General features: G+C 39.0%; 8 protein-coding genes across 11 annotated transcripts; 5 read left to right on the forward strand and 3 right to left on the reverse strand.

Annotated features, from left to right (window-relative positions):
• Positions 1-3553: 3553 nt before the first annotated feature.
• On the forward strand, positions 3554-28563 carry armh3 (armadillo like helical domain containing 3). Of its 2 annotated transcripts, XM_005925046.3 has the most exons (26): positions 3554-3699; positions 4907-5016; positions 5112-5168; positions 5534-5680; positions 6572-6679; positions 6844-6936; positions 7027-7101; positions 7213-7299; positions 8075-8131; positions 8257-8300; positions 8812-8919; positions 10620-10695; positions 11704-11797; positions 13511-13612; positions 13800-13858; positions 13951-14016; positions 16403-16472; positions 16626-16686; positions 16778-16866; positions 18911-18993; positions 19290-19416; positions 19552-19627; positions 21484-21562; positions 25837-25953; positions 27215-27338; positions 27418-28563. In XM_005925046.3, the coding sequence occupies exons 2-25, from the start codon at positions 4915-4917 to the stop codon at positions 27305-27307; spliced, it is 2070 nt and encodes a 689-aa protein (XP_005925108.1). In that variant the 5' UTR covers positions 3554-3699; positions 4907-4914; the 3' UTR covers positions 27308-27338; positions 27418-28563. The 2 variants fall into 2 exon arrangements, with proteins under 2 accessions (XP_005925108.1, XP_005925107.1); XM_005925045.3 differs by having other exon boundaries at positions 27215-28563.
• A 5632-nt stretch (positions 28564-34195) lies between these two features.
• On the forward strand, positions 34196-50182 carry LOC102310533 (Kv channel-interacting protein 2). Of its 2 annotated transcripts, XM_014334410.2 has the most exons (9): positions 34206-34940; positions 43710-43808; positions 43980-44104; positions 44270-44339; positions 46924-46994; positions 47366-47473; positions 47570-47674; positions 49180-49242; positions 49327-50182. In XM_014334410.2, the coding sequence occupies exons 1-9, from the start codon at positions 34868-34870 to the stop codon at positions 49372-49374; spliced, it is 762 nt and encodes a 253-aa protein (XP_014189896.1). In that variant the 5' UTR covers positions 34206-34867; the 3' UTR covers positions 49375-50182. The 2 variants fall into 2 exon arrangements, with proteins under 2 accessions (XP_042077528.1, XP_014189896.1); XM_042221594.1 differs by having other exon boundaries at positions 34196-34940; positions 49180-50182.
• A 734-nt stretch (positions 50183-50916) lies between these two features.
• On the reverse strand, positions 50917-70763 carry jupa (junction plakoglobin a). The gene is made up of 16 exons (XM_042221593.1): positions 70603-70763; positions 59798-59832; positions 59199-59366; positions 58858-59111; positions 58048-58286; positions 57274-57475; positions 56841-56985; positions 56558-56661; positions 56107-56445; positions 55537-55689; positions 55317-55436; positions 55016-55166; positions 53777-53898; positions 53546-53585; positions 52708-52845; positions 50917-51934 (listed from the first exon to the last, which is right to left on the reverse strand). Exons 2-15 carry the CDS (start codon positions 59808-59810, stop codon positions 52709-52711), a joined length of 2187 nt encoding a protein of 728 aa, XP_042077527.1. The 5' UTR covers positions 59811-59832; positions 70603-70763; the 3' UTR covers positions 50917-51934; position 52708.
• Positions 70764-86986: 16223 nt separating this feature from the next.
• hap1 (huntingtin associated protein 1) lies at positions 86987-109424 on the forward strand. Its single transcript, XM_014334389.1, has 16 exons — positions 86987-87047; positions 87330-87641; positions 89803-89991; positions 100413-100489; positions 100731-100847; positions 100955-101049; positions 102095-102203; positions 102379-102457; positions 102543-102673; positions 102766-102840; positions 103181-103392; positions 105051-105269; positions 105395-105732; positions 105975-106163; positions 106397-106499; positions 107789-109424. Exons 1-16 carry the CDS (start codon positions 86987-86989, stop codon positions 108183-108185), a joined length of 2703 nt encoding a protein of 900 aa, XP_014189875.1. The 3' UTR covers positions 108186-109424.
• LOC102308384 (cholecystokinin) lies at positions 109409-110418 on the reverse strand. 2 transcript variants are annotated; one of them, XM_005925131.2, is made up of 3 exons: positions 110183-110418; positions 109834-110097; positions 109409-109669 (listed from the first exon to the last, which is right to left on the reverse strand). In XM_005925131.2, exons 1-3 carry the CDS (start codon positions 110364-110366, stop codon positions 109593-109595), a joined length of 525 nt encoding a protein of 174 aa, XP_005925193.2. In that variant the 5' UTR covers positions 110367-110418; the 3' UTR covers positions 109409-109592. The 2 variants fall into 2 exon arrangements, with proteins under 2 accessions (XP_005925193.2, XP_042077530.1); XM_042221596.1 differs by having other exon boundaries at positions 109571-109686.
• A 3603-nt stretch (positions 110419-114021) lies between these two features.
• LOC102308062 (keratin, type I cytoskeletal 19) lies at positions 114022-118298 on the forward strand. Its single transcript, XM_042221595.1, has 9 exons — positions 114022-114379; positions 114980-115108; positions 115472-115554; positions 115753-115909; positions 116097-116258; positions 116361-116486; positions 117542-117771; positions 117860-117894; positions 117998-118298. Exons 1-9 carry the CDS (start codon positions 114104-114106, stop codon positions 118102-118104), a joined length of 1305 nt encoding a protein of 434 aa, XP_042077529.1. The 5' UTR covers positions 114022-114103; the 3' UTR covers positions 118105-118298.
• Positions 118299-124830: 6532 nt separating this feature from the next.
• On the forward strand, positions 124831-127042 carry LOC102308480 (keratin, type I cytoskeletal 13). Its single transcript, XM_014334408.2, has 7 exons — positions 124831-125401; positions 125578-125660; positions 125749-125905; positions 126016-126177; positions 126275-126400; positions 126495-126712; positions 126809-127042. Exons 1-7 carry the CDS (start codon positions 124907-124909, stop codon positions 126918-126920), a joined length of 1353 nt encoding a protein of 450 aa, XP_014189894.1. The 5' UTR covers positions 124831-124906; the 3' UTR covers positions 126921-127042.
• A 4698-nt stretch (positions 127043-131740) lies between these two features.
• Positions 131741-134468, reverse strand: krt98 (keratin 98). Its single transcript, XM_014334407.2, has 8 exons — positions 134049-134468; positions 133674-133756; positions 133392-133548; positions 132826-132987; positions 132608-132733; positions 132250-132470; positions 132040-132062; positions 131741-131903 (listed from the first exon to the last, which is right to left on the reverse strand). Exons 1-8 carry the CDS (start codon positions 134451-134453, stop codon positions 131803-131805), a joined length of 1278 nt encoding a protein of 425 aa, XP_014189893.2. The 5' UTR covers positions 134454-134468; the 3' UTR covers positions 131741-131802.
• Between the last annotated feature and the right edge of the window lie 8566 nt (positions 134469-143034).

Genomic DNA, 143034 nt, shown 5'->3' on the forward strand with positions numbered 1-143034 from the left:
CCTTTCTACCCTATTCTTTTAATGCATATCAAATGTGCATTAATTTACTTAATTTAAAAACTAAAATATTATTTTGCAAACTGCACTTATTTTTTTGGGACATCTCAGACTTGTCTATATAATAATAGAAAACAATTAAAAAAGAAATAATGCCCTCTGCTGCCTGAAAAGTTTTAAGACAATGGGGTGTGAGGTGTTTTTATCCCATAATTATGGAATGGTTTTACTAGCGTAGCCCACATGAAATCAAATTGGCATGTGGATGAAGTGAAACAAGTCTGACAGACACTCATGATAGAAAGAATAACATATGTTAAAGAAATTAGTAATAACGAGTAGTTAGTCTTTTGCGAGGCTCATTGTTTGCAACAGGCTTAATTATAAATGACTCATGAATAAAATGAATCATTGTGCTCTATGGCAGGATAATTATGAACTAATCATTAACTAAAGATTCACTAATGTAGTGTCTCTCACTTTGATCTCTAGTAATTAGTTATTTTGTATTACATACTCACTGTCTATGACGTATAGGTCGATAATGAAAATATAATATTGATTATTGATTCTTTATCAAGTTCCCTCTTGATTGTTGATAGAGCTCATTGTGATTATTCAGCAGTTTGAACCCAGTGTATAAATAGTGACTCAGGTGTGTAAATGCTCCACTTACATGATTCTGACTATGACTTAAAGCTGGCAAACAACCATGCAAGCATTTATATTTGGATCTTATACCATTCTGATGTACAGAACATTTTAGACCCCTCTTTAACAGTTATTAGGGAAGTACTTTTGAATGATGCATCAAACTGTTCCAGATGAATTCTGTACTTGTTCTTTATTTTCATTTCATTTCATTTCATTTTTATTTATTTCACACTTGGTACTACAAACAAAACAACCACATCTTCTATCATTAACTACATTGTTACAATATTATTGTGTTATTGGATTATCTTGAAATATATCATAGTATTTTTGCATTATTAGCTGTCTGACGCTGCCCACAGCTTCATTTAAAACGTGAAATCTAGTGAAACACTCTTTCAAAGGTCTTTATGTCTGCTGATGTGTTACAACAGAACTATTGAGCTGTGCTGGCATCAAGTAGCTGGCAGACAGAAATGACTGCGGTAGTGTTTAACTTTCCTTTCTGTTTCATCATCAATTTTAACCTTAACAAAGAGTTTCAAGCAATGAGCACCTGCAAAGTTAAAACCTTCTTAATGTTCTCTCACACTCTATAAACCCAGTTTCTCTCCTCTGCTCCTTTCTCATTAGGTTCTGATTTTCTTCCACTCTCTTCCTTCGTCTCCTTCTCTGTCTAATGACGCAGTAAAAGCAGAGCTTGTCTAATTTATTTTGGAAATTGAGGTGGTCCATGTACTCCTTACCAGAAATATTACCCCTTGATTGTAAAAGTTAATTTACCAAAAACGCATGAGGTCAAAATATGGACGCATTAACTGCTGTTTTGAACTACAGCCAAAACCATTGGGAAATATATTATCTCGGTCCTGAGAAACAGGTCTACCATAAAGACGGCAAAGCACTTGCTCTAATTCACAGATACAGACAAAATGAACGTGCAGTATGAAGTAGTTAAAAGGGAGTTCATTCATCTCAACTCACTGCATAATTTCCACACAACTCCATAGGAAGCAGTCACATAAATATGACAGAAAACTGCTGCTGAAAAGCCATTAAAAGACTGTAACTTTTACAGAAATAAAACTAAGATGTGAAATTAAGCTCCAGGATTTTAATGTACTGAAAATAAATTACAGTCAGAGGTGGGTAAATGTTTATTTCTGCTACCGTAAGCAATCTTTGTGGTATAAAGAAGAGCTTAATAGTTGGACTGTAATGAAGGCCACAAGCTGAAATGAATCAGAATCAGAATCAGAATACTTTATTGATCCCTGGGGGAAATTATTTTTTGTTACAGTGCTCCATTATAAACCAACATTAAGACAAGACAGACAATACACTAACTAAGAATAGTACAATATATACATATATATACATACATACATACATACATAAGTCACTCATAAATAAATAGCTGAAAAAGAAAGAAAAAGAAACATGTGTAGTTGTAGCAGCAAACAGTGTGTAAATGAGCTGGGCAAACAATAAAGTTACATACTTTAAGACAAGCCTTAACCCTTCAGACTGTATGCTCTTCTCTCTGAACCTTTGAGATATGTGAAAATATGCCAGAAAACTCTTAAACATTTATTTGCTGTGTCAATTATTTTTTACATTTACTCATCAGGGGCTCGGACACATTGATACTCTTAAATGTTTAGTGAAACTTTCAATTTTCTATGGACCTAAAATTTCCTATCACTAATTTGATATTAACTGGAACAGACTTATAAAATGATCTTTTCATCGTCTGAAAAAAGGGTGTTTGATTATGTAGTTTTGCTGCTTTTCCTGCCTTGTTTAAAAGCAACATGACTGCCAGAGAAGAGGTCAGGTGACCATTTCACGTATGAGCTTTGCTGTTTTCTGGAAGTGTATTATTACCTCACTCAACGTCTTTATAAACACAGTTTTAACAGAATTTAATAAATCGTCACAAACATCTAAGTGTTAATAGAATACACAAATCTGTCGCATCATAAAAAGTACTGTAATCATTTTAACACTTTATTTGTTTTGTAATTTAGAATCTTTGGCTAAAATTGTGTGATATATTAAAGCAAATAGTTGTTTTCCCAGGTTGATGTGGGATCAACATCACCTAGAAGGGGCTGTGTAGTAAAGGTGCACTGGCTATAACTACAGAAAATATAAAAATAACGTTTAGACTCTTTGTTTAATTAACATTGTCACCACTTCAAAAATGAAACAAAACAAAACACAAGCAAAAAGTAGACTTTTAGCTGTCTACCATGTCGACAGGAATAAACCAGTCATATCTAAGTAGGCCTGTAACTGGGAGCCACCATCCGAACGTGGCAATGTCCTCACAAATAAAGACGGTATTATCTGAATGAATCTCCAGTGAAATAGGTCTGTACTGCTATTTGACTTGATTGTGCTTCACTTATATGTGCAACAAAACCTTTTCTGTGAACCACAACATGCTCCAGTTTTTTTCGTAATTGCTAAACATCTGTCCTTTCTGCTGCATATTTTTGAATCGGAGTGGGTTGATAATCTTGCAGAGATGTGACCCTCTCAGTTATTCCCATTTTATAATGAGTTATTCTCCAGAGTCCCAGTCTTATATTAAATTATAATGAGTTAACGGGTAGGACAGTTTGTACACAGATAGTAAATATTTAATTTTAATCATTCTCTTTGTCACTCAGGGGTAAAAGTTTCAAAAGTAAAATAGAAAAGGACAAATATATGAGCTCATGCATTTGCGTGAATATCAGCATCCATATGTCTGGTGTCTATTTTTTCCTCATTCATTCATACAGACACGTTCTGTAGTATCAGTGTTTGACAGTGTCAGCACTGTTAAATTGTCAAAATGTTCACTGTGTGTCCTTTGCCCGGAAAAGCTGCCCTATGGCGTAAACATGTTGCAATCAGTGTAGCGCTAGGACCCTGCAGATAAGCAGGAGAGTGTCGAAAGCCGTATGCTAGCAGATACTGACTGTATGCTAGCAGATACTGTTGTTACAAGAATTCATGAACTGCAATAACAGCATAGGTTTTAAAACTTTAATAGAGGTAAGAACAGACGACAGCCACCAATCTAAACAACACAGTAACGTTGCTAATAATCCCTTTCAGATATCAGCTGACAGCCAAATCGTTGTTAATATCTTTGTGTGACAAATATTAAGCTACGTAGCGTTAGCTTTAGCTGGGAGGAATCTGGGCATTTTATTAGATTAACATTTAATGACCTAACCGCTAAAGTGCTTTTCGGATGTCTGCTGGACAACAGTGCATGCTACATGATGTGTTGCCGTTTGTTGTTTACTGCTTGATCCCACCAAGTTAGGTGGCAGTGGTTAGCAAGCTAATGTTAGCTGACAAGCTAGTACTTCAACGTCCAGTTGGCTTAATACTGATCAGTGTGAGCAAATGTCAATATGATATATGATACTCAGATAATCAATTGATGCAAGCCCATAAGATGTTGGCAATGCAAACTGATAATGCACGTTCATTTTAAACGTATTACTCGGTCTGATTATGGGAAAATAACCTCTTAAATAAAAACTGTATACTTACATTCATAACCTGTTCATTATAAAAAGGGTGTGGGACAAAGGCACGAAATCTTGAAAAACAGGTCAGACTATTATCTGTTTCTTATCTTTTCTTTTGTTCAAACAATACAGAATATTAATAGCCTTGTTTTTATAATAATGAATTGACGATTGTGGTTCCACAAGCCAGTGCACTCCTAGGGCCAGTCCTAAGTTTGGTCACAGAGGACATCTGGCATAAAATCCTTTACCAAATCAAACATACAGATTTTGAAGGATGAGATTTCCATATTGGATTGGTCGGGGAGTCTGGGTTAACAAGAACTACCTCTGGTGCTGTTGACCAGCAGGGTACAGGTAAAAACTGTGTGCTGGAGAGGGGGGAAGGCATATTCAGTACAGCGAGAAAGAAGGAATGACAGGAGTGTGGAGGTGAGGAATTTAAATGTTGGAACTATGACTGGTAAAGGGAGAGTGCTGGCTGGATACATTGTACAAAGGATGCTGATTATGGACCTACCAGGTGGGGAAAAAGGAAGAACACAGGGACAATTCGTGGATGTAGTGAAGGAGGACATGCAAAGAGTTGGTTTGATGAAGGAAAAAGCTAGGAATACAGAGAGATGGAAGCAGATAATCTGCTCTAAAGGGAGCAGCTGAAAAAAGAAGACAAATACTCATTAAATATATATGTCTTTTAACTGTGGTTATCTTCTCAGACTTAATCATGTCTCAGGTGGAGAAGAAGGCAGGGCTGCTGAGGAGGACGTCATCCTCTAAAAAGCCCTTGAAAGAGAAGGTGGTCCTCATGTATGATGAGATTTTTGCAGTGAGTATCATAGAAAGTCAAACAATGTCGATGTTGAGAGTTTTGAGAAATGCATTATGTTCAAGTGCTAACAATGTCATTTCTGCTTGATTTAGAAAGAAGACCCAGCAAAAAATAACCCTCGTTTCTGGGATGAGCTGTTTCTTATGAAGGTAAGGAGAAAGAAGTGTGCTGCATAACAGGAAATCTCTCACAGTGCACTCTGTGGTTATGTGAAGTTGCAGCAGTGATGTGATGCACATAGTTTAAAGAATGCATACTTTAGAAAAGAGGAAGTACTGATGCTCAAATCAAATACACTGCAACCAAATACTGCAGAGATTAGGACTTTGAAGATTGCCAGGCAGTATAATTTGCATTTATTGTGATACTTCTCTACTATGAATGGTTAGGCTATTGCTTTTTTAACAGGAGAGTAGTCTGAGATTTTGAAGTGAATCTTTTATATGACTTATGCACCCTTAACATTTAATTCTCCTTGCCTTTCACTCAACACTTTTATCTTTTTTACCCGCAGGTGAACCTAGAGTACCTGGAGTCAAAGTTGGAGAGTGTGGATGGGGAGGACGTCCAGCGCATTCAAGACAACATCAACTCTCTGTTTCACCACTGCGTTCAGGCTCTGGGAGAGGAGCACCAGATCAAAGTGGTCAATGCCCTGCAGGTAACTATCACCTGGATTTTCAACTGCGTGCACATTGTGTATATAATCATCACATTAGGAGCAATCTAAGTATGTTGATCAGACTGTTAGCTTCTTTTGACTGATAAATTATGTTAGCTTGACTCCATATTTTTATTTTATAATATCATTTCACAAAAATGTGGAAATGTGTGTTGTGGTTTTTAAAAAATAAAAAATATTTAGGTTAATGGCATTCTATAATGAGTGTGTTGATATGCATAGAGGTGTTATGATTGCAGTTTATAATAACTACAGTATTAAAGCTTAACCCTGTTAAATAATGAAACATACTAAAACGATTTTTCTCCTTGATGCAGTAACAGCGACAATATCATCCCATGACTGTTGTTGTCTCATGCAGGATTTATGGACCTGCATCAGTATTGCTTTTTAGGTCTTTTTCTATTCAGAGTGAAGTATGCAACCAATGCAGAAGTACCCACCTGCAGTGCCCTTAAAAAAACAACACCGTGTAGCCTGGTGGCACTGACATTATGTAGCAGTTGAATGCTGATTGGTTGAAAAGCTGGGTTAAACAGAAAAGGGAGCAATAGCAGAGTTCACCATAAACACCATCAAGCATGAAAAAAAAATCCAAAATCAAAACAGCACACTCAAAAAGCCCATAGATCTGTCACAACACAGCAGAGTCATTACCGTGTAGTATGACTTTTGTCTATCGAAACTCAAATATATAGTACATATTTACCTGATGTTCCACACCTTTGAGGCAGCTCCCCTTGCTGTAAATCTTCGAAAATCTGCATAACATTTAAAAATTACCAATGCAAAATGATGTGGGGTGCTTTACAGACGTGCCGATTCATGAAACATGTGTTAAGCAGCCCGTGTGTCCTCCTTTACTTCCAGACTCTCTGTGCACTTTTCCGAGGGGTCCACCAGAAAAACAAGTCGGCGTCCGGGTTTGATATTATCAACATGCTCATGGGGTTTGATAAGGCTGAGCAAAGGATGAAGGTATGTTAGACTCTAAACCAAAATAGAAAGAAATAGAAAATAGAAATAGAAAGAAAAATTGAGTGAAATCGATTAGTAAATAAAGATGTAAAGGGAAAGATGGGTTGAGTTGTTGCTGTTTTTTTACTCATTCATACACTTCCTTTTGTTTGTGTCTCCTGCAGGACCTGATGGAGAGACTGGACAGCCTTCTCTGTGGAGACAGCTCAGAGAGTCTCAAGAGCCTTTGCCTCAAACTGTTGCTGTGTTTGGTGACGGTGAGATGGAGCATGTATGATAATTATCATTTGATATGCTTGTTCTGCTGTTACACAAAATGTTACAGCTGTTGAAATATTGTGTTACAGGTAACAGACAATATTAGCCAGAACACTATACTAGAATATGTGATGATCAATAGCATCTTTGAAGCCATTCTTCAGGTAAATCATTTGAATAGAAAATATAATTCTGTGATTTTCAGTTATATTTTGAAATTGTCTCTCCTCTGCTCTGGTCTATTCATCTTTGCTCTCCGTTTGTTTCCTGCTCAGATTCTGTCAGATGCATCCAGCAGAGGGCAGCATGGTTATGATGCTGTGGTGCTTCTGGCTCTCCTGGTGAACTATAGAAAATATGAGGTCTGTTTGATGTGCATATGCTGACTTTTGACTGTGCTAGCGTTTCTTCATATAAAGCTTTTTCTACAATGTCATGAACTCCAGTATAAAGCCCATGTGAGACTGAACCGGGTTGTGTATCCAAAAGCAAAGATCAACCTCCTGTTCTCCGACGAATCTCCTTCTGGAAACTGATATGTATCTTCTGCTGTAAAGTCTAAAAATGAGAAGATATGTTAAAGGCAATTATTAGTCTCTAAACACCGCAACAGTAGAGAATAATAGGTAAAAATAACTAAGAGGAAGAAAATAACTCGGGCGTTTTAAATCATGTTTCCAGAATATTAATGGTGCCACACTCTGATTAGTTAAGCCAGTGTGGATGAGGGGTAAAACAGTGTCTTCATGCATCATCAGGGTGACTTTACCGGCTGACTGTTTCTATTTGTAGTCTTACTGGGATGCCATCTTGGGTGCATCGGGGACAAAAAGAATAATATTCCAGCATCCATTTTCTGCACTTGGTATAGATTTTAAAAACATTATTTTTTTGTACCAAAGCCCTTCTTGACGCCATATTTTCACCCTCTAGAAAGAAAAATAACCTTCAAAAAGGATGATGTATTTTTATTTGCATTTCTGAACATTGCATTGCTTAGCCTGACCAGTTAAATGTTGCAGGTTGTTAGTGTATATACTGGGTAGGAGGCTCTTGAGTTAGTAAGTTATAATAAATAAAGAATGGTCTTTCATGGTCTTTAATAATAAAGTATTTCCTTTTCCTTTTCTGTTATAGTCTGTGAATCCATACATTGTAAAGCTCTCCATTGTGGATGATGAACCAACACTAGATGTAAGTATGCTGTCACTAGCTGTTGTAATTGCAGAATAATAAATAGCCAGCCTGATGTAGGTGGTCTTTACATCAGACAGATAATCAAAGCTTTCACTGACACGTTGAATGTTTTTCTTTTCCAGGGAATGGGTATGGTTGTCCACCAAGCTCTGACAGAATATAACAGGTGAGATTTAAAACTTCCATCTGTCAAAAAGGTGTTTTTAATGATGCAGTACATAGTGTGCTGAGAGTGTTGGTACCATCAGTTTAGTTTGATGTATCCTGCAAATGTTCTATTTCTATTCTCCTTAAAAGAAAACAGGCCTTCATAGCTTTAGTTATTTATATCTGACAGCTTTCTTTGGGAGTCTGTAATGTTTTTTGGATGAGGAAAGGTTCAGATATTAAAATGCTGTGTGTGAAGGAGGTCTTGTCTGTCTGCGTGCATAGACAGACACATCAAAATGATGGATGGTGGCTCAATGCACTTCATTGTTTTTGTGTATAAACTGATTGCCCGTAGATAATAAACTGCAGAGAGCAAAAGGAGGTGTTAGGTAAATGTGTGTTAGGTTAGGCATGGCTGTTTTTATTGCTCTCTTTTGTGGCTTACCTGCCTTTCATTAATTTGTCATTCACTCCTCTTTTTTTTGTTCTTTCTACTTTCTGTCCATCTGGTCTTTTTCTCTTTTTAGGCAGTACAAAGACAAAGAGGAGGAGAACCAGGGTGGCTTCTTCTCTACCCTCACTAGTATGGTGGGCAGCATGTTTATAGCAGATGCTGACGAGAAGCTCTCCGTACAGTAAGTGCAAAGCTGTTTCACTTCCTACATCAGACAGATTCATTGTTCTTTATACTCAAGTTAAAAGTAACAGGACAGAATTGGAGTACGAATGAACAGGTTGGCTGAAATACTATAAACAGAAGGAAGACACTCAGATATTAATAAGTTTAACCCAGTATTTACTGTTATATTTACAATGTGTTACATATAGTTTTTAATATCTTTAAGTCCATTTGTCAGAACCTCAGTTTCATTAATAAAAACAAGATTTATCTGGTAGAATTTTAGATATCTCGCCATGTTATTTCATCATTTAGATGCATGGACTTGCATGGAATTAAATCACTATTTTTGCCCATCAGTCCACATCCAGTAAGCCATAATAACACAGAAGCATTTGAGTGTGGCCTTTGTCTAAACCACTTAGACAAAGGTATTATAATTTTGCTTTTGCTCCATTAGCATCCATTTTTCAGGTGATGAGTAGACCGAGTGCTCCTCTGAAATAGTGCTTGTGTCATCAGATTAGACGATTTGTTTGCTCTTGCTTTGTTGCTCATTTTCAGTTCCATATTAGTCTTGCAGGACTTAAAGTCTTTGTATTATACTGGACTTTAGTTTAGCATTTCAGTTAATGCTGTCTCTGAAATAAGTTCCATTCCAAGCCATCTTCGTTCTCATTGGATGCCCCTTGCAAACAGAACATTTTTACAACAGGTGGGTGGGGCTTCTGGGCTCGCAGACATAGATGTGTGCTTGAGATGTCCATAGTAGGTATACACGCTCTCTGTGACATCATACCGATCTAAAAGTAGAAAAACATTGTGAAACTGAGTGTTGAGATCAGTCTGATATATATAGTCAGCTGCTGTATAATTCTCTCAGTCACTTCAGTCTTGCTAGTTTACCACCAAGGCCTGATGCTTTGTCCTCCTTCAGGAGGTTCTCTGATCTCTCCGTTAGGGTTAGGGGTCGGGGTTTTTCTTACACCTTTTTTACTTTACTATTTAGTTTGAGTTTTGAGTTAATGCTGAACTGAAGGAAAAGTTTTGTTTCAGATTTCTTGCATCTCACAGGTTTTGGGCTGCTGTGCTTGTGGGTTTATAAATCATTTGTACGCTTCTTCTGGTCTATTCCTCACTACAGCTTTACAGCAGATGTTGTAGGAAGTTTATTGAACTTCTTGGCTTGGTATATAATCACTTTTTCACTGTGAGTTATTTAGTCTAGACTGACGGGGAAAAATATATAGCAGTAGACAATATAACTTATGTGGTATGATGTTTTTGAAGAAAGTAGAAGATAAAAACTGTTGCATTGTTTAGTACAGACAGTTTGGCTCAGGCCAACTAACTTAATATGTTTAAAACTGCAGTCAAATACTTGTGTTCATAATCAGTATACTCACTGTTGTTTTACATGACTAATGTCCCAATTTCTATCAACATAAAAATGGACAATGCATTACGAGGGAATTTGGGAAATGATTTATTATTCTGTTCAAACATTGTGCAGTAGTTAATGACACAGAAAATTAAAAAAGTGACCTGCTGATGCGTGAAGCCGTTGTTAAGAAACTTTGAGCAGCAGAGTGCTTTTCCAGTTGTTCCTTGAGCTTGACTGGATCAAAGGCTGGAACGCTCAGTCCACTATTTTGTAAAATTTGGATATTTATCCAATAAAAAAAGTGTTCTCTCTAACTTAACTTTCATTTCAAGGACAAATGAGGCGATTCTGCTGGCACTCTATGAGGCTGTGCATCTCAACCGCAACTTCATCACTGTCTTGGCACAGGTAACATACAACACTTTTTTGTGTTCTTCTATGCTCACAGCTTTTGGATGTTAGAGGTCAAGTAAAAGTTATTCCACCCCTTACTTTTTCTGTAATTTTGTGTGTTGATGCCTTTTTGCCTGCGCTGTAACTCACAGAAAGTTGGTAAGAAACTACCTTGTCTTCATTTATGATTTAATTTAAAGAGATATTACAGGTGGTCCTCACGCTAAGCAAAGGTCCTCAGGTCCAAAAGTTCCTGAGGTTCTCAGACTGCAATGAGAATTCAGAAAACTTTGAGTTTTATGATTTCATCTTTAGCAAACCTTATCATTTACCTCCTCTCAAGGTTGAAATCCTTTTAATCTTAAATCTTCTGCTACACATGGTATCTGTGAGATGATTTGCCAATAACGACCGATGCGCAGACCAGTGGTTAAGAGTAGAAGTGGAAACACGCATCACTTTTTATGTATAAGTGGGCACAGGAAAAACTGTTTTATCATGAGGAGACCTTTGAAAGAACCAGGCCCGGGGAAGGACAGCCATGTGTTGTGAGTGGCTGGGCTGTGAGTGAAACAGAAGAGAGAAAAAAAGAGACTATAGAGAGAAAATACTAACTATGGGAGTTAATTACATGCATTTGTCGTATATAAAGGCTTCGGAAGTGAAAAGATTGGAGTTGCTTGCAATTTAATGTGTTTTGCTCTTTTAGTATAAATGACTTGATAAGAGTAAAGCGTTTGAGCTAACGACCTAAATAAGGATAAGATGGCAGCCTCAGGACCAGCTCACAAATGTGTTGCTTTTTTGCAGTGTTGTGCTTATTTGCATATTTCAGGGTAAATGAAGAGATTAGGTGAATGATTAGTGCATCGTTCTGTAGATGTTTCACTCTCCTAAACGTAATCTGTCTCTACTACTCTTCTTGTTTTCTCACTGACTCAGCTTTTCTTTACATTATGAGACTCTAGGCAAGGTTAATCACTGTTAATGAGGTGTTTTTATGTGTGTCATGTCTTTCCACAGAGCCATCCCGAGATCGACATTGCCGCCACACCTACCACCACTACTCCAACCACCCCTACGACGCCACTTGGCACAACGCCGCCCTCCCTTGACAGTAAGTCGTACACTTAATATTTTGATTCAGACACGCGTAGACTCAGAAAAGCTTACATGATGTCAGGGGCATTAATCATTGGTTTCGGAGGGCAACTCTCACTGGCTTTATATCACTGTTTGGGAGCACATTTTAAAGTTTCTAGAAAGAATATTTGTTGACTGCAGTAGTCAGTCAACAGACCGTTTTAAAGGCGTTGTCTGGAGGTTGAAAATTGATTGAATAGATTCAGTTACAGGATTTGGTTTTTTAACCTAAAAAACTGTAACCTTGTCTCCTTTGATATAAAAAAAATGACCCTTCAAAGCACCTGAATAGGCCGAGAGCACTGCAAAGGTCTCTAAAGCTGTGGGGCGTTAATGGTCTCTGCTTCTTTGCGTCCATTTAATCGTAACTTTTAATATGCATTTTTAAACACTCCCTTTGAATCTGGCAGCTTTTGTTCACGTTTGCTTTTAAACACTCAAAAGCAAAGAGGCAGAAATAAAAAATACAGTTTGTGCTCTTTACCTGATAGAATTGAGTTCCTAATACACACTCGATTTATTACACCTTAATAAGTGAATTATTAATACTACTTCAGCTGCTTACTAATCTCACTTTGAAAAGGAGTTCATAGCTCCCACTTCAGCTTTTGTGGATGGTGTATGTTGATGCTGGCACATTGAAAAGCAGCTCATTTGGCATGCACATGTGCTGTAACTGTTACAAGGTACATGTTTCTATCTCTGGCTAACTTCAAACCCAAGAGCCATTTTCTATATAAAATATTAACCTCCAGCTTCAAATACAAATGAGAGTTTCACATGCAGTGTGCATCATGAAAAGTTGAGAGAGCGTCAGCCCTGAGGTCTTTTGTGTGGAACATACATGTGCCATGTACATGCATGTCAGGAATATGCATTTCCTTCTACAGTCGAGCCTCACACGATAGATGGTGTGAAATCTTTTTGTTTTTTTTGGTGGTATGCCTGCTGTGTGCTGAGGAAGAAGGAAACACAGGAGGGTTTTGTGGGGTGGAGGGACATGACCAGCTCATCATTTAACCATGAGTCAAGCTGTATGTTTCAGAGAGCAGAGATTTTTAAATGGATGAAAATGCTTGTCTAGACTGCACAGTTAAATACAGTAGCTACAGTAATGGCAAAAACACATTACTTTTTGTGCTTGAATGAACACTCCGTTTACCCAAACAAGTTAGCTGCTGTTTTATCCCAAAAGGCTGAGTCTGTTCATCTGGACGTAGCAATTTCAGTGGGAGAAACGTTTTGTCACTCATCCAAGTGATTTCTTCAGTCTCAGCTGACTGCAGGATTCCCCAACCATATAAACAGTACATTTGCACAATGACTGAAACCAACCCACTGAATGAACAGTTGGGCTGTGAGGTCAAACAGCTACGTCCAGATGAACAGAATCAACCTTTTGGGATTTATTTACCTGGATGATTGAGCATGCATCAAGACAGCTGTTGTTTCAGTGTCATGCTGTTGTTAATGGTGGCTTTAAGAAGGGCTCAGGTTTCATGGAGAGTCATAATTTAAAGACTGGGACTAACTTCAAAATTTCTTTTTTGCAACTCTGTTGTTTTCTGGATTCAGAGTAAATCTGAAAACAAGGAAATTAGTTTGACTGTGTGTGTGTGTGTGTTTTTTTTTTTTTACCCTAGTGATGATGTTTATCTGTACTGTCATTTCTACATTTGCATTATAGTGATGAGCAACCCAGAACTGCCTCTGGATCCCAACCTGCAGACCAGCAACCTTCTCATCACCTTCCTCAAGTATGCTTCCATTGTAATGCAGGATACAAAAGGTAACAAAAAGATTTAAATCCTCTTTCTCTTGGTCTCTGCTACTCTACCTTCTTATAATCATTCATTCTGGTAATTTTAATTTCATCTTTGTCCTAAAGTGCCCCCCCAAATTATTAAACTGTTATAGCTGTCTTTATGTTGTGGGTTGTTTATGTTTAGTCCTTTTATCTGTTATTGTTTTCAAAGATGAGCACCGACTCAACAGCGCCAGACTGTGCCTGATTATTCTCACCTGCATAGCCGAGGTATGAGAACCTACCGTCCTGCAACAAATGCCACCGACCACATTCTCCATCAACCTGACCATCTTTGTTTTTAATCCTTCCCTGTACGATAGGACCAGTATGCTGATGCCTTTCTTCATGATGACAATATGAACTTCAGAGTCAGTCTCCATCGAATGGTGAGTTCATGGCCGTGTGAGTGACACTCAGTGAGGATAGAAGTAATTACAAGGTGCGATCCGAAAGTCCAGCCTGTTTCTGTTATGCGTGATTAGCGTACATCATGGTCATTTCCATGAACAGGTGTGAGAAGTAACTTTCCTGAGTCAGGATTTTGTGTGACAGTGCACGGTCAACACTGGGATCTGCGTTAGACAGGTGTGGACATTTGTCATTTGTATGGTCTCTGTGAATAGCCCAGTGTTAATGTAATTAACCTGCACTGTCAGTGGAAGATGTTTCACTCTAAGGGGACACATCAGGTCAGGATGGTGACCCAGGCCGTGATCATCACTCTTTTGATTGTTCCCGGGGGTTGAAAACTGAATTCATTCCCTAGGATCAGACTTTTTACTGCATGTTCTATTATAACATCTTGCAGCACAGATGAATCTAAATGTTACACAGTGGCACAGTGAATTGTACGCTTTTAAAATGTGCGCTGGTTCGTTTCCCCCTACTAAGATATTTTTAACTCCCTACTTGTCTTCCCTCGCCTGATATTACTCCATCTGATTGCTTCCTCTTGTGCATCAAAGATAGTTAGATAGAAAGATAGGAGCATTTCAAGTGTGGACACTGGGTGTGGTATATGGTGTCTGCAGTTGGTTGGAGGTATCAACTGTTTTAGTTTTGTCAACTGAAACATATAATCAGCTCTTGAGTGAATCTCGTTCTGTAGCTAAACTCAGACTCCATCATTTTGGACTTCAGCTGGCGGCTGTAGACCTTGTTCTTCTCTGCAGCCTCTGTGAGCTCAGAATAGCAGTGCATGGAAAAATTGCCCACTGCTACAGATTCTGGTTAGTGTGGCCCTCTTGCTCACTGATCTCCAGACCAGAAGGAGGACTGCTGACAGTTCAAAACAGTAGAATTGGAGTACCTCCCACAAATCCTCTTTGTGAAAACAGCTAAATGAAATTGACATATAGCACAAAAGCAACCTGGCCAGTGAGATATCTGGCAAAACATGAGATAGGCAGTGACTGAACTCCGACACTAAGATGGAAGGAATAGAGTTGCAAATAAAGTTACTCTCTTAAAAGTTGTACTTTGAAGTAGAGCTGGGCGATATATCGAGTTTTTAAAACATATCGATATATTTTTATACGAGATATAAGATGTGACAATATCCTTTATATCGATATAGTCTATGTTACGTTATAATTATAGTTGTGGAGCCGCAAGTTTGCCTCTCTTTCGTCCACTTTTGTCTCTACGCAACGTTACTCCGCCTCGCCTTCACTGAAGACAACTCCCCCTCCTCCCCCATCGCTTCACGTGCAGGCAGCGACAAGACGGACACGGCAAATCTCCGTTAACGAGTTACTGCGCATCGCCCCATGCGTGGGGCTGGACGGCGTCAACGTGCTAACGAGCTAAACATGCTAACGAGCTAACCGCGCTAACGAGCTAACAGCGCTAACCCTAAAATCCTTTCATTCTCTCAAAAGTTGATAGCGCGCCTTATGTATGAATTCTGGTTGTGCTTGATGGCCGCGAACCGATTTTATGTGGTACACGGCGCTCAGCAATCTGTCAAAAATGTTTGAGTACGACTTTGGTAGCTACGGAGCTGCACCGCTTGATAGATTGTCGGCGCATTACGGCTACCGAGGAGCTTCGCGGAGTGATACGTACTGTGCATCAACGTAATATTACCGTATTGTGTGTGTATAAGGACCATAAATGGCACCTGTAAGAGACGTGGTTATGAAGCGGATTTCAAACTCCAGGCTATCAGTCACACAGTAAAACTTGGGAACAGAGCAGCTGTGAAATCTGTCTGTCTTTGTTATTACGCTCAGCGTCTTTTAGTTTACATTTTGACTGCACAATTGTGAGCTCTTTGTTTAGCACAAAAACAACCTTGTTTTCTTTTATTTATGGAGCATTATTATTTAATGAATGCTCATAATTTAATTTTGAGTAATTTTTCATGTACATCTGTGCTGTATGTTAATAAAAGTGCCTGTGTGACATCTGGGACACAGCTTTGACTAAGAACTCTCTTTTTGTTCTTACTTTATGGCTTAAAAAAATATATCGAGATATATATCTTATATCGCCATCCAGCTAAAAAATATCGAGATATGAATTTTGGGTCATATCGCCCAGCCCTACTTTGAAGGATTACATACCCGTGCAGATGCTGTCAGTTTCTGACTGTGACTGTTATTTAGTGTCTGCTGATTATCTGTTCTGTGTCACTTAACAATAAATAACATACAGCTGTAAAAACTGTTTCCAAAACTGCAAAGTAGGCTTGTCTTGTACAGTTGTAATTATTAAAATTACAGAGTATCTGTGCATATTAACATATTTTTCTATTTCTATATTTTTCAGCCTATGAGGCACAGGAAAAAAGCAGTGGACAAGAACATCCCGTCACGGCCGCTGGTGTGCGCTGTTCTAGGTAAGAAGAGTGTTTTAACACTTGTTTACTATGGATTCAAATCAGCAATGATATCTGTTAGCTGTAAGGCCTAACTTCTGAGTTTTTGCATCAATTAAACCTCATTATTATGCAATCAAAGGTCATGCATTTTAACAGTTATCTTTTGTGCAGATCTGATGGTGGAGTTTATTGTTACTCACATGATGAAGGATTTCCCCATGGATTTATACCTGTGAGAACACATTAAATTACACATATATCATTATGACTCATCCATCATCAAATCGATTTAATCAGAGTTTCTTGTCTTATTTCCTGTGCAGGCGCTGTGTGCAGATCATCCACAAACTCCTTTGTTACCAAAAGAAATGTAGAATCAGATTACACTACACCTGGAGAGAGCTTTGGTCAGGTAATGATACCTCATCTTCTCGCTTATGTACTGTTTGTCAGAAAAAAAGCCCCATTCAGATAGGATTTATTTCTCAGGGTGAAATAAGGTGAATTTAATGAAATGCCTGCTGTTTTTTTATATATCACAGGTTATCTCATAATTTAAATCCCAGTGTCCTTGTATTTTAGAGTCAATCTCAGCTTTTCCATTTTCATCCCAGTTTTTGTGAATTAGTGAGCTGATAATACCATTTAGCTCAAAGCACAGTCCCTCAGAGCTCTGAAGAACAATTTCCAATTTATGACCTTTTCACAGAAATAAGTAGATACGTTTTAGATAGTAGATAAGTACACCCTTACTGCTTTTAGAGTTTAGAAGGTAAGTAGCACCCAGGTGCTGCTAATCAAATGCACTTGATTGTTGATCATTTGCAAGCATGACCACCTCTATAACAGCAGAAGTTTGAGTTATTTGCTTGTATGGCGCATTCAGGTGTGTTAACACAATACCGCAGTCTTTCCACGAATGAACGTTCAAGTAGATTTAACCCAAGATCATCTGAGACTCTACACGCCTCAGGTAGCATGTTAATGTTCATGACAGTGCAGCTGGAAAAAACTGTGCAAATATGGATTATTCAGAGGGATTGCCAGGAGAAATGGTGACGTGGCGTCTGTTGGATCTGAACAAAGATTTTAAGACTTCTGGAACAATGTTCTTTGGAGAGAACAGATTAAAGTGGGGATGTTTGGTCGTAATTCGCAACACCACAGCATGTCAGCACAAACACCTCATACCAACTGTCAGCATGGTGGTGGAGGGATGATGATATTGGTTTGTTTTGCAGGGACAGGACCTGGGCACCTTGCGGTTGTTGAGTAACCATAAACTCCTTTGTATAAAACAGTATTCATACTCTAGAGTCAAATGTAGGGACTTCTGCCCAACAGTTAAACATTTTGGTTCATGAAACGGGACAATGATCTCAAGCAAGGAGCAAATCTACAACAGAATGGCTTAAAAAAGAAAAGAGTCAAGGCAGTGCAGTTGCATCAAAGTCCAGACTTCAACACAACTGAAATACTGTGGTGGGAGCTTAAGAGAACTGTGCATAAACAAATGCCCACAAACCTCACTGAACCAAACCAAGTTTGCAAAGAAGAGTGGGCCAAAATTGCTCCACAGTGATTTGAGAGATGGATAAAGTCAAACTGAAAATGAATTTGAAGTTAAATTTGAAGTTATTGCAGCTTAAGGTGGGTTTACAAGCTATTGAATTATTGGGTGTATTTACTTAGAGTCCTGTGAAAAGTTCTTTTTCACATGACTGTTGATGTATATACCAGAAAATAAGTAAATGCTCAACAGGTTACTTTTAACCTAGGTTTAAATGACCTGAGAGACAACATATGACTAATTTAAAATGTTTGATTTGCTAAATATATATCACCTCACGAGCTGAGCAAATAGTTCCTGCTTTTGCAAAACAAACACAATTTTCTTCTAAAGTGTTGTTTTGTAAATGTACTGCATCACTGAAACCAGATAATGAGTCTCTAAAGAAAGCACAATCCATCCTCGTGGCCTTGTTTTCAGCCTGGTCAACAAACAATAGGATAACATTTCAGCTTGTAATGGCCTCATCGCACTGTGTCTCATTAGAATACAGATTCCTCTAATCAGACCAATAATCAGCTTAATTCCCTGAATAACCCCGACTCTCTTTTCCTGGTGGAGATAATAGCGTACCATGAAATGACACTGGAGAGAAAAATGAATTCGATTGTTTGTCTTCTTTTAGCATGTTGCTGTGCCAACTCGTGTTGGAGCTTTTTTTGTGCGTGCACATTTTGGTTCTTCTCGTGGGATTGTTTGCCTCAATAAAAGCTCGTGAAGAGGCTAGATTTGGTGTTGAAAGACCCCCCCTCCTGTGATTCCATTATCTAGCTTAATAAAGCTGCACACTAAGGAAAGCAGTCTGCTGCCATATGCCTCTGCTGCTAGACGATTAGCAACACTCCTCTGTATTTCATTAATGCAAGCATGTCTCCCTCTGCATTAGCTCTCATCAACCTGCTGAAGTTCCTGCTGTCAAATGAGACCACACTGCTGGCCAAGCACAACATCTTTCATCTGGCCTTGCTGGTGAGAATCATACACTGTTAAAAAAAAACACATGGAGGCACAGGACCAGACCACAAACCACAGTGAGGATTGGTTTAATAGAGATGCTGTATGTGTAAGACAGATTCTAGTAGTGGCGCTTCAACCACGAATCTAAACAAATTTTATGTTTGTCCAAGGAGATTAAAAGCACCAAACGGATGTGGTGTAAATGTAATTTCCCTTTATAAATCCTCTTTTTGGTTTATTTTTCTCTTGTTGGGTACTTTCTATAAATGTAATGCTCAGCTAATCCTAGTGTGTGTCTCTTTATCCAGGTAGTAAACCTGTTCAACATGTTCATAACTTACGGCGACACATTCCTGCCCACCTCCAACAGCTACGACGAGCTGTACTACGAAATCGTACGAATGCATCAGGTCTTCGACAACCTCTACTGCATGGGTACGTAACCTCATGCTTGAGTTTTTAATTTACTTCTTTTAAAGCATTCCTGAACTATTTAATACGCACAGCCACCTTTATACAGCCTTAATCCTACAAAGGATTTTTGTGTATTTCTGTCATTCTGCTTTCCAGTTTTGAGAGTTTCAACTAACACAGGCCAGTGGAAGGAGGCAGCCAGTAAAGTCACACATGCCCTTGTCAATGTTCGGTAATCACACAGCCACACACCCGCACTCACACTCTTTACTCTGATTTCTGTATCCTAAGAAGGAGAAATGAGTCATACTGGATTGAAGGGAGCTGAAAGTGAGCGAAGTCTTCAGAGCCGTAATTTGGGTTCTCTACCATCTGACTTTTTTTATTCCCCTAGGCCCCTCTATTTTATAAATTTTTAAGCTTTTATCTCCTTCACCCCAACCTCACACAGATATTGTACTTGGTCTCTTCCTCAAATCTTTTCCCTGTAATCTCCCTTTCCTCCTCCATCTTCTCTGGGGAGATGATCCTCTGAGGTCACCCTGGCTCGAAGGCCCCAGAGGGCAGCCGTATGAACAGGATAGTCCTAGAGGATTTAGCAAATGCAGTGGGCTCCTGATAGAACAGCATCCCTGTGTAAAAAGGCAGTCAGAAGAGCTGAAGTGAAGGCTGGGAGTATAACAGGAGTAAATGTTGAAAGAATGGATGAATAAATACACGAAGACAGAATTCTAAAGAATTCACAGAAGATGGTCTTATAATGAACTTAAATGAAAGGACCAAACCCATTTTACTCAGTTTGTTTTTTCCACTATAGGCTGGCTTCCCATACATAAATGACAGCAGAATTACCACTGCCGAGAATCCTCTGCATGTTTGTCACTATAATCTGTTTGATATATGACGCAGCCAAAGCCAGTACAAAATAAGCCATTTAATCTCTCAGCTGTGCTTAGTGCATCAACTCATACTTGAGCTTTAAAGCAGTTTATTTCTCGGAAATAAATGCTAATGATGGAGAAGATTGCCTCTGAATTTAGATTTTATTCCCTGGTGTATCCAAACAATATAAAGGAGACAGTGACATGTATCAGAAGTGACTTTTCTGTTAACAGACACGTTTTGTCAAAAAATACAAATTTCAGATATTTAAACCTTTAATATAATTTAATTATCAATTATTATTTGAACCTAAATAAGATGCTGTTCCACATATCATAGCCAAATGTATTTGGACATCCTTGCTTTCAGCAGATTTCAGACAACTTGTCAAGGATATCAGGTTTGATCCTTGTAGCCTATATGCCGATTATATCTATTGAACTGGGGCCAAGAGGCACAGCTGTTCTTCCTCTGCTATGTATTTCCATTCTGAGCTGCCCTTGATAAAATCTGGAGGATGCATCACACAAACATGCTTTTCTTGACATAACTCAGATCGACTGTGGCAGGAGTTACCTCTTAAATCATGCAAAACATTTTGTTTTCTCCCATCTTTGAACCTCTTTTGCATTGGTCGTTTTTAATCTGGGACAACATCGGACGGTGTGCAGTGTGGCCAGTGTCATAGTACATTTAGACTGGCACTGTTTCTTTGTTTTGGGTCATGACTCTGTTTCAACTCTTTGTACTATTAGTTTAGAAAGATTCTTCCACATTAAACCATCTAATTTATTTTTCCCCATGTCCCAGACAGTGGAACAAGTGTGGAATATTTGTTTGATTGTAGCTCATAATTGCTGCCTGCTGTGCTAGTCCTGCCTCTTTAGTCCTTCAGCTCTGGATCTCCACCTGGCACTCAAGCTCACAGCTGCTGCAGCAGGTGGAGAACTGGTTTATGTGGCGCTACACAGAACTCGCCAAGGCTTCAGACAAGGGCTAAGATCAGCAGCTGCAGTGCATGATGATGAAGTTGGAGTTAATCTGCAGGATAAGAAACTTGCTATAGAGCAGCTCAGTTATGTACTGTAACAAAGTATTAGGTGGATAAAACAGTTAGAGACAGAAGCTGAATTATTAAGTCATTCAACAAACATACACATACATGCGCATTTCTTATTTAAAAAGTTTTTTGCTTTTTTCTTCCAGGGCCATAATCAACCACTTCAACCCCAAGATTGAGTCATACGCTGCAGTGAACCACATCTCTCAGCTGTCAGAAGATCAGGTAAACACTTTGCCTGACTAAAAGTTGCATGTGAATAAAAATGAACTTCCATATCGTCTCGGGGCCATTTGGGCTGAACTCCAGTGACATGTCACTCTTGTTCTTTCAGAAGAAAATCTTCTGAATTTCTCAGTAAACAATGAACAAGGCTGAAGTGTTTGAGGAAAAGCTCACTGAGTTTTGTTTTGGGGGGAAAAAGCCTATTCATCAAGACGTAGTTACAGCAGTGTGGCAGAAATGAATGACTCAAACATTGGTTATGGTGATGAGACGCACAGAAAAGCAGTTGTTATCACACACATCGCTGAGCTTCAGACTCATCATGGCAGATTCAGGGAAACATTACACTGAAAGGCAGGCTTGAGTTATTCTCATTTGAGATTTTATTGTACATAAAATACAGCAAATGTTGCCATTTCTCTGGTGTCTGCAGCTGCTCTTGTAGAAATAATGACAATTTTTCCACATAGTTTGCAAACACAAACAGAGTGTGGATCGAGTCATTAAGCAGAAGCGCTGGGCGACTTTTGAAACAGTAATTTTTGGAAATACGTGAGCCGGGACTGGAAGGAGGCTGAACTGATATGAGCTCTATAAGCTCCATTTAAGACTCGTGTGAAGTCTTTCGCGATGGAAAACAGCAGGAAAAAAACTTTGTTTTTTTTGTACTTGATAAGAAGTGATGGATTTGGTCATTATTCTCTCCAATTACCTCTCTGCTTTTATCTACTAGATTTATTCACAACAAAGAGGAAAGCCAGAAGGTAACTCAGGTGTCAATGAGCTGCGGCTGGTTTTATGTTATTTTTCACCTTTGGTATTAACAGCCTTTTCGTTAGATGCAAGGGTTGAACAGCAAAGATTGGGTTGAAGCTGCGGTTGCCTAGGGCTGTTCGATATAACGAGATAACGATATAAAAACTATCGTTTCATTTTACGCTATCGTTTGCTTCGTGGTGTCGCAAAATAAACTGTTTACGGTAATATTTTTTCATCGTTTTGATGGTCACTGTAGTGGCTATATTAATTTCTTAAAGTTCTCTATTTCTCTTATATTTAATATAACCACACTACAGACGGACAAGCACCTGTTTTTATGCTTTGTCGTTAGCAACAACAACGGTAACACCATCGCGTGTCTGCTTGTTTATGTTCCACATAAACCTTTCACAATAAAGCTCAAGATCCTGTTGAGACTTTTCAAAATAAACTGAATCACGTGAAAGAGCAGATTATTTACGGATTAGAAGTAAAAAGGAGCCGCCAGGTGCTAAAAAATAAACCTTAGACTCAAACGTTAGAACAGGCTTTTCCCCGCAGCACGCCGTGTATTAAATACTCACAAAGAAAACGGCGGCCGTTACAACTTATGTCTAAAAATGTATCGTTTCATGCATCAGTTAAAACACTCGACTCCAGCTACATGACGCGCAGCTGGAAACACTTCCCGCAAGTTGAGCTGCCCGAGATTCACAGAATTTACAGAAAATGTTACGTTTTTGTGATTTATATCGTTATCGGACGATAGAATTCTTATATCGGGATATGAGATTTTGGTCATATCGCACAGCCCTACGGTTGCCTTTCTTAAAGTCCATAAAATAGGCATTGGGAATCGCATCTGTAACCGGAAGGTCGCCGGTTCGATCCCTGGGCTCTCTGTCCTGGTCGTTGTGTCCTTGGGCAAGACACTTTACCCTACTTGCCTACTGGTGTTGTAGGCGCAATATGGCAGCCTCGCTTCTGTCAGTCTGCCCCAGGGCAGCTGTGGCTACAACTGTAGCTGCCTCCACCAGTGTGTGAATGTGAGAGTGAATGAATAGTGGTATTGTAAAGCGCTTTGGGTGCCTTGAAAAGCGCTATATAAATCCAATCCATTATTATTATTATTATTTCAGATCAGTGATTCTCAGCTGACCGTAGGTGTGGATGTGATCGTATTTGGTTGTCTGTCTGTATTTGTTAGCTCTGTAGTGGACTGTCGACCTGAAAAGTCAGTTGATTGTTTTTAAGAGCTGACAGTTTCCAGCTGTCCACTACGGTTAAATTGATACAGATAGAGGAAAGCTGGAAATGTTTAAAAATGATTTTCTTTAGAGTAACGCTGGAAAAAACCTCTTTTACTTGTCTTCTCCTAATTTTAGGCTTTAACTGCTTTTGTACACATGTGGCTGGCTTGGCTTAAGCACAACACATCACGTCTCAGCTGTCCAAAACACGTTTCTGCGTTGTAAATGAATGAACTGCAGAGCAGTGTGAACACATGAACACGCGCTGACAGTGAGAGGCTGAAGATGCCAAGACCTGTCCAAACCTTCTGACTCAGCTTTGTCATAACGACATTGTGCAGACCTCTGCAGGATACTGTTTAAAACATTTTAAAAGGCCATTAATATAATTTTATGTGTTTTTATGTTTTAAGATTAATGCCCATTGTGCTTTCTCTGCACAAAGTAATTACAAGTTGTAACTCAAATCTGGAGGAAAGAACATGGTCACTATTGGGATTAATATTTCGGTTAGTGTGTTTATGCCGGCTGAATAATTACTCTGGTTGTAAATTACAAGATCAGCCACAGCCAGGGCAGCATTTCAGTAGCTGTATGCAGCCGGTGACTCACATATATGCAGCCGAACAGAGATAAAGAAAGCAGGAACACATGACATCTATAGAGTCAGCTCTTTTCTTTTCTCTTGTCTGCTTCTGTCCCTTGCTCTTTGTTTTTCAGTGAACTGAAAGAAACTTTGAATTTTGATCCCTCAGTCTTTTGGCATACTGTCCTAAACACACATACACACACACCAACACACACAAATCCCCTGCTCTCCAGCCCTCTGGAGCGACTTCACTCTCTACAGTGACACCAGAAGACGGATGGCCTCCAGAGACACGCAGCATTGAAACAAGCTGCTGTACGCTCTGTTCCTCACACAAAGTACGAAACTGGACTACAATACTAGAGTTAAAACACATTAAAAACCTGCTTTTTAGTCCATGCATCAAGATAAAGACAGTGACAACTGCGTGCACACAATCGTATCTGCTTAGATACTGAAACAGTTGCACAAGCAACAACCCCTTCTAACAACCTCATACACTTTCCTTTAATTCCCCCTTTTTTCCTTTACTTTATATCAACATTTTTGCTTCTGAACAGTTTGTTATATCGTTCGGTCTTTTTCTTCTTTACTTTTTCTTTTTGCATTAGTTTGGTTGACTATTCAAACCTACCACTGCTTTTTCATACAGAGAGGAGGGAGATGGAGAGGGAGGGAGCGAGAGAGAGATATGGGTATGAATTTTTCATCAGTGTACCACCAGAGGTTGAAGTAAAAACAACAGCACTTTTTATTCACAAGCAGAGTCGTAGATTTATTAGAGAACGCTCTTCAGGTCTCAGCCTTTAATAAGTCTAAAAATGTTGATTCAGCTGGATAGTAAATAAGCTGCCATGGCTAAAAGAGAATTATGTTATGCATAAATGAAATAAGACCTAAATGTAAGTTAACATATGGGTGTTTAATGTATGAGTGTTCATGTTTGTGGAGCCTTTCTGAGAAGCATGACAAAGTGCAGCTCATGTCTTTGCTGTGAATTTTTCATGCCGTGTGGAGTCTTTCTGGAGCATTAATAAAAAAAAAAGAAAAAGGTCTGCTTAGTGGCTATTTCACTGCTGAAAGGTGTGGAGAATCTCTGTATAATTACCTCTGATTTTAGCCAGTCTTCTTATCTCAGCTGGACATTAGCTGAGGCAACTCTTTCCTCTGCATACGTAACCACAGTTTATACACACTAGTGACGATTCTGCATTATTCGTAGCCTGAAACTTTCATTGTGAAAATGCTTTTAATCCGTGAGTCTTAACAGTCCGCTCAACAACAAAGTAATTAAGCAGCTGCAGTTGAATAAGCCTGTTAGAGTCCCAACTGAAGGCGCGGACAGCACTGAGAAAGTGGGACAGAAGAAATAAAACTTAAATTAAGTGAAATCCGTCAATAAAACCTCGTTTTTCTAAATGACACGTGAAACGGTTCATTACAGTTCATTACACATTATCGCTGGAAAAAGTCGGAGAGGAACCAAATGTTACGTTGCAACTCTGAAACACTACTTGATCCCTCATAAATAAAAGTGTGGGAATAAAGTATTTAACACTAATTAATTTTTGACTGCTCTGTAACCATTCCCAGTGTTCGCTGTACAATGCAAAAACCAGTTGAGAGAATCACATGAGACTTAATTTCATTTTGTGTTTGTCTGATCTTTTTGTAAGGTGTTGGAGGTGGTACGGTCCAACTATGACACACTGACCCTCAAACTGCAGGATGGCCTGGACCAGTTTGAGAGATACTCTGAGCAGCCCAAAGAGGCTGCTTTCTTCAAGGAGCTGGTAAGAGAGAGGGAGGGTGGTTTGTTTTGAGTGTTCAGGGTTTTATACACTCCATTTGAACTCTTTCTCAAGTGCATCCAGTCTAATGTTTGACTCAAGCAGCGTTTCACTCAGAATGATCAAAAATCTGTCTCTCAGGAGTGTTAGAAACATTTTCTCAGATTTTACTGTTTTTTTTTTAAGGAAGACCATTACTTGCCAGCTTGTTTCATTATAAAATTAATGGAGAAAGTACAAGACACGAGGCAGAAGTATCAGAAAAGGTGCACATTGACACAACAGCTAGAAGGTAGAGGGTGATTGCTCAGCGCGCTATTAGTGAGGTTTTAATTTCTGTTTTTTAGACAAGAGGCAATTATAAAGTTTTAGGACTCCCATCAAAAAATTAAGCATCTTGCCTGATGTAAACAGGGCCAATCTCCTCTTCAAGGTATCTTCTTGCGTACCTTTTGACCACTTTCAGTACAGTTATTATATTGCTCTGTGAATGCCTCATTCTGTGCTCTTGCGAGCCTCTGCGACACACACTGGATCTAATTTCATTTTGGGGAAATACCAAAAGGAGGCTAAGCGATCTGCGTGCACTGAATGTTGTCCCTCAGATTCCTCAGGATGTTGCAGTATAATTTAACATTGTTAGTGCTACCTTGCTGATCAGATTCACGGTGCACAGCTTGTGCATGCTAAAGGGAAAACAAACATACTACAGCTCCTGCTTCACCTCGCCCAGTGCACCGCTTCTGGGATTGGAAACTGTGAAGCCTTCAGAGGACTGCAGTTCTGATAATCCTCCATGTTAGACTTGGGTGGAAAGAAAAGTTTATGCCTGTTTTGTGCAGCAGTTGAGGTCTGTGTGAAAATATCTGGCAAATGCAGGTGGTCAGAACACACCTTCCATGGAGTCATATCAAAATCCTCCCACCTAACCCCACTAACTATTGTTAGGTTAATTGGTGAATCTAAATTGCACATGTGTGTTAAAGTGAGTACATAAGTGTGTTAGACTGGTGTAGCCTGCCTCTCACCCTATCGTAGCTGGGATAGGCTCCAACCTCACGCAGCCCTGAATTGGATAAGTGGAAGAAAATGAATGGATGATGTATTTATTGTCAGTGCCATAAATTAATTTGTCGCTGTCGTTAATGTGTTGAAACCTCAGCAGGAAATCACAGAGGCATAGCTGATGAAGAGAGGTTGTTGTGAGTGGAGTGAGATGTTTTACACAAACATAAAGCCTTGTAATAAATGTGCGTGTCTCCAGGTGCGCTCCATCAGCCTGAATGTGAGGAAGAACGTCTCCCTGAACACGCTGAGTCAGGACGTCCTGCTCAAAGAGTTCTCCACCATCTCCTGAGAAACACCCACACTCCCTTCAACACGGATGTGTAAATATAGTTTAACACATGCAACAGAAACGATAACAATCCTGGATGGTTCTTTCCATAAATCATTTCTCATCTTCAGTGTCCTGTGAACTGGATCGGGGATCCTGCAGAGACACTTAAAGGCTGGATGCACCTTAAGGACAGGCCTGAAAACTCTCCAGACTTTGCTCCTTGTGCTTGTTCATGTTCGTGCTGATTTGAAGAAGTGCCCATATTGCACTGGTCCCTCATGTGCAATCAACAGTATTGGCTGGACTGTTAACTGAGACTTAAAAGTTTTGATTATGGTAGTAAAACAAAGTATTTCAGTCCTCTGGTGTCTAATCACATTTTCTGAATCATCTGTTTAGCAGTTTGTCCTTCACGACATTAGTGATGGTGATGCTGAGCCGTCTTGAGTTTGGTGAATCTTACTGTACTCTTGAATTAGAGCATTAGCCTTTTCTTTTCCGATCAGTGCTCGTTGCGCGAGTATTAAATTCATTCTCTACATGTTCAAGATTCAATTTGAGTATTTTTATGTACTTACTTGCTGAGGGGATAGAGCAAGCTGAGGATGCTTTGAAGTGACGGAAAGCTTTTTGTTTTTGATGAGAGCCAATACTAACACTCACTACTGTTACTCACGTCTCCATTATTTTAACAAATGACCTGAATGTGTTTGACGTGAGCTGTTATCATTTAGAAGAAAAACTGTTTATTAATGAAACAAAATGAGCTGTAATGTCATCATGGCTGTTGTGTCTCTGGCACACACAAGGTCTTTAGTGAGAATAGCCTCATGCGTATGCGCTCTTGAACTCACTTTTCTTCTTTCAGAACAGTTGAACTTATATTTTTGAAAGTTGATCTGAATTATGCAATTTCTTTACCTGAAGGGTCTTCTTTCTTTCCTTCACCTCTAACCTCTGTTGGTATATTTATGTTTCTTTTTTAAATAAAGATTGGTTTCCTACTATATCAGTGATTCCTCTTGACTGTTTTCACACATCGTTGAGGATCTGTGACGTTGGTCGCATTGCCGAAGTGCCACAATCTACGAATATGATCTGTTTTTATAAATGTTTTTGTCTTGGCTCGTGTCTTTACTCAATGTTCACTGTCGAGCACGTATGAACTTTGAGTTCTTAATTAAAGGGACATGTTCTCACTTCATGTCACTGCTGACTTACAGTGAATTAAGTTATTTTGACTTTTATCTGATTAAAGCTCTTCTAAGACCTGACTATACAGACACTGTGCTTGATAAACATCTCTGTTAGCTTTGTGCATCTATCAGAAAGGAAATGTGACCATTTTTGATTGTTTTTAGTTAGTTTAATAACTGATGAAAGAAACATTGAATTGTAGGGGACAGAATTCATGTCACCTGCAAGAAATATGAAATGTGAATGATTAAAAAAAAAGAAACCAGGAAAAATTAATGGTTCTTTCAGAGTATTTGATATATTTACTGCACTCTGCTGGGACAAACTAGCAGTGTATGAATTTATGTAGAAGGTATGACATCATCTTTATACACACATTTTTCAAAATAAAAAATAATAATAAAAATCCCCGTAAATCCAGCTTAGAGGATTGTGAGATACTTTATGAAATGAGAACAGCAGCTGCAATAAATATATCAGACTGAATGCAACGATCCTGATGTATGATTGTAGTTGCAACATGATAATCAGTCAGAGAGATGCAATGTGATTCTGGGTCTCACATGTACCAGGCCTGTTATTCTAAACTGTGGGAACAAGTCTGTGAAAATGAGACACACACCTGATTATATAATGAGAATGTAAAATGTGTTTTGTTGCAACAGCAGAGATGTGGAAGTAGTTCATTAAAAACAAAAAATCAATAGTCTGCTGCTGAATAAACGTATTATCAGGTCATAGTTGGTGAGAAAGTGGAAACTTTCCTGCTCCAGTCTCGCTGTTCCGCCTTTTACCCTTCTCGCCCCTTCATGTTGTGAAACTAATTAGCCAGTATCTCTGATAAACTTTGTCCTCCAGCTACTTCCTAATGATGTCTGCACCCTGAGGCTCGCACAAACAACACCAGCTAAGTCTTTTGTTTCTCAAAGTAACCTAAATCTTTGGATGGAGAAAAAAAAAATGCAAGCAGAGGTCAGAGAGGAGGATGGTAGAAATTGTGATAAAGGGAATAAACTGACGCTGAGAAGGTGCAGGAAATAATCTGGATGTACAGTGAGGGCAGAAGTCTGACTTTATTGAAGGGATATTTGGCAGCTGGCTTGCAGAAGTCCAGACGAATCAATAAAGGTAGTGCTTGACTTGCTTTCTTAAAACTTCTCTCCCCTGCTGCTGGAAGTTAGTTTCACACCAGGCAGCAAGAAACAGACATGATCCTTCTGTCAGGAGATTCCTGATTGTTTTCCTTTTTCCTTCATCATCCAACTCATAGCATAAGAAGTCTGTGAATACATCTTGAGGGCTTGTATTACTTATTATTGTGTTTGACTGCTTCTGGTAGCTCAGATGACGCCATTGTGGGAAAGGGGTTCCTATCAACTGTGTTAATTAATCACAAATTTATTTAGGCACACGGACTGTGTGCCTTTTTTCTGCAGGACTCCTTTAAAACAAAAGATGTAATCAATCTGATACCAAGCTAACTCCGAGTTAATACGCAGCCTCTGGCTCTGCTGTTTGGTTTGACTTGTATGGCATTAAAGCTGCTTGCTGGTTGTCTTTGCTCCTAAATCAGATGTGCCTTGTTTACTGAATTCACACACAGTGCACACAAAAGTTCAGTGTACACAGCATACATAAGACATAGGCAAATTATAGCTACTCTGGACCATCTTAATGCAGCCCACAAAGTCCCTAGTGGAATTACTTACAGTGACTCTGCACTTCTGTTCGATCTTAATTACAATGCAATGTGTTTCATCAGTGACTTGTGCAGTGGTGCACATCAGAGAACTAGTAAGCTGTAGTGATATTGTCCTCATAACCTGCAATCAGGTTTTAGGTAAACTCTGTGGCATTAGCATGCTGTATCCGAATAATGATGGCACTGTGGAAACAGGAAATGTTGCTCGCCCCTGTTAATCATGTTGAGCATTTTCAGGTTTGTTTGTGTTTAGGGCCGGTTAGAATAGAAAGGAAAGTGACTGTGGCCTCAAAACGCATAAATATTGCATCACATTTGGGCCTAAAATTGAAAACTATTGAGTTGATTTGTATGAGTGGAAGTTAAAATAGAAAGAAGCACTTACCATTAATAATTAACACCAAGCAGTTAAAGAGTCACAGCTACCTTTGAGGAGACGATGGTGACCCCAGCACCCCACTGTTGTTGTGCAACTAGCAGAGATTTGGCAGGTGATTTTATTTTGTATGATCACCTGATTGATGATTGCTGTGATATTTAAAAAGATCAGTGAAGGTATGATGAAAGTAATAATCACCATTTATACACACTTTGTTGCAGTTATAGTTGCAATCTCTCACAAACTTGTTATAGATCAATTTGACTGATGTCATTAATGCTGTAATTTAAAAAATGAATCCAGTTGATAGCACTGTTGCCTCACAGCAAGAAAGAAGGGTACGCTCTTGGACTGAGACCTCCTGGCTGGAGATCATCTGACTACAGTCATTGTTACTGAACTCAAATGTTTGCCATGTTATTTTATCCTGCAAGATGCATCAAGCAGGAGGTGGGTACACTGGTTTTTAAACAATGCTCAGTTGGTACTTAAGGGTTCCAGAGTCACCCAAGAGAATTTTCTCCACACCATTATACCAGCAGCAGCCTGATCCACTTTTACAAGGCAGGATGGATCCATGGATTCACTCTGACCCTACCTTCCAAATGTTATAGCACAAGTCGAGACTCGAAGCTCGGGGCAGTCCATTCTCCCAGAGAACAACCACACGCTAGATTTTTTCCTCTTTTGCAGCCCTTTCACTATAAACCTAGAGATGACTGTGTGGGAAAATCACAGGAGATCTGCAGTTTCTGAAATACTCAAACCAATTTGAAGTGGTGTGTCTAATGTAGTGGCCTGTGAGTGTATATTATATGGTCAGTTTCATCTTCACATTCAGTAAAAATCACATCAAACACAATCTTATCCTTTACCTTGAAATTCAGAAAAAATATGCTATATATTAATGTAATAAAAGTTAGAAAACTCAAAATATTAACTTTCTATTTTGTTTTTCTGTTTTGTTTAATGAGTAAAGGAACCATTACAGTGGCATTTGCTTGGTCTACAGTCCAATGTTAAGTTAACTGTGAGGTTTATACCTAACATTATCACCATTTCCAGTTTGGGACAAGTTGTTGCATGACACAAGGAAGGCTGTGACACGTTCTAGTATAAAGAAGCACAAAAGCACTGCTACCAAACCAAACACGTTTCTTTTTTTGTAATATTTTGAAGAAAGACAGATGATTAGAAATTCCAAAAGAAGACAGTGGTGGTACACCACCTCCTGCTTCTCTGTCCTTTCTTAAACAACTGCTTAAAACCTTTAGGTGTCTGAGATGCAACAGCTGGGCCTTTGATACTTGCACTTACAAGTCATAGTAATCCTTAGGGAACTGTAAGGAGTAGGAATGCAGTAGTCAGATGTTTATTGTCAGCTAAAATAACACAAGTTAAAATACAATTAATTTCTTTTTAGAAACATAAATTATAAAAAAAAAACCCAATGACCATTCCTTTTCTTTCTTCATTACTAGATATCAGTCATTTTTTAACAGTAAAAGCAAAAAAAAGTCTTTTTTTTGTAGCTGCAGGTGGCTACCTGTCACTCCCATCAACACAACAGCTATTGAAACAACTTTGTTCTTTTCACATTCGCTTTTTCGTTTTTCTGCCTTTCTCATAAGTAAGTAAAATTTATTTATATAGCACATTCCATAATTTCACAGATAAAAATCACAAAGTGCTTTACAATAAGATCAGACATACAAGTTAAAATTAATTAAAAGCCCGTTTGTATAAAAATGTCTTCAGCTGCTGCTCATACAACTAATTAAAGCTGTGAGCAAGAAAAAGCACAATGACAAGCCTCTTATGGACACGTATTATGTTAGTTTAACCTGTTCCTGAGATAATGATGTGGTTTTGTATATACTGGGGATACTCACAGTATTTGCCCCTGTGAGTGCTATGGAAAGAGTGACATAATATTTAACCAGCTATACTACAGTCCCCTGATATTAATCTACATGAAACCCCCTGATACATTTGTCAGCATTATATACTGGGCACTATATTAACTCCCTGATATAATCTCTACAGTGTATGTTCGTGTCTGCACTGACGATGGCTTAGACGGTCGGATTGATCCAAGCCCGGGTATTTTACTGTGACAACCCATTAACGCTGCAGCGTATTTATAATGTTTCATTTAGGCATATCGCCCTTCTCATCAAATATTCATCTGAGGGGAGATTGCCTACTTTGTCTTGGCTGAACTCCCCCCTCCCTCTGTCAACCCTATTTCTTTATTTGTGTGTTCTTGTATCTGCAGAAAACACAAGATCAACTCAGACTGAGTTGTGGAGATACATGTGAGCAGGCGCACAACTCCTTACGTCATGCGGCACCACTTTTTTGTCCTTTTCTCTGGAAGCTTGTACTTGTTGCCGGATTGTCCTGCATACTTTTACTGTATCTGCATGCATGTGTGTGTGTGTGTGTTGCTTGCCACCTGCAACATTGCTCTGCACTGTGCATAACTCCAGGCATCAATCAGAGCTCATTATTGGTTATCTGTCGGCTCCACTTTCCAGCCTGCAGAGGTGCTAAATGTCTCTGTAAACCCCTGTGGGAGATAAACACCATCAATACTGCGAGATTTAACAGTCCCCAGGCGCATAATATATTCAAATACCTCTCCACTGTGTTACCTCCGTCTTCTCCTATTTCTCTTTCATGTCTGTGTTCCTTCTGTTGCTTCAGCCTCCTCTTCAGATGCGCCACCATCCCTCTGTTTGATATTTTTTGCTTCACCAGACCTCTCTTTGTGTCCTACCTTTGCCTTGCGCTTTCCTCTTTTTGCAGCAGCTGATAGATATTTTCTCCCCTCCCCATCAGTCTTCTGATTGGGGACACAATAATCCCTCTCTCGCTGGCTGGTCTTTAAAGAAGCTCTACTACACCATTTATCCCCAACAAGGATTATTTCAGCTTTTCCTGGAAAAGGTATTCTCACTTACATCACTCTCTGTATGAGAGAATTCAAAGGCAAAAGTCCATTTGCTAATCATGAAAAGTGCTGCTTTTCATGTGGAAACGACTATAAAGCTGTAAAGCTCCCAATCTAGTTTTATTATGAGCCCAAAAACTTCGAGTTATGTGGCACCGGGTCTTGAATATTTCTTATTTTTAGGCTGAAGAAGAGAAAAATCTGAAAACAAGAAATTTGCAAAAAAAAAAAAAAAAAAGTCCTTGGATGTTACTATTATCAGGTAAAGAGTTTCCGTTTGTCCAATATTCTGGTTTACTTTGGTTCTGTTTAGTGCAAGTTCTTCTACGCTGGTGAGATGGGAACCATAAAAATATTATACCCGCTGAAAATCAGTACATTTGTCTACATGTTTTGAGTCAAATATTTTTTGATAAACCTCAAAATTCAAATTTGCCATGTGGGGAACTGAGAAAAGTTTGGTTTGAGAAACACTAGTTGCTGCATGTAATTCCAGTTGTATGTGCATATTGCTCAAATAGGCTTCAGTACTGTTTATATAGGTGGCCAGAGGTTCATCCACCTCTTTGTTCCACCTCTGATATTCAGCTCAAAGCACAGCTGTAAAAGCTATACCCTCACAGAGATGCAACTTTATGAAAGAGTGCCTCTACAGTCTACAAAAAGCAGCTATAGCATGGTGTCTCCATGGTGCGCATTCATGGAGATAATATTCAAATATTTTTTCTACCTTGAAAAAATACGAGTGAGTCATTCTTTTACTCTGCTGAGCCAACCCAAGGACGTGAAGCTGACAGGATATTGATCCGCAAGTATTAGGATGCCGAGCGGCTCAAGTCCAAGGTGAGACCATCCATCAGAGAGCCAGGCATAGATTAGTAGGTACACACTCCCACATCCCTCTGCTGTGCCACTCCCTCTTTTGCTTCATCACTCCTCCCAGCTTTGATGGTTTACCTCTCTCTCTCTCTGTTCGCGTCTTTGCAAGGACACCTGTACACGCTCCAGCTGGCAGGCGGACTTTGGATGTTTGGCAGAAAATTAAAGTCAGCAGTACATTTGAACCTCAGACCCACTGAAGTGCTTCAAACTGTGGACGCTGCGCTGTTGATAAGCGCGAAGAAGAGAGAGTTGTAGTTGGGAGTGCAGGGAGCAGACAGACGAGCTTTGCGCGGACTTTTGCGTCTCCGTCTTTCATTTATTTGCAGCCCACACTGACTGATGCTCATAGAAAAGTGACATGCAATCGGGAGTGAATGCGCTGAAGTCGTAGATAAACTGCGGCTCGCACAGATCCTGCAGGTTCAGCTTGGTGATCCGAAAAGAACTGAGAGGGAGGGAAGCATGAAATCCACGAGTCAGGATCAGAGTTTGTCAGACTCCAGAGAGCTGGACAGATCTTACGACCCACTCACAGGTAGGCGTGTCGTCATGTCACTCTTGCCTTTCTTTGTTTTTAATAGTATTTTTTAATGATTTGGCGCTGGCCTGGCTCAAATCTCCACTAAGAAGTGCGCCTTCACTGCGGCGATGAAAGTTTTGGTTTGACGGAAGACTTTGGCTCATTGATATTCGACTGTGGGACTTTTGACAAACCACAATCAAACAATTAGTGAGTGTCTGTGCACGTGAACTCCCTGCTCTACAGCTCCCCCAAACAGCAGCATGATCTGATTAATTATTCAGAGTCTGATCTCACAGGTATTTTCCTTTGAAATGAACTTTACACCATCTCCCCACTTTTTGATAATAAGAATGTGAACTAATAGATCTAAAAATGTCAGGTCGCCATCATATGTTGATTATTTTTTTAGTTGGAACTATAATACTACTACTACTACTACTAATAATAATAATAAAGATAAATAATGTTCCATATTAATGGCTCAGCAAGAAGAAAATGTGTTACAATGTAAATAATAAATGGAGTTAAGGTAAAGAAGTTAGTGTTTGATTTACAACTAATTGACTGTATGTGAAATAAAAGATGGGTAAATAATAGCAATAGTGGTATTATTTGAGCCATTAGCTATAAATTTAACTGAAAGCAGTCCCCTCTGTGGCCCCGTGCTACTGATCAATTAATAATTTAACTAATGGACAGAAAATTAATCAGAAATTATTATTAATCACTGTAGAAATTTGGCAACAGCCACACGCCTATCTTTAGGTTTTCAGCTGTGTTTCTTTTCTTCTTGTTTTCAGTTTTCTAAACAAGCAGTCAGAAGACATCACCATCATGCCGGTCTGCTTTTATCTGGGCACTTTCCCCACCTTACTATTAAATAATTGACATAATGGTTCAATGACTTTGTTCCTTAAACATCAGTGCCATTAATTGGTTACAGCATAGCAACACGATTCTTCTCAGACTAGCTGAAGGAGTGAAAAATGAACAAACACATTAATTTGAAAAGAAAAAAGAAAACAAAGATTTGTTTATATGAACAAAGTAATGCTAATGAGTAGTTAGGATGATAAAAATCTCAATGTGGATTTACTGTAGTTTAGATAATCACACTGGTCGTAGGCCTTGAAGGTGAAAAGCAAGAGAACAGAAAAATATTGCAAAACAGGCTCTCGTCACCTAAAATTACATCTAGCAGTGTGAGTGTTCGTAGCCTAATTAGATCAGTGAGGCTCTTCTCTCTTTCAGACATTTCACTGGTTTATTTTTCTCACAAGTGCTTGCAAACACAATCCTCTTTAGAGATCACACGCGCAGGTCTCTCTTTGCTTTGGCAGGCTGGCCTGTCATTTTTCTGACAGCTTCCCTAAATAGTCCTTTCCTTTAAAAATAACCACATAAATGTGTAAAAATAACCCCTTTAATATGGTGCACATAGCAGCACCATTTAGTTTTTTATATGATGTTTCTAAAGTACTGTATGAGATAGATGTTATACAGATGACAGTTTATTTCATAGCTGATAGTAGCTGTCTCAATAGCAGGTGTGATATGCACTCAGCAGCAGGTTAAACAAACAGAGAACAGGTGCATGAGGTTTTAAGAGGTGTTTAGAAGACACAAACAAAGTGTTTTATTAAACAGTGAAGCAGAGCCCGAAGCCTCTTCCTTTCATCTCCATGGTTTTTGTCTAACAGCAACATATGCTTATGGAAAATTATATTAAAGTGTATTTGAAATATTCATCAGATAAAATTCACACTGAACACTACATGGTCTTTATGTCCAACCGTTCTTCTGTAAAGCTGCTGAAATCCTCATGTTGTTTACTTCTTGGTTCATGCATTATAGATACACATTCCTTTGTGCACTACACTTATTACAATAGTACAGGCTGCCTGCTTCTGTGGGACAGTTAAACCATGATGTCACAGAAAAACACCGTTAAAAAGGCATTGGTTGATGGTTTGGGAAATCTGCTTAGATTGCATATGAAATTCTTGGAAGCAGCTTGCTATGATGGGCTTGCGACTTGTCCTCTGTGCACCCGATCTCTCATCCAAAGTCAGCTGAAATAGGCTCCAGTGCCCCCATGACCCTGGATTGAATAAGCTGTTAAGAAAATGGATGGATTTATCAGAATTCAGTTCAAAAAGTGGACCCAAATGCAGACCAGTAATGAAACAAAAGATGAGCTTTATTCAAAGGCTCAAACACAGACACCACAAACCTGGAAAAACCATGAGAAGGCAAAAAGGTGGCACGAATCACAATTCCACAAAAGCTGCTAGAAAGACTGGGATATTCATACAAACTCATCCCATACAGAAGGAAACCAAAGGTTCAAAATATGACCAAGAATCAGGATCACTGTGGAATTTAAAGAAATTAAGGCAGAAATCATGCACTACATAAATACCAAACATTAACTGGAACTAAAATACAAAGCTAATCCTAAAGATTGTAATAAATATAGAATAGAAGGAACACAAGGAACTAAACTCACCTAGAAGATCATGAAATAAAGAGAACTCGAGACTTTACTAGATTAGAAACAAATCCACTCTGTGACTGATTGATGGATGGATGGACTTGGTACCTCAACATAAAAACTGTGAACATTTAGCCCTTTGTCCAAAGTTAAGATAATCAGTGTTAAAGCTCACTGATGAACACATAATGTGCTTGATTAATACATTCAAACCCAAAAGGCCAGGAGCAGTTTTCACAACTTTCTACATGTTTATTAATTAAATTCGTAGGTTTTGGTAGGAAGATGTCATGTTTCAAGCTTAACCTTAGTCATAATTTGGGACTAATATTTTCGTGAGTGTTGTAATTACAGACTGGCTATAAAGATGTACCGAAATATGAAACATTCATAGTATGTCCACCATGTAATCATATCCAATTTTATAGCCTCAAAGAACTAATTTTAATAAACTCCTCAGCCTACACTATCATGATAAAAATATCTGAAATGACAGAAATAATCCTTGGGAAACATTTGTCTGAGCTGCACTTTAAGGTTTTAGTTTTACCCACATCCCATCCACTAACATGGAGCTGATGGGGTTTCTGACCTACACTTTAGTCAGCCACCAAGGAGTGATTGAAAGGTTTATCTTCACTAAAAGATGAAAACAGCTTCTTGGTCTGAAAAGTATAGGCATTATAAAAGGGCCCTAAACCTGCATTATTTGGCCAGAAGTGGCTGAGTCCTTTGGTTGAACACTGATGTTTTCTTATATAAAGGTTTATGGGAAAATTACCTTTTGGCTCCCTTATACTGTGATCTCCGTGACTGTTTTACTGATGGGTTTATGGATTCAGTCACCAGCTCAGTCTTATTGAATACAGCATAATATTTATTTTTAAAATTATGATCCTCACTAAAAACACAAAAGAGGAAAAAGGCTGTTTATGTCTTTTATATACAGCTTATGGTCGTGTGACAGAATAATTTCCTCAAGTGAACAAACATGCTTGTGATATGTATGTTTGTGTGCTTGAATGAGAAAAGTGGCATCATTTTCAGACATTTTTTATACAATACTCAAGGATCAAAATATCACCTGAAGCCATCTATAATATACAACACTTACACATTTCAAAATAAAAGCCTGTCATGAGATAAAGCTATTGATATGATCACTGCAGAGCTCATGCTGTCAGCCCCGAGTGAGCAAACTATGTAAGTATGTTTGCGTGTGTCAGTGCTTTTTCATGAAATGGACATCTATAATCTGAACTGCGTCCTTCTGGGGGATTATTGTAAGTATAGGAGCTGTTGCTCCTGGCAACATTAGCTTACAAATGTTCATTTAGTGCATAGACTGTCATGGCCTCCTAAAGTCAGCATGAAATGCTTACAGTTAAATGACACACAGTTGTTGGTTTAACTCACCTTTTGCCAATTATTATTATTTTTACTTTAGAGATTAATTAAGCTTTTATAATGAACTGTAAAAGATTTTTAAGAATCGGTGAAAGATATACTGATGCTTAGGTCACAGGTTGTGTATTGTCTCTCAGGGTTTGTCCCCCCCATGAAATAATAATAGAAAATACATTTTTTTATAAGTAAAATCATCAGAATCTCCTTTTGAAGATTTAAGTCTTTCACTTCATGATTAAATTGAACTCCAAAGTCAATATTTTCAACCACTTCAATGTTTTTTGTCATCTCCCTGATCCAGCTCATCAAAAGCCTAATCGTCAGGCCCATCAAAAGCTTTAAAATCTGCTCAAGGTTTCTGAGAAAGTTATTGACCTTTTATGAGTAAAACTTGCCGAGAAATATCTTCAGCTTGGCCTTCAGAAACTTTTAATTTCGTTCTTTCAGTGAATCTTACTTTCCCCCCTGTGTGCTTTTTGAAACAGTGGATGAAAGAGGCTTTAAATAGTTACAATGATGGCTCAAAGAGGCTGTAAATGTAGTTATACCAAAGGGTGAAAGAGGCTGTAAAGATAGTTATAACGATGGGAAAGCGAACATTGATCTACCCCAGAGGACTGCATTTATTCAAATTGATTTACGTGATCAAAGTCACCCATGAGGGTCTCTTGAACTGACAAATAGCTGCTGGGTACTGTGAAATGTCAACATCGGCTGAAATAGCTGTTCAGTTTTGTTCATCCATAACTCCAGCTACCCCCTGCAGATATACGGTGCTCATTTGCAACACGTATGGGACAGGTAAACAGTTGCTTAATAATTAATCAGGTATGCTTTGTTGCTTTTGCTCATCTTCCAACTGTGTGAACGAATCAAATCATGACACGTCCCGCTAATGTTTATGAACCTGTGAACTCACAAAAGCAGCATAAAGCGTGTTTCAGCTCATTTAGTAGCTGTTTTTTATGCAAGAACAACCTCCAGTGTTGTTTGTGTGTAAAACAGTCACATCAAACAGATTCCCTCAGATGGGTTTTTAATAACTTAGGAAGTATTCGTGGCCTGAAATGCCCTGAAAAAAGGAGCCTTTCTGTTCATTTTACAGTTTATTTTTTTATGCTTTTTTAAAAGTCATTTATAATTTTGCCACATTCAATCACAAATCTGAGGTGTTTTTCATGCAGCGCGAGTGTGTGTGTGTGTGCATTTGTGTGAAAGGCTGTATAAAGCTTTGTTTGTTTTTCCATGGTCATGCAGCTGCTGTATTTGATAGTTTGATTGATATATCCTCAGCATCCACTGTCACTGATGTTCATGATAAGTGCACTGAACAGTTACTGCCACCCTGGGAGCTACAGTAATTGCTTAAAGAAGACAAAAGCTTGCTTCTACAGGCAAAAAAGGAAAAGAGTTTCACTGTGCATTTTAATACTTTGGATGTATTACTGCAATTTACACCTTGCTTGTTTTGCACGTGCAAAGGGTCTTATATTTCACATTTGCAGCATCCGCTAACAGCGACTGATGTTTGTGGGTTCATAGGTTTCTCTTTATTGTGAATAAAAAGTTTACAGGTTAAACAGTTTTATTTGTTGTTCCATCATCATGATCATCATCATCATTATTTAAACACCTTATTTTTTAATTTCCTCTGCAGTTTCCAGTGTATGGATCAATAGGACTGTGTGTATGTCTGCAGTTCTTTTTGTGTCTGATCTCAAGCCATTCACTGCTGCTGCTGCTGACTGCACACGTTTGTTCACCCTTTATCTGACTTGGAGGCCCTTCACAATCTTAAACGCACCACTGCCCTCTGGTGGCAGAAAAAACCTTTATCTCTGGCGACTACAGAACTACTTTAATTTTTAGACCTTTAATCATCCCGTTTTTAGCACAACCTATAATAAATCTAAGCGCTTCCAAGAATGTTTTAAAAATTTCTTTAATGTTATATTTAACCAGTAATATGAATGTCTGTTTTCATGGTACCACAGCCTTACCACTATGTTAGTAAACTAGTTAACAAGTAGAGGACGCTTTCCTTCATTAGCGTCACTTTCTTCTGCTTCAGTTATTTCTAAGATTGTTTTCTTTCTTTATGTTTCTGTCTACTTCTTTCTTATTTCACCGTCTTTGCAGGGTTTCATAGCTTTTTTAATATTTTTTTTTTATCATAGTATATTTGCATATTTTAAATGTTTTAATGGTTTTATTTGACTTTGTTTTATTTTGTCTTGATGTTTATAAGTCTGTAAAACTTTACATGTGATATTGTATTACACAAAATAGACTTGGTTTGTCTGAGAAAACTCTAAGACAAAAGTTAAAGTTCAGAAAGTCGTTGCTGGAAAAAAAGATAAGAGAAGAAAGCAGAAAAAAGCAGCAAGCAGAGCAAAGGAAGTAAATGTCAGAATAGATTCTGCTTGTCCTTGGCTTATTTTGGGTTAATATAATATTTCTGTGTCTGGCTTTGGAAAAGAGGCTAAAATCTACTAAACAAGCTTAACACAATCAAGATTCTTTAACAATTCAATTCAGTTGTATTCATATAACACCAAATTACAGCATTAGTAATTAACCAATTAACTTTATATTGCAAAGTCATATCGCTACAAAATTATAGAGTTTATAGAAATTGCTAACAGTGGATTTGTTTAGCAAGAAGATGTCTTCAGCAGATCCGGTCTCGAGGGCGTGTGGTGCAAGAGCAGCTAGGGAAGAGGAGCATGGCACAGTGAAAAACAGACATGAAAACAATAAATGCAGGTTCAATAAGAGAGAGAAGGGGCAAAGCGAACAACAAATAAACTAGAGGAGAGAGAAGAAACAAAGTTAATGACGTGCAAAAGTGCCATCTAAATGCATTAGAAGTAAGAAGAGGGGAACTGAGCGGTGCATTATGGCCGGTCCCTAAACTGCCTGGGCCTTTAGCAAGATGACTAAGGGATGGTTCAGAGTCAGTTAGTCATACAAGTTTGAATTCTGTCAGATGAATAATTGAACGCAAACATGCGACTTAATTAATAATTGAGAAGTCCTGATATGTTTTCTTCTTCTTCTTCTGGCTGCTCCCTTTAGGGGTTGCCACAGCAGATCATCTACCTTCATGTGACCTTCCCTAGTTTCCTCTTTCATCACTACATCCATGAATCTTCTCTGTAGTCCTCCTCATTTCCTCCGCCCTGGAAGCTCTGCCTTCATTGTTCTTTGTCCAGTTTTTCCACTATATCTCTTCTACAGATGTCCAAATTATCTCAGCCTCGTCTCCCTAACTTTGTCTCCATATCGCTCGACCTGATCTTTCCTTCTGATACATTAATTTCTAATCACGTCCATTTCAGTCACACCCAAAGAAAACCTTAGCATCTTAAGTTCTGCCAGCTGTGTTATTGTTAGTGTTACTGTCTCAGCAAACATCATAGCAGATCTTGTAAAGTTTCCCTTCACTCTTGCCGTTCTGTTAAAAAAAACCCCGACACCCATCTCTACCCACTCCACCCTGCCTACACTCTCTTCTTCACCTCAATTTTGTGCTGTCTGTTGATTTTCAATGGTTTATTTAAGGTCATCCACATTCCTCTGCTCTCCAGCGCATACTTCCACATCTCAAGTCTCTTTTCAACCTGCTCTCTACTCTCACTACAGATCCCAATGCCATCTTCGAACAGAGACTCCTGCTGTTTGCCTGTCCATCACCATTACAAACAAGAGGGTGGCTCATAGCTGAACCCTGATATAATCCCAATCCTGTCATTCCTACTGTGACCCCACCACTGTCTCGCTGTGCTCTTACATGGAGTACCTCGTGCAGTAGCACAGTTCCTCTCTTAGCACCCTGTTGTGTGATTTCTGTAGTTCTGATATCTTTGACTTCACCCGGCATTATTTTAGGTCCACCGGTACAGGAACATCACACTTTGGGTAAATGCGTCTAAATTAATGCTACAGCTTTTTAATGAGTTAGTCAAAAATATGGAGGTTTTAAAAGATAATGAAGAAGATAGCTTTTTGAAACCATAAAGAATTTGGTTGTTCTCTGAGTTTTCACCTAGCAGCACCATCACAATTTGAATTTGCCCAAGATTTCTATTGGCTATTTTGTTTTAGTAACAATTAACAAAAGTTAGCATTTTAACATGTTAAACTGAAACAGTAAACATGCCAAACATTATGGCAGCATTGCCGTTCAGTTTTTAGGGTTGCGGTGGCAGGATGGGTTATCTACAGTTTGAAGGTTGGTGGTTTGATCCCCGGTTGCTCCAGTCTGTACGCCAAAGTACCCTTGAGCAAGATACTGAACCCTGAGTTGTTCCTGATGCATCCATCAGTGTGTGAACAACATTAGATAGAAAGCACTTACACAAAGGAAAAAGGTGCTTGTATGAATCTGTGTGTGAATGTTATGTTGTATAAAGCATTTTGAGTGCTCAGGTAGAAAAGTGCTATATTATTTAAATGCTTACCACACTGTCAGCAATGCTTGCAGCGCTGTGTTAGTATTACAGATAATCCGTTGCTGTGTTTGCTGACTCCAAAAACCAGTTAATTTATATTTAAAGAGACCTTATAGTTAAATAAATAATGACACAAACTTCTTTTCATATCTAAAGAGAAATTCGATTGAATAATGTTAAAAATTTAGGAATCTGTCAGCTGATTTCTGTATCTTAGAGGAGCTCGGACTCTGCTGGGTCCTGTCCCAACAGATGTAATGGGTCACACAGATTCAAAGCCAGGTCAGCAAACTTATTTCTATGCAAGACAAGTGATTCCAAGTATTTGAGTCTAGTTTGCCCAGTGTTTTATCCATTTAGCATGGCGCTGACTTTGTGGGCCACTGAGTCTGCTTCTAATCTCTGGTCTGATCTGGTTCTTTCCAGGTAATCCTCCATCCAAACCCAATAAAAAGACCTTAAAGCAGCGCTTCCTCAAACTGCTGCCCTGCTGTCGTTCTGGCTCCAGCTCTTCAGTTGATCAAAGCAAGTGTTAGGACACGCACTTTGTCACACCACATCAATTAAATTAAACACAAACAAAGCATTGATTTTTACTCTTTTAGTCTCTTTGCCTTTTCCTCTCTAAAGTTTCCGTCATTTCAGGGACGCTCAAAGAGAAACTGTTTCCTTTCTGTCTTCATTCCTCCGATGCAGGGAGCATAGTTGAAGATGGTGAACTATCGACAGTGTGTTACAGACCTGAGGGCCTTGACCGTCTTGTACAGCAGACCAAATTCAGCAAAAAAGAGCTGCAGGTCCTCTACCGGGGATTCAAAAATGTCAGTCAACGTTTCCTGGAAATCATTGATCATTCCTCTTGCAATGAATGCGCAATACTTGAAAACCATCAATTATGATGTGGCTCTACTGTGCTATTTATGTGCATTGGAAAGTATGTGTGAAGGGTTTTTTTGGTCCACATAATAATTTTATGATTTCCACAGGAGTGTCCGAGTGGTGTGGTGAATGAGGAGACTTTTAAAAGCATCTACTCCCAGTTCTTCCCTCAGGGAGGTCAGTCACACTCACTTCCTTTTATCCCATGTTTTACATTTTATTCAATTTTTTTCTAAGGAGCTAGGTAGGAGGAAATGTTCTGTCTCATGTGTCTTCAATGTGTTCACTGAGGATTGAACTGGTTAGGTGCGTTCAATTCAAATATGTATTTAAATTATAATACTTTCAGCTTTGCTTTACTATGATAGTGACAAATAACATACACATTTGTGGTTATAAACACTTCTTTCATCTTTAAAAGCAGGGTCAAATTATACACAATACTGTGCAAAAGTCTTGAACCACCTCTCATATTTTGCTTCCAAGGCACCAGATTATTAATGTTTTTTTTAAGCGGTCTTTTGTCACGGTCTGCAATGGGAGACCATGGGGATGAGGGGGAGGGAGGACCCAAACGCAGGACTCTTGTGCGATGAATGTAGTGCGTTTATTTACAGTGATGTAAATATTACATAATAAATCCCCGTGCGCTCCCCTGACTCCCGTGCCATGTCTTCTTCCCAAAAACCGTGCTCGGTGTTCTCCGCTCCCATGTGTCCGCACAACCCGTCCTCACTGCCCTCTTGTTTTCCACGCTCCTCCTGGGGGGAAATAACAGAGGCAGCCGTCAGGACACTTAACTACAGCACTACAACTTTAATACACTCACTAAACTTGGGTCACTAGGAAAATTGACATGGAGTTTCACGCAACAGAGCGCAATCACACTCTTAAATAGCTCCCCCGACGAGGCTGATCAGCTGCAGGTGCGTGGCATGATCTTCAAGTGTGGCCAGCCACCTGGCAGGGCCACACCCACCAGACCTGAAAGTGCCTGTCACCTGGCCTATCGGACCAGCCGCACCCACACACACCGGCCTCTATACATACAAGCATGGAAGCACAGGAACAGCAGCACAGTGCAGCAAAAACACATATAATGAGTCCACACTGCTCATGGACCCTGGGCCCCTCAGATCCAGGTCCCTGACAGTCTTCAGCAATAGTTCTCCAGGTTTTTTGAAGGTCTTTCAAAGCTTTTCTTTGGGCATTAGCTGCTTTTTTATTCCTTTTCAGTCCTGAGCATTTACAGAGGAAAGCTACTTAACATTGACCTATGAACAATTTTTTGTTAAAACCATGAAGGATGGCTGACTGGAAATGACTGGTTTAAAAAAATCTACAGCACATGAACACTTTCTGAAAATCATGCAAAGACCTGAAACAGGACCTGAGAGATGCATCTGGCCCTTCTGCTGATCGTTATACTGTTCAAAGCTTCATCAGAAAGGGTGCATGTGAAGAAGCCATTCTTGAGGAAGTGATACAGGGAAAAAAGGCTGAGGTAGTCCAAATTACACAAGAACTGGACTAAAATGTGAAAATTTGGGTTCAGAATGTAGTAAGTATGTACAGAAGAGGACAGGAGAGAGGTACAACAGTGACTGTCTAAAGCTCTCTGTAAAACACTGGAGGCTCTGTCATAGTTTGGGGCTGCATTTCAGTCAGTGTCATTGAGGATCTTGTCAAAATTTATGGAATTATGAATTATTTTGATCCATCATCTGGAAAGCATCTGCTTGGCAACGGCTTCATTCTTCACAATGACAATGATCCCAAACACACCGCCAGTGCTGTGAAAGCTTACCTGAATAGAAAAACAGACAATGGAACACAATCAGTCATTGATTGACCTCCCCAGAGCACGGACCACGGCATTGCTGAAGAAGTGTGGGATCGTCATGACAGAGAACAGAACAAAAGGCAGCCAACGTCCACAGAAGAGCTTTGAAAGTCCTTCACAAAGCCTGGGGAACTATTTCTGAAGACTAATGCAATTACAGGAAAGCTTGCCTGGGAGAGTTCAGACTGTGTTGAAGGTCATACAAAATACTGACTTTCCGTTAGAATTGCACAAACTCTGTTTTTGTCTCATACACTGTACTTCCAGGTATGTTTCAAATCAAATCAAATCAAATCATTTTTATTGTCACATCACATGTGCAGGTACATTGGTACAGCGCATGTGAGTGAAATTCTTGTGTGCGAGCTTCACAAGCAACAGAGTTGTGCAAAATACAATAATGTAAACAATCAAAATACAAGAATGGCTACATCTGAAACTAATAAATATATGTACAATATATATAATAGTATATGTTTGCACATGTTTTTAAAAAACTTGCTACATCTATTTCCCATTTTCCCAGCCAAATATATACGATGGGTGGCTCAAGACTTTTGCATAGTGCTTGTATACTTGTTAAATGTGTTTATCTGGCTTTAACTGAATCTGCAGTCATATATTAAATCATTTTAAAATCAGACTTTTTGTGTATCTGTGCTTGATATAATTTGTGCATAGATAAAATGCATTTGCATGTTTTTGCATGTTTACAAAGTGCGATAAACATCCCACAACTGAGCAGCACAGTTCAAAACACTATTACCTCTTAACTGATGCACATTTAATTACCTGTCCACATCTTTAATGTCTCTAATATTTTTCTGTTTCTGTCAGTTTAGGCTGTCATTACACAAAATCATTGACGTGACTGCTGCACAGTTACAGTAACTTGCTTTCTTATATTCTCTTTTGCAGATTCAAGTATGTATGCGCATTTCTTGTTTGAAGCCTTTGACACACAGAACAATGGCTCGGTCAACTTTGAGGTGAGATACACACCTCAAAGCCTCCTTTCATTCCCTGCAGCTCACAGAGATGTTTTCCCTTTTCCTTTTTCATCTTCTTTACTGTCCTTTTCTTTATCTATGCTGTGTAGTTTGATTATACTTTTTCTTAGTGTTTGGAAGAAAGCAGCATAAAGCTTTGTTCTTGGTGCACATCTTGTATAAATCTCATTACTTTTTAAAATGATTTCACTCTGTTGGTGAAACTCTGTGGGTGTCAGTAACACAGGGTTGGAACTGAAAAAACATAAAACATAGTATCAATGCAGCAAATACTGCAAAGTTTTGTCTGTGCCTTTTTCGTCTTTATTGTGGTCTTCACTTTTAGTGCCTGTTTTCTTTCCCTGCTGTAGGACTTTGTTATAAGTCTGTCCATCATCCTGAGAGGCTCCATCACTGATAAACTCAACTGGGCCTTTAATCTGTATGATATCAACAAGGACGGCTGCATCACCAGAGAGGTAAACCAACCAATCACTGCCAGTTTTTTTTTCTTTTTATTACATTGGCAGCTCGTGTCTTTTTCATATTTATTTTCCTTCTGTCTGTTCTTCCAGGAGATGACAGAAATAATGCACTCCATCTATGACATGATGGGGAAGTATACATACCCCCACATGAAAGATAATGCCCCGAAAGAGCATGTTGACAGCTTCTTTCAGGTAAAAACTCACAAATAATCAGATCACACATCACACATCTCCAACACTGAACTCAAAGTGAGTCAGAATGTACTGAAAGTGATGGGTAAAGCATTTACTTTATCTACTGCGTCACTGTTGTGCCCATTAGTGTAAATGTGGAGCTGTGGGTTCAACAGCCAACTTCGTCAGAGAGTGGATATCTACGAATTTGAATATTTTGCTTTTGCTCTGCTTCATACACACAAAAATAACCCAACTTAAAGACATGTTTTATTTCTAAATTGGGCTTTTAAATGATGAATAATCGTCCAAAAGGCAAAAAATTTGACGCTAAACAGTGTAGCTCAGAAAACAGATCCCTGTGGAACAACACATCTCGAGGCAGCCGTTTCTGGGTTTAAACCGATGATAGTAACAAAAAAACTTTTGTCTATGAAGCAGCATTTACCCAGTCTAATGCTGATCCAGACACACCCACTGCCTGATGAGACTTATTTAATAAGACTGTGTGATCCACATTTTCAAAAGCTTAACTCAGATCTAATAAAACCAGAACTATTTTCAATAGATTGCTGTAAATCTTACCAAGTTACAGCCCACTCTCGATTACTGGGAAGCATGGTGTCACCTGCCTGCATGTGAGTAATGGCAGGTGAATGCGTATCTTCATGCCTGTGCACAACATAAATAAGCAGGAATCCACCTTTCCAGCAATTTGGTAGTGGTGATTAAACTAGAACATGTTCCATGGACTTCCACTGAAAATGGGCGGTTGGCAGTGCCAGAAAGCTGCAAAAAAAACCAACAAAAAACCCTGACGTCAATGATTATGGGAGGACCTGCTGAAAGGAATTCATTGATGATCCATAGTGGCAGCCCCAGCTTCCATTACTGTTTCTGAGTCCCTTTGAAATGTGGACTGGTTTTTCAAAGGCAACGAGGTAGAATGGACTTCACACCAACTGAGAAAGCCTGAGCTATGATGTTTGGGCTACTTAAGCTACCCCCTAGAGTTACTATAGAACATAGATTTTTTTAGGCCAATCCCTGTTTTTTGTGTCATCTGGTAAAATAATTTTTGTCCTGCAAGACTGGAGCATTTCCAGAAATGTCTAGTTGGCTCACAAACACAAATGTAAACAATGCAGGTTTTAAAGGATTTTGCAAATATGGGAAAGAACTTTTAGCACCTGGTAAAACTAAACTTGGAGAATGAGGTCAATACATTTTAAACTTTCCTATTTGTGTTTGCCATATTGCTATATTTATTCGGTTAAATATAGGGTCATGATAGACCGCAACAAGGTTGGCTGTTATTAATTATTTCACAGAACTTTCCATTATTTTTTTCAGCACAAATGGGTCAGAGCCTGTAAAAACTGTGAAAAGTTGTAAGAGAGGTAGATTTTATAATTACAAATGTCACATCTGCACATCCCCTCATTTATGACTGGGGTCATGAATGAAGTCATTTAGTTACTTAAAAGTTAAATCATCATTTGTAACTTGTTGCATTTTTCCAGAAAATGGACAAGAACAACGATGGAGTGGTCACGATGGATGAGTTCCTTGAGACGTGTCAGAAGGTTAATAACAATATCTGTTTCAAACAGCAGTGCAGCTACACATCCACAGCTGCTGAAAATACAGAATTCTTTTTTCTTTTTCAGGATGGGAACATCATGCAGTCCATGCACATGTTTGATAATGTGATCTAAGCATTGGTGGACATAGACAGAAAACAGATTTCCCACCTGTTTGGAGCTCTCGGCTCAAATGCAGCTCATCGCCAGCGTGGATGAATTTTCTGAGCTTCAACAGCGGTCCAAGGTTCAAGTAGCAGTGACCTAAAGATACCGACCCCAAACACACATTTTCTAAAATACTTTTAATGAATAGACTGAGCAGAATGAGTCAAGTGTTGATGCAAAATTACTTGACTTGTGGGAAATGTGAGATTTTATTTTTTATACTACACATACGAATGAAAGCGTTAAAGGTACGCCATGTTGCAGTCAGACGAAAACAAGAAGTGCTAATGAACAGTTTCCTCAAGAAAGCAGCAGATATGCACAAGCAGCTGCGATTTTAAAATTTGATGACGTTCTTTCTAAATTATGACTATTACAATATTTCTCTATTGCATGTGTTTACACACTAAAGTGAGACAGAGGCACCGGATATACAGACGTGGAACAAATGGAATAACTCTTAAATGTTGTAAAGTATCACACACTCTCTCTAATCACTCTTGTCCTATAACAGAGGATAGCTTTAAGTTTGAAATCAAAGCAATAATCTTACATATTATCAGTTCTTATCTGTTCTCTGTGTTCTTATGGAGCTCACCACTCACATTTATTATAATTGTGCATATTGTGTGCATGATGTATCTGTTTTCATTGAATAGTTTAATGAAAGTGTTAATATATTTTCTATATGGGCATAGTAACGATGGTGAGGAGGAAACTAAAAATCACACAGTTGCTATGCAAAAGCAAAAATCATTAAACTACTGAAATATGATTGATGGGTCTGGCTCGGATTACTTGTTTGTTTTTTTTAAAAAGTGCTGAAACAGTGCTTAAGAGGGTGTCACCTGTCCAGATTATGATGTGCATTACATTCATGCAGCAGAATGTAATGAGAGCCGAGCTTTTAAGAAGTTCCTGGCACGACTTCATCTGCAAACGAGGTGCATGGAGCAAGTTCAGCAACACTTCATTTATATTTTATTTGTAATGTGTTTCAACTTGTTGATTTTTTTCAGGGTGATCATAAAAACATATGACAAACAATACGTCCTCTCCACCGATGTTGCAGTCGTTTCTTACTTGAACACCTTCAGCACTAATTTGGCTCCGAGAGGATCTTTAAAGCTTCAGCAGCAGGAAATGTTTCTTTTACCAATAAATTGGAAACACAACTAAATGACTTCTTTTGTAGAGAAATGTCTATTTTCAAACTGAAAGCAGTGTAGCCAATGAAACCATTTTTGCCTTTGAATCAGACTACTAATGACAAGAGTAATAAAGAACTTGCTTAAAAAAAACAACAAAAAGAAAATAGCAGGTGTATAATCAGAAATTGTTCAACTGGGTGTTGCCTAAACAGACGATATAAACCCAGCAGACAACTATTAGATGTACCATGCTCGTACTGGGTTGGACCCAAATGATAAGCGTAAGAAAATGGATGTACAGAAAACAAGAAAAAGCACATTTCTGATTTATAACTCAATAAACATGAACACAAGAACATTTTGAATATATATCCTTTATTTTTATTAAACAAAATTTAAGTAAAAACTCTTAATAAGTAGAAAGACAAATTTCCCTGTCAGTAGTTTTTTTTTCAACCACAGCTGTATTATCTCATGTGTTTACTACGGAGTTGGACAAATCTGTTGCACAAGTATGTAAATGAGGTTTTTTTTTCAGTGGCTACATATGATTTCCTCTCTAAATTCATTTTAAAATCAAAGGCATCTCTTTCCTTATTTTCTGGTAATTGTGCATAATGTGAAACTTTCCCAGTAAATAACTTATAAAAGTTGAAGATGACTCTTGAAAACAAACAAACAAATAAAGCAACCGTACTGATCAACTACAGTCCAAATAAAACGCATCAGATGATTACAGAAGAGAAGGGAGCAGCTGTACAGTGTTAGCTCGAGTATCTCCGCTTCTCCCCATTTGCTCACGTCTACTAAATTTTGTGACACATGAAAGGAGCGTTAACCAGCTCTTCGCTGACTCTTGGGCCACGGTGTGAGAAAACTGACAGTATATAGAGCCAAAACTACAGCAAAGTCAGAAATGTGTCTTACAAAGGCGTTAAGCGGAGTTGGTGAGTTGGTGCACTGTGCACGCTGAGCCACCTCTGGCAGTGTTCAACTATTATTCTCTTTTTCTTTCTTTTCTTAAAAAAAGAAAAAGCTACGATTATCATCACAAAATAAAATATCTTTGGCATAGAATACCCACCCAAAAGCGTAAACAACCACGCACACTCATGCACTCACTCTTAGAAGGTTCTTAAAAAAACAAAACAAACTACAAGCATCAATGTCAAAATTATAATCTGCAAAATTATGCTATAAAACAAAGTTGAGCCCTGTTAAGATTATGAGTCCCATACTCGGCAATAATTGTATATATTACATCAGGTGGCGAGCAGAGGAAAAAGACCTTTCGTGATGACCACGTTCTACTCTTCTGTGTCCCGTTACATCCTAAATCAGCTCTTTGCTGCCTTCTCCTCGTCTGCTTCTTTCCCCTGAAAGAATAAAATTTAAAAAAGTTATTATTTCACAAAAACAAAAAAGTGTTTTTATCTTTTTTCCTTGCTCTGAAATGAGCAGGACTTTATTTGAAAAAGGGTGATAACATTTTGCTGTTAAAGCATTTCAGAGGTATAGGCTGCAGTGCTTTTAAAGTGCATTAGTACACTACATTAAAACCACTGATAAGTGAAGTCAATGGCATTGATCATCTCTTTATAATTTAATGTTCTGCTGGGAAACGCTAGGTCACGGTATTAATGTGGATGACACGCCTCGCAACACCCACAGAAATGGCTTAAGATGTTTACCCAACCGCCAAATTCCCAAGAATCTAATTTTTACTGATAATTTCAGGCTGCACAGAGAAGCCGCCTCACAATTCCCAACATCCAAATCATCCGCTGTCAATGACCCACTGTTAGACACTACAGGACACTCCCACAGGATCTTATACAGTGGATATCACACAAGTGGTTTAAATATTGTGGCTGATCACAATATATAACAAGAAAATAACATTTCAAAAAAGTACAGAGATAAATTCTACACGCTGTAAAAGGCATTTAAGTGTTTCTTCTGTGTTTTTAAGAAACCCCAGAGAACATAAGAATTTGATCTTTTACTTATACAAGTTCAAGATTATGCTTTTGAAGCTTGGACTTTGTGCACACACACAAACAAATGGCATTATTTCTCACACAGTCCCGATCAGCTGAGTCTAAATAAAGTAAGATGACTGGCTGAAGTAACATTAGCATCTACTGACCTTAATAATGGTCAGGTGGGTACTGTTGTCTTTCGTAGGGCAAACTGGCTGCGTATTCGTCATGCATCATAGTTCCATCCATGCTGTCCATGGGCATGTCACCTGGATATCCGTATCCTTGGAAACCAGCATCTAGCTCTGCAAAACAAGATGTGTAATTATTATATTAAGGCACATTTCTGGATTACTGGGATCAAACTGAGGGAGAAAAAAAAAAGATTTATTTTTTTATTTTTTTTACTTAGTTGGATCAGAGTAAGAAACAAAATACCAAAACCATAAAAGGAAAAAAGGCAAGTAAAGGAAAGGATAGGACGAAGATGCAAACATAGATAATGAAGAAACACCACAATGGGGGCGAGAGGAAGACCTTAACTTGATAATAATGAAAAGGAAATGATGTATCAGGAAATCAAACACAGAAACAAACAAACACAATGTTGTTTTCAATGTATTCGTTTTAGATTCTCTTAGATTCTGGTATAATACACCTTGATTGGGGAAAAATTATATAACTAACAAAGCACAGATGGAAAGAATTGATTAAAAAAAGCAACTTTAAAATTAATTTAAGAAGATATAACTGACGGTTCATGCGAATCTCAAATTAAAATTTTTACTTTACATGAAAAATAAGTAGCCATTTGTTTTTTGTGCTGAGCTTTGTGATGAGCTCATTCTTATAGCTGCCAAATAATGAAAGTAGTTTGTAAGCAGCAGCAGGGAGGCAACCTGCTAACAAATTATTGCGTTTTCATGCTGCGGCTGCTCTCCGTGGTGTAGTGACCCACTGCTGAGGAATGTGCTGTATGTGCACATTTCAGCCACAGTTACTCACCATCGGGATAGGGTCCCTCCATGACAGCTGTGTTGTGGGCCTGCAGAGAAGTCACGAGAGGGCAAAGGTCAAATGAAGCCAACACTTTGATATAGAAAGATTTTTAATGCCACAAAAATGCCAAGATGTATTTGACACAGAAACAGCCGACGTGAATAAACAAGTCTACGAGAATCTTCATTAATCTTCAGCTGTCGTGTTGGTGCATCAGAGGGTGCCACACGCACTCACCATCTCCCAGGCAGCGGGATCGTTTTTGAACAGAGAGTGTGTGAGCTCCACAGACACTCGCTTCCTGTAGTCTGAGTTCTTATCCTCGGAGATGCGGAAGAGGACGGCTGCGGCGTAAGTAGCTGGAGGGGAAAGAATAAGAAAACAGTCAGTGGTCGGGGTCAGCGTTAGTTAATAAACTTTGAAAGCTTAATATCTGGAACAGAATGTCCTTTACTTTGAGCTTCAGCACATTGGTGCAAAATAAAATGACCAACAGTGCGATTTAAAGTGGTTGATCTATGATTAAGCGTGGCCCATCTAGAGCTCAACGTTTTAGAGTTTACAAGTATAACAGAGAGCATATAAGACAAAAAAATGCATTTTATTTTTTTGGTGTGAAATCCTTCCTACCTGAAGTCATTCCTGATAAAGAAATGTGCAGCTACATCCTGTTTATTTAAGGCTTATTATACTTCATTTGGTTCATTTGGGCTTTTTCCTCCTTAACAATGTAATTATAGTGACAGACTGTTGTATCTGCAAGAGCTTCTAAATGTGAAGCTACAGCAGGGGTGGGCAATCTCAGTCCACGAGGGCCGGTGTCCTGCAGGTTTTAGATGTGTTCTCGAACCAACACAGCTGATTTAAATGGCTAAATTAGCTCCTCAACATGTCCTGAAGTTCTCCAGAGGCCTGGTAACGAACTAATCATGTGATTCAGGTGTGTTGACCCAAGGTGAAATCTAAAACCTGCAGGGACACCGGCCCTCGTGGACTGAGATTGCCCACCCCTGAGCTACAGCCAGTTAACCTGCGTCAGCATAAAATAAAATGGAAACGGGGTTTAAAAAACAACAACAAGAAAACAGAATAAAACAGCCCAAAATATGAGTACCTGCAGTGCTAAAGTGTACATATTAGCATGTTATATCTTCTTGTTTGTTAAACTGAATTAACCAGGACAACAAGCTGGTGTTTCTGTAGCATCTACAATAAAGACAGAACCTAACAACAAGAAAACAGAATTTCACACAACAATGTTTCCATTATTGTGTATTCTTAAAATGTAGTTTGCAACATTTCATTATGGAATGCGTAGAAAAGTATAATGACTCGCAAAATGGACTTGTGCAAGTGCCTGGAAACTGCACTTACAGTAAGCACAGCACTTGAGTAAATCGACTTTGTTATTTTCCATCTATGACTAAATGCTACGTTACAGTAAGCTAATTACAGTGCATTATGTGCATGTTTTACCAATGCCCTCGTTGTTGGAGTGCAGCAGCTCCATCAGTGGAGCCGAAGCGCCCTCGGCGTCGATGAGCTCAGCTGATGGTTTGTCCACTGCCAGCTCGCACAGGACGCCTGCTGCCACGCGCTTCACGTTGTCCACTGGAGAGTAGAGTAGCTGTAGAAGACAAGAAAACAACAAGTTTAAGAAAAACAAACATAAGTGCGAATTGAAAGTAAGTAAGTGAAGTTTATTTATTAAGCGCATTTCATAGACAGGCCGTCACAAAGCGAATTGTAAAGGCTTCGTTTCTGTTTCTTTGTTTACCTGGACAAACAAAGGAATGGTCTGGAGATTGGCGATCTCTGCTCTGTTAACAGGATCTCTGGCTAGTATGTGCAAAGCTCCTGTGCAGCCCTCCACAATCTCTTCCATCCTCACTCCATCCTGAGAACAAAACATGAATAGAAAAAATGTGATTCTACAGAAATGCTACAATGTCGACAGAGGGATCATAAACGTCCTTTGACATGAGCCCATCATGTACCTGGTATGTCTGCTGGTTGGATGAGCCTTGTTTCTGGGCATCCTGGTGGGCTTTGAGCAGCAGGTTGATCAGACGGGGGACTGCTCCTGCATCCCTCAGAGGGGCCTGGTTCTCGTCGCACAGGGCCAGGTTACGGATCAGGCCAACCGCAGCCTTCAGGCAAGAAAAAACAAGCAAAGATAGACTGATTATGCAGTTCTGTTATTGGTCAGCAAGTAAAATGACTGGAAATGATCTCAAACTTTTGTTTTCATTAGAATGTGGTGTTCTGTTTTTCCCCCTAAATCCCAGTCTTGTAAAACATACTGCTCCTGCTGTCATGTGCATTTCATGCTCTTTCAGGATGGCTGAAACTCTGGCTCTCTGCCCTACTTGCCATCCACTTTGGCCATCTGTCCAGCTCCCAGTGTCTACCACTGAACTCTTTAAAGTACTTATTTCACAGTCTTTAATATTTTTTCCAGCATAAAACCACCTTCTTTCAGTCAGATCCTTTCTTCCATAAATTACCACATTTTTGTTGCGCACATTTTTGCCCCACTTTAGAATATCCTTCCCTCTTTTAACTACCTTGATGACAGGCCAGTAGTAGGGTTGGTTGAGCAGCTTGACAATGGGAGGGATGCCATAATGTTTCCTCACTGCATGCTGTGCCATCTCAGCCTGCTGGTGGCGTGAAGTCAGGTGGCGTAGAGCGCAAATGGCGGGTTCAGTCACATCCTCCTTCTCACTGGCACGCAATATGGCATGGATGAGAGCCTCAACGCCATTGCTCTGAGTGACCAGAGATTTGTTATGGGCGTTGTTGCATGTGAGGTTAGACAGGACGCCGGTCGCACAGGTGAGCATATTGATGTCATCTGAACTGAGCAGGCCAACCAGCTGCTGCAGCAGGCTGTCCATACCCTCCTGAAAGAAAGAAAAAAAGACAGATATTCCTCATTAGTTACTGGTGGGTGGAAATATAGCAAAAAGAACGTGAGAAAAAAAAAAAAGTAAGTAAGTAAAGCTGGACTCAGACCTGTTTGGTGGCAGCATCAGAGAGGTTCCTGAGAGTCCAAAGGCAGTTTTGCGTCAGACGCTGGCTAGAGCCAGTAATGTGTTTGCCTAGAGCCTGCATGCCACCTGCAGGGAAGAGAGAAGTAAAATTACTCAGCTCTCAACAACATTTAATAAATTATGCTATCAAGAAACACAGTTACCAAGGAGCCATTGGCCCCTGTTCAGATAACACAAAGCTGACACACCTGTATGACTAGCTTGTGCACACAGGTGTTTCAACACAGAAAACCTATATCACATACCAGCCTCTACAATGGCGGGTTTGTTGCTGGGGCACACAGAGAGGACTTTGAGCACACGGCTTGTGGTCCACAGCAACTTCTCGTAGTTGTAGTTTCTCATGATATGAACGAGACCTTCAGGGCCCCCGTTGGCAAGGATGATCAGCTGTTAAACAAAGACCTTTATGAAAACAAATTCTTACATTTTACAATGCACACTTCTAACTAAGCCATGACTTTCCTGGCACCTGTCAATTCATTACACTAAGCAAACAAACAACCACACCCAGCCAGCACCTGAACACCTCTGTTCTCATGCCACACCCAAAGCAAAACACATGTACACACACGCACGGCACTGTCGACGGTTTCAGATTGCAGTCATTGTGTAACGTAAGCACGTGGTAGCAAAACACAAAACAAGTGCAAACTAAAATAATCAATTCACACATACCTTGCTCTCCTGGTTGCCGTATGACAGCAGCTGCAGACAGTCTGTGGTGATGGCCAGGAACTTGGGGTTACTCTTCTTCAGCAGGGGAACCATTCTCTGCAGTCCATCTGCCAGACGAACGGCCATCTTAGCTCCTTCCTGGTGCAGCAGCAGGTTGTGAAGCGTGGTGATGGCGTAGAAGAGCACAGATTCCACAGGGGAGCTGTGGGAGCAACGAGGAAGAGAAACATGCGTGTTTAGCGTGCGTCACAAAATAATCCTGTCTATTTTTCGTTTGAGCCAATTGTGTTTTTCCTTATTTTCCACCAGATATATGTATATATTAGTTAGTGGTTGATGCTCATAGTGAGCATGGCCTAAGCTTCAAATACGTCAGTGCCCTTACCAGTAATCCCTGTGAGTCAAAAGCTCACTTGTTCGTTGGACAGAAGTTAATCATCTTGTCCCATTTAGATCTAGCTGATGGGAGGAACAATAAAGCTTCCCACCAGGCTTCCAGCATTGAAGGCTAATGCTGGCAGCTTACTCAAATAATATTAAAAACTTACTACAAACTGTTATTTCCTTGTACATATAACTGCACGGTAGCTGCACTGGAAAATACTTCAACACATTGCCACAGAGCGCATCTTAACAAGGATTTAATGCAATTTTGAGTGACTTTTCTAAAATATTTTGAGTTTTTAAATGCAAATATGTCCTATTAACCATAATAAAAAAGTATTTCTAGCAGACCACAAGTGAAAATTTGACCCATTTGTAAACCAGCAGCACCTGAGCATGCGGACTAGAGCAGGGATTCCTCCTGACTTGAAGATAGAGAGCAGGCCCTCTCTCTGGTGGGACAGGTTGTGGAGGATGCTGGCCGTGGCTTTTGCCGTCTCCATGTCGCTTGTGTTCTGCATGGCTCGCACCACGGCCGCCACCATCTGAGGGGACTGCATCAGTGCACGGCGGGATGCCTCCTTGCGTGTAAGCTGGTTCACAATCTGTGCAGCCTTGCTGACTACCACCTTATGAGAGATGGAAGGGGAAGGTATGAGTTAATTTGTACAAGGGAAAATTAAACACCAAAGTTCTTAAATCTGCCTATTCAGAAGGTAATACAATGTACATGGCATTTTTTTCTGAATTTGATAATCACTTAGTAATTATCAGAGCTCTAGATAACCTTCAATTATTTGACTTATTTGGTCAAAAATAGAAAGCTACTGCTAAGGGTGGTGGGCTAGGCAGTACACAATCCCCAGGGAAAGCAAGTTTGACGCTTTACAGTTTGTTTCCATCAAGGAAATTACACAAGAATGAGTGAACTGAGTTTGGCTGGCATATTTTGTGATGTTTTGACTGATTCGGATTTATTGTTATCAATCCTCATGCCAGTATAAGCATGAAGACTGCAGCCAGCACTATATTTAGCACACAGACATGACCACAGTATTGATGTCTTATTATTAGCACAATTTTAAACTTATTCCTTCGCTAGATCCATTAATGACTTAGTAATTATTTTAGAAAGTTTAACAAAATATTTATAGACTGTGTTTGTTTGTATCGACGCGGGCACATCTTCGTTTTCATCACCTGGTCTTCATCGTTGAGCAGTTTGGTGAGCTCTGGCATGGCACGTGTGGCTAGCTCGGCATCGTCCTGGTAGTTGATCAGATGGATGATGGCGGTCTTGAGCATCTGAGAGGGCTCGGCCAGGCGCTGGACGTTAGTCATCTGGGACGGGTCTGTCTGAGTCGACAGAATGGTGGTGCCTCCCTCCAGTGTCTCTGGAAACATTGCAGCTCGCACCCTCTGAGCTCTGGTCATAACGCTTTGGGGATCCATGTCTATTGAGAAGCGAGATGATGAGGTTGATGATGTAGTCTAGGTGTATTTAAGCCAAAGTTACAGCATGTTAGCTGGTCTGTCCTTACCAGGCTCCTGCATTGTCACAGTGCTGGTCATGGTGTACTGCTTAGATATGGTGAAATCGCCGTCATCATCTCTGACTGTGGTGGCTCCAGACTGGATGCCTGAGTCTAGACCATACATCGTCTGTTGCCACTCTGCCACCTTTACTTTGCCAGTTTCCATCTCACCCACTGCCAAGGAAGGAGAGAGGAAATCAAAGGTTTTAAAAGTAACTTAAAGTAATTAACAGATTTCATGAAGATTAAGAAACTGCTCTTTATTAAAACCTTTGTGTAGATCAGTTTTTCTTTCTCCCAAGATAAACACAGTTGTTTTTTTTAACCAAAGTAATAAAAATTTTATAGCAGGAACCTGTAGTTATACTTTATTTTAAGGAAGTGATTTCAATGCAAACACTGAACACAATACTTGGAAGTAGAAAAGGTCAAGCTCAAACTGTTCAGGTCTATTTTGAATGAGGTGATAGAGACTGAGGTGAAATCAAGAAATCACACAAATACAACCAACATTAAGCTGCTGCCTTGTCAAAACAGAATTTACAGAAGAGGAAATAAAAATCGGAACATAAAATTTGATCATGAAATTGAGCTGATTTACTTACTCTGCATTGCCATCCTTTCTTCCGATGGAGCAAACCTAAAAACAAACACACAGAGAAATCCAACGTCAGCGTTTCCACCATTTCACCTCATACAACGGGTAAATACACGCATTCCTACAAACCCTTTTTGCACGAATTAGTGAATAAACTGTCTACTTCTTTGCACGAGACAGCTTACTGAGTATGGGGGTGGCACGAGTTGGACACTTCCCCACTTAGTGTTCACACTGATCTGGAAATTAAAGCACTGAGCAGAGTGACTTGCAAAGAGAGAAGGGAGAGCGAAGTGAGTAAAGTGACAGCTGTAATGTAAAAATGTTAAGCAGGGTGAGTGACCTTTAACCCCAGGTCTCCACCCATGCAGTCATGGGAGCAGCCCACTGCTGATATGTGGCAATCAGGAACCTGCTCATCAGGTTTCAATTCCACTTTGAAAGTGTGTATGTAGATGACTCCCCAACACACCTTTAAAGTAATAAAAAACAACCAAAAAACCCCAACAACACACACCCTTACCTTCACTTTAATTTTGTCTTTATATTTACATGCCCACCAAAAAAACCTGGATTTTAAAACTACGACCCTTAATCATAGAGGCCAAATAAACTACTTAAGTCCGCTAAATACTTGGTTTCACTTTAACAATCCCCCAACTTGTGCAACTACCTGCTACCTGTCGGTGCATGTTTGTTCATCATGCTCTTGGTTTATCATGCAAATACTTCCTCTCACCCCCGACAGGTTTCTACATGGCTGAACTGCAGTTAGGTTTTTAATGTGCTTCGCCATTAAACCCTCTGCAAAAAAAAGAGCAAAACTAAAATGTGCAGTACCTGTGAAATATTTAGAAAAGATTATGAGGAAAACGTAAATGCATCCTCTCAGAAAAATTCAATGTAATAGTGGTGTTTTTGTATACAGGAAGACAGATTATTCTTGGAAGTGGCCTCCCAGATCCAAAATAAACCCCCATGGTTACAACATGCATGGAAGTTTTCTGCATAGTTCTGTAGTCTTAATGTCATTCACCCTGAATTTCAGAGAAACCTGCATTCGCAATAGCTGCTGGTCACTGGATGTGTCATACAGTCTACAGTATTGCATTCACTTTGCTGCTTATGAGCGTTTTCAAATGTTAGACTTTTACAGGATTGTTTGCCGAACATATCGCCGGGATGGGTTATGTGTGTGATGGTTTTGCTACAGATATACTTAATATATGAGGGTGTGTGCATTTTCTGAGAGCGCGCTTAGAATAAGAAATCTCAGATTTAATTCACAGAGCTTGTTGCATAATTGGCCATAAATAACAAAAACTATATTACAAAAACAGAGATGATCCACACACAGTAGAGACAAACAAGCAAGTGGAAAAAAAAAAAAGCTTTAATCTTCAAAACCCTTCTGTATGACAGCTGTTTTTAGCTTACTGTGGTTCTGCATGTAATAAGCAGCTCTGCATATCTTCCGTCTTGACTATTAATAAAACAAGTTGGGGCTAAAACCCACAATGGCAAGCTTCTGTGCTAGCATATAATGAGCCATAAACACTTAAATTACCACCTTTACCTATACGCGCCCTCAGTTCCATGGAACAAAATGTACTAAACAATGTTAAGAAAATGGAAAATACTTGAATTGAAGCTGATCAATGGGCATGCAATTACAACTTGTAAAAACAAGAACAAAGAATGTATTTGAGTCAGTCTAGTTTTCTCACGCTACTTATTTGATCTGATGTGCATGCATTACTGTTGCTAGCGGCTTTGTTTTTCATTAAAATTGATACGAAGAAGACAGCGTCTGTCCTCAGTTTTCTGTACGCGCCACTTTGTTTAACGAAAAACTCATTTATACGTCGACACATTTACTTTTCAACACAAAGTTATTTACTATACGGTTCATGCGCACTGGCAACATTTTCCTTCATTTCACTTTCAGAGAGCAGCAGCTCTACGAGTTTCCCATGTATTGAGTCTCACTTGAGATCCTGCAGGACCAGGTCACAGAGGGCTGTCTGTGCTTGCAGCTACACGTTACCTTACAGATAACACAATGACTCATCAGACATGACAACTGTACCAACATTCCCCGTGCATTTCTACCTTTCTCAGTAAAGGTGTGGCCACCTTTTAAAAAATTACGAGCACTGGTTAACAGGGCAACGGGAACAACTGGACAAAAAACAAGATACAGCTTCACTAACTTTTTCAAAGGTTTTAAAACAGATAAAAGTATAATGATCCGTTTATAACAAACAGTACACATCTGAGTTTGGTGCAGAATGTATGTACCTTCCTGTTGTCTGTAAATCAGGGTCAGTGTTTGTGTAGTCTTTGTTTTCCTGGGCGAGGCAGCGGGTTCAGTCAACTGTTGCAATGCAGTGACACGCCCCGCATATTGCCTAGGTAACTGAAAGTCCGCTGAAACGCTGTGCTGTGAGGGTTTTATCTGCTGTCCAATCTAAAGTCTGAAGCTCTGGGCACTTGTTTGTTGATAATTTGTCTTTTCCTCTTGGGCTTTCTTATTCTCTTTTTTCCTCCATTTGAGAAAAAAAATCTATTGGGGAAGGGGTAGGCTACAAATTATTTAAAAGAATAAAAGATCAAAGCAAAAAAAAAACCCTGAGTGAACACAGTTTTCTATGTTCTGATGATTATAAAGTCTAACCCAGCCTTCTCCCATTGTTCAGTGCCAACACAGAGCTGATGGTGCGTGCTGTTGTGACTGAACTTTGTTCTCTTCCAGTTAATCAGTAATATGTCCTTTCACTCTCACTGTGAAGTGCCTTTCTCCTGAATAGTCATTCCCACTGCCATTTATACACCCACACAGACAGTGACATGAAGCCATACTTCAGGAAAACACTTTTCACACACCCGTCACCTCCCACTATCTTGTTAAGCAACAGCCTCTGCGGATGATGATTTAGGAGGCTTAAAAAAACCAAAAAGCATGCACAGTAAAACCAGGAATGTGTATCAGTAAAAGCTGCCAGTGAGGGAGGAGTGAGTTGCAACAGAAAAGCAAAGCAGAGATGGATCTTGATCAGGGCCCAGCGCTCAAACGCTGCTGTGACATTCCACACTAGTGTTGCATATTCAGTCTGAGTCGTCAATCTGTTTCTGGGAGGGAAAAATAATAATAAAGAAAAGGGGAGAACACACCGACCTTATCTAAACTTTACTCACTGACTTACTCAGAAATGTTAAATTGCTGAAACTAAGAGAAACTGTAGGGACAAGACTACTGTGACAAAGGATGAGTAACTCTAATCTCTGTAATGAGAACACATTTACTATCATGCAAATCCCTCAGGCATGTTGGAAAAAGGAGTGTCTCTTCAGCAGTGACAGGCTCTCAGAAAGGGTGTGGCAGAAGAGTGCTTGGATGTGTGAGGAAGAATACACCTAATGGCTAGAGGGGATCTTACATTTTATTCCTTTCAGTATCCTCCCAATAATTATAGCTTTACAGTTGCAAACGGAGCATAGTAATGAAAAACATTCCAGCAGGCCAGATTTTGACTTTGCTGGTGTAAGCTCTTCTTTGTATCACAGCAGGAATGAATCAGGTCAGGCAAGAGGCCCAGGGGGGCTTCAGATAAACTTTGCTCATATTGCAGTTGTGTTCAAGAGGCTGTTCACATACTTTACAGTATTTGTAGTAAATGTTGCTGAGCCACATGTTGATTTAGCAGGCTGGGGTGTAAATAATATTTCTGTTGCTTTTTTCTGTTTTACTTTCTATGGATTTTTGTTTTAAAGCATAAATACTGGGGGGAAAAAAAGAAGCATCACAGGTCTAAATATTAAAATATTTGTAAATATGTTTTTTTTTTCATATTTTTTTTTCCTCCTGTGAAACTACAACCTGTCATTTTTACGCCAAGCTAAGCTATGCTAACTGTCCTCAGGCAGCGGCTTCATATTTAATGTAGAGAGAGGAGAGAAATACTCATATTTCCATCATGTTTTCTTTCCGTTACATAAGGAAGGAAAAACTGTTTATGATAATTAAACATTTCTCAGTTACGGGAGGATTATAACTGGGCTTTAGAAACATCCTTATCTGGTGGCTGTGTGAACAACCTTGCTAAACTTATTTAAAGTAACAAGCAAATAAACTTTATTATATTAGTGAACAGCTTCCTATAGCACTGGAATAGATAAACAATTTGACATACAGGACAGCCTCCCATGCACATGCACACACCCAATCACATTCATGTCCCCAGACATGTAAGCCACACTCTTCTTGCAATAAACCGTTTCCCAGATGGCTTTAACACACACCCTGCACTCCCACAGCCCAATCCTCCTGACACAGTAAATGGCCAGTTCAGCCAGCTGAGTCTGCAGTACAGTTGACATTTTCCTCTCTGCATCCTCTCTCCATAGACCCGGGGTTCAGCTGCCATGACAGGAAACAAGTTAACACATTCACTAACCCTTCTGGTTCCCCCTCATGCCTTACTTGTACAACAATAGATACTATGACACTGTAATGGCAGCAGCTGGGGCTGGATAGCTGTTTGCTATAAATCAATAAGGGAGGATGTGAAGCAGTGCACAGCTAATGGATTTACCATGGTGGGTGACAGGAAGTGGTGGTCAACATTGTCTGACTCACCAACATTTCTGGGCTGTCTGCTCTGAGATGGGAAGTTTATTAGGAGAAGTTACAAACTGCGATAAGGTACTGGGGAAGAACACAGCTTGAAGCCCAGATTGTGTAAAGCACAAACTCTAAGAGAAAGCATTTGTCAACTGACTGTGACAGGCAGTTGATCAAATCCAGACCAGCGCAACGTCACCATACCAAGTGCCTAGAGAGAAGAGACAGCCAACAACACAATACTCCTATGCACTTGTGCAACACACCAAGTGAATTTGTGTAAATGTGGCAGAGTGCATCTCCTTCTTCCCTGATCTGGAAGCCTTCCCAAAACAACAAGCAGCCTCAGCCAAAGAATTTAAAAAAAAGAAAGAAAGCGAAGCAACAGAATATCTAATGGGCCTTGATTTGTCAGTTGATTCACTGCAGCAGCTTTAATAAGCTGATTTAGGCCAGAGGATGCAGTGCAGTGGCTGTAAACTGCTGCGTAGTTGTTTGGTCTCCGTGGGAGCTCTCTGTGAATCAAAGGAAATGTGAGCTGTCTCGGAGGAGGTGCCTGGGTCCAGACCAGAATCAGATTACAAAAAACAGATAAAGGAGGGGGGAGTGAGTAGAAAGGGGTGTAATCTCTGTAGCAATAAACACTCAGTTGCAATGCCCGCATAGAAACAAAGTTCACAGAAGTTCATGATAAGTCAGATACTGTGGGAGGAGTAGAGGTATGTCCAAAGATTATCTTCAAACCAGGAAAAGAGCTCAGCATACAGATGTGGAAATTAAATAGTGGAATATTTGAGCTTTATGTGTAATTCAAATTTTATGCGAAAAAAAACAAAAAACAACTTGAATTATGTTTTTATCAACAAGAAGAAGGATTCTCCCCCCCCCCATGTTGTTTGGTTCATGGTAGGAAGGAAGTGGACGAGCTGAGCTTTTGATAGCACAGTGAGCATCTGTGTTACTCTGTTTAGTGTAGAGAGGAAAAGAGTAGCTGCATTGTCTTATTGACTGCTGTTACTGTGAAAAGGAAACCACTCTCAACTGTCCCCACTGAACGCAACCAAAAAGGCTGAAGCACATCAAGATGGCACTGTGTGTTCACGGGCCAAGTTTGGTAGCCAATGCTGCATCTAAAGCCCCCTTTAAAGGCCTGACAGGGAGTTTTTTCTTGAACTGCTACTGCTACGCACCAGTGTGTATCTGAGCACTGAGGCGATGTGACAGATGATTAATTTTTCAGGGAGATTAGAGGCACGAGGGAGCGGGAGGGGTGTGCTTGGGAGAGCAGGGCAAAAATCTGAAGGGTCCCTTAAGAGTACTGCAAGTTCATCTGACAAGTTTGAATTCACACTTTGTTCATCTTCCAGAAGACTAAAACAAAACTAACATTGTTAAAAATTGAGTGACTTATTCCGACAACACGTCGTTTGGTTCGTACAGTGTTGTTGTCAGATGAAAACCTAGGAAATGTCAACTTTCAAGGAACAAAGAGGGAAGAATAATAGTGTCAGTTGTCTCAAACGCCCATGCTTTTTTCAGTTTATGCAGTTTTTTGCAAAAGTGCTCACAGGCGCCAGGGTTGCACAACATTCGCAACTCATGAGAGCATAAAACCCTTCAAAAGCAGTGAACAAAGAAAAGCAACCACAGTGACTAAAGCATGGATTTTGAACTCAACCTTTGCAAAACCACCCTTCTTGAGAGACCTCACGTTGCCTAATTAACAGCTGAGCTTCTCCACTGATTTGCTTTCTGTTTCAACCACACCCTTTCTGCCTTTATTTTGTTGAATCTCTCGTAGAAGTGTGATTAAGGGATAGGGAGGAGGCAAAGAAAATAATAACATGACACAACTCATCAGAGTTGCTATGCTGAGACATACGACTCATCAAAAATCATCCATGTGTGAAAACTTTGTCTTTTGAGTAGGGCTGCCACGATTAGTCGACTAGTCACGATTACGTCGACTATCAGAATCGTCGACGACTGATTTAATAGTCGACGCGTCGTTTGAAGCTTTGTAAGATCCCAAAAGACGCAGGAATAAGTAGTGGGACTTAAGAGTGTAATAACGGACTGAAACAGAAGATGGCAGCACTGCATGTACAAGGATGCCAGCTGCCGTTAAACCCTGAAGAAGAAGTAGCTCTGTCCCAGAATTCATAGCGCTGCCCAGCTCAGTTTCCAACAATGGCGGCAGCTAGTTAGTTTTAATATTACTCTTATTATTCTTTGTGGGTCACAAAATAAACGTTTAACATATTTTCAGGCGAGAATGTAACCGTGTAAACCTCAAATATTTGCTCAGTTTATCAAGACACCACATATTTTCAAAAGCGCTCCGACGTTTTCGGAGACGTCTGTTACCCACTAGCTCGATAGCTAGCCGGGGGCTAGGCTCACTAGAGCCCGTGAGAACACCGGACTCCCGGTAAATCGTTTTCAAACCCACCGCTGTCTTTTGCTACTCAGGTTAAACATATATAAGTCACTTAGATAACTTAAAAATGTTATTGTTTGGCTTTTTGTAGTATTTTATTTGTTCCTGAGTAAATCGGTTTGGCTGAGATTAAAGTTATAGTTTTTACACAGCTGAATAAACGTCAAGCAGACAACTGATTATCAGAAGTGTGAGATGCTCGAGAATATACTCCGGTGTCCCGTTATATTTTAGATAGCAAGGAGTTTATTAAACTTCACCGAAACAATCTGCAAATTTCATTAAAATTTAATAAACTATCATCTTGTCTTTATTTTTAGTTAGCACATACCTTAAACACTTAAAGCTGTAAGCTAATGATAGTTATATAAGAGCAGATGCATGCTGCAATAAGCTGTACGTCCAATGGATCCAATGGATCTGATTAGTCGACTAATCGCAAAAATAATCAGTGACTAGTCGACTATCAAAATAATCGTTTGTGGCAGCCCTACTTTTGAGTAAGTGCCGAATCCAGTTCACTCCCTCTTTGTGTGGACACACAGTAAGTAATGAAAAACTTATCACTGGTAATGTATTCATGATGACAGCAGGAGGATTCAACTATGTCTAGAAGGCTGTTAGCGTGATGCATGAGTATTTTTTTTTTTTACACAGCTTTGATAAGAGCTGACTTGAAATGACCCATGTGGTAGACTTGCCTATGTTTTTTATTTTTTAAAGTGCAAGTGATGAGAAGAAACAGCCATTAGGCCTTTGACATCTTAAGTAACGGGACCATTTCTTGCCCTTGCTTGATCCAACCAAGAGAACTGCTGAAGGTAAATAATTAACTTCAGGGACTGTCATCAGTAGAGTTCAGCTGGGCAATGTCGGCTTCACTTGCTCAGCGTTATTCAACTGCACCCTGCTAGACACTCAAGTTTGAGTTTGGTCATGACAGAAGGCATCTTTTACAACACTGGCAATTTTTGGATGACATTTCTAATAATTTAATAACTGCATTCAAGGATAATGTCATGCATTTCAAAATTAATTGCCACTTATTTTGAGTTATTGCTGGTTTGAAAATATTGAAAATATAGAAGCACTTGTTGTTAGAGGGGTTACTTTGGGATAACAAATAATAGATGTGTGTATTTTGTCTAATTTGGACTTATATGAAAGCTTTTTTAGCAGAACATAATGCAGAAACAAAGAATGCTGGGGGGTGTTGTAGATGTAGCAGGGTGTAGCAGCTGAGCATGTGGCAGTGCAGGGTAAAACAGTTATTAAGGAATGGCCACATAATTTCTAGCTTGGACCCAGTTTAGAACAGGTGCTGGAATAACCATTTGATTGGATAAGGACCAAGAAAATAAGCACCATTATTCTGATGCATTTCCAGTTCTCTCTGTACCTTAATGAATTTTAAATATTTCAGTTTCATCATACAAGCATAACCAGCGATATCGTGGCACGGAAGACACAACAATGAAACAGGCCACAGAAATTTTATCACAGATTCTGTCACAGTTTAAGAACCCCAGTACCCGTATGACATACTGTATGTTTAGTAGGCCTGAACAATATGTGCAATGGTTAATGCAGCAGTCAAACTGGATGACTGGATGTCGAGTGTAAATAAAATTACTTTTCTATTCCTTCACTTCATTCAGTCTTTTGCACATTCTTGTATTGTGAAAATGCAGTTTATCTAAGCTGTATTGTATTCTATAAATAATATCAGAAAGAAAAAGATTTTCCCTTTGCAGATTTGGTGTGGTCATGCCACTTCACTTTTATTTCACCCACCCACCCCAAAAAACAACCTTAAAAGAAAGAAACTCTTGTTGTAGCTGACGGGAAACTTTATCTCTGTGCCCTTTTCTCCATGGGAACAGTAAAACACAAAGGCAGACTGACATACAAACACAGAGGAGGTCGCACAATGTGTGCGCTGAGCACCTGTAACTGGAAAGGACTCAGGCCTCGTTGGACTGAGACAGAAGCAAGACGGGGAATCCACAGAAAAAATAAAACCAAGAGGGCGGGATGTATGCCATACAGTAATCCCCTTTGAAGAGTGTAGACCTATTTTTAAAACCGAAGGATCTCCTGGCCTCTTGTTCTGCTAATGTAGGACAGTATGAGGGAATTAAGCAGGAGGGGGGGAGATTATCACCGTGCCACCACAGCTGTAGCTGTGAAATCTACAGTAAGTCACCCCCCTGCTGTCCCACCACCCATCCACTCTTTCCAGACAGGGACAGCTTTCCTACTTGATGACACAGGGCAAGCTCAGCAAGGCCATTCTGGCACAAAGTATTGGCACCCTGTCCCGTTAAAGCTGGCACACAGTCAGCAAACTCAACTGGAAACATTGGTAGAGAAAGCAGCTGGATACCACAAACCTGTTTGGCACTGTTCTTGCTGCTTTGTGACGCTTGCAGATAATTCAAACAAAAGAACAATGGATAATGTGATTTGGAGTTTGATGGTGTAGTGAGTCGCTCTGTTTACTTTCCAATCCCTAATCCAACTGTGTCAAATTAGGACTTTAAAACTATACTAAAGTTGGCCGCAGAGGACACCGCAGATGACTTAATCGCATAAGAAAAAAGCCGATAAGATAAAAGTCATTTGAACGGGATGCTGATTTCAGGGGATTTAGTCATGAAATCAAATGAAAGAAATTTGTGCTCCTGTGCTCCCTAAGCAGGATTAGCTGTCCTGTCAAGTCCTGAGAATCTGCAAAGGTAATGACATCATGGAAGATTTGGCAACACCTGGAGACATCACTGCTGCCTTGAAGCACAGCGTAGGAGTGTGGGGGGTGGGTAAAGAAACATCAGCATGTATCACTGTCATACGTTACAGATGTGCACCCACGGACAACTCATCCCCTCAGGCACAGTTAGCTAACACTGCTTGTTTACAGACTCAACATCACTGTCATAGTTGGTAAAGCGGAAGATCTGATGTGAAAGTGCATGTTTTTGTCCAACTACATCCAAAGCTAAAAAACAAACAAACCCCAACCTCTTATAAAAAAAAAATAGACATTCAAGACATTAAAAATAGTGAATAATACCCACCATTACTAGACAATTAAAACACCTACTTACTAATTTTATGTTAATCCACTAATCTTTCATAAGTTAACGGGGAAAATGTTTTTTGTTTTTGGGTCTGCTTCAGTGTGACTTTTACACCATTTCTGTTAAAGGACGAAATAGAAATGGCAAAATCTTTATTTTTTTGTCTCTGATTCACGGAAACACACAAATCCAAGCGTTTTATCTTCAACACCACCAACAACCAACGACACGACGGGGTCTATTGACAAGTGACGACGTGTAGCTGTATGGTCGATACTGGGGCTAAATGTCGTTATCTTTGGGCAGAGAGAGAGAGTAAGGGAGCTCTTGCACTTTAAAAAGTTTAAAAAGAAAGAAAAAAACTGTCCACCACAAGAGAACAAACTTTTGGTGGCTGTAGAGCTGGCGCAGTAGGCTGCTCCCTAACAACAGGCAGTAGTGGTTTGAGGCATGCGGAAATGAATTCCTAATAGAAAGCATCTGAATTTGCATCCAGGTAAGCAACAAAGAGAAACGAAATTACCCCACACAAACACATAAGATGATTTTTTTAATAGAATAAACGATAATAACTACACACCAAACAAACCGATAGATACATAAATAAGCGTTCACAGACGCTAAGGGCAGTAAAAACTGTCGGAAAAGGTAGATTTAGTGAATCTTACCTGTCTTAACACACGGCCGTATTTTAGATTATTCCGTGCTTGCTTGTTTCTAATGACTCCTTTGGTCGGCACAAGACTCCTCTCTTTATTTCTTTTCACTTCTCCACACTCTGCCTCCCTGCAGCTGGCCACCAGTCCTCTGAACAAAAAAAATGAGTAAAAGGAGCGTTACCTCACCCGGACTCCGCCTCCTCGAAGACTCCACCCACATCGTCCACAATGGGAGGGAAGGACGTTGCTTTATGGCTAGGCACTACAATAAACTGTGAAGTTGAACAGTTTAGTTCGGTTTAAACAGTTTACTTCTGTCTTTATTGTACCGTTGCTACGGTGCGTAGATTGTCACTGTTTTGCCCTTTGATACAACAGCGAATATTTTAAAGTCAACTTCATTCTTTCATTTGAAGGGACACTGACTGACACCGATTAAAAAAATACTTTCGATTTTGTAAAGCACGGTATACAAAATGTGTACAGCACCACATATATGTATTGCAGCCTGTTTAAGTGTGTTTTATGTTCTATTTCTTGTAGTGACTACTGTGAAATCGAGCGCTAACAGCCATGTCTTTCACCTGTATGACGATCGACCACACCTTACGATTACAACACGAAACCAGACCAAAGAATGAGTCACAGCAGTCGGGGAGCGATACTCACTCAGTTGACAGAGATACTGATAATGTTGATTATGTGTGTCCGCGTCATGCACATTTGACATAGTGGAGTTTTCATCATTATTTTAAGCTCTATGTGGGAAGTGGCAGAAAGAGAAGCGAGACTACATCAGAATGAATACATGTTCAGTAGAAAGAGGTTTTGAAATCAGAAGCTAAAATTCTATTTTGAGTTTTTAAATGCTTAATTTTTTTTTTGAAATTAAAAATCTCAACAGTGACAAAACTCAGTGAAGATGTACTATACACTAATGTTTTCATATCTACGCACCTTATCTACCCTCATGAACATGATGAGGAGAAGAGGAAGCCCCCCCCCCAACCAACAAACAAACAAACAAACCAACCAACCAACCAACCAAAAACTAGGTCACATTTCTGTACAAGGTAAATTATAATATCTACAGTACAGATAGTATGCATTAATAATAAAAATTTGAAGAGGTATATGAAAATAAAACAAAGTGGGAAAAATAATAATGTTCTGAGCTCCATATACTCAAAAATTTACAAAAGGAAATAGTGAGTGACATAAATAAAGACATCATTAATTGGTGTTGAGCAGACATAAAAATATTTATTTTTTCAAGACAAGTGTCCAAAATGTTTTAGCAAAAATTAAGAATTTAAGCGACTTAATGAATTTAGGCATTTAACCTCAAGGAATCAACTCCACTGATAATCAAATACAGCTCTCAAAGCCTGTTTCCCTGTTTACTGTCATACCAATTGTCTAATCAGGCAAAAACTTTCCAGTCCTCTGGGCTACTAAGGTTTAAAGTATATATATATATATTTTGTCCAGGTTATCTTGAAATCTCTGCCTGACTGTCTGTCTCTGTATTTGTTTGTTGTGCTGTGCATGTCCTCCTACACAATCAGGAACTGAGCAGCCAAACTTGACATATCTTAGGTCGTATTTGAGGCTCTTATCTATAAGAGATATTGTGGGTGGGTCATTGTGATGTGTTGCCCAGCAACCACATAGTATTTGGCTAAATGTAACCATTTTTAATGTGTTTATTTATTTATTTTTTGCATTTATGCATGTCCAAGCCTAATAGAAGCACTGTATTGCTTTAATTTCACGGCCAGAAGCGCAAACAAGCCAACAATCCTGTAGGATGATCATGTGCTAGTATATATAGATGTAAATAATGGGAAAATGAGATTTCTGGTGAATACATATTAAAAACAATGCAGCACACTGGCTATGAGCAGACGCTCCTCTAACTGTCGATATGAAACACTCAGACTGGATGGACTCATAGAGGTCAGGCTGAGTTCTCAGTCCTGCCTCGGGCTGTATTGTCATGGCTCTCCCTTATGTGACCACAGTGACAGTTATCATCTGTGCCTCCAACAAAGAAAGAGACAGCAGCAGAGGGAGATCAGGCCACTGCTGATTATATGGGCCATTATATTTGTCGGAGTGAATGTGAGGGCCGACAGTCCACTCTTTAAAAATAGCTTCAGGCCCAATTGACACTCTTGGCTTTTCACGAGCTGCTCGGGGGGCTTGATGAGTATGAGATTGCTCACTGAATGGAACAGTGACTTCAACTTGCTGTCTGATTCTTGATTTTACTGTTACAAGTATGACTTTAACTTTTATTTTGCAAGCCTTTAACTTTGGCTTTCTAAGATGTCCCTGGATGTTGGACACGGGGGCTGCAGTGACATGAATGGTGCCTTTGTCTAGAACACAGCAGGCTCTTTATTTTGAAAATTAGCCAGGAATTAAAAGAGTGGGATCCATGTGGGACTGCAGCTCATGCTGTGTCTGTCAAAACACTTTTGTTTTAGCACTGATCCAACTTTCAGCTTTTGATGCCTTTTCTTTTGTAACGCTTTCCTGTAGAAACATTAAAGAGGCTGTGCGGTTACACTCAGTAAGCTCACGTGTCTGCTTCTGTAATGTGACACAGGTGATATAAAATGCCCCACATAATGCCAGACACAGCCCACTAAATATGTTTCCTTTTTTAACATTGCGTACACACAGGTCAAAGAATCGTCTGCAGTTATGTCTGTCGTCTTGGCCCCAGACTTACCCAGTAACCTCCTACCAAACATGTCATGAATCAGACTACACAGCCAAGTCTGTCTTTCATTTCAAGGGCAAAACACAGTGATATGATGTCTCTGCTTTACAATACTCGCCTGTTTCACAGCCCACAGGAAATGGGCCTATTGTCCTCGGGAGAGGAAGTGGCCTGGCGCAGACCACAAACTGATGGCACTGATGGAGACTGTGGTAAATTATTAATCATCTCTAACAAATGGAAGACGCACACTCGAGTGGTGGCTGTCCACTTGGAAAAGTTATGGAGCAAAGGCACAGAAGAGTACTGTAAGAGATGTCCTAGTACTTTGAGTATAAAATACAATTTTAGTGTTAGAAAACTGTAAAAGTTAATGTAACAAATGTAGTCAGAAAAACTTCCTATGAGGTTGACTTTTAAAAATATCATTTAACAGACAATGAAGACAGAATTAAACAGACAATTTAAATCTTTTGGCAGATTCAGTGTGTCACCACTAGAGGTAGACAGAGACTCAGACAATCGGCATCGGTCATGTGATCACATCCACTCCGTGTTTGCTTTCAGGGTTAAAATAGGTCGGCATTTGCTCACATGTTGGAGTCCTTTATAGCTTGGCAAGACGTAGATAAAATAACAGAGGCAGCTTAAAATAACATATAGCTGTTACAGACATCCCTTCCATAATAACAACACGACAGGTATTTGTATTTTGTATTTGTATCTTTATTTATTTCAGACATAATAAAACAAACAAAAAAACCAATATATACTCATCTACATGTATTTTCATTTACGAATATGAATATATGTGTAGATATACACACAGACGTATTTTTACAGACAAACAAGAAAAATATAATAAAATAAAACACATTCGTCTAACATGAGATAACAGTTGTTTGGTATCAGACAGAGAGCGGTTGCTGTCGCTAATAGAGGTGGTTACGCAGGAGACATGCAAATCAAAAAAATCTGAAATGTGTTTCTTCCAAGTGTCAAATAAATGCTAAAATGTATTTACCTATTAGAGGAGCATCTCGTTGCATTCACAGCTTTTTGTAATCTAATTCAACAGTGAAAGTTTGTTACCTGTCTGTCACACCCTGTGGAAGCTCAGACAGCGTCAGATAGGATGCCTAAAAATATCCACAGGGTGTGATGTGATTTCTTTGGCTTGAAATACTTTTCATGTGACGAGTTGCTTCGACAGAATCAATTTGCACATGCTATCCTGTCATTTAAAAGATGCAAAAGATGACACCAGGGGAAATGAAAGTGTTTGGATGTTTCTCTGGGGTTGAATGGTCAACGAAATACTATAGTCTTTTATTTTTACTGTAGGATGTGATTGAGTTATTATTTTTTCTTGTTTTTTAACACTTCTCTGTGCAAATTTTTATACTGATTTGATACCATGTAAACAGGGCCAATATTGACGATACCAATACCATACGATAAGGCTGCAAATAAAATACACCTGACAGTCAATACAAAAAGGTCCAGATATTTTTCATATTTGAGGTATATATATATTTGTATTTTTATATATATTTTTCAATTCCAAAATAAAAGCATTTATTTAACAGATTATAAGGAGTTAAATACTGAACTTAGAGGGTGGAAACAAAGTATTGATCCTTTTGTGCAAGTATTGATCTAATACTGATACAAGTGTTAGTATGGATACTAAGATATTTGGATTGATCCGCCCATTTCTACCCCACAGACTGTTTTTGCAATTTCAAGGAAACTGATCTGGGTTCACTCCAAATGTGTTCTTCTTTTGCCGACCTTGCACTTCTCCAAATTTCATGAAATTTAGCCTGGTGTAATTTTGCAGATAATCACACAAACGGACAGACATGCAAATAGACATACAGACCCCAAAACAAATCAATGAATTGATCAGCAGCTTGTAAAATTTCTAAATTTTTTTAAAATTGGGAATATAGCGCGTCATTGGAAAAACTACATGTCCCACGATGCCTCACTCTCAAGCTGACCAAAGGGAACGACCAGCCGTTCAGCTGAGCCTCAAGTTTGCTGAGGGAAACTTCAGCGCCGACCACGACCTTGAACAGATACACATGAAATAAACACGTAAGTTTAACTTATTTCTTTTTCTTCACCATCTCGCTGACATTTCGCACACACTTTTGTCGCTCACATGTCGCCTCGGTGTTTGCTTCTGCACTGTCCAAAGGTGGCGAAAGGATATTTCCGTAACGCTGCGGGAGGGTGGGCGACTCCTCTGTGGGTGGATGTGTTGATGCTGCGGTGTTCATGGTGTCATGTTTTTAATCTTTTAATAATCTGAATAACTTAAAATATGAGTTTAGTGACACTTTGGTCAAACCTAAATAAAATTGAGAGTAATAAATAAATAAACTACTGACATCCATGACTTCCAGCTTGACTTCTCTGGGGTTCTGATATTTATGTTATCCATAATAATGACTATAGGTGACAGGATTACTGGTCAACTGTTAGCCCATTAAGACATTAGGATAATTAGTAGTTTTCTTACTATATAAAATGGGGGTTTTGCTCCTTTCAGTACAATAGCCATTTTCCCCCTTATCACCTCCTGTGATATAGCACCTGTGGGCTCAGCAGTCCTTCAGTCTCCCCTTCTTACAGGATGTAGTCTTGAAGTTAACAATGGCTCCTGTAGGCTTGCACATGATAACATTACTACAGAGTCAGGCAGCAGTGACTCACAGAAGGTGCACCCTGTGTACACACACAAACCGGTGGGATATGAATGGCACCTTTGTGTACAAAATGCCCTACATTCACTGTGTGCTGCCTGAGATGTAAAGCAGTGACAACACAAAGGCAGAATAGTAAACACTGCTAAATTAAGTCCAAACAGAATGAATGCTAAGCCTGTTGTAGCTCAGGAATATGTAACACAACCAAGGGGAAAGAATAATTAAACTGTGTTTTACTGTTCACCTATTATTGAAAAACTTTAACAAAGATATATATTTGAAATGCTAAAATTACTGTTTGGGAGCTATTTCACATGTTTCTTGTTTATTAATTGGAATGAATTGATTACGTTATGCATTTTTACAAAGATTAGGCTCTTTCTTAAGTTTTTTTTTCCCGTGGTTGTTCAGATAAATTGGACTTGGTTTTATAATAGTCTAGTGGAGCTGTGGACACCTCAGGCTATATAAGTAATCACGCAGGTATACAAACACCAGCTTGACCTCCTCAAGGTACAAGGTAATATATTTAGCGTTTACCAGAGGTAGGAAAAATGATGCTTTGTTCTTTCCTTACTTAAAATAAATAAGCCAGTAAACTTCACAGATTTTGTCTGGTAAGTTGAATCTGTTTGCCTGTGTGTATTTGATTGAGTTTCACTTTAGGGTGGCATTATCAATAGTACAGTTTTTAAACTAAGGCTGCTCAAATATGGCAACATTTCTCAAAATTTCGCAGTTATAACAATGATTTTTATTTTTAGGACTAAAATTCCTTTCGTTAAAAAAATTAATGGATTTACAGAACTGTTTGTTGTAAATTCAGAATATAATCTAAATGAACAATAACTTAAAAAGTTTTTAAAAGTTAGGCGACGGTGGTGGGGGAACAGAGGTGTCTTGTGGGGATTTAGGCTCAGACTAGTCGGAGTTCCTGAACAGAAATGAGAGACCTTCCAAAAGCTGCAGACAACCACTAACAATCAATCCACAAACCTTTTAGGGTTCCACTGGAGTTTCACAGTGAATCCATAATAGTTTTATCCTCATTATCCCGTTGTCGTAATTGCTAAAATCCAAAGTTGTAACTAAAAAGTTTGTCTGAGTAAGTGTGCAGCATTGGGTTTATAACATTTAAGGACTTTTGTTTCTCTTTATAAAATGAAAATGGATAATACTGATCAATAACTGATCAATAATCAAGTAGTCCATCTCATACTGATATGACAGTAGAAAAACTGCTGTTTTTGGGCCACTCATTTCACTTTTAATCTATACTTATAAGTTATGGGCGATCGTGGCTCAAGAGTTGGGTGTTCGTCTTGTAATCGGAAGGTTGCCGGTTCGAGCCCCGGCTCGGTCGTTGTGTCCTTGGGCAAGACACTTCGCCTCTGTCAGTCTGCCCCAGGACAGCTGTGGCTACAACTGTAGCTTTCCTTCACCAGTCTGTGAATGTGAGAGTGAATGAATAGTGGTATTGTAAAGCGCTTTGAGGGGTCCTGAAAAGCGCTATATAAAATGCAATCCATTATTATTTATTATTAAGTTTGACTTTATTCATGCTTATAGTCCCAAATTTGTGAGACTAGGGTGTTTTTTTCCTTTTATTTCTTTTGAGATATTTTTTTTCTTAGAAACTTCTACATGGTGTTAGATTTCAATTTTTATTATCTTAAAAGCTACCTAAAGTTCTCATTTTACAGTGTTTTCTTTCCTTCAGTCAGTAAACAAGAATGTTTAATGTAGACGTTGCTCCTTTAAAAACATATTCAGCACAGCGAAGGAATTTCTTCCTCCATGCTTTTTGAAGAACATTTTATGTGATCTCATTGAATATTTATTCATTTTCTATGATATCATGACTGTGGCAGTCTTGCTGCTATTTTAGACTAAGTGGAGAAAAAAATGACCAAAACCGGTTAGAAGTGTTTTTTGGAGGCATGGACTTTAATAAAAAGCGTTCTTTTTCTGATGTTCTGTCTGAACTGATACACTGTGTTTTGTTAAGTTAAGCCTCATTTAAAAAACAAGTGGAGGCCTGTGTTATCCGGTGAGCTGCACGTTACATTAGGTTCTGTACACACACCACTGCTGATGAGCTATATGTAAACATTTGCTACAATTAACCTTTTACTAGTAATTATTTTCAAACTGTAAGATTAAATCTATGTCCATAGATTAATTATAAGATAGTGAATAATCAATGACTGATCACTAGCTATAAATCCGTTACCTGCTGTGTTAGGAAACTTGTCATTGTTTCTCCAGCTATACGATTAAATCTAATTGGGATAATACAGTTAAGGCTAAAGCCTGGATCTCTGTGGTATTTGAATGATGCAAATCATTGTGTACATGAGGAAAAGGGAAGTTCTGTCACGCCTTATCACGATAACCGAAACATGTGGTAACTGACAGACTTGTGTCCTTTCCTTCTTGTAAGTTGCCTTTATCTGCCCTTTGTGGCTCAGGCGCACAGCATAGTAAACCAGCACCGCTTTTGCCTGGACGTCCCTCCTCCTCCTCCCTCTCATTGCTCCTGCAGCCCCACCTCCACCCTGCCTCACTGTTGCTTTCTTTCTTACTGACAGGACAGAAGCCGGCCGGTAAACCAGCAGTAGCATGAGAAAGCAAGTCATTTGATCAGGAAACAATAAAGGAACCTTTACCCACTGCACACAAAAAATCAAATGCTAAGAAAACTGCTACAGCAGCACCCCGGTGAGTATTTTTCATGGTTTTATATTGAGTACTCATGAGCTTGTCTGCTGTTATTAGCATTCTAGCAAGCTGTCCTGTTGTATTTAGTGGGCTGATTAATGTAAGCAGCAAAGACATGATTTGTTTATTTTTATCCACTCCTGGTACTTGTCAGCATGATTGAAGTCAATGAAAGGATGTTTTGTTTGTATAATAATGTTGCTTTGTGCTTGAAGCAGGACACGATTAACTGCCACAAGCTATTCAAGTCTCTTGATTATTTTATCTTTGCCAATCAGTCACAGCAGTTCTTAAAACTTCGCTTTAGGCTTGTGTCTTTGTTCTTCTGAAACAGGTTTAAAAATTAGATGTCACACAGTAGTTTCAAGTCCTGTCAGATGTGATGAATGTAAGTGAGACTTCCATTATTTAAAAAAGAAATTTGTGTGATGGGTATTAAGGTGTAACATCCATTCAGTGTTTATGACTGAAAAAGTTGGCCTCTATCATTACCTATGCTTGCATATTGCAATAGTCTCTTGCTTGTTTAAATTATCAGAGAAGGGATTATAGATTAAGAATAAAACATGCTATTAAATGCACCACATTTTTTCCAAAAATAGCCCAAAAAGTTGTGCAGAGACCTGTTGGCTGCTTGGTTTCTAATACAATGGGTTCTGATACAATGTTTGCGATGCAGCTCACCAAATGTATCGCACATTGGATTGGTTCTCAGTTACAAAGGTCCTTCTTCAATGTATGACTAATCGACTTGCATCATGACATCTTTCAAAAAATTAGGATTGTCGTAATCCTGCTTTACTGCCTGACTTAGGACTTTGGATAGTCCTGATGAGACTTTACAGTCTGTATTAATTATTCTGGCCTTGCTTTTTGCTCTTCCAGTAGCGTTTCTGTCTTGAATCGCTTACTTTTCTACTTACTTTTTTTATGCAGAATAGTTGTAATTCCTGATCTTAAGTATCGTTGTGGGGACTAACTTGAAGAGCAAAACATTTTTCAGCATCTCCAAACAGCAGATCCTTGTAGTTTTAATGGACCACATATTGAGTGAACAGAGCAGATTTCCCTTCAGGAGTGAATGTTTGGTATTTAGGTTTTTGCGACCACTTTCTTTCACATTGACTGTCTAGATATAACTCTCCCAGTTGTCAAGGTGACATTCCTGCTCACAGTAAAATCCCCTATTGTTCCCTGTGTGCCTCTTCTGATGGGATTTCTATTTCATCACCATGTTTATTTATAACAACCCGTTTAGCTCTTAGCTGATGTGGAAATGTAACCTTAAAACCAGCATGATTTTTTTTTTTTTTACATAAAGTTTTTATATATTCAGTTGTTATTATTTAAAGATATTAAGTTGCTGTCCCTCTTTCCTTCACTTTTTGTCATCGGGACTGCTTCTTGAATTCTGCGATTTTTCAGTTGGCAATGCAGACCAAGAAACTTTTTAGGCCGATGCTGGTATTTTCTATAAAGTCGGTTAATTGTTCAATTTGTGGAAAAGTACACATGGAATCTTACAAAGGCTTTGATCGCAATAAAAAGCAGAAAAGGAAATGAAAAAGCAGGCCGGAGTCACTGCAATTTTTAGAAGTTTTAGGTCAGTAAGATCATTTCATCCAATTCATTATGATTAAGTAAAAACCATTAAAAAAATTATCTTAGATTCTTTAGCCGCCCATTTTAAGCATTTCAAGCACTGAAGTGTTCAGACACATATGCAAACACTGACACGACTTTACAAAAACCCCACCACAAACAAACAAACAAGTTATGACATGCAACATCAAACCAACATACAATCCTGACATACAGTCGATGAAAAAGAGAGGACCTCATAGAGTCCTGTGAAAAATAAGTCCACCCCATGATTCAGTTGCTTGTAGAGCCATCTTTAACAGCAATAACTTGATGGAACAATACATTTTCTTTTGTCTCTCACAGTGTTGAACAGGATTTTTGACACACTTTTCTTTACAACATTGATTCGGTTCATTGAGGTTTTTGGGCATTTCCTTATGCGCAGCTCTCTTAGGGTGCCGCCACAGAATTTCAGTTGGGTTGAGGTCGGGACATTTGCAACACCTTGATTTCTTTTTCCTTTTTAATAATTTTGTTGTAGAATTGCTGCTAAGTTTTGGCTCAGTTTCCTGTTGCAAGGCCCAGTTTCAGTCAAGCTGCAGGTGTTGGACAAATGGTATCGTATTTGACTCCAGTATACTTTGGTATACAGAGGAGTTCATGTACATGCTTCACAGCTGGTATGAGGTGCTTGTGCTAATATGCTGTTTTTTTTCGACAAATGTGGCGCTGTTCATTTTAGCCAAACATTTCCTTTTGTCTCATTGTCCAGAGGACCTTGTTCCAGAACTGTTGTAGTTTGTTCAGATGCAACTTTGCAAATGGTAACTGTTCTCCTATGCTCATTTAATAGAGAAGAATCGTTCCTCTGGTAATCATTACGGCTTGTTGAGTCTTTTTCTAATTATACTGTCATGAACTTTAACATTTGATAACTGAGCCCTCTAGAATCAGAGATAGAGCTATAGATTTTTCAATTTCAGTTTATTTAACTTGCAGAAACTTCCTTTTTTATAAAGGGGGTCACACTTGCTGATGATCAATTAAAGAAGTGCATCTGATTTACCCTCAAAATTCAAATAGAAGCCGTGAGGGTGTATAGGTGCAGTTTTTCACATGACTCTGAATAGTGAGGTCTATATTTCACTTGAACCTGATACTCTGCCTACCCTACTTTCAAATCTGGTGCACTTCAATATTTGTTATGTATTTGCATCGCTACCTGTCTTTTGTCATTATGTAGGCTTTGTATTTACATTGTGCAGATTTGTGGGTGGTAATTTTATATAGATGTGTTATTAATAGTACCATAGATGTAATTTCGCACTGTATTTGTGTTGGTCAAATGATCCGATGACACAAGTCTACCTGACCGTGTTCGTGTGAACTTGAAACTCCCATTTCACAGCATTATCTGCGTCTCCTTTATGACTAATAAACGTGTCCTTTTATGGGAACATGCTAGGTATTGGTTGCTAATGGTTAACCAAACAGTTTGCCCTCCTAATTCATTGCTATGGTGAAGCTCGGTGCTTCAAAACAGCTGACATGTCCAGTAATGATTATGATTACGTGATATTTATGGAATTAGAGTTATCAGACTGACACATTAATTTCATATTAGGAAAAAATAGTTTGTGTGTGATTATGTGAGAAATATTGTCATTGTCATTATTTGTTTTCACTGTTAAAATATAAAAATTCTTCATTACCTTTTAAACTTTGCAGCTCAGACTATAGTAGCTCTGGTGTTTTATTGTCAGGGACTTTTCACTTTTTGTCTTCTGTTTATATGCAGTCTTATATTTTACCTGCCATGTCACAAGCAAAATATTAAATTAAACCATGACTTTCAGTTTGGGTGAGCATCACAGATACTGTAACCTTAGCAGCAGATTACTGCATATGCTGGTAACACGGATGTGCACGCACTTCTCGTCAAAGAATATATTGCCGTTGGATTGGACTATAAAAGTCTTGTGATATGTGTGCATGCATATGTGTGTGTGTGTGACTGAACGGGTTGTAAGTATTGTTTGTTGTCTTAATGGTGCCCTTAGCGCATGGACTGATGCACGTCCACTTATCTGTGCTGTAGACGAACTGTTAGGTCATCTTATCCTCCCAGCTGATGAAGTTCAAATATTTCATCAAACCTGACGTTTGAAACTTGACTTTTTAACAGATCATTGATGTCAGAATGATTCATGAAAATCGATGAAGCTTTTAAATAACCTACAACCTAAAAACGTGATTAAAGTTGTGATGCTAGCTTTATAATATCACAAGGTCACAGTATAGGAAGTAAAACATAAAAAACATTTTTTATAATACACTGCCTCTTGACTCATCCTCTTATGACACATGTTTTCATTATTTTTATTGAAAACTTCTAGAATCTCCCAGTTTCTCTTAAATAGCTTTTATTAACTCTGTTGTCCGTGGACACCAGATTGCCCTGAAAGCTTTGCAAGAAAACAGCTACTTGTGTATCTTGAGTGACAACACTGTTTTTGTTTTCCTCCTTTGCTCTAAACCATATTTGTTCCATGTTTATCTGTTCTTACAAAGCGCAGTGAACGGAGAAAACCTGTATTAAATAGCATCTTTTCCCTTTTAAAATGGCAACAATCCTTCGAAAAAAAAAAAAACTCTGAAAGGTTATTTGTGTCCTTGTGAGATCCAAAGCTAACTCCATTATTTGAGAACCAGTTTTGTCCTTTAATATTTACTTATTAAATTTTGCTCAGTGAGGTTTCTAACTTCATGAAATGGTACATAAAATAATACTCATGATAAGAAGCCAAATTTGCCAAATCCAGAGATCTCAAAGTTTACCCAGAGGCAGCTGTTGGTAACACTTTGTACGGCTCTTGAGCTGTAATATAGCAGCATAGATCAAAAAAGAAGGAGCATCTCTCTTCAATATGAACATCTGTGTAAGTAATAGGGGAGACTGCTGGTTAAAACAGCTCTAAACCAGCAAACATATACCAAGGTAGCTCTGAGCAAACACGTAAAAAACACTAACAGTGTTTGGTGTGTGTGTATTTTTTCAGTGTGGCCTCCCTAAAGTGCTTTGAGGACACCTGATCTAAATGCTAACGAAAGGTGCTTCATTTTATTTTACTGGACCATTCTTTGTGAAAGGAAAGGATGTTTAAGTGCAGTCAGACTGATCCCTGCTGTTGTGTGTCCCTGTATGAACTGTACTTTACATCTTTCCCATGTCACATGTGAACTTGCCAAAGTATTTGCACACTTCTGTTTGTTTCTTTGGCAAAGATAAAATCCTCTTACAAACAAAGTGACGTGTAGCTTTATTCCCTAATCAGCTCAAATCTTTGATTACTGAGAAAACAATTTCCCCACAGAATGCCTCACATTGTTTTATTTATAGAGTTCAGTCAAATTAGGAAGAGTTATTTTATTTTGCACAAAACAATACAAAATATTAAAATGTACAAGAATGTATATTTATAACTATTATTCTTAAAATATTATTCCGAATTTATATATATGTTAAAGAAGATAAGTTCTTAAGTCACATTTCGCACAATTTTACTAAAAATGTCTTGCTCTGAATTGGTGAGTAAGGTGATTGGATATTAAAGTTATATATATATATATTTTTTTCTATGTTTTATTGAACATGAAACATTGTCATGCTCTTTAGGTAAGATCCTGGCTTACTGGGATATGTTTGCTATTGATTTGTTAAATGCTTACAAAATCCTTTCACTTTGCTTTCACACCCTCCCTGTTTTTCTCTTTTACTATATAAAAATAAAAGCTTAGAAAAACCCCTCACTATCATTAAAACTGCCTGTTTCCTTTGAAACTGGTTGATTACAGTTTTTTTTGGGTCAAGGCTATTCACAGTTCCTTTGCTACATAGCTTTTACTTTGAAAGTTTGACAGTTTGGAAGAAATGTCAAATGAAAAAAATGCTTTATCTGAAACATTAAAACCAGCAAAAAAGGAAGACTGCTACTTTGTGTTAAATGGTGCAAATAACTTGCACTTTTGTTTTTACTGAGTTTTAGGCCAGTTCTGTTAGGAGCAGTGCAGAAGGGATCAAGAGAAAAGAGGTTTTCAGCTAGTGTGCAGAGTCTACCTTATTGAATCTGCTGGTGAAAGAAAGTGTTGACACTCATTGTCTTTTTTTACCCTTTCTCCTAAGTCCCTCTGTGTCAAATGCACCCTTCCTTCAAAAGCCTTGAGTCCAGGCGTCCTCTCTCCCTCCCCCTCCTAGCTCTATCTTTCTCTCTGTGTGCCTCAGCTCACGTACACACCCTCCTGGAAGGGCATTGTTTGCACAGAGTACCAATGTAGAGCTTTTCAAACACCCTTTACCTCTGCTGAGTTCATCTCAGTCTAGGCTCCAAGGTCAAAAGCGTGATTTTCTGCTTGTATCACACTATTTCAGTTCAAGCCAATAGCACAAAACACCATAATTATCATTGTTTTGTGAGATTATATTCTGCCCATATCCTAGTTGTGGGTACATTTTCAAAAATCTCTGATGGCATTTTAAGTCTGTTTTGTGTAGTTTTTTTCTCTTGTTTTAGACGCTGGTGCAATAATCTCTGCAGTTTCATTATGTTCTGCTCGAATCGTGTCCTAGCTGATTAATCAGCTGACTGGCATTATGCGTAGCACACTAAAAGGACAGAAATACAAAGGAAAGAGAGATAACTAATAACCGTGCCTCCAGTGTCACCCCTCAGTGTGACAGGGGTTTTGTTTGCCTTAGGGGTAACTAACCAGTGGTGTAACTGCTAAATTGTAACTGACATCGCATTAACATGAGAAGCTTGGCTGTCACTGTTCTTCTCTTTTAGCTTTTTGTGTGTATAGAATAATTCATTTAGTTCATACCTATTCTATCCATGGTCAGTTTTATTTTATTGCTTTAAGAAGAAGTCTTAGTTAGAACCTGTACTTTCTCCTCAAACCTCTCATAGATTTATTGTCAGAAATTGTGGGTCAGGTCAGGTTAGGTCAATATGAAAGCTGAAGTCTGTGACTGTAGTGTGAGAGAGGACTAATTTGAGCATGTTGGCCACAAACCAAAGCACTCACCTGATTGGATGGGCTGTGCAGTGGAGAACAGACACCAATGTGGATAAAGAGAAATCTGGGGGGTGGTGATAGGGATACTCGTGGCGGGGGGTTAATTCGTGATGGTGGAACTGTAGTCTTGACTTGTGTCATGTGCATATTGCCCAAGCTGAACTAGTAGCTGTTGCTTTAATTGGCACTAAGCCTTTGCCCTCTGGCCAACATGTTTTATTGACTGCAATAACTTGGCCGAGGTATCAAATGTCCTTTTGTTGCCCCCTGGGTAAACTGGGAAGCCTTTATCTGTGACTTCAATTAGTAAGAGAGGCATTATTTCAAAAATAATGCAGCGCTAAATATAAGCTATTTGAGCTCTGTGAGAATATTTCCAATATCTATGAACACACAGTTAAAAATGTTTTTGTGGAAATTTTCCCACAGCAGCTAGAGTGACTCAGACAGGACGGATAAGGTGAGATGATGTAGTATGTGACAAGTTCTTGTTGTTTTGCATTACTTAAAATAACAAGAAGCACTCCGAGAGCACGAACCTCCACCATGGCAGCTCACTTTCTGGGGAGTATTTACTTTTAAGGGAATCATATTGTATTTTGTAAATGTTTATTGTGTTTTCTTCTTTTTAAAAAATATACTTTAAGAAGTTTGGACTGCAGTAAAAACAAGTGTAGAGAAAATATGTGCCCTGTTAAAACCCATTTTAACATACTTGATATAATTCTAATTATTTTTTGTATTGATGTGGATTTTTGTTGAATTTTAAGTTTTTGATCATAAGTTTATTTTGTTTTGTCTCAAAAATACTTGATATATATTTAATCAGTTATAACAAGGTCGTTATAAAATTACGGAATAAACTATACTCAAAGTATCCAGTGCCAACATGGTAGTGTGAAAAGCTATTGTCATTTTAAATAGCTCTATAGAACATTGTTATCACTTTGACCTTCAAATTACTGTATTGATTGAAGGAGGGGTTGAAAGCCAAATGTGTGTCGTGATGTTTTAAATCTTTATACACCTTCTATATGCTGACAATACGCAGCACACTTAAAAGAATAATAGTTATAACTTATAAGGCTTTTTGTCAATTTCCACCTAATAAATCACTGAGTTGACCTTGAAGATCTTGGTGGACGTGAGCCAATTAAATCGTTAACATGACACCATTCTACATCCCTAGAACATTTTATCAGATTTAATTAAACATTTTTCAAACTATGGTGTTTACAGACAGAATGTACGTGTGTATATATATATGTATATATATGCATATGGAGGAAATGTTGATTTAGCTTTACTTTACTTCTTTACTTTAGGTCATAGTTTAAGTATCTAAATTCTTTTAGTTTTAGTCTAGTTTCAGTCGACTAGATATCACAAGATTTGTGCGACTAAATTTAAAGTTGTTTCAGTGACTAAAATACAAACTGTAAAAATTTGTTGTGTTGTGAGTTTCTCCAAACAGTTTACAAAGTGTTGTAGTTTCCTTGAGATCAAATGTGATTTGTATCCATATAACTGCTCTTCAGGAAAAACGGAGTTTTTCACACATATAATGTTACTGCACAAGGATATTACTCCTGATTGGATCACTTCCAAACTCATCCCACCTTTAGGTATTGTCTCACTTTCGTCATAAATAAAAGGTTGTTGACAAAATTAGCGGTCAGCGAAATTAACACTGTTGTACATACATATGTGCATGTTCTAATGTGTACAACATTAGCTGCAACTGTTTTCTTTTGTCATGGAGATAACTGCAGATGGTTTCTGAAACCTTCTAATGTTTCTATTCTCTTTTGTTTCCTCCTCTCTCTTCCTCTTTGTCCTCTCTCTAGTCATTACCTTCAGTCTCAGTCGGAGCCCAATGCCCTGGATGCCTGTGTTTTCCCCCTGAGCAACCGGGCGGCCTCAGTCTCCAAGTGGGACACCTGGCTCCGAGTTGACCTTCACCCTGAACCCCCCAGCCCCAGCCAAGCTGTCCCACCCTGTCTCAACCCCCCTCACTTCTTCTCCTCGTTCTTCTCTTTCTCCTCCCTTCTGGCCCCCACAGGCCCATCTGGACACCCAGTCAGCCTTCTCCCTCAATGAGGGGCAGGGGGAGGCTAAGGGGTCCCTGGACGTGGACCCTCAGCCTCTTCACATTGCTTCACAGGGGTACTTAAGTGAGCTGGGACAACGAGCCTGCCATGATGTGTCAACTCTAACTGGTAGGTCTTTATTTTTTTTAATGGTGGTTTGAAAGTCAGTGCCCCACCTAAATATACAAGTGAACTAAGCTGATCTGCATGTTTCTTCAGTTAATTCTGACTCAGTGTGCATCTATTAAGGCAGAGCTTCCCAAAGTGTGGGGCAGAGCCATTGCAGGGAGGGCGCAGTATGAAAAGGGGAAAAAACCCAAAACGCTTGGACACTGCTAGTACGGGGCGCCCACACAAACGCAAAGCAGGAGATGAAGCATAGCTGAATATGTTTCCAAACCAACTTCATTCTAAGCCAAAGACTAGAAAATATGGTGAAGCATATCTGCCCTTTGGTTTCACCTGCACAAGTGTCAAGATAGGTCTCCCCTGCATAATTGGTTTTCCCTGCGTCGGGAGCAGCACTGGGCTCTTCAAATCACGGACAAACAGGATCCCACATTCTTGATTTTTAGTTCACAAACACTTCTTGTAATGACTAACTACTCCTGACATTTTGGAGATGTTAGCTCTTTATACAGTAAAGTTACAGTGGGATACAAATAATATCAGGCTGATCCTGCCACGATTTGTTCCCCCTGTCTAAATCACGGACAAACAGTATCCCACAGTTTGTCCGTGTGACAGAGAGGCACAGAGAGGCATTTTTTGAAAAATGTATTGATAGAAAAATGTTTTCTAAAAGGGAACGGGGATACAATTTGAGGGGGGAATTAAATTTAAAACATCCTCGTATCCGTACAACATTAAAAAGTTTTTGCATCTCTGTGTGTGGAGTGAAGCTGTGGAACAGACTAAGTAAAGATATGAAGCAATGTCCAAGCATGGCGCAGTTTAAAAAGCGGTTTAAGGATATGGTTTTTACAGGGTACAGGGAAAAGGTAGAGATTTGATAGGGTGTTCTTGTCTAATATTTTCATGTGTGTGCGCAGTGCACGGGTTGTTGGTATGGGTGTATATATATATATATATAGTATATATATATATATATATATAATATATATATATATATATATATATATATATATATATATATAATTAATATTATATATATTTATAATATTATAATATATATATATATATATATATATATATATAATTGTAGGTTGTGTATCCTTGAGGTGTTAATGGGGTTATTGAAAATGTGTATATGTGTGTATATACGTATGTATGGATAGATAGAAACATATATGTGTATATATTTAAAAAAAAATACACATAACATATAATGTAATTGCAAGGAGGTATTTCTGTAGTCTATTGATACTAGATAGTGGAAAAGGGGTGGGATTAAATAAGCTTATGCTTCTTCCTGCTCCTTTTTGAACATGGACGTTATTTGGAGTTGTGGTTGCTCGTTTTCCTTTTGTTTGCTTTGTTCATTTGTCTCTTTTAATTCTATTTTTTTAATACTTTTTCAACATGTTCAAAATAAAGATTCAATCAATCAATGTTGAAAAAACAAAGTGTAAAAACTGAAGATAGAGACAAAATACTGTTAATCTGACTATCTGCCATTCTGCAATTCATCTCATGTAAACAATAACGTGGCGCACAGCGTGACGTGAAAAAGGCACATACCTTTGACGTTGCGTGACGAACTCTGCATTCCTCGTCCACACGTAAACGCAAAACAGGAGTTTTGAAAAATCTCCGTTTTCAGTGATTCGAAACGCCGTTTACGTGTGGATGAAACAGCTGTGTTTTCAAAAATACCCGTGTAGCTGTGGACGTAGCATAAAAGAGTTAGTAGTTTATTTTATTACTACCTGTAATTTATTGCAAATGACTTGTATTTGCTTAATTGTTTACAAAATATTTGAGGTGTGAAATAAACCGCAATGGAGCAAAATATGGGTGTGTGTTGTTGGAGATGTGACTGTGCGTGTGTGTGCGTGCGCGCGGGAGGTGGGGGGGAGACATTTTTCTTGTAAAACAAAGGGGGGCCTAGCAAAAAAGGTTTGGGAACCACTGTATTAAGGGATTGCATTGCATTGCAGATTCAATCATCTGTCAGTAGAGGGCAGTGTACACTTGCAGGTGACATTGGCTTTGTTTTGGGTCTTAATGTCCACTTTCTTTTTGTTTTTCCTCTCTCTCATATTAATCCATACACTCATCAATCTTCATTAAAAACATACATGTGCACACAAACAATCCCCACACTCAGACCTTTGTTCAGATCTGCCGGAGCTTGAGATAGTGAGCCTCCTATCTGAGGGTCAACCCAACTACACTCTTCGAGCAGACAGTGTGTTTGGATATGACAACGACGACTGGCTGCACACCCCTCTGGTGCCACCAGAGGTCGTACTGGGACTCACACATGACCAGATTGAGGAAACACTCAAATACTTCTGTGAGTACTGTTTCATTTCAGCTCTGACTGAATTGTAAAGTTGTTGTTAGAAAGGCTATAAAAATGGATTATTGACTTATTTAACTCTTGTTAAAGCAGCAACAAACTTATTGTACTGTAGCTGTTTGTGAAACATGCACAGTGAAGGAATTTTAAAGCATTAAACATCAAAACTGTTTCAGTTTATTAATACTCTGGAATGTCTTTGTTTGAAAACTCTCTTCAGGTTAAACCATCAGCTCTTCTATTAAAGTTATTACTTTAAGTCACAGGTGTCGAACTCCAGGCCTCGAGGGCCGATGTCCTGCAGGTTTTAGATGTGTCCTTGATCCAGTGCAGCTGATTTAAATTGGTAAATTACCTCCTCAACATGTCTTAAAGTTCTCCAGAAGCCTGGTAATGGACTAATCATTTGATTCAGTGTGTTGAAACAGGGTGATATCTAAAACCTGCAGGACACCGGCCCTTGAGGCCTGGAGTTCGACACCACTGCTTTAAGTCATTCCAAAACATACATTATCTTCTTTTTCATTCATTATAAGATTGATTGTTTGTTTGCTGTGGGTTTTTACCTCTTTGCCCTTAGAGGCTGAATGGGTATTGTCGCCACTCCCCCGGGTGGTGCGTAGCGTGGACACCCAAGTTTTGTAAATTCGATAACTCAAGAATGACGAAACTGAGGATTTTGTGATTGATATCGTAGGTGCATGTACTAAAAATCTTAGAATCCCTCTAAGGTCAAGGGCAGGGGTCAGATTTTCTGAAAATCTTGTGATTGAGATAATTGAAGATGTAGGATTTTCTAAATAATACCACACTAAAATTAAGGAAATTTGTGTTTGGATGATTTTTTTCCTGTTTTTTTACAATGGTTCTTTGCTACAAATCCTATACTATTAGAAAGCCTGTTGATTTTCTCCTTAAATGGTAAGACATTTGTAAGGGAAATTCATTTTTGGGTTGGGCAGCAGAGTTGAGCATGTGGGTTGCTCCCATGAAAAACTTGTCAAATCTTCTCTGCTGATTCCAAACAGCTTTTGTTTGGTGTTGTTTGTTGGATTTGAAGATTGAAGTATGAAGAAACAAGACATTGTGACAATTTATTAATTTAACAAACGGTGGAGGAACCATACACAGGCACAAAAGCTTGACACCTCCTCCTCGTGCTGGTCACGCACAGCTGTGGGACAGCGTCACAGTCTTCTACCAGCATTTGTTGAAAGTCAGCCAGTTTGATTGTGTTATTCATTCTGGAACGAATGCTGTCTGCTGTCTTTGCAAGCTCAAGCTGATCCCACAGGTGTTCAGTAGGGTTGAGATCCTGACTGCAGGCAGGCCACTCCATCCTCTCCACTCCCAGATTTTGGAGGTAGTCTCTAATAAACCCTGCTCTATGGGGGCGAGTATTCTCATCTTGGAGCACAGAGTTCTGTTCCAGACTGTGGAGATATGGGATTGCCACTGGTAACAGAATCTCATCTTGATATCTCTCTGCATTGAGATAACTCCAAAACAAGCCTTGTTTTTCTAGTGAGGGAGATGTCGCCCCACGCCATCACACCGCCTCCAACAAAAGTAGATATCCTGTTGGTGCCGTAATCAGCATAGCATGTCTTTGACCCTAGGATCCAACTGCCACTGGCAGAATCTGGAGTCATTGCTGAACATAACTTTCCTTCACATTTTCAGGTTCCAGTGCACATGCTGCTGACACCTGATGAAGGGTAGTCATGGCAGGCCTCCTGGCACCTCTGGAGGCCTCTCTGGAGCGGACATTAGAGACTGGCTGTGTGCGGTCTGTCTGGTTAGAGAGTACCTGGGGTAGAGAAGATTTGCCAACATTTCCATGGGCAGAGCCCATATTCTCATCTCTGCTGCTCAACCCACAAATGCATTAGATGTGGCACATTTAAGGGGGAATAAACAGACTTTCTAACAGTAGTTTGGAAGCTTTATTATACATATTTATTGCTAAGAAGCATTTTTGCAACAAAGAAATAATTAACCAAACACAAATTTCCTTATTTTTCTTTACTACTTTATTTTTTTTCCTGTTTATATATGCCGTGAATTGATAAAGGAATTGTGCAATCAGGTTGTTATCTTGTACTTCTGTTCAATCAGATCTCTTTTTGCTACCACAGTCTCCCCCTGCAGGACGTTAGAAAAAAATGCAACTTTAAATATATGTGCACTGATGTCTATCTTCAGACGTTAAAGTCTGTGTTTTATATACAGTCTATGATTATCACAGGCCCTGTTGTGTAATTCGTTCATTTAATACGTAAATGTTTGGTGGCAGTAGCAGGAAACGTCATCAAGCTAAGCCCCTTTCGTGATGTGCTAATAGTTACCCTATGCTAGTTTGTCTCTTCTGGTTGAATTAGCGTGACTCTCTCACTTAAAAAATACAAGCATATTTAAAGTCGTACAGTATAATTACAATTTCAAATGTTTTTCCTTCTGTCAGTGTATTCCTTCTACAAGAATGCTTGATCCATGGTCGGGCAGATATTTCGACTGAGATCTGTTTAAGGCTGCCATCTAATCCTGTTTATGTTAAATTAACTTGTTTCCGAGTAGGTTTGACCTTACCGACATATCACTTTGACAACCAACCAAACAGTTTCAGAGAAGAGGTAATTCCAGGATGACATCAGATCGTGAACAAAGCTGTAATCCAGCTGAAACGTTAATCCAAGTATGGAAAATGACCCCCTGACTCAAAGTACCTTTTGTAGAAGTTGCAATCATTTTTCAGTTTTCCAGCTCTGAGTCTTTATTCAATGTGCATGTTTGCGGTCAATCAAATTATTTTTATGCAGAATTGGTTTTGCCATTGTAACAGAAACTGTAGTATCTATGGATTCATGCAAAATTAAGTTCTACTTGTGTTTACAGACGATAGATAAACATGATGATAAAATATTTTAAGTTGTGTTAAAGTTTAGTCTTTCACTTTCCTGAATTGCTGCCTTTTTAGTGGGCTCAATCTACCAAAATGTTTCATTGTTGCCATAGGGGGGAAAAAAAAGTTTATTTAATTTAGTAAACGTGTACTGACTTCAGCTCCTCATAGTTGTTTTTACCTTTAAAACATCACAAGAATAAAAACGCGTATTTTCACAGGGAAGTAAGAATTAAAATGTAGAGATTATCCCAAGAGAAAAATCAGACAATCATTGTGTTAATTTTTCGCCTTTTGTTTTAGAGCTCAGTCTTTGCCCGAGTAAAGTTTAGGTTTGGTTCGTTGAACATTAATATGTTACTTTTGATGGTTGGCCAAGAATGTTCTCACGGCCGCTTTGTACTCGATAAGGTACTGAAGGAAAGACAATAAATGTGAAGGCGCGCCTGTCAACATAGTAATCGAAAACAGACTAGTTAGCTGTTGTGCAGCACACAACGCACGTTTCGGTTTGCTTTGTAAAGATATAAAGGGAACAGTACTCACAAGAGTGAATATGAACATTTTAATAGTAAGCTGCATTATTGTGTTTATGGCCTATAAAGTTTGGTGAATGTGTCATTGCTATAGTGCATTTAGTTTTTATTCTGATCAAAGACTGGATAAACTAACTAGTCATACAAACTTACAGTTTTCGAGTATTAAACTTGGAATATTAAATATTAAACCTTTCATTTCCATTTATGCTAAATGTTTTATTTTATTATTTTAAATGGAGAATAAATATTTCAGGAAGCTCCTTTTCATAATGTTTAAACTTGGTGGTAAGAAATAAAAAGGACCTTCCATCTCTCTGGTCGTGCTGTGCACCTAACCTCCCCCACGCGCACACACGCACCACATTTAGGTGAGTCGCAGATGTCAAATGTCACTAATCCGATTAAGCAGTCATGACTTCTAAGCAGTTTATGCTGCAGCTCCGCAAACAGCATATCCTAATGGCGACTCTGACATCACTACAAAGACAATGTTGGCAGTCACTTGCAACACTGATGTTAATACATCCTCTGTTTTAAATAAAGTCATCATGAACTACTATAGAGTAGCTGCATGACTCAATGCATCTGTTGTTATTGTCCTGAAACATGTTGACTTGCTCTCAAATTATAAAATACAGCTGATGAGAGAATCCTAGAATTGGATTCTGTAGTTCTTTGAGGTATTTAATATTGAATTAATAATTTTGTTAATACATTTATACACTATTATACTATTGTATGTTTCTGTCATTATAGTTGGATCTCTTTTCATAAGGAATATTTTTATATATGAAGCTAAATATGTAAATAACTGCCCCATTACCTTATATTGTGTTTTTGCTTGTTTCTATATTTTAAAAATTAAAAAAGGAGTTAGAGTGGTTTCCTGTCCCTATAGCCCTGATTTATAGTAATAGGATTGCATGTTTGTGTCCTCGTAATGTTAAATAGGCTCTACCTACGTGATGCCAACCCACGTATTGCTATACGGAACAGGACAGACTAACCTGACCCATGCAGCCTGTGCCATGCTGCTGTGACTCTTTTTGGCATGTGGCATATGGTGTTGTTTGAGTTCTTTACTTAAGCTCACACCCTGCTCCTCTGTGCTCTTTCTTGGTGTTTTGTTTGCAGTCTTGCGCTCATTTGATATAATGCTAGTTAATGAAAAACACTTTTCAATCATTTCTAGGATTGAGATTAAATCTCTTTCTAAATACTGATCACAGTTAATGTTGAAATTGGTGCATATTTTAGCATTGTGTAGAGTATCTGGCGTGTCACCGAATGTTGAATTTGTTTAATAATATTTATGTAACGATAGTAGATCAAACCACATACACAATGTATAAAGGCGTTGTCTCAAGGTGCTCTATGTTGTAAGGTAAATCCACATATAATCACTGATGTTGACCCCACTCAGTTCATTATTTTGGTTTTTTAGCCTATAGCTTTACTGTTGTACTTTGCTCTTTCTGCATTCTTTGAGCATACAGCTAAAGAGCCAAAAACCTGCTAAGTTTTTGCTCTAAAGAACCAATGTAGCAACTTATAACATTGTGGAACATATAGGAGCTAAAAATTAGACTTTCTTGTAAGTAACTGGTCAGAAAATAAATATAATTGTTTAGCATTGGAAATTGTTTAACCTAATGTGAAAACGTATATGAACTGAACAAACAATGAGTAGTATAGCCAGTTTGTCAAGGAAGTATTAAGATAATTTTTTTAGCGCTATCAAAAATAACAGTAATGATTCACAAAACCAGTGATCCCTAACAAGGAGTGCATGGGAAGTAACCATGAAGCGGCTCAGGCACGCAGTAAAAGGAGATTTTTTGGTTCAATTAGAAACATTGTTCTCCAGCATATTTGGATATTGATTCATGTTTTACCTTTCCATAAAGGATCATAAAGTTATCACAACCAGAGATGCGAGCACTACGTGATGACTGTGCACAACGTTTTTTCTGTAGATGCCCTGAAGCAAAACAAGGTGGCAAGTGACCTTCCAGGGTGTTCCCCTGCATGAATATGATCTCATATCAGCTCATATCAATGATATCAACTCTCACTTTGCAGACTTTTATCAGTAACATTTGACTCTTAGTAAGCAAAGAAACACACAATGAGTTACACAAGTGTCCTATTTCATGTTATTGAGCTCTTACTCAAAGTTTATAAGGTGATCTTAAGAACTATATCTGCAGGATTTTCTTTTTTTTAATGAACGTGCTAGATTACAGGTTTTCTTTTGTTTCTGGCTGGTGACTTGAAAGTGAAGCTTTTGTCACTTTTTTTTATTACTAAGGGCGAAGTCCACACATCATTACTTCCTTATAACCATTTGCTTTTCTTTTAGTTGTGTTGTCTCTTGTCTCATGGTTGAACCATTCCTTCCGTGGACGTGCACGTAATTCACGTGCATTCTTCAGGGAATAACAAATGCATGAATGTCTTTTACAGAATTTGACAGGCACACGGTCAGTTTGTGGGTGAAAAATTAATTAGAAGGTAAATATTTGATTGTAAGAAACTGCTTTGGCTTGGGCAACAACTGAAGTCGCAAGATGCACAGACTGGACATATATGATGAAGATGTAGAATATTTGTGACTTTTATATTATTTTAGTGTCTGTAATATTTTTACAGAGAAAAACAAAAAACTTCTTCATTTTATTATTATCTGTGAAAACTTACTCAGTAATTAAGAACAGGGGCTTTTGCCTCCATCAGTCCCCTGTGTGGGGTGGGTGTGACTCTGCCTGCACCACTATTACGCAGAGCCCCCTCCTCTATCTGGTACTGCGTATGTGAGGAGAATTAGACCAGCCACTGGCATGGATGGAAGCTACTATCTTGCTCGGTTTACAGGGGTGGGTGGGCTTTGTGCAGCATCCTTTTGAACTGCACCAAATGCCCCAACCAGAATTATTGTCATTTGTAGTCTCATGTCACTCATATCTTTTAATTATTGCTAACAATAATTAATAAATATCAGATTTTATGGCTTGCCATTTAGACTTTGATGCCTCCTTTACCCCTTCTCCTTTCCCCCCCTCTTTTCTTACCCGGTAGTCCAACGTGGCCAGGTGAAGGGAGGCAGGCATGACGACAGATGGCCCTTACAGTCTGACGGATTATATATTAACAACAAGCAGCTCAGATTCTCATGCACACGCAAATAGAGGCGTATACACTCACTCACTCACTCACTCACAGTCTAGTTGATATTGCTTTACCCTACACACACGCCAGCAGATTCATGCCAGAGACACAAATGGTTTGTCACAGCACAGCTGACAGACAGCAGGAGTAGAAGAACGAAGGATTTAACCCATGGACGGAGATACAGAGAGCAGTTTTTCATCCATCACCATGGAGGTGTGGAGCTCCTCAGCATCTGAGGGAGATGAGGAGGAGAGGAGCCATTCCAGTCTTTTAGATGAAATAGCAGAGGAGAACAAATGCCACAACAGCAATAACAATAACAACAACAACAATGACAACCTTTGCAGGGAGGTGACACAAGGTGAGATGTGCTGATCTTCTTCTGCAGAGCTCATACTTAGAAAATAGAAATAAGAGAATATAGAAGTAAAATATTAAAGGTCAAGTTCAAGTGCAACTCAGATATTCTTGTCCGGTGCACTCTGTAGTACATTGCGTTGTCATGGTCCTCGTTATCTAAGCACTTTAATACTTAATGGTGAACTGCGTATACTGCAGGGTGCAGTTGTGTCACTGAAGATACACTGTGCAAATGAAGATTAACCTTTAACAAAAAGCGAGTCTTTGCAGACCCTGCTTGAAGCTTTAGTTCAAAATTAGAGCATCAAGAGGTGTAAAGTTTTGTAAGTGTATTCAGTTTCAGTTTTTCCTTTTAGTGTTGTGAAGGTCAGAGTACCTGTGAGTGTGTATGCCCATGCATGCTGCAGCAGCACAACTAAGCTGTGTATGCAAGCGATCAAATTATAATTCTCGGTCATTCCATTTTGTGTTTTCTCTTTTTACTGTATGGATCCAGCGTTACACTATATATGTTTTTTCCTTCCTCCTGCAACAAACAAAGGGGGGGGGGAGCAAAAGCAAAATTAGCTTTAGTTTTTGCAGGACAAGTTAGAGAATTTAAACATATTTCTCTTTCTAAGAATGACTACTGTTTAATAGATGTGCTTTTGAGGAACAACAACTACAGGTGCATTACTGTATTGCTGCTCTAGTTCCAATCCTATAATTTCAGGAGCTTTTTCCTAAATGTGACTGGTGCATTAAAATGCACCAATTTAAACTGACATTTGCCAAATTGAGACATTTTACATAACATAATTTTTTTTTTTTGCTTTTTCTCCAGATCAGTTTGTATACCAAAAAAAAATCTGGTACTGCTCTAGTACTTTATAAGTAAATGCATGCCTATGTAGGCTTGTTTTTATCTGAATGACTGTGTGACATGTTCCAGGCCTTTTATTTAATGTGTGCATTTATAGCTGTATGTTGTGTGGGTGTGCATGACGGTGCAAACCAAATGTTAATCAGAAATATAAGTCCTATATTTCTTTTTAGTGACATGTATTTTAACTTGGATCTGTCCCTTAATACTGTTATTGACTTGCTTAAACTGCACTAAAAATGTACAGACAGATTTGCACTAGGAAGTCTTGTGAGACAAATATTTTATCCTGCCAATCCTATCAAATGGTCACCTTCAGAACAATACAGATCAATGATCACTGTAAATGTTATTCCTGGAGCTCATCTATGTCCGTCTGATCCCTCAGCCTAACAGACGTCATAAGCGCACCTAAGTCATTAAGGAACAGTATTAGACTTGCAGTCCATTGAACTTGACTAGATTTAGCTCAGCCTAGACCCCAAAACCTCTACCTGGATCTGCTCTGTGCCGTGACAGCTGGGTTAAGAGGAAATAGATTAGGTATTTTGGCCAGTGGGATAGAGGGTGTAAATAATACACAGTACTCTAACTTCAGTTTAATGTTCTTGTAACCACTGAGATTAGGCAGTAAAATGTAAAAAAGTAGAGTGTTTCTTCTTGGTTTAACATGTCATTGTTTTGGATATGTGAAAATGAAAATGTGTTCCTACCAGTAGTCCTGCTGCAGACTTTCCCCTTAGCACTGCACTTTCAGGACAATAGGATTTAAAGAAGTTAACCTATTATCTGATTAACCTTTGTTAATTTACAGATTCTATTGTGGTCATCACATTAGTGCACAAGTAGACGTGCATCACTGTGACGATTTGCTGTTTCGTTTCCAGTTTGGATTATTATTGACCTTGAAGTCTTATCTCTATTGTTGAAATGTTGCTGAACATGTGACATTTTTTCATTAGCAGATTAAATTTCAGGATTTTTGTAACACTTGCATTTGTTTGATTATGCTCACATTTTAAAGAGATTGGATTTTAATACGAGACATTAGACAGTATCTCTGACCTGACTTTTATGATGCAGACCTGCAGAGCTAGTGTTATCATTCAGTGGAGGCCGGGTATTCAAGTGCTTTTGCCTTGCTGCAGTGTCCTTGAGAGAAACATATTATCCTGCCAGGTGACCTGTTACATAGCCAACAGTGAGCATTACAATTGAATCCAAAGGGTGGCAAGCATCATTTGTCATCTCTGTGTGTGTCCTAGAATCAACTCTTTGGTTTTGACACATGATCCCCACCACTGCTCCTGAGAAGTCTTCAACAAAATAATTAAGTTCCTGATCTCACATATTTTGACAGTGACCAAATTTTTCTTTGATCTTAGTAAAAATAAATCCTGTAGATGTGGTTCATGCTATAAGTTATGGCCAATATAAAGTGTGCTTACACAGAGCAATGCGGTACAGTCCAGCCTAAGGTTGGGTTCCTTCCATTAGGCTGATTAGATACTGACACAGCTATCCAATCACTGTGTTTCTAGGCCAAATTCAGGACAGTCTAATTGTGTGCCAGGCAGCTTCCCATCTCTTTAGCTAAGCTTTCATCTGAAGTAAGATTATGCAACTTTAGAGATGTTGCATGCAGAATCGTAAGCTAATCCAAGCTAATGTCTGCACATCTTTAAGCAGATTCTAAAACACTGTATATATGCATTTTACACAAATGAGGCATGCCACTAAACAGTACCTATAATTAAAGGCATTATTGCAAAGACAGAAACAAAGTGAAACCACGATCTCATACCTATTAGTAAATGTCTGAAAAATAATTTAACCTATTGAAATTTAGAAATGATGATTACACGAATGCCATTAATGTAAAATCTGTCTTATCTGTCGTAAACGAATGACTGATTAATCCTGTTCGCCACTTCAGCTTTAACTGGCTTGTTTACAATATGTCTACTTCACTGTACAGGATGTAAACAAAGTTACAGGTCAATAGCCAGCCACTGTTATCCTTTCCTGGTGTGAATACCTGGTCAGTTTAGTCCCTGTACATGGACCTATATTAGCATCCAGGAGAACGAGGTCTTTAGTGGCGTCTTATCCGGGCTAAAAAGGATCAAGCTAAGAGGATCAGTTTGTGGCTGACCATGTGGAGCTGTTGTGTCTCGAGATCTGGTTAATGATAAATAGCAATAATGTAACTTTATCAGGTAGGCGGGTCTTTCTTCACTCCAGTGGACATCTTGTTTTTATCTTTTTGATAATTCAGGTTCACCAGTGCATCGACAAATGCAACCAAGCAAAGCAGCTTTGAATAGAAAAAAAGAGATGTTACAGTAATGGACAAGAAATATCAGGAAAGTCTTTACACCGTAATATCATGTAACCTATTAAAGGTATTTGTAAAGTAGAAACGGGAAGAGATCAAAGTGACAAAAGCAATCTAGTTGTCTAGTTAGCCTTACACCATCCTACTGTAAGCACGGCTGACTTCTTGCTGTTCTCTTCCATTACCATCTACAGTTATGTCTTTTCCTTCATTCATTAAATTCATCTCTCACTCCTCCCATAGTGCTGTCCTCAGACAGAGTTGGCCAGGTCACCAAGACATATCATGATATCAAGGCGGTCACCCACCTGCTGGAGGAGGTAAGACAGAGACGCACAGCAGATGAATGGAATTTAAGAGGATTAGACTTATCTGCCTCACAGATCATCACTGTTTGCCACAGTTTTCTGCATATTTTTGTCACCTCTCTCAGTGCTATCTACTAACATTTTGGTCTTACATAATTACGGTTTAAATTAGTACAGTGTAATCAAATCATTTAAAACCTTAAACATATCTCAACGTATTTATTAATTTATATGTTTGATTATGACTTTGCAGAAAGAGCGTGATCTGGAATTGGCAGCACGGATTGGCCAGTCCCTCCTGAAGCAAAACCAAGAACTAACGGCACGTAATGAAATGCTGGATGAACAGCTTGAAATTGCAAAGGAGGAGGTAAAAAGAAAGGCTCCTGATACACACCTGTATAGCGAGATGGAAATATTTCATCTTTGTTGTGCCACACTCTGCTGTGCTTAAGTGATCGTGACTTGTTTTCCTAGATTGCTCAACTGCGCCATGAGCTCTCGATGCGAGATGACCTCCTTCAGTTCTATGCGAGCACTGAGGAGATTGAAAACGCTCAGTCACAGTCACCGTGAGTACACAAATATGCACATATGGTGTAATGCACAGGGTTGAATGATGACGAGCTGCTGGCAACTTGTTTTGCATATTGTGTATAAGTCTTACTTTAACATATGTAGCTTTTTTCTGACTAAAATTGTATTTGTCTAAAAATCTGTAACAGAGGTGCAATGCATCCTATACTCTTTAAAAAAAAAACTAACTATGCTTCAAGATGTTATCACAAAGTAGTTTCAGTGGACTTCATGCTGTAGTGGTACCAAAATGTTCCTCAGTGTTTATGATGGTGAATGTCCGCTATGAAGGATTGTGTTTACACTGTTGGTTACTACCTTGGGCTTATACATAAGTAAACAGACGTCAGAACACTGATCCTCTCAATGTCTTCAGCTAGTAAAACCCTCCTCAGCAGTTAATCATTCCTATTACACATTATTAGACTCTGTTAACTTAGATTCATCGCAGTGATCCATGCTAATTATTTTGAGTGTTAATTATATTATAAAATAGCCTATTTATACAGGGCTTAGCACTTGATCATTCTTTTTCAGAATCAGAATCAGAAAGGGTTTTATTGCCAAATGTTGAGCAGGTTTACAACATTAGGAAATTGCTGCAGTACTTAGTGCAAACATACTGTCAGATAATGCTTAAATAAACATAAAAATAAAAATTAAAAGTGCTAAGTAGATAGATATATGCATGAGTGCAGGTGGTGATCAGTGCAAACATGGAATGATGCAGTGAGCACAGTGTAGGGTCATGTGTTAGTGGTGGGAACAGTCATTTGGTTTGTTCATGAGAGGTTCTGGTGCGAATGGACCAGAGCCCCCTGCCTGAGGGGAGCAGGTCAAACAGACTGCGTCCAGGGTGAGAAGGGTCAGCTATGATCCGAGCTGCACGCCCCAGTGTCCTGGAGGTGTACAGGTCCTGCAGAGATGGAAGTCTGCAGCCAATCACCTTCCCAGCAGAGCGCACAACATCAACATTTTCATCGCTTTTCTTATAAAAATTTGGATTTTATTTAATATAAGTGCATTTCTTTCTTTCTTTAGAATGAAAAGGAATGAATCATCAAGTTCACTCACCAACTTCATCCACTATGACTTCCTACAGCAGAAACTGAAAGGTTTAGAGGAGGAGAACCGCAAGCTCAGATTAGAGGTATGCACCAACTTTGAAATTAAAGAGATATTCCTGTTTGTTATGTGTTTATTTATTCACTTATTTGAAAAGAAATAGTACAGTATGCAATGTGTCTTTGCTCATTGCACACAGTTTTCAAGACTGCTGTTCAGCATCACATATGATAATTGATTATTAATAATTTTTTCTGCAGGCTACTGAGCTCTCAACGGAGACATCAATCTACGAGGAGCAAGAACAGGAGCTGATGATGGTGTGTGTGGATGAGCTCTGTAAGTGCCACAGTCTTGCTTCAGTCAATGAAAATGAGAATTATAAGTCAGGCACAAGGAAATTTATGGGACTTGTGTGTTTCAGCATCTGCCAATAAGCAGGTGGTTGACTTGTCGGAAGAGCTAGCGCGGAAAGTAGAGGATTGTCTCAGGCAGCAGGAGGAAATCAGCTCGCTGCTCGCTCAGATCGTTGACCTGCAGGCACGCTGCAAAGGGGTGAGAGGCTCACACATGTGCACAGCTTTTGTTATGGATTATATTAAATACTTGTGTTAAAACTTTTACAATTCTGTTCTCTTTCCGTCTAGCTCACCCATGAGAACGAGGAGTTAAACCACCAGCTGAATGCCTCCCGTGAGAGCCAGCAAAAACTGAAATCTGAGGTAAGATACTCGCTTTGTAATCTCTGTGACTTCAACGGCATTTTTGGTGTTGGATTAAGATGATTACATGAGCTCAGTTTTGATTTGTCTTTGTGTGTGGCTGAAAAGCTCTCATAATATAGACACAGATGTAGAGTTTGAGGTGTTTACAGAAACCCATTTTTGGCTTTAGATAAATATGCTGATTCCAGCACCGCTTGGTGATTTATTATCAAATGTGTATGTGTAGAAGCTTATCATAGCATTATATATTCAGCTGCTCCTGTGTATTTTGTCAGTGGCATGACACTTTCCCCCCCTTGATCTACAGTTTGACTGATTTGTCACCCCCTGTCTCTAGCTCAAGGACTTGCAGGACAAGTACTCAGAGTGTAAGGACATGCTCCACGAAGCCCGAGAGGACATTAAAAATCTTCGAAACAAGAGCCTGCCGAATAGCACCGTGCAGCGGTACACTTCATTGGCCTCAGTCCTCCCCATGGACTCACTGGCAGCAGAGATTGAAGGCACTTTCCGCAAAGGCCTAGACACCCCAGCTCCCTCAGAGTACAAGTGAGTCTGTAACCTGCGTCTGTTTGGCTTATATGCACATCTAAAAAAATCCTTATCCACTTTGTCTGGTCTAAATTGACCAGATTGTACCGTGAATATTGAGTAGCAGTTGTAGTTTCATGTTCCTGTTTTCATAAGAATTATTTTCTAGAACTACAGAGATAACTAAGGTTAAACAAGTTCAGCTCTGGGAAACTACCTTTATACCTTAAGTACTTAAATTCTGTGGTAGTTCCACTCCCTGCCCTATCACACCTTAAACTCAAATGCCTTCGTCAAGTGGCTTTTACTTTTATAGCAGCTCAGCTTTTATTAGACACATTCTTTAGAGAGGGAAAAAAACAGCAGGTACAATAGTACTGACTGAGTTGATGCATGTTTGAAAATAATTACTAGTAAGGTTTAGTATGTTACATGTTTATGTGTTATTGTGGTAATTTTTTAGATTAAATTTCTACAATTTGGATTTCAGGGAATAACAAGTTTTACTTGACTTACGTTTTGTTAGTACATAATGTTTTCTGTTAAAAGAACTACATCAATGTCAATTGTGTGTAATGACGCTACTTGACATCCATCCATGATTTAGCTGAATAAATGCTTAATGTTAGTTTTGTATTTGATAATTAATGATTTTATAAGGTGTTAGATGGTGTCAGAAAGATGGAGTGGGCCAGTAGTTGATTACAAACTAGTATAATTTTTATTGTTTTGCGTTCTCTTGTATAAACTAAGAAGAAGAAAATTACAAATATGTTTTAATCAGTCTGTGAAATTCTGAACAAATTAATAGTGGAGACAGTGACTTTACCCCCATGAAAAATGATCCGTAGAAATGAAAAAGGAAACGTGAAAAATGAAACGCACATCTGTTCTTGCTTTTTCTTCTCTTTCATCTGTCTCTCACTCTGTGCATCTTTGTTATGGCATTTTGCATTCAAAGCAATCTGTAGTTTGTTGATTTAATTTCTTGTATGGATGCATTTCCCGTATTTGGGTAATTTTTTTGTTTTAGGAGACAATATACTACAAAGAACAAGAACATCATCAACCAAAATGTTAAACAAAGTGAACCAGAATTTGAAATGCAAATTGAAGTGAAAATCAATTACAAATTTGACCTTTTATTTATTCAACTTATAACAGCATATAATAATATGTCATATACTATTTGAAAGATACGTCACTGATATATAATAACGCATTTTATTTGAAAAAACAGAATCTCAGACTTGCCTCACTCTTTGCATCAGCCTAAGATCCATAGCGCGAGGCATTCACTTTGCCAGCAGGCCTGTTAAGCTAATAGACTTAAAAGTATTGTAGGTTACACTTAAAACTGTTACAGCTAAGTTTTAACTGACACAGCATGACACCTTGGTATATCCCAACACTGACCCCTTTTGCTTATCAGTACCATACTGGTACTGTTAACTGGTAGTTTCTTTTGTTAAAAGAGTCTCCAAACAGAGGAGAATCTTTTAAGTTCAAGTTTGAAGGGTTTTCTTTGTTGCTTCTAAATGAATGGCAATTATACAATTACCCTCCTGTAGCTTGTGTAAAATTTTGATGAGTTTCAATTCTGAATATTTTTTTGGAGGTGTGTGAATGTGTAAGAGAGACACTCATGTCATTACTTTTGCTGTTTCCTCTGGCAGGAACCACCCCTGGCGTGTTTTTGAAACCGTGAAAGTGGTGAACAAGGCTGTAAGGCAGCGGTCTCAATGCCACTCACCAGGTGTGCCAGGCTCCAGCCCGGTGTCCGCACCTTCCAGCTCTAACAGCACCCCTCGGACCAGCTACTATGGCTCCGATAATGCCAGCCTGAACTTGGAAGACAAGCCGAGCTCCAATCATGCTCAGAAGGAAGACAGCAGGTAAGACTGCACATCAGATGCCACAGTAATGCCTAAAGATTCGACACAGATTTTACATTTTGGGATACAGTTTGAAGCTGTAGGATGTTGAATTTAAAATAATGTTGTTAATTTTTCCTTTTTAGCGTTAGTGGGCCAAAACGTTTAGGTCAACCAGGCACACCAGGAGGCCAGGATCTCGAAACTGCCTTGTGCAGACTCTCAGTCCGCCAGCAGAACCACTCTTCTGACCGACCTTTCTTCGATGTGGAACGCGAACGTAAACTCCGTGCCTTGGCAGCAGACAGTGAGGAAGGCGAGGGCTCTAGTGGCTTCCTGACGCCAAATTACAGCCTGGCCTCCAGCCCAGCTGCTTCAACAGGCACCAACTACTCCAACGGTAGCTCCCGACACTCCTGTGGCTCCTCGGGAGGATCCAGGTCCTACCTACCTGACCGTCTGCAGATTGTCAAACCTCTGGAAGGTAAAATTTTTAGCTTTATGTTTCTCTAATCATGTCTTCAAACCTGCTTCAGCATTTGTGCAGTCTTGATGAAGCATAAGAAAGTAAAACAAGACAGAAAATGACGAGCTTCTTCACCTTAGCCTCTGTAGTAAATCCCACGGATGAAAAGCTGCCCTGCTCAGAGAGCAGTATTTGTAATGCATCTGTATTGTATTACCACACACTTCAGTGGCAACACCTTCTGAATCTCTACTCTTCAGGCTCAGTGACTCTGCACCAGTGGCAGCAGCTGGCCAAACCAAACCTGGGAGGTATCCTGCATCCACGCCCGGGAGTCCTAACTAAAGACTTCAGGGAGCTTGAAGTTGACATACAGCACGTCTACAGCTTGAACGACCTGGAGGAGGATGAGCCAGACCTGTCACACCTCTCTGGAGCTCACGGCATGGGTACGACACATTGGCACACTACACACACAAGTCAACTAGTTGTCTCATTTCTACTCAATTCCAGATGACATATTTACTGAAGTGCATATCTTCTCATTATAGAGGATAGCTCCCATTCCTTGCAAAATTAGTGCAGGGTTCATCTTCATTCAGTCTTTTAGTGACTCTTTAGATGTGTGTCCTTTCCTACATGTGTAGTTTAACCTACCTTTTTCCCCTCCATGACCTCACAGTCTCTTCATCGGGTCCCAACCTCCCTCAGATCCCTCCCACACATCCCATCACCACCTGCCAAGTCCTCCAACCCTCCCTAATCATCCCCTCCTTCTCCACTAGGTAAGAACATACTGTTTTGGGGTTATTTCGTCTTTGTTCATTGTGTTTTTTCACAGCTCTGGCCAAGGTAAATACTCTTTAGGCAGTGTTAGTTGGATTTTGTATTAACCTTTTAAACTAGATTTACTAACCCAAACTTTTTTTTCCAGTGTCAGTTTCATTAAAGCGGGCCTAAATTGTTTGTTTTCTTTATTTTGTGAAATTGTGTGCAGCAATACTAAATATGGGCAAAGTTTGACATAATGAGGTCATTGTGTATGCTCTTTATGACGTCAGAGAAGAACATTATGGCCATCCCAGGCACATAGCTCTTAGCCACAAACTGCTTTTTAAGTATTCTGTTTGCAAGGGACAGCCAATCAGAAGTAAGCTGTCTTATAGGAAAGGTGGCTTTAAAGGCACCAACACTAAAATGGTTCATTTTATACAGAAGATGACTTGAATGAATTACTTCCCCAAGGCTCTAAGGCTACTAATTTAGACTCCAAGAATAAAATTGTGGAGCTGAAAATGAGCACAATAGGTCCACTCTAAACAGGTATAGATATTACAGATTGCAGTTGCTCTGTCTTTCCTAACTTCCATTCTTTACCCTCTCAATGGTAGAAAACGTCTGTCAAGGCTCTTTCTCCAACTCTAGAAGGAGCCACCAGGGAAAAGTAAGAGCCTGGTGTTATAAATGCACTCTGAATGCTTGATTAGTGTCTGTAATATTAACGACAGAGGCATGATCTCCAGCACTTCCAGTCCTCACTCTGTGCATGAAATGAGTGATCAATAAGTCTAGAAAGGAGTTTACTGTGTAAACATTTTAATATATTTATAAAACATAGATCTACCTAAATCTAATGTACTGCATTGCCTTCCACGGTAAAACAATTTAAAAAGTTGGTTCACTGCTTTTAGATGCTAAGTAGGATGTAGTGGGAGGTCTGTAAATGTTACTTGATGCGCCATGAGTCCTACTTCCATTATGCATGTTATCTTCTACTAACGCTGTGCCTACCGTTGTAACATCTGCTCTTACTTGTTTTTGCTCCCTGCTGAGTTTTTTATTATATATTTTTTTTACCATCTCTTCCACTTTCTTCCACACCAGATCTGTTTTCCTCATCACTGGGATATTAACATCATGTTTCTCCACTTTTTAGTGTTGATGTGCTAAACTAACCAAAACGTCTCACATCGTCTTTTTTTCCCAGTCGGTTTATATGAATATGCATGTGCTTCTAGAGGAGATGTTATGTCATTTGGTTTTAATATTTTGTTTGTTTCTTTTTTTTTAATAGCCTTCACTCTTTCGGCCTGCCACCTTCTCGGGACCGTGAGCACGTGAGCACTTCACCAGCCTTGCAGCAGGACTTTGGCCAGGGAGGCCAGACAGCCACCACAGAGCTTAGCACTTCATCATTGGGACTCCTGCAACTGCTGCAAGAGCGCGGCATCTCAGCCTCCCGTCATCCCCACCACAACCTGCACTACAGCCGTACTGGAAAACCTTCATTTTCTACAGTATCAGACAAAAGAGGAGACTTTTTCTCTCACAAAGAAGGACGAAGGAACATTTTTAGCTGGAACTTGGTGGAGAAGCTTCAGAGTCTTGGGTTGCACAGAGTAGCAGCCTGGGGGATGAGGGGCCCCAGTGACAAAGACAGGGAAGCAGTCAGACCTCCTCCGAAAGTGTGATGCATTCACCTCCACACTCCTCTCTCATTCACCATAGTGACTTTGCATAAAGCCATGCGATTCCTACTGTGCACTTCAGTGCCCACCACAGCACCCGTGTCTTGAAAAGAAAAGCCACAGAATGTGTTAGAGCCATACTTTCAGTTATTGGTAGTGTGCAGTACAATGTTTTTCTATGAACTTGTGCACGGTAAATTATTCTTTACATGTGGGACATTTTCATCTCAGGAAAACCACCTGATCACTGCTGTGTTGTTTGATTCACACTTTGCTTCTTTTTACGCAAAAAGGAAAATGATGAAGAAAAGAAATATTTTATACTTTTGTGTTTTGACTTTCCTTTTACAATTTGCCCCACCCGCAATCACTGGTTTTAAAAAAACCTCCTCACTCGTCATTTTATTAGTTTCCAAAGAGAAACATGAGCTATGTGTAAATAATAACTGTCATTTAGGGAAATGAAAAAAGACAATGTGCTGTAAATTACTGAGAGTAGAGAAACCACAAACAAACCAATGCTGTCCCTGAAAGTGCACTAAAACGCAGTCTGGTCTTCCTGCTTATTCGCTGCTATGTTGACAAAAGTATATAGTATATAAGTTTGTCAAACTATTCTTAGAAAGAAGCACTGAGAAGAAGCCTGACGATCCAGTGACTGAACTGAGTAATGTTAATCATATTAAGCAGTCTGCCTTGCAGTCCATTACTTGCTCTCACATGCACACTTCCATTTCACCTCTAAGCTGTTTAAAGTTACGCCTTTATGGACTTTATTCTGAGCCAAACCTCACCACAACCAAATCAGATTTGCATGCTGCGTGGAAGACGGTGAAGCAACATGTTGACTCCAGTGACTCAAAGTTTTGTTTGTAGAAATCTGCTGTATAAATCATGTCATCGGGAATTTTTAAACCACTGGGATTTAAATTTAACCGAAATCACGCTGGGCATTTCAGAGTGATATCTGTGACAGTAGGCGCAATAAGTAATATGTAATAAGTACAAGAGTTATCATGATAATTTAAACAGCATCACTCTGGTTGATCAATCAGCTCTGGCGAAAAAGCCACAGGATAATGTGGATTTAAAAGGGAAGAATTCATAAGCAGAGATTTGTGTTTCTACTTAAATTAACCAAACGACTGTTTCTGTGCGCTGTTGTTTGCTGTAACTCTACATGTCAGTGTGTGCGTAAACTGTACCACCTGTGAATAAATGTTTTCATTTCCACCAAGTTCACTTTTGACTCTTCGTCCACTCATCACCAAAGATATGGAATAAAAACAAGTGCAATAAATCTGCAAAACTGTTTATTTCGAAAGTTGCATGGGAAGTAAACGTCCACTTTTTTTTATAAAATCTGAACAAAAAAGCAGTGCGCCAGCTCTCCAGCTGTTGTGATGTGCCTCATTCTGTGTCCCGGCGGCCAAAATCCACCCAGCCCTGGTAGTCCCGATCCGTCATGCACTCGGAGTTCATCAGCTCTGTGAACAAACCATTCCTACAGTACATGAACCACAAACAAAAGGGTTCAGTATGCAAATCTGAGCATTGTCTTGGACCTCCGCCTATTCACACATTGCTCTAATTAGCTGAAGTGAAACAAGATGACAATCACAGAGCTTTCCCACCCAAGTCTGCAGCATACCTGAAATTGCTTGCATTATTTGTTTGGTCATTATCTCGCGCTCATCAACTGAAAGGTGCGCCCGTCGTTCCACCCGTGCAGAGTGAGTGCGGGGTGCTTGCCTCTGTCTTCCAGCCGAGTCTTTTGCCATCTCATGTTTAGCTAGAAGCTGCTTGAGAACATTTGTCTCCTCAGTCTCTCCGGTTTCAGTTGGGGAAGCTGCTCCAGACACAAGCAGAGCAACCAGCAGTGCAAATACCACGAAAACTTTCCCTGACATTCTCTCTGCGCAGTAAGAAAGAAACATTTGAGTAAACATGAGATGTATTCTAAAAAAAATTAGGTATCAAAAATGGCAAACTTACTGTACCTGTGAAGATAGGATGAGATATGTACACAACAAAGTGTGATGAGCGTGATGTCTCCAGTGCACAACTGCTGATTCCCAGCAGGCTGTCTCTTTTATACCCAAGTTTGGTGTCAGCATAATGGCTTTCAATCAAATACTGATAATGGTGTTCACCACAGAGCGTTTGATTAAGAGATGGATACATTGGAAAAAGGATGTGCGCAAAGGAAATTATGCAAGTTTACATGGAGAAACACATCATTATATTTGTCACTTAAGACCTTTTTTGCACTGCAATAACAATAAAACAACTCGATGTGTTTACACTGAAAATCCAATATTTCCTTAGAAACCATTTAAAACAATACAAATCTGATGTAACAATAAAGACACTGTTAAAAAGTCAACTTTAGGGAGGAGGAAACACAGGTTTCCTGTACCTGTACAGAAACGTACATTTAAACAACGTCCCATTTCTTTCAGTTTTTTTTAACTGGTAGTATTTATTGAGAATACTATACAAGTCTTTCAATTTGCACATTATATGTTGTTTACATTGCTACTCCTCATATTTTTTATATATTTTCATCCATTCTCTTCCATTTATCATTAAAAAAATCGCTGAGGGGCTGGAGCCTATTCCAGCTACCATGGAGTCAAGAGTCACGATACACCCCGAACGGGTCATCAGCCTGACGCAGGGCTAAGACATAGAGACAGACAACCATTCGCAATCACATTCACAGCTATTTATTTCTATTAGCATGAACTATGTAAGTGAAAGTAAAGCAAGTGAAAACAAGATACCTAAAATCACTTAATGAATCAGAATCATCATTGAAATTACCCCCAATTATAAAGCAAAACACATCACATTCATTCATACTTGGATTGAATGTATTTACCTGCAGCTTTAAAGAAAAAAAAGTAGAAAGTTACATAGACGTTACACAGATGTCCTTCATAATGTTCAGGCTGTAAACATTTCTGTGAAACGTTTTCTTGACATATGTTTAAAAAGCGAAGTTAAACGGTGATACATCAAATATAAAATGTGCATAATTTATTACTGTCATGCTGCAGCCTGTACTTTCCACATGACGTACACACCACCCTTTTAGCAAAAGTCATACTTGCTTGGATAACATTAGCTCTGTTTACATACAGTACTGTATAGATTTTTTTTCAAGTGTCCCAGTTACTCTGAATCCAGCGTCCCCTGATAATGTGTGATGTTTAACTGCTTGTAGAAACTCAGCCTTCATATATTTTTCTTCCAAGCAGTGAAAGTGTGGTCTGTCCGCTGTGAATGATTGTCCGCTACTTTGATTTATACAATAAAAGTGATAACAGCACAATGGAGAGCAGCAAATGTACTTCAATGTATGAATCTACAAACTGCCTCAGGGTATTAGAACTAATTTGTAATACATACAGAACACGAGCCTGCAAGTTGATAGAAAGGCATATGTGACCTTTATCCAACCTCAGTCTAATATCTTCTAATACACTGCTAGACAGATTATTACTGGTCTAAATATTTCATTTTTGTTATCTGCAGACTAAAGGGACACACACCCATCAGTAAAATTTGATAATGTCCACAGACGCACCTGCTCTTGACAAACTGCTCCTTTCACTTGTTATTTAGTTCAGATTCATACCCACACACACTGTTAGCTCGAGGCTGCATCGGATGTTTGGTGCAGGTTTTAGTCACTGTCACTGATTTTCTCTTGTCTCGTCTCAGGTACGTGTCTTCAAATTCCGTCATGCTGGTGAAAGGTTATGATAAGACGTTTACATTACACATGAGTAGTGTTTCCAATGCAAAACTTCCCGATAAAACTTTCCCTTTGAAATTCCAAATATATCCCAGAATCGGACCTCGCAGTTTAAGGAATAATTTTGCTGATATTCCATAAAATTTTTTTTTGTAAAATCCACAATAAAGAATACCAAACAGGATTGTTTTGCAGAAAGGTTGAAGTTTAAAGACAAATCGTGGTGAGGGCTGATTAAAGGCTCTTTAACAATATGGTAAAGCTTATTTGGCATTTAGGTCTGAAATCTGTATACATGTAAAGGTCGGTTCCACTGAATAGTGCCATGTAAAATACTACAGTGTACTCAGTCATGCATGTCAGCAGTATGGGTGTGTTCCACAAAGGTTAAAATGATTTTCAGGTTCTTGTTAGTCACTTCAGAAAGGTTTACTCTGACCACATGTTACCTGAGCTTCCAGAGAAAAAGGTGTGACAGCGTCTTGTTTTGGTATGTTTGGGTGGGGGTGGTGGTCTGGAACAGAGTTCACAGCTCTATTTGGACGGGTGTATATTTAAAATCATTTATGGTGCCAACAGCTATTAATGTTGTTGTCTGCTTCTTTCCATTCACAGAACAAAAATAGCTTTAGCCTCTCAAACAAAATTGTGGTTGAGCAGAGGAACCAGTTTCTAATAGTTAAATCCTTTTTCTTCCAGATGAGTGCATGTAAAACCTCGTGCATATAATACTTTTCATTTTGTCCACAAGTGTCTTTGTGCGGTGCAGTTTGAGAAAAGGAGAGACTAATAACATAATACAAGAACACAGACACAGATTACAGAGCTCTGCTGTTTACTATTATATTACAGATAGATGCACTAGAATCCACACACACACACAACAACACACTACACACACACACACACACACACACACACACACACACACACACTACACACACACACACACAACACACACACAGAGTTTATTCAATTTGCTGACTTTCACTTTTGTACAGCTCTGTTAAGGTCCTTTCCTGGCATCTCAGTCAGGTAAAGGTCTGGAATTTGGGTGCCCAGGTCCTGTGACTGCAAAATAAGCCCAAACCCTGAGATATCCATCACTGTGCCTGACAGCTGGTATGAGCTGTTTGTACTGATATTGCATGCATTATGCCTAGACATCTCCACGCTGATCTTGTCTGTCCAAAGTACATTGTTACACAAATCTTGTGCTTTGTTCAGAGGCAGATTTGCATTGCCAAACTATTCTGCCATGCTCTTTTTAAAGAGAAGAGGCTTTCCACTGTGCTGTCTAATCTTTTTCATCAGTGTTTCTCAAGGTAACTGAGGCCTGTAGACTCTGAGATGTAGCTCTTGGGTTTTTTACAGAGCGTATTTGTTGGTTTTGCAAATTGTTTGTATTAAAACTGTTACCAACATACCACTCATTGTTTGGTATGTGCAGATGAAGCTGTCTTACACCCCCAGAAAGGCTTAACAAATACCATTGGCTTAGGCATAATTACTGCTCATATGGTTGTGATAGTGATCTTTTTGTTAAACTTACCTTCTCAGTCAGGGTGAACATGAAAAAGTTGATCACGCTACCTGCCATGATGCACCTGCTGACTTGCATTTTAGAGAAAAAAAAACTTAACTATCAAATGCAGTGAAACTAATTTAAAAAACAAAGAAACTGATCATACCAATCCAAATACCGTCTCCCCCCATTTTTTATATAAATATTTTACTCTTGTTTGTTGTCTTTTCAGCTTCTTTTGGGTAACTCACTTAAAATCATCTTAGCATTCATCTGTGCCCCATAAAGTAACGAGTAGGAAGTGTAATGAGTTAAGAAGAAATAATTAGCCACATCTTAGGTTTTGGCTGGATTTCAGCATAGTTATCAGTTAAGCTGTCTGACTAGATGTTCCACTTGTCTTTCATCAAAGTTTGTCTAATGAAGACTTACACACCCAATCGATGGAAACAAAAACAAAGACAACAAAAACTATTATCTGCATACCACGCTGTTGTTGTTGCATGGCATTTGAGACTGCCCCCCTCACTAAGAACCCTATAAAATACCCTGCTGTGTCTTGCAGGATCACACCTCGGAGACATTCCTTCTGTGCTCACCATCAGCCTCGCATCACGACAACCTCCTGTCACCATGGCAGCCTCTTTGACCCAGCAGAGCAGCTACAGCGTTAAGCAGAGAACCTACAGTTCCAGCAGCCTGGGCGGATGGAAGCAGAGTAGCACGTCCTCTGTTGGCTACACACCCAGTGTGCATGGCGGAGCTGGAGGTTATGGGACCCGCATCTCAAGGTCCAACTCTGTCTTCTCTTTAGGGTCCGTGGGCTCGTATGGAGAGACTTCTGTAGTCGGAGATGGGAAGGCAACCATGCAGGACCTCAACGACCGCCTGGCTGATTACTTGGCAAAAGTAGGTTTTACTGATGAGCGCTAGTTGCAAGAATTACTCCCCCCCTTTATTTACTTTTAACAATTTGCATTTGTAATCACTAGTTAATAAATAATAAGATTAATTTCCATATAGTAAAATAACAGTTTCTAACAGTACATATTGACCTAACCCTAACCCCCTTTATTCTATTATCTTATCCTATTCTATTGCTTTTTTCCCCTTAATGTTTTACTGCTCTTAAACTTGTACTTGACGCAAAAATAAAAAAAAAAAAAAAAAAATCCCACCATGTGGGGACTAATTAAGGTTTCTTTTATCTTATTGAATTTTTTCATGCAGCACTTATAATGGGGTGTCTTTATATTGTTGTAGTGAGTAAAGGATCAACATACTCACATACAATAATGAACACACACACAAAAAAACCCAAACCCCAAAACAAACTAAGAAAAAAAAACATGAAATTTTACCAAATGGAAAAATGTAGAACAGTTGCTTTCAGACAAATAATGATAGCCTGCTTGTATGAACCAATATTTCCTCGTGATGAAATTAAATGAGGTGAGGCATTGCATTCATGTGTGGCGTCAAACTGATGAGATGTGGTTATATGTGCAGGTGCGCTCTCTGGAGGCCAAAAATAGGCAGCTGGAAATGAACATCGCTGAGTTCTGTCAACAAAAGTCAACTGTTGTTACCAAGAACTACGGTGGCTATTTTTCCACCATCAGTGACCTGCGAGCCGAGGTACCTCTCACACTTTACATAACACAACACACTCAAAGAATGATAAAAAAAAAATCAAGCAAACCATTTTACAATGCGCACACGAAACCTCGAACATTGCCAAACACCCGAAGTAAACATCTATGCAGGCGACTGAAACATCTTTCCATTGTTTTACTATCACAAAAACTATTGACACCAATTAATGCTGAAGTGTGGATTTGAAGGGTTAGAACCCGTTGTACGCTATGTGACTGATAGATGGCATCCAAAGAAAGCTGAACTGCTGCGGAATGCAAAACAATTTGCTCAGTATCAATAAATGAAGAGTATAGCCTATACGCGGTCAGAATTTCAGACAGTTTATTCATTTTCTCCAATTAGATTGCAAGAAGATTTGCAGAGAACCAGGCCATCCACGTGCAGCTTGACAATGCTCAATTGGCAGCGGAAGACTTTAAAATGAAGTAGGTTTACATTCCTTTGTTGCTCCGTGGTATTTCTTTCTACCCCATATTACTTTATACCAAATATGAAAAGAAATCCCACTACATTTGGGAGTTTTTGTTTTATTATTTATTTTTTTCTTTTGAGACCATACAATCGTTACCCCCATCAAAATCGTGAAAATAATGGCATCTGAAAGGGCTGCTTTTCTTCTGTAGATATGACATGGAGATGAACTTGCATTTGACCGTGGAGGCTGACGTATCCCGTCTCCGAGCAGTCCGCGACAGCTTGACTCTTGGCATCAGTGACTTGGAGCTAAACATAGAGGATCTGAAAGCAGAGCTGGCGCAAATGAAGGCGAATCACAAGGAGGTAAAAGGCGTATAATAGAAAAACAAACCTATTAAACACTGCTAAAGAGATTGCGTGAGTCAATGCTTTCCATGGTGCAGTGTCGCCATCTGCTGGTGGTGGAAGCGCTTACACTTCTGGATGGATTGGAGATTTAAACACTTTTTTTGTTGTTGTGTTTTTTGTTTGTTTGTTTTGCATGTTGCAGGAGATGAGTCAGTTGAGCATCCAATGCAGTGGCTCTGTAAATGTAGAGGTGGACAGTGCACACTCTACAGATTTGACAAAGGTCCTGGAGGAAATGAGGGAGCAGTATGAAACTGTGGTGAGCAAGAACAAGCTGGAAGTCGAGAAATGGTTCCAGTCGAAGGTGAGGTTCCTAAAATGTTCAAAACGACTCCGGTAGATCCTTTAAAAAAAAAAAAAAAGTTCAAATTTTCTTATTGAATTTTGAATGCTTTCTTTTAAAAAGGTGGAAATTCTCCAGAAGGAAATCATTGTTTCCCAAACAGATGTGAAAACGTTTCACAAAGAGTTGTCCACTCTGAAGAAGACCTACCAAAGTTTGATGATAAGCCGGCAAAGCGCACACACAGAGGTATGGAATAACAACCCAAAAGTACTGGATATGAAGGTTTTGCAACTGAAGCCAAATGCACATCGCAGTGTTAGGTCTAATAAACTCAGCTTGCTGAAGCTAAGAAGTAGCAGACCCGCTCTTTTTTTCTCATATTGTACCTATCTCTGGTATCTTGGTGACACAGCTGCAAGCAGAGGAGGCAGGAAAGAGAAACAAGGAGAGGAGAGACAACAAACAAACATTGCCTTGGAGGCTCATTTAAAAAATATAATCACTGTTCAACACTACGACATAACATAACTGCTGTATTTTATGAACTCACATGTGATCATGACTTTTCAATATTTTTTAACTAAAATCATTGTGACATTTTGCAATGTGGCAAGAAACTCAAGACGGTTGAAGTGAGAGAAGGAAAACAGGATAAAGACATGCTGTGGAAGAGAGACAGAGATTAATAACAAGTGTGGTTCAGCGCAGAGAGGTCTATTGACACATAGTGACTGAGCAAGCAAATGAAAAAAAAAATAGAATCATAGAATATAAAATGCATCATCTGAAACAATAACAGAACACTAATCACCCCTTAAATGTTCAAGGAATTAAGAGTTCTCTGCTATTTTAATTCCCCCTGTTTATGACAGTCATGAAAAACCATATTCATGAACTTCTGAATTTCAAAATAATGTTGGTGGTGTATTTCTGCTCAAAAGCTGAGTTAAATGAGAAAATATCTAAAAAGTACGTTGCAAAAAATCAAACAAACACATGAAAAAAACATTAATAAAACAAATAAAGGACAAATATACATATAGCTTGCCTACATTTGATTGGGAAATGCTTCATACTGGTTGACATCAGCAGATGTCGAGCCTGGTTAAAATTACTTTTGCTATTTGAAGCACATTAGGTTCGTAATGTTTTAATTGTTAGCGCAAGGGGAATGATTAAAAAATTAAATCAGTTTTTTCCAAACATATCAGGACATATATTAATTTGCTGTAACAGAGAGGAAGTAATTCTTCCCACTGACTGTACTCACATGGAGCTGTTGTAACCTCTCTGTCCTGCAGATTACATGCCTACAGGAAAATTTGGAGGAAGTGAAAAGTCGCTATAGTCTTCAGCTTCAACAACTGCAGTTCACCATCTCCACCCTGGAGACTGAGCTGCAGGAGCTGAAGGCCTCTCTTCTGCGGGTGCAAACAGAATATAATGAGCTACTGGACATCAAGATGAGGCTGGAAATGGAGATTGCTGAATATAGGAGGCTGCTGGAAGGAGAGCACTATGAAAAAAAGGAGTAAGAAATTAAAAATGTATCTGTTTTTAATCGATTATCAATTAAAGCAAACAAAAATGTTTTAAAAAAATGTTTACGCTCTTCTTAGGGTGGTGGTCATCAGCAAGGTCGTAGAAGTGGAAGGTAAGAATCTCCATCACTCACTGAACCAGAACTTCAGATCTTGTCGCAGTAAAACTGAATTAAGCTCTTTACACTATAGTGATGCGATGCATTGTCTTTGCAGAGCGTAAACCCCACATTGAAAAACGAGTGAAGACAATCATCGAGGAAATTGTTGATGGACAGGTTGTCGCCTCCTCTGAGGCCACTCAAGTGGAAACAGTTCAGTAACCTGTGCTCCCCTCACCTGAGCTTCTAAGTTGTTAAAGTGCACGCTGGTTTCTTCTGGGTAGTTCTCTTTGTTTTCATCTCATTATAAATCTAAACATTGCAAAATGCAGAAAATGCTCATCTTTACACAGTGCACGAGCCTTTGGATAAGTATGAAACCAAACTATGAATAAAAGGCTGAAAAAAATAATGATGATTGACTGAGTGATTGTATTTCATTCCAATATATACCGCAAATGAAAAAAATATCACTATCATTATTTTTTATTCTGAGTTATAAATGTGTTTTCACATCCAGAAGAGGAGTATATTTTGAATACTGACCTTGCTTTGGGATCATTTAATCACAGAGCTAACAGAATCAACTTAAAATATAAAGCCACTGTCTCCTGTACTTTTCTCGTTTGGCTACTGAGGTAAAAATCACAAGAGTATGTGAAAACAAATGATGTATTTAGCTTGTAATTTCATATTTAACCACCAGGTGTCGCCTTTGGTTTTCTTTTTAAAAGTGGTCCTGGCCCAACTTCAGTGGATTGATTGTATAACCTTATTTTGCTAAAGTGGAAACAGATTGTTGCCACACAAGAGACTTCTAGAAGCATGATCAGTTTCCCTTACAGAACAATAGACAAAGATCTGCAAAGAGCATAAAAATGACGGCGCATTACAGATGCTATTTCCAAACTGTTGGAAAAATGGGTGACACTGGATCACAGGCATGGAAACACACAAAAGAAAGGAAAGAAATAAAATATCACAGAATACCTGTGTTATGCAAGCTTGTGCTCTAAGTATGAGTGAAGATGATGTTTGATTCATCACAGGCATCTTTATTTGGGTGGAGCTGAATCAAGTGGAGGCTTGAGATCTACAAAAAGCTTCTCAGTGCTTTGATGAGTTAATCTGCTGGTTAAAGTGGCTCAACCCAAAACTGCCTTCTTTTCGGTGCTTTTGTATTCCAGTACTTTGCCACACTGGTCAATCCTAAATGCTATTAAACGTAATTATCGCCCTTAATTGTAAAAGTGAACCTTGCTGTTTCAGCTGTTTTCTACACAAAGAAATATCAAGTTAAGGCGAAGCGATCATTCATACAACTCATCATCTAAAACTAAACCTGAGCATAAGTAGTTCATACAAAAATGTACAATTGTTGGACCGTATGCAACTTAGGTTCCTAATTTATGTCCATGAGGTCATGTTTTAAAGTGAAATTCAAATGTTACATTTACCTCAGGGGTTCAAATTTATGCATAATTTCAAAAGCAAAATGCAGTCACATATGGTGGGCAGATTCTCAGTGCACGTGTGTTTTTCTGTTGCACTCAGTCTGTGTATGTTTGATAAAAAGAAACAGAAATTGTGTATTTTACTTGCTTGCCTGCATTACAGAGGGAATATTAGTACGGCATAGCATAGATATTGTGGGGTTTGACTGTGTGCACATGGTCTCTTTATCTATATCCCCAATTTTTTAATGGTTAAAAAAAGCAAATCTGTCTCAGTGAACATTGTTATGCTGTCACTGCTGTAAATTTCCAGACCTATTGAATGAGATATTCCTTGCTATAGAGGGTGTGGCCAGTCATTGCAGGGCACTGGAAGAGGCAACAGAGACCAGTTTGGGCCTGAATCATAATAACTCAAAACATTCTCAGAAAAAAGTACCTTATTGCACCTTTAGACATATCACAGCGTGGGCTGGTACCGTCTGTGGTACTGTCATTTTAACCTTGACATTGTCTATTTTGTACCTTTGTGGTTTGTACGTTACAAATGTTTCCTGCTCATATACAAGCCACATATATGCAGTGATAAAAAAGCATACAGCATGACTCATTAACTTGTAGAAGTATCTTTAGCAGCAGTAACTTGAAGTCACCTGTAACTTTATCTGTTTTTTAGATCTTTGTGGAGGAATTTTGGCACACTCATTTGTACATTGTTGGTTCAGTTCTTTGAAGTTTGTGGGTGTTCATTTCATGCACAGCTCTCAAGAGCCTGCCACACTATTTCAATCAAGTTGGGGTTTGGATTTTGGGCCATTGCAACTCCTTGACTCTTTTCTTTTTCAGTCATTCTGTTGTAGATTTGCAAGTGTGCTTGGGATCATTGTCTTTTTGCATGACACAATTTAGGCCAAGCTTTAGATGTTAGTATCACATTCAATTCTAGAATACTTTGGTATATGGTCGACTTAGTGACTGCAAGGTGCCAAGATCCTGTGAGTGGAAAACAATCCCGCATCATTACCCCTCCTTGACCATGCTGACAGTTTCTATGAAGTGCTTGTGCTGATATGCTGTGTTTGGTTTGCCTAAAACTGTTCTGTGCATTCTGAAAAAACATCTCTTTTTTGGTCTTACCTCTTCACAAGACATTGTTCCAGAAGTCTCGTGGTTTGTTCAATTGCAACTTTGCAAACCTAAGCATTGGAGCCATATTATTCTTTCTCCTGAAAACCCTTTCAAACAAGCCACATTAGTTTAGTGTATTGAATTGTTATGATCTTAACATGCTGAGGCCTGTAGAGGTTTTCAGACTTTAGGCTGTATTTGCTGTCCACTCCTGGAAAGATTGTGACTTTGTGCTAAAATACACCTGAATGCACCTGAAAATGAACCACAAAAATGTATACACGACTGGTTGCAATAGTTATATTTGTGTAGACTATACCTGTAGAGAATGAAACTGACTTTTGCTGTACCTGTAAATCTGAGAGTGCACACATGGAGAAAGGCAGATGAGCAAAAAAAACCCCAAATGATTCTGTAATGAATCATCAAAACTCTCGCTTTCTTGCCTAAAGGGGGGAGATATTGTTTTATACTGGCTCATATGTAACATACTCACACCCAGGAAAAAGCTCTCTAAACTATTTGATCATGTCACAGCACATTTTAAACATGGTGTTCCTGTTCTCACCCCAAGCTGCATTTATTTCTGTCAATGAGGCACTTTATACTCAGGCTTGAACACGCCTTTCACATCCCAAGAAACTGGATACGTGACACTGTAAATCTGTCAGAAGAGTTATGGACACGGTTTTTGGAAAAAGTCCAGTAAGTTTAACTGCAAGTACATTTCTCCTTCACGCTATATACAATAGTCTTCCACAATGGCATAAATGTAGTGAATATTGTTTTTAGTCTTATCTTCTTAAGATCTGATTATGGCTTTAAGTGATTGGCATCAGCACTGGTTCTCAGGAATGTCTCAATTACAACCATTCATACTTCATTCATAATTTCATACTTCACACAACAGCTCACCTTGCCCTACACATACAATTACGCTAATCAACAGAACTGATGTAAAACCACAGCACGGTTTTTACTGTCAAAGAAAACAAGTGTGCAAATTGTTTCGCAATCAACAAGAGCGTAGTAGGCCCACACCCGAAGGCAACGGGTGACTTTTTAACAAGCGAACATTTGACACTTTTTAAAATATATATTTAGTACAAGACCTTGAACAAGACCTTTGTGAAAATTCATTTTTTATTTTGATTTTTTTTCCCCCATTCAACATAATTACAAATGCAATTCCAAAAAAGTTGGGACCCTGTGTAGAATGTAAATAGACACAGAATGACAAGATTTAGAAAATCTCCTAAACCTATATTTTACTCACAATAGAACACAGAAGGGCAATGTTTTTCACTATGTAGCATCGGCTGTCTTCTTTTAACAGCAGTCTATGAACACCTGGCAACTGAGGAGAGCAGTTGTTGGAGTTTTGAGACAGGATTGTTGTCCCATTCTTGTTTGATATAGCTGCCCAAAGTCCTGGCTCTTCTGTGTTGTGCTTTTTGTTTCATGATGCACCTGATGTTTTGAATTGGTGAAAGGATTGGAATGAATGTGGTTTAGCATACTATACTAAAACACATACTTTACCGAAATATGAAAAATCTTTGCCTGAAAAAGATATCAGCATTGGTGGTGCCTTTCCAGAGGCAAGCTCGCAGTTTCATGGCAACTAATGCTCCCCAGTGCAGAGATGCAGTCTTTCAAACTAAGCATTGATGGCAAGCTGGACGGACCCTTTCTGCTTCAGTCCAGAGAATGGAGTGTTAATATTGTCCAAACAGAATGTCAACTTTCCATTTGTCTGACCATGGAACAGTTTTTCACTTTGCCTCAGTCCATTTTAGAATGAGCTTTGGTGGTCCAGAGAAGACAGCGGCTTTTCTGGATCATGCTCATATATTGCTTCTTTGTGGCATGATCCAGCTTTAACTTGTATTTGTGGCTGGCACAGCGAATTGACAGGATCATGCCTGCTTTTAACGCAGCACCACCTGAGGGTGATCGCAAGCATCTAAGTACTGATTTTCAGTTCCCTGTGCACAGAGATTTCTCCAGATTGTCTTTTTGATGATATTATGTGCTTTAGATGAAGAAATATTCAGTCTTAAGTTATACGTTGAGTTACATTAAATGTTTTTTTTTTTTTTTCAGGAGATTGGTGAACCTACACTGATCTGTACCTTTGAAAAACGCCTCTCTAAGATCCTCTTTTTAAACCTAATCATGTTACTAAACTGTCGCCAGTTAACCTAATTAGTTGTATTTTCCTCTACCTGTTTCTTTTTAATTCCACTTACTTTTCCAGCCTTTTCCTGCCCCCATCACAACTTTTTAGAGAAGTGTTGCAGCAGTCCAATTCAAAATGGACTCATATTTTCCTTAAAATAATACATTTCCTCAGTTTAAATGTATGACTTGAATTCTATGTTCTATTGTGAATAAAATAAGTGTTTGTGCTACTTTTCTTTACATTTGGATTTGCATCAATAGATCATCTTTTATGAAAAAGGGAAGTGCACTCTTGGGTGTAGAAGTTAGTGGTTATATTGGAGAATAAAAATCTTGGCTAATTGCTAACATAATGCTGACGGCAGGGGTGGCAAGTTTTAAAACACCTCCAAACTAACCAAACTAACTCTAATACTTCTTCATGCAATGTTTCATTCTAGCACAAGTAAGTAAAAATATTTAAGTGAATGCACTTTGTCATGTTGTGTAGCTTTCCATTGATTTTGTGATCTACAGATCAGTGAGTATGAGATTCCTGTCTGTGCAGGTTTTGCCTAATGCCTAAGGAAACATGAGCTGTTCATCATTTTGACAGGATTCTTGACAGCAGCCAATTAGCCACATTATTAAAATGTTCATACCTAGAAGTTAATAAATGTTCCTTTGTACTCTCACAGTAACAAATTTATTTTCATTCAAGTAATTTATTTATTTTTAAATCAATTGTGTTGGTAGTAATATAGTAAGTCAGCGTTACTGACTCACTTTCATGACACTGACGCTTGTTGCTAAAAATGTTCTGTCATTTACGACACATTATTATTTCTTTAACATTTGTTTTTCTGACCAATCTTTTTGCATGTTATACACTCTAAAATGTTAATCAGCAGAAAATCCAAAAATATATATTTAGCAAATGACATGAAGGGATGAACTTCATCTAAGTGATTCAAGTGCACTATTTGTTATGCTCTGTGCACATAAATTATCCTCTGTTATGAATAACCAGTCAGCATCTTAGATATAATTTACAGCTGTTTAGCACATGCAAGAGACAGCTTTGCAACTTGCAAATGATTAGCAGCATCTGGTTTTGCTAAGTAGTAATTGCTAAATCTACTGTGTATGTGCAAGTTCTGCAGCAGTCATTTCTGTGAGGCAAAGGGAAACTTTTTACTGGCTAGAAACAAAATAAAAGCATTGTTAGAATCATTTTCTACATTAAAAATGAAAAAAAGAAGAAAAGAATATAAAGACACTATAGAGTAAAGAGAAAAGGAAAATGCTTTGAAAATTTTCAAACCTTTCTAACATTTGCACCAGACTGATGTGGAACCGTTGAGCAAAATCCCCCAGGGTATTGTAAATGACTTAAAATTGGTGTGGAGAGATGGAAAGAAGCAAACAAGCAAGAGCTTGTTCTTATTCGGGCATGATGCACACGTCAAAGTACAATGCCAAGAAAAGTCAATAACAAGCAAGCACATTTCTGGTGAGCTTTCCAGCAGTGCAGTGCCAAATCTTGAATAAGGCTAAGTCTTCTTTGACATCTATAATACTCTGCTAGGCAAACCTGCAGGCTATTGCAGGGCAAAATGAACAAACACATAAAAGATGATATTTTAAGGTAACATTGAGGGAAAAAAAGATGTGTGAGAATAAGTGTGCTGCTGGCTGAGAGTCAAGTAAAAAAAACAACTTGTGTTTGCAGTGCTTATTACCTTGGGAACAAAACAGGTGTGGCTTGCCTGGTTTGGCTCTTTTTTTCAAAAAATTATGCTACAAAATTAATGAGGTCCCATCACCTGACAGAACAGTTTTAACTGTATAACTAACTTGAGGCACATGTTGATGGGTGTGGCAGTTTTACAATTTACACAACGTTCTGCAATAATAAAGATACTGGTGTCCTTATGCACAATAATATCGAACAACGGAATACAGAATAATATTGAATGAAATAATGACAATATTCAGCATGAATTGAAGCCAGTTGTAAAATTTGGATACCTTACAAATGCAGTAAATACTTAATCCTACTTTCTCCTTTTTATGATTGCACAAAATGCATATCTGTGTGAACACTTGGGCTGAACACCCATTTTAGGTAATGCTCCTCCCTTTGTGCCTGCATGACACCACCCACACTGAAGGCAGCAGCAGCTTTTTGCAGCATAAAAAGGGTCCAGCAGCAGAGCTGTGCATCTCAGCCATCTCCGTCTGTTCAAGGCAGTCAGACCACCTGAGCAACCTTCACAATGCTGTCTTTGTCATCATCCAATAGCAGTTATTCTGGGCGCTTTGGCGGTTCAGGCATAGGTGGAGGTGGAGGCAGTGTCCAAAGGATGTATGCTAGAAGCATGCACGGTGGTGCAGGTGGACATGGAGCAAGAATTTCGGTTTCTGGTGGTGGTGGTGGTGGTTTTGGTTTTTCCAGTGGAGGTGGTGGTGGAGGTTTTGGTAGCGGTGCAGCCTTTGGCGGCGGTTCAGGCTTTGGTGGTGGTGCAGCCTTTGGTGGTGGTGGTGGTGGTGCAGGTTTTGGCGGCGGGGATATCAATGTTGGTGCCAATGAAAAGGCCACCATGCAGAACCTGAATGACCGCCTGGCCTCCTACTTGGAGAAAGTGCGCAAGCTTGAGAAGGCCAACGGTGAACTTGAGCTCAAGATCAGGCAGTTCTTGGAAAATAAGACCTCCCCTTCAGCCCGTGACTACTCAGCTTATGAGGCCACTATTGCTGACCTACGAGATAAGGTATGTCACATGAGTAGTGAATCTGAATGCTACACCACGTTTTAATTTATTGTGAAATGCATGAACTTTAAGAAGTTGCTTTTGAAATATAAGTCAGAATCAGTTGTTTTTAATGTTTGCACAAATATAAAGACATGTAGTAGTTATTTAAAAAATGGTATTTCATAATCACACAGATCCGGGATGCCATTTCTGTCAATGGAGGCATCTTTCTGGCCTGTGAGAATGCAAAACTGGCAGCAGATGACTTCAGAACTAAGTAAGGGATAGTAGTGGTTAAATGCTGTTTACGCTAAACAAACACAGAACTGTTGAGATGAAATATCTGATCACTTGTGGCCTTGCAGGTATGAGAATGAGCTTTCTATGCGTACATCAGTGGAGGCAGATATTGCTGAGCTGAAGAGACTATTGGATCAGCTGACACTATGCAGATCTGACCTGGAGATGCAGATAGAAGGCCTCAAGGAGGAGCTCATTTTCCTTAAGAAAAACCACGAGGAGGTCAGTAGAAAACAGTGAACAGTCATTCAAGAAAATTTAAAATGGAACAAATTTATTCAACTGTACAATACAACCAACTCAATTAAAATACTGAACCATTTTTCCACCAGGAAATGGCAGCAATGAGAACCCAGATGAGTGGTCAGATCAATGTGGAGGTGGATGCAGCACCACAACAAGACCTGAACAGTGTTTTGGCTGAGATCCGTGACCAATATGAATCTATAACTGCCAAAAAAAAGAAAGAACTTCAAGCTTGGTTTGATCAAAAGGTAAGACTGAAGAAGCTCTGATTTTCAATGCATAGATTGTTGTTCAAACTTATTTAGTGATATATGAACTTTGCATTGAGTCTCATGTCTGTTGCAGTCAGATGAGCTGAGCAAAGAGATGACTGCGAACACAGAAATTCTGCAAACATCCAAAACAGAAATCACTGACCTCCGTCGCACATTGCAAGGCCTGGAGATTGAATTACAGTCACAGTTAAGCATGGTAAATAAAATCATTTGGCTTTATTTGAACTCATTCACTAATCCCAGCTTCAGATTTTTGACAGATTTTCTTTACCCCTTCATTTCTTCAATAGAAAGCAGGTTTGGAAAACTCTCTGGCTGAAACAGAGGCACGGTATTCTATGAAGCTTCAAGGCCTCCAGATGCAAGTGACAGGCATGGAGGAACAGTTGATGCAGCTCCGTGCTGATATTGATCGCCAGAGCCAAGAATACAAGATGCTCCTCGACATCAAAACTCGCCTGGAAATGGAGATTGCAGAGTATAGGAGGCTGTTGGATGGAGAGGGCAGGTAAGAAAAATGAAGAATTCAGCCCTTTCACCATAAGCTAGTTCTGCAAATTTAAATCTTAAACTGATTTTAACACCAACTCTGTACTTTTCACAGCATCCAAAGCTCTGGATCTTCCAGCGTCACCAATAAAAAAGTGGTTGTGATCACTGAGGAAGTAAGCAATGGCAAGGTGGTGTCCTCCAGTACCCACACCACCAGTCCCTAAACTGTCTCAAACAGCAAACACAGCACAACTTCTGGAGTACACAAATTCCACATCTAAGTCACTACTACATCCTTCAAATACTAACGTGATGCAATAAAAGGCTCTCAGTTTGCTGACTTGAATTTTGTCTTATTTGTGTCTGCTTAATTTCAAATGTCATGATAGTGACAGTTCCACAGTTTTTCATCAACCAAGAAGGTATTTTTAAAAGGTATATTTATATTTCATAAGGTATTTCATGACATTGGTGAATACTAAGATAATATTAGTATTTTGACAATATAAACTTGGCTGAGAATTAAATTAAACATAACAGTAAATATAAAGTTGCAGCCTGAGGCCATCTTGCTAGATAGAAAAGCTGAAAGTAATGATTACTCAGGACTGCGCCTCTTTTCAAAATTTCCATTATGACACATGAGCCTAAGATGTTTTATAGTCTTTAGAAAGAGAGCAATAAAGTAAAACATTTCTGAACCTGTTGAGTACACGATGACACAAAAACATTTAAAAACACGTTACAGTCAGCATTTAGACTTTATTTCATATTTGGAATAGAATAGAATAGAATAGAACAGAATAGAATAATCCTTTAATTGTCCCACAGGGGGAAATTTGGGTGTTACAACAGCCAGAAAGACACATATACAAACAAACAGTACACAAGACAGAACAGAAACATACACATTTTTTACATATTTACATGAAGGACAATGGTTACCAAAAACTGAGTACCATACTGTTATTAAATTAAATAAAATTAAATACAGATAAGAGGCAATCCCTGGTTATAGTGTGAATCAGTTTATAAAATAGTGCAAGATACAGCGCTGATGTAAACATCTATGATTGTTGGGAGCAGTTCTGATTGTACTGTCTGACAGCTGCAGGGAGGAAGGACCTGCAGAAACGCTCCTTCATGCATCTAGGATGCAGCAGTCTGTCACTGAAGGAGCTCTGCAGTTCAGCAACATCTACATGCATGGGGTGGGAGACTCTGTCCATTAGAGATGTTATTTTGGCCAGAGTCCTTCTGTCTCCCACCACCTGCACTGGGTCCAGGGTGCATCCCAGAACAGAGCTGGCCTTCCTAATGAGTTTATCCAACCTCTTCCTCTCAGCTGCAGATAAACTGCTGCTCCAACATACAACACTGTAAAAAATGACAGATGCCACCACAGAGTCATAGAAGCGCTCCCTGGACTCCAAATGGCCTCAGCCGCCTCAGCAGGTAGAGTCTGCAATGACCCTTCCTGTAAAGAGCATCGGTGTTGTGGCTCCAGTCTAGCTTATTATTCAGGTGAGCACCCACTATCTCTATAAGAGTCCACTATCTCAATGTCCACTCCCTGGATGTTCACCGGTGTCAGTGTGGTGGGTCTGCATCTCCAGAAATCCACTACCAACTCCTTGGTTTTCCCAGCGTTGATCAGCAGGTGGTTCTGCTGACACCAGTCCACAAAGTCCAGAGTCCACTGTCTGTACTCTGAGTCGTCCTCACCTGTGATGAGGGAAAACGTGTGTATGACATCAAGAATCAACAAGTTTTTGTTCATTAAAATTAATGGATCTTCCCACCCCTAACATATGTGATGTGAGCAAAATGTTCACCATGTGGATTCTGATAGACTTCTCCGTCTCATTAGACGTGATTAAAGCTGCATCAACCAACATTTTGCCACTAGGGGGCAGGGAATGTGTGCATCAACACTAGAAGACATTTGTCTAGGTTTTAGAAAGATCATTAAAAATGTAAGGATACTGATAAGCTAAGTGATGGTTTTTTTTTTTAAATGTGTCTTTAATATAGCAACCTCTGGGGTAAATGTTTTTGGTTCTGAACAGAAGTTGTCCACTGAGACAAAATGCCCAAAAAACCTAACTTAGTATATCCACAGGTAGGTAAACTCTAAAGAGACACAGTTGTTAAAGCGTGTAAGCAAACAATGTCTGTGCAATCAGAAGAAACAACATTATTATTATCATTGAATCTCTTTACTATAAACCGATCATTATGTCACTCCATCATTAACCCTCTCAAGGCAGGCGTTGCCGATTTGCAACAGTTAAAAACTAACAACCTGATTACCCCACATACATATTTTATGAGGTTTTTTTTTACTCAGAAGTACCACTGCAGGACTTGGTTGTGCATTAGCAACAAAAAGTTTAATTTGAGCCTGAGAGGGTTAACCCACTCTTTCCTGGCACTCCCTGTACCTACACCAGGCAGAAACTATTATTACACTCTGCAATTTTACTTCTAAGTTTATAAGAAGTAAAAAAAAGCCTTGAGGCGACTTTTGTTGTGATTTGGCGCTATATAAATAAAATTGAATTGAAATTGAATTGAATTAATCAAGCTTGGTAGAGATGGGGTTGAGAATTTGTTTAGTACCTGCTCTAAACTAATTTTAACAGCTTGTTATTTTTTTCCTTGTACTTGTCTTCAGGAGAGATAAATTTATTTTTTGTCAGAAGAAGTGTCTCATATGTATAAAGGTTGTTTAGTTTGAGCTTACAGTTTTTTGGTACTCACTGAATTTGATTAACCAGGGGTTTAAGGAACAAGAAAAGACTTTACATTACATAAAACCCTATTTTGTCCACATTTATGATAAAATATGTTGGTAGTCAACATAGACTGAATGTAAAAAGACACTGATTTGTGAACCCCTGTTTTAAAGCCTAAATGTCTGTCTCTCTCACTGCATTTTTCACTCCTGACAGCTGGGATGGGTTCCAGTCCCATTACCCCACAACCCTGAATTGGAGAAGTGGTTGAGAAAATTGATGGAATTTCATTAAAATACTTCAACAGGCACCAACACAACATACATGACTTTGAGTGAGTCAAATTTGCCGAGGCAAAGCTTAACAGACTGCTAACAGCTACAGCCACGTCAAAGTTTCCCAGCTGTCAGTCATAACCTCAAAGCCTGTCTGCTTAAATTAAAGCATTATTACAATTTAAAAGGGTGGCTTCCTAATAAAACCAACCCATTTAAATTGTTACGAAAAGAGATTGGCTACAGAAAAGGGGCTTAAATTCACCTTAAAGCTGCAAAATTGACAGTTATTTCTGGTTTTTCATGTCATGCATACAGTGGGGCAAAAAGTATTTAGTCAGCCACCGATTGTGCAAGTTCCCCCACCTAAAATGATGACAGAGGTCAGTAATTTGCACCAGAGGTACACTTCAACTGTGAGAGACAGAATGTGAAAAAAAAATCCATGAATCCACATGGTAGGATTTGTAAAGAATTTATTCGTAAATCAGGGTGGAAAATAAGTATTTGGTCAATAACAAAAATACAACTCAATACTTTGTAACATAACCTTTGTTGGCAATAACAGAGGTCAAACGTTTACTATAGGTCTTTACCAGGTTTGCACACACAGTAGCTGGTATTTTGGCCCATTCCTCCATGCAGATCTTCTCGAGAGCAGTGATGTTTTGGGGCTGTCGCCGAGCAACACGGACTTTCAACTCCCGCCACAGATTTTCTATGGGGTTGAGGTCTGGAGACTGGCTAGGCCACTCCAGGACTTTCAAATGCTTCTTACGGAGCCACTCCTTTGTTGCCCGGGCGGTGTGTTTTGGATCATTGTCATGTTGGAAGACCCAGCCTCGTTTCATCTTCAAAGTTCTCACTGATGGAAGGAGGTTTTGGCTCAAAATCTCACGATACATGGCCCCATTCATTCTGTCCTTAACACGGATCAGTCGTCCTGTCCCCTTGGCAGAAAAACAGCCCCATAGCATGATGTTTCCACCCCCATGCTTCACAGTAGGTATGGTGTTCTTGGGATGCAACTCAGTATTCTTCTTCCTCCAAACACGACGAGTTGAGTTTATACCAAAAAGTTCTACTTTGGTTTCATCTGACCACATGACATTCTCCCAATCCTCTGCTGTATCATCCATGTGCTCTCTGGCAAACTTCAGACGGGCCTGGACATGCACTGGCTTCAGCAGCGGAACACGTCTGGCACTGCGGGATTTGATTCCCTGCCGTTGTAGTGTGTTACTGATGGTGACCTTTGTTACTTTGGTCCCAGCTCTCTGCAGGTCATTCACCAGGTCCCCCCGTGTGGTTCTGGGATCTTTGCTCACCGTTCTCATGATCATTTTGACCCCACGGGATGAGATCTTGCGTGGAGCCCCAGATCGAGGGAGATTATCAGTGGTCTTGTATGTCTTCCATTTTCTGATGATTGCTCCCACAGTTGATTTTTTCACACCAAGCTGCTTGCCTATTGTAGATTCACTCTTCCCAGTCTGGTGCAGGTCTACAATACTTTTCCTGGTGTCCTTCGAAAGCTCTTTGGTCTTGGCCATGGCGGAGTTTGGAGTCTGACTGTTTGAGGCTGTGGACAGGTGTCTTTTATACAGATGATGAGTTCAAACAGGTGCCATTCATACAGGTAACGAGTGGGGGACAGAAAAGCTTCTTACAGAAGACGTTACAGGTCTGTGAGAGCCAGAGATTTTCCTTGTTTGAGGTGACCAAATACTTATTTTCCACCCTAATTTACGAATAAATTCTTTACAAATCCTACCATGTGGATTCATGGATTTTTTTTCACATTCTGTCTCTCACAGTTGAAGTGTACCTCTGGTGCAAATTACTGACCTCTGTCATCATTTTAGGTGGGGGAACTTGCACAATCGGTGGCTGACTAAATACTTTTTTGCCCCACTGTATGTTAAATAAAACCACACTGACTAATGCCACATGCACATCTACTATAAAGTGACAAAAGAGATGAAAACCTACATAATAATTTTACATTTATGTAGACGCCACACATGAAACTTTAATTCAACTGCATGATCTTTATTTTTTGATCATTCATCCCATATTTCACGAGCTTCTATCTATTCATCCATAAATTGACCCAGATTATCAACGGTCTCGCTGGTCTGCACCACCCTTCCATCCACAATTTTCTCCACCACTGTGATGACCTTTTTGACCACTAAAGAAAAGAAGAGAAAAAACAAACATGATAAATTCTCAAGACATTTCTTAAAACTGTATCTAATGTAAATTTATGATATAATTTGGACAATTAAAAAAAATGATACGAATGATACAAAAAAAACCTTTCTTGCCTTTTTTTGAGCTGCAATAAGTGCTGGTGTGGATGGGGGGTGGGAGAGAAATCATTAGTCTGAATCATTCATATCATAAACAATTTCAACAAAATCAACAAACGTAGATTTTTTCCCCTCTGTCTCTAATGTTCTCTCCCCTGACTCACGATTTTCTCATCATATTTTCTCATTTTTCTCCACTGCCTCTTTCTCCTCACTAGGTCTTACCTGTCATCCTCCCCATCCAGCAGCCTCCTGTACTCTGCAATCTCCATCTCCAGCCTGGTCTTGAGATCCAGCAACATGTCATATTTGTGCTTGTTGTCGGTGATACTGCTGTGGATCTGGGAAAGCTGATCCTCCAGGCTTTTGACCATATTCTGAAGGTTTGTTAGCTTCATGGCATAGCGTCCCTGGGTCTCTGCCAGAGTTCCCTCTAGAGATGTTTTCTGTTTGAGTTTCAGAAGAAAATTGTTCAGTGAATAGGCAGTCAGCAATTGTGTGACATACTGCAAACATTCCCTTCATACTTAATGGACAGATAAAATGACATCAGTTCCAGTGACATTAAACTGATGTGTGTTACCATGGTCAAATGGCCCTGCAGTTCAATCTCCAGTCTCTGGAGAGTGTTCCTCAGCTCTGTAATCTCTCTTCGTGTTGTGACCAGAACCTCAGTTTGTGTTTGCACTTCCTGCTCCACTTCTGCAATCTGAGCAGAAACACAACATCATAATATGTTTCACTCCAGTTGAAAGATCACTTCATGGAAATAATAATAATAATAATAACTTCACTTCTCACCTTGTTTTGATACCACAATTCGAGCTCTTTGCTGTTCTTTGCAATCACACCCTCGTAGTGCTGCCTGATCTCTGCTATAGCCTCGTTAAGGTCTCGAGAGGGAGAAGCGTCCACGGATACATTAACCTGGCCACCCATCTGAGTCCTCAGTAGAGCCACATCCTGCAGAGTTTAAAGGGCAATAAAATTTCACAAAATATTTCACAAAAAAATCCTAAATCCTCAAAATAATCTACCTGTTGTTATGATAGTCATGCGTGTTTTTGGCTCTTTAATCTGCATGTGTGTTCATGTGTGTGTGGTGGGTGCGGGTGTTGAACAAACAGAGGCAATGAGGTAATGGAGAAAGAGAAGAATACATGGAAGTGTGCAGAGAGAAGAGGGGCAGCAAAGGGAAAAGGAGAAGGTGGCAGAGCTGTTTATAAAAGCATGAACCTAACACTGCATTTCCTCTGTATTATCAGGGGTAAAACATGGGTCATGTGTGAATTATGAACAGCCAGCCACAAAAGCTTGCAATGAAAAACAGATGTGATCTCATAAGGTTGCCCTCTCAGTAAACTCGCCTCTTCGTGGTTTTTCTTGAGGATAATGACGTCTTCCTTCAGGGTTTCATACTGATTCTCCAGATCCAGCCTCAATAGGTTAAGATCATCCGTTAGCTTCCTCAGACCAGCAATGTCTGCTTCCACTGCCAGTCTCATGGCCAGCTCGCTTTCATACCTGAGTGAATTTCACACAAAATGTCAGATGGACAAGTCAGCAGGTTATCACGATCAGAAGCTGTGAGTCAGACATGTGTATGTGTGAATGTAGAAGGGTTATAAACATACAGAGGGCACACTCACTTCACTTTAAAATCATCAGCAGCCAGTTTTGCATTGTCAATGTCCAGGATGGTCTTGGCATTTAGCATGGAGGCAATACAAATCTATGAGTGGGCAAAAACACATGGAAACAGTCAGAAAACAATCAAGCTCTTACTTCAGGTAACAACATTTGAGTTCCTCTCTACACCTGTGCTGCTTCTCTGTGTAATTAACATTGTAATATTCAGGACTTAACTTAACTTATGGGTCAGTATCTAAGTCTTTGACAATGATGAATGAGCTCATCTAACTGAAAAGTTAGATACCAAAAGATACCTCTTCTGTTACACTTACAATGAACATTGACAAGCAGGAATTGCTCAGGCAGACTCTTATCTGTATCTTTTCTCTTACCTTTTCCTTCAGATCATCGATGGTGGCGAAGTAACCCGAGTAGTCACGGGAGACCACGTTTCTGCTCTGGTACCACTCCCGGATCAGGTTCTCCAGGTGCTCATTCTCCTTCTCCAGCTTGCGCACCTTATCCAGGTATGACGCCAGACGGTCATTCAGGTTCTGCATGGTGGCCTTCTCATTGGCCCCAACATGGAGGTCGAGACCATCAGCAAGATTCAAGCTTGGTGTTCCACAGCTCATCTGGGATGAAGAGATACGGACTCCACGACCTCCTGCTCCACCATAGACACTCATGGTGTTCTGCTTGAAGCTTCTTGTCCTCATAGACATGTTGAAGGGTCTTGATGTGAACCAAGTAGGATAACTGGAGTTGATCTGCAGCTGAGTGCCTAACTTTGGCATCGTGGTTATATAGTTGCCAAAGTGGGATGGGCCTTGCATACGCTGAAAGGTAAGAATGCAGTTGACAGCTCAACCCCCCCACCCCTCTATGCAATCTCTCCATCACCATGGGTGTGGTGACCAGTGGGCAGGGGTTCATTCACCTCTTTTCAGGTCAAACTTGTGATTCCACATTTTGTTGCAACTCAGTGAAAGCACAGTGATAAGTTGAAAATTCCTTTTTCTAGATAATCCTTTCATCAGTTTGTTTTTTGCCCCCCCCCCCTTTTTTTTTTGTTTGCTTAGATGTTGGTATGAGAAAAACATACATTTCAAAATCCAAATCTGAATACTTTGTTTATCCTAGGGTGGAATTGCATTACACTGAAGTGTGGATATGAAATAAGAATGATATAAACTGCAGTTTGTTAAAATGTTAAATGTCTTGTTAAGTACTCCAGAGTTACAGAGAATGTATAAAACAGTGAAAGTTTAGGTTCTTTTAATCCTAAGAGACTACAGTGTGTAGCTATCCTGTAAAATAGTCACTCACCCTACTTACTCATAGCAGTGACAAAAATAACACATACCAGCGATAATTTCACCTGTGTGGTACTCTATGTCAGCTGACGTTATTTTTGCCACATAAGCTTCTAGGCAATAGACAAAAGACTGTATTAATTAAAACTTACACAATGTAACTGTAACACAATAAATGAATGGATGTGTTTATATTTTAAGTGATCACACAGACAAGAGCATGCAGCGCTTGTCTGTTCAAGAAACTCCAAATTTCAGAACAGGAGAAAATACAAAGGGAAGGAAAATCTAGCACAGGGCTGATCCCGCGAGCCACCAGCAGTTCTGTGTTAATTAGCAATTTTAAATCTTGTTTGTTAATTTAAAAAAAAAAAAAAAAACTATTAAAATGTAATATATCTTAGGGTAGCAAATACACAGCAGAGCAGCTCAATTAGTGGGAGATCTGCTAAGCTACCCACGGTTGGACAGGTAGACATTCCTCCAAGTCATTTCTCTCCCCACTGCTGTCAGACTCCATAATAAAAACTTTAACTGATCAAGCACACACATCCATACATATGCAATAATACTAAGTGCAATAATCCTTTCTGTCATCGTTGTATTTTTACTCAGTTGTATATAGCATTTGTATTTGTATTCTATTTTTATCTTATTGTATATTTATTTTATTTTATTCTACTGTATATAGTATTTTATTCTATTCTGTACAGTTGTGTACTGTATTTATTCTTATTGTATTCTAATTTTTGCCTCATAACTTTTGCACTGTCCACTTCCTGCTGTGACAAAACAAATTTCCCACGTGTGGGACTAATAAAGGTTATCTTATCTTATCTTATCTTATCTTGTCACCACTGCCATTGTGAGTATGTTAATTTGCTGATGGGGCATCAAGTAAGATCCACAGAGCGAGACACTAAAACACAAACATGTCCTAAGTGGAATGTCTCTGGCATTTTAGAGAAAGTATACCTAATAGAAATTTATGTTTAATTAGCGCTTACAGCTGATTGTCTTATAAAAGTATTAGCAATCTTTTGGGCCCACAACAAGTAGGTTACTGATAAATGTAATATGTTTCACTAATTGCATAAACAACTTGCAAAAGTAAGATGTTAACCTATCGAGAATGCGCCAGCTGGTTTTACTGGTTTGTAGTTATCAGGCCATACTCATGAGAGAAAACAATCACCTTGTACCCCCTCCCCCCACCAACCTATCATCATTCAGTCACATAGCCTGGCTGCCTCTCTGCCATCATTTGAGCTCTTCAGCTTCCTCATTCAGCAGTCACACCGATAAGCTGGGAGAGGCCAGAAAAAGGAATGAGTGATGGTTGATTTGCATCTAAGGAATGACAGTCAGTCTCAGTCTGTTTTGCAAGAGAGAAAGTAGCATTAGAAGCACAGAAACTACAAACTATATTTTTTTAATAAATAATATTATTATTGATAAGGTGATTCCTGTTTTAAACACTTGACTTAGTAGTCCAATTTTAGACTGTGTTGTTTGTGTGTGTGTGTGTTATATCTCCGTTTAGCATCATCAACAAGTGTGACGACCTTTAAAAAAAGCTAATCTTGTTAGTATGCTGGTCTGGAGTATTCAGTTATGTGGTAACAAAATGCTTCAATCTTTCCTTGAGTGAAACTCGCAAAAAAATTCACCCAAAGCCCTGATTGTGCAAAGCTCAGAGAAACAGTAAAAAAAACCCTGAGCTGCATGTCAGACTCTACATCCTCTTCTTTCTGAAAAGAGTAAAGTATTCTACAGTCAAATGTGAAGCTAACTGTCCAAAAGCTAAAGTTTTGCACAAGCTGGGTCATGCAGCAAGACAATAATCCCAAGCATACATGCAAATCTACAACAGAATGGCTGAAAAAGAAAAGAATCAAGGTGTTGCAATGTTCCAGTTGAAATACAGTCCCCATCTGGACTGAAATGCTGTAGTCAGACTGACAGAGCTGTGCATAAACGATTACGCATAGACCATATGAATTGAAGCAATCTCTAAAGAAGAGCAGGTCTAAGTTCCTCCACAACAGAGTGAAAGACTGATAAGGTCATACAAATACCAGCTGTTTTATTGTTATTCCTGTTTAAGGTGGTTCAACAAGCTATTAAATCATTGGGTGTATTTAGTTTTTCACATGATGTCATCAAGACTTTGAAAACATTTCACATGACTGAGCTCATGTTGATTGCCAGCAAAAAACTGTAACTATAAGGTACAAACAATGAGGATACAAGAATACCTTGTTCACATTGCAGTAAATCGTTCAGTTCTTAATGTGTTTTTTATTCATGTCATCTCATCTAGTTCATGATAGGATATCTTATGTATCATATTTATTCAATTTATTTTGACAGATTTTGAGCAACACAGTCAGTTTTGGAAAGTCAGCCTGCTTTCCTCAAAGCCTCGGGGGCTTAACAGCCATCCAGTGAAGAAGCAACCTGATAGTCTTGGTTGACCTGACGGACAACTTTTCACGTTACCATAATCCTTTCAAAAACTTTTCCTCAGGTCACTGTTGAAAGATCTTTTAGTTCAGTTTAAGATGAAAAAAATGTTGCACTTCCCGCCAATGCCTTGTGGTGTTACTACAGGTTCACTGATTTGTATATCTGATTGCATATCTAGGCACACTTGCATGCTTTTTAAAAAGTTGAAAAACTTCTTTTTTGAAAATAAGAGTTCATAGATGGTAACAGCAGCTGTTCAACGAGGGTAAATGTAATCGATTTATGGAAGAGTGAATTCCAATGTCACAGCATTATCAGTTTAAATCCCACTGATCCCAAATCTGAGATAGCAATGGATCTAAATGATTATATCGTATGGTTAAATGATCATCCAGTGTTTAAAGGGGTGGGCAAGAGAAGAATTTACAAGATTCAACTTTAGACCAATCCTGACCAAGCATGGGCTCACCACCTTCCATCAGCTCTCCACACCCACTTAATTTTGCCGTTTCAACAAGAAGACCAGGCAGACAGATCAAAAGGAACCCACATTTTGACTTGCAATAAAGATCCAGAGCTCCACTGTGCACCTTTTTTTCTTTTTAGTCTTCAGCTTCTTTTAGTCATTAAATCAGAAACATTCTGCAGCTGTCATTACATGTTGGATACTCTGTGCATACTTGCGAATGGGCGTGTGCTGAATAGTTACACACTTTGTATGTGACTCTGTGCGTCTCAGGGAAGAGCAAGACTGTGTGCCTGTTTTGTGACGTGATATTCATGTTTTAACTGCAAGATTATCTATTATTAAACTAATAATGTTACAGCATCAATTTCCTTTTATCATTGACTGTATTTATCTATCAGATGCCTCAATAAGAGAGGAAGATGATGACGAACTGTCTTTTGGAAAATTAAGTTTAGCATACCTGCTGCTCTCACTTTACACAACTTTCATGACCCCTTTGGGTGTGGCAGGGTGAGTCACTGAAAACATGCTTAATAATCTACACAGTGAGCAGTTCTGGGTGTGATACAAAAGTGATACCTTTGGATATCACTAGATGGTGCACTTCTACTGAGAATCTCACCTGTATGCAGGGTGTGGCCCTGTGAGAGTACATTAGCCCAACAAGACCTTATCTGACCTTCTCCTTGTGTCTCTGTGTCTAATCTTTTTATGTTCTAATAGTTTCTTTATATATTTAGTATTAGATGTTTTTAGAATAGACAACAGACCAAGCATGTAAGCAGATGGAAGTTAAATTGTACTTTTCTTTCCTTCATTTTCTGCAGAGGGTAGCTTTAGGTGCACTAAATTAGCTGCACTTACCAAACTCTGAGGTAATTAAGTAGAATCCAGAAAGTGCTTGTAGTACTTTGAGAAGAGAAGAAGCTCTCCTTTAAAACATTGAACAGTGGCTTCACTGCTGGAATGAACCATGGTGGGTCAACACACTTCAGTTTGCTCAAACTACTGTTGATGAATGGACATGAGTGAGTCTTTATGCACAGCTGATGATTTACTGCATGATGAGAGAGGGAATATAAACCGAGCACACAAAATCCACCATATAGATATACACACAGGTTGGTACACTCACACTTTGAATTTCCAGTCAATAAATTAGCCCAGGACCTTTGTCAGAAATATTGCTGATTGTGTGGTACGGACCTGATAATTAAAGTGTATCTGATAATGTCTGTGGAAGGGTGTGGTACATTTAGAGACTCTAAGGACTGTGTTGCTCCATACAGACTGTGATTCATACTTTCTCTGCAATGAGCTCCACTCCCTACTGTTTGTGCATTGTATATCTGTAACCAAGACGGAGTTGCATTCATAGCTAGACGTTGAGGATGTTTTATTTATTTCTTTATTTGTTCATATAACTTGGGAGCTCCCTAATAGATGATAGATCCAGACAAACATGCAATGACACTGTTCTCATTAATTGCTGAGTTAATATTGACACACTCTGGTGCAGTAAGGCTGCACAGTATATTCTGCACAAATACCTTGAATTATTAAATTTGTATTCCCTGAAAACAACTGCACACCAGATGCTGAAACTAATAAGAATGACTTAATTACAGCTTTACTTTTGTTTTCAACCATGTCTTTTGTCCCATTGCTTTAGTTGTATTGCACTAAATGCCAGTGTCAGCATGGTAACATGACAATAATGAGCCTATCACAGACACTGTTTATTGTATTTTTCTGTGTTTACTGAGCAACCTCGACCTGAACAATGATCCATTGATTAAGTGCCAAAAATCACACTTCCTATCGTGGCCACTTGAGGTTAATTTAGAATGCCAACATGTGCTGAAATGTTCCAAAATTATTTTGCGAATTATGGCTTTCTGTCTGGCCAGTGCACTAATATCCTGTTGGCGAGCGAAACTGGAGTATTTGCATTCATGCAGGTCCAAATAGTACTTTTAATAGATGCACCGATACAGATTTCCGCATTTTGCCAACAAAGTTAGCTGAATCATCTAACACTTTCCTCTCTTCTGTTAAACTAAACTGCATCTTTACACACCAACGGGTGACATAACTGTGGATCTATTAACCTTCCATGCATATCTTTACCTGTTAGTGTAGATGCTAGTTATCACAAATCACAAGGTGCAGCTGAATTTGATTAGTTTTGCTCTTAAATCAAAATACTGGACAAGTGAACATTTTGTTAAAACAGTGCTAAATGATTTCAGCAGTTCACATGACCTGGCCAGTTTGAAGAAGTCCCCGTGTCTGACACATGCATGTGTAAGTCCATCACTTGAGAGAATACAAGAGGATACACCATAATTCTGTTGTTAACGTTGCAGTTTGTCTACAGCGTGTTGTAAAAACCAACTCCGATGAATAAAATGCTTTGCAGGTATCAAATACAAGAGATGTGTTAAAAAACGAGTGTGATGAGATACATTTGATCTGGTGTAATCTACGAATAAAAAGGCAATAATTAAACTTTATTTGGTTCATGTGTGCAATAGATTTCAAGAGGCAATAAAAAAGAATAAAACGGCCCTGATATGATATAATGTGCCAATTATTAATAAAGAAAGTAGCCTGGTTGTGAAAGACATGGGAACACCAGCCAACTGTTATTCTCATTGTACAACGAAACTGACAGCAAGGACACTTTGCTCGGTTATGTTCAGATAAAGGAATCCAAACCATCCAGAACACTGCAGAATACAATAGATAAGGTTCAGGTATACACGGTGACGCATGCACACTGCCATCCTTGTAGTTGCTATGCTACAAACAGTCTTCCAAATAGTGGAGTATTTTGATGTTTTGAGTCTACGGTAACTTTGAGGAGAACAGTGGGCTTCCTCTCATGTTCTTAGGTTGTGACTCTTTTTGTTTTAACATTGAATAGAAACCATCTCATTAGTCCTTACAGCTGAGAAAAGGAAACTGAACACAATGAATGGAGCACTTTATTGTTCCCCCTGTTACTGTTAGCTGCAAGTTTGCTTCACTATGCAGTCATTATTTGTGGTTTATTTTAGATGTAAGGACTTAAAACATGGGTAATGAATTTTAGTCTAAGAGCCACATACAGCTCAAATTGAGTTAATCTTGATCAGACTATTATTTTAAAAATAAGCATTTAAAAAAAAAGGGCAATTTCATATCAGTCAGTCTACATTATTAAAACGAAATGCAACTGTGGGACCTCAATGAAAGGCTGTAACATAGCCAGAAAACAGATTTTCATTCAGACGAATAGAATGAAGTTCAAGACTGCAGGTAGTAGAGTGCATTGTTGTTTCATGAACTTTTATCATGATATACACAGAAGAAAGAAAAGCAATACTGTGATAGAAAAATAGTCACAAAAGCTGTCAAGCAAGTCATGAAACAGAGTGTTATCTGAACAGGTTGCAGGTTGTAAACAGTCTTTATCAGGTGATCTTATCTTCATGTTGACTTCTTGGCAAGTAAGCAGTAAGCCAATTTGTCTGAGGGTTTTGAAGTAGGTGGAGGTGGAGTAATATTTTTACTGGATGAGATAGTAAATTACTCAGTATGAATAAAAGCTTCATAAAGGACACGCTCAGACACCTTAGGTAGAAGGGGCGGCTAACAGGATTTAAATGATTTCGCTTTATCTATTAGGCCACTGATGGAGGACTCTGGAGGATGTTTTAGTAAACACTGAGCATAGACTTTGTTCTCAATCATCATCAGCTTGATAACAAAAAGGTCATCAATTTGAGTTTGAAGCTCAGGTCTGAAGACATTGTCGTCACATGCATCACATCACCGTAGTGAATACATTGTAACTGAAGGTTGCATTGATACTTAAATAAAAATGGACATTAAGAAGAAAGGTGTCTGTGTGAGTCACCTGTCATGGAGATTATAACCTGCTGTGAATATATGAGTCATAATTTTGGTTTTAGTGAAAACACCCAACTTGATTGACCAACCCAAGTCAGACATGAGGTCAACCACTGTGTTTTTAACAGGTTTCTAAAGTGTACTCATCTGTTTTGGTAATGAATCTGCCCGTACCTGCATATTTCTCAGCACCTGTGCCAGGTTTGATTCATGCTTTATCGGTTACAATGCCAGGAAGTCTCAGTTTAAAAATTTTTTTTCCAAGTGTTGTTTAGACAGCATGTTGCGTATAAGATCAGAGCTCATGAGAAACCTAGCACCAACTCCCCCAGGGTTTGGTGCATTTTTTCCCCTTTGAGCTTCCAGTGGGAGTTTTTTACATACTCACTGTGAGGATATTAGTTTAGAGGAATTATCTTTCATTCACTGTTTTCATAATATGAGTGCTGGCATGCCCGCTGAGACGCTACATATTAAAGGTGATTAAGGGTTATACAAATAGACTAGACATGTCTTTATCTCCACTCAAGTCAAGGGAAAACTGTAACTCACAGACACTTAAAGACCGTAAAAGGCTATAATAAACACCTAGTCTTTAACACTTAACAAAAACAAACTTATTTCAGCTACACAAAGGCTTATTTTTCTTAAATGGTGTTTTAGAAAAACAAAGTAGAACTGATAAGGAGATGAACTGATCTGCAGGATTAAATCTTAGCTGTTTTTAAAAGAATATGAAATACTGATTGCTTCATCAACCTGATGATGCAGAAGCATTCTGTTACTCATAAATACACATTGTTTCGTTGTTGTAATGACCCTCAGGGCTTTATTCAGACCTTCACAAGACAGTGACAGAGAAAACACTAACTTTAGTGTAACCACACCTTTGAATGTTAAGTTTGTCTAAATGTCTGTGCCTGACCCCACCCTTTGCATACAGGCTCTTAAAAAATAATCTATTTCCTTTAAAAGGACAAAAAAAACCCATCATACATGAGGAATGCTTTAACCTAAGTGCTAAAATGATTTGGAGATGGGGGCAAAGCTACTGCTAGCTGCTTGACTTTGACCATGCAAAGTTACTGCTGGTTGCCTAGCAGCTTTCCTGCACTCTGGCCCACAATTATATCTTTATAAATGTCATAAGTAGAATTTATAGTAAGATGCACGTTTCACTCCAATGCGCCTAATAAATTGTGCAATACTGATTCATTTCAAGATTTT

Source organism: Haplochromis burtoni, unplaced genomic scaffold, assembly GCF_018398535.1.
Source record: "Haplochromis burtoni strain Fernald_Lab_line unplaced genomic scaffold, NCSU_Asbu1 Contig_70, whole genome shotgun sequence".
NCBI classification, from domain to species: domain Eukaryota; kingdom Metazoa; phylum Chordata; class Actinopteri; order Cichliformes; family Cichlidae; genus Haplochromis; species Haplochromis burtoni.

Bases quoted from the DNA above. Each gene is read 5' to 3' on its own strand.
- armh3 (XM_005925045.3), top strand. From the start codon at position 4,915: ATGTCTCAGGTGGAGAAGAAGGCAGGGCTGCTGAGGAGGACGTCATCC. The intron at 7,300-8,074 runs GTCTGTTTGATG...TTTCTGTTATAG, and splicing joins TGAACTATAGAAAATATGAG to TCTGTGAATCCATACATTGT. The intron at 11,798-13,510 runs GTAAGTCGTACA...TTTGCATTATAG, and splicing joins AACGCCGCCCTCCCTTGACA to TGATGAGCAACCCAGAACTG.
- LOC102310533 (XM_042221594.1), top strand. From the start codon at position 34,868: ATGAAATCCACGAGTCAGGATCAGAGTTTGTCAGACTCCAGAGAGCTG. The intron at 44,340-46,923 runs GTCAGTCACACT...TCTCTTTTGCAG, and splicing joins CCAGTTCTTCCCTCAGGGAG to ATTCAAGTATGTATGCGCAT. The intron at 47,474-47,569 runs GTAAACCAACCA...CTGTTCTTCCAG, and splicing joins ACGGCTGCATCACCAGAGAG to GAGATGACAGAAATAATGCA.
- jupa (XM_042221593.1), bottom strand. The intron at 57,476-58,047 runs GTGCTGCTGGTT...TTGCTCCCACAG, and splicing joins GCTCTAGTCCGCATGCTCAG to CTCCCCTGTGGAATCTGTGC. The intron at 56,986-57,273 runs GTATGTGTGAAT...TTTGTTTAACAG, and splicing joins ACGGCAACCAGGAGAGCAAG to CTGATCATCCTTGCCAACGG.
- hap1 (XM_014334389.1), top strand. From the start codon at position 86,987: ATGTTACTGCACAAGGATATTACTCCTGATTGGATCACTTCCAAACTC. The intron at 100,490-100,730 runs GTAAGACAGAGA...ATGACTTTGCAG, and splicing joins TCACCCACCTGCTGGAGGAG to AAAGAGCGTGATCTGGAATT. The intron at 106,164-106,396 runs GTACGACACATT...ATGACCTCACAG, and splicing joins CTCTGGAGCTCACGGCATGG to TCTCTTCATCGGGTCCCAAC.
- LOC102308384 (XM_005925131.2), bottom strand. From the start codon at position 110,366: ATGTATCCATCTCTTAATCAAACGCTCTGTGGTGAACACCATTATCAG. The intron at 110,098-110,182 runs GTACAGTAAGTT...CTTACTGCGCAG, and splicing joins ATCTCATCCTATCTTCACAG to AGAGAATGTCAGGGAAAGTT. The intron at 109,670-109,833 runs GTATGCTGCAGA...GTTTGTTCACAG, and splicing joins AATAATGCAAGCAATTTCAG to AGCTGATGAACTCCGAGTGC.
- LOC102308062 (XM_042221595.1), top strand. From the start codon at position 114,104: ATGGCAGCCTCTTTGACCCAGCAGAGCAGCTACAGCGTTAAGCAGAGA. The intron at 115,109-115,471 runs GTACCTCTCACA...TTCTCCAATTAG, and splicing joins TCAGTGACCTGCGAGCCGAG to ATTGCAAGAAGATTTGCAGA. The intron at 116,259-116,360 runs GTGAGGTTCCTA...TCTTTTAAAAAG, and splicing joins AGAAATGGTTCCAGTCGAAG to GTGGAAATTCTCCAGAAGGA.
- LOC102308480 (XM_014334408.2), top strand. From the start codon at position 124,907: ATGCTGTCTTTGTCATCATCCAATAGCAGTTATTCTGGGCGCTTTGGC. The intron at 125,906-126,015 runs GTCAGTAGAAAA...TTTTTCCACCAG, and splicing joins TTAAGAAAAACCACGAGGAG to GAAATGGCAGCAATGAGAAC. The intron at 126,401-126,494 runs GTAAATAAAATC...TTTCTTCAATAG, and splicing joins TACAGTCACAGTTAAGCATG to AAAGCAGGTTTGGAAAACTC.
- krt98 (XM_014334407.2), bottom strand. From the start codon at position 134,453: ATGCCAAAGTTAGGCACTCAGCTGCAGATCAACTCCAGTTATCCTACT. The intron at 132,063-132,249 runs GTAAGACCTAGT...CATCCACACCAG, and splicing joins CTGGATGGGGAGGATGACAG to CACTTATTGCAGCTCAAAAA. The intron at 131,904-132,039 runs GCAAGAAAGGTT...TCTTTTCTTTAG, and splicing joins TTATTGCAGCTCAAAAAAAG to TGGTCAAAAAGGTCATCACA.